This window comes from Barbatula barbatula, assembly GCF_947034865.1.
Source record: "Barbatula barbatula genome assembly, chromosome: 2".
NCBI classification, from domain to species: domain Eukaryota; kingdom Metazoa; phylum Chordata; class Actinopteri; order Cypriniformes; family Nemacheilidae; genus Barbatula; species Barbatula barbatula.
In genome coordinates, this window is record NC_136767.1 from 7,478,572 (window position 1) to 7,620,195 (window position 141,624).

At 39.5% G+C, this 141,624-nt stretch overlaps 3 protein-coding genes across 9 annotated transcripts; 1 reads left to right on the forward strand and 2 right to left on the reverse strand.

The window, feature by feature from the left end:
- Positions 1-3,129: 3,129 nt before the first annotated feature.
- Positions 3,130-41,963, reverse strand: pomt1 (protein-O-mannosyltransferase 1). 2 transcript variants are annotated; one of them, XM_079450678.1, is made up of 20 exons: positions 41,819-41,963; positions 30,162-30,287; positions 29,958-30,064; positions 29,810-29,860; positions 29,471-29,617; positions 19,753-19,858; positions 19,599-19,658; positions 19,367-19,460; positions 19,119-19,274; positions 18,866-18,996; positions 14,286-14,381; positions 14,101-14,193; positions 12,219-12,315; positions 12,044-12,136; positions 8,199-8,319; positions 8,030-8,127; positions 7,808-7,921; positions 7,583-7,709; positions 4,136-4,313; positions 3,130-4,027 (listed from the first exon to the last, which is right to left on the reverse strand). In XM_079450678.1, exons 2-20 carry the CDS (start codon positions 30,278-30,280, stop codon positions 3,892-3,894), a joined length of 2,124 nt encoding a protein of 707 aa, XP_079306804.1. In that variant the 5' UTR covers positions 30,281-30,287; positions 41,819-41,963; the 3' UTR covers positions 3,130-3,891. The 2 variants fall into 2 exon arrangements, with proteins under 2 accessions (XP_079306804.1, XP_079306805.1); XM_079450679.1 differs by lacking the exon at positions 41,819-41,963 and adding an exon at positions 37,467-37,810.
- Positions 41,964-42,635: 672 nt separating this feature from the next.
- On the forward strand, positions 42,636-78,546 carry ubac1 (UBA domain containing 1). Of its 6 annotated transcripts, none has more exons than XM_079485683.1 (11): positions 42,636-42,753; positions 43,346-43,577; positions 44,096-44,216; positions 44,360-44,433; positions 54,687-54,791; positions 55,452-55,554; positions 59,266-59,374; positions 62,243-62,471; positions 68,583-68,669; positions 69,772-69,910; positions 77,597-78,546. In XM_079485683.1, exons 2-11 carry the CDS (start codon positions 43,440-43,442, stop codon positions 77,665-77,667), a joined length of 1,176 nt encoding a protein of 391 aa, XP_079341809.1. In that variant the 5' UTR covers positions 42,636-42,753; positions 43,346-43,439; the 3' UTR covers positions 77,668-78,546. The 6 variants fall into 6 exon arrangements, with proteins under 6 accessions (XP_079341809.1, XP_079341808.1, XP_079341807.1 ...); XM_079485682.1 differs by lacking the exon at positions 77,597-78,546 and adding an exon at positions 74,415-75,161 and having other exon boundaries at positions 42,684-42,753; positions 43,341-43,577; XM_079485681.1 differs by lacking the exon at positions 77,597-78,546 and adding an exon at positions 74,415-75,091 and having other exon boundaries at positions 42,684-42,753.
- A 7,828-nt stretch (positions 78,547-86,374) lies between these two features.
- On the reverse strand, positions 86,375-115,067 carry hmgcra (3-hydroxy-3-methylglutaryl-CoA reductase a). Its single transcript, XM_079480216.1, has 20 exons — positions 114,905-115,067; positions 114,106-114,294; positions 105,973-106,084; positions 105,803-105,890; positions 102,958-103,042; positions 102,751-102,856; positions 101,403-101,509; positions 101,012-101,131; positions 100,733-100,893; positions 100,357-100,586; positions 100,107-100,276; positions 96,516-96,710; positions 93,465-93,623; positions 93,113-93,270; positions 90,379-90,484; positions 90,097-90,267; positions 87,805-87,945; positions 87,531-87,689; positions 87,282-87,436; positions 86,375-87,168 (listed from the first exon to the last, which is right to left on the reverse strand). Exons 2-20 carry the CDS (start codon positions 114,268-114,270, stop codon positions 87,117-87,119), a joined length of 2,640 nt encoding a protein of 879 aa, XP_079336342.1. The 5' UTR covers positions 114,271-114,294; positions 114,905-115,067; the 3' UTR covers positions 86,375-87,116.
- Positions 115,068-141,624: the final 26,557 nt, after the last annotated feature.

Consider the following 141,624-nt stretch of genomic DNA (forward strand, 5'->3'; position numbering starts at 1 on the left):
TGCTCCTTTTGTGGAGAAGAGTCTCCTGTTGGATGTGTGAGACTGAACACATGGGTTTGTTTCAGTTATTAGAAATAGATCTCAAGTGTTTAATTATTAATACCTAATTAGACAATTTGTATGCAGTTAACTTAGAAATAACAGTATAACTAATGTTTAGTTGTAGTTTGTATTAAATAATGTTGTGGAATTTTCTTATTCCTTAAAGGTGAGTCAACCTTGACAAACGCAACGCACAGAGACATCAGCTACTATGCAAATAATTTTATTGTCGTTTAATCTGCATCATAAGCAATGAGCATGGTGCAGAGAATAGGCCCTCTTTCCTTCTGCACACAAAGTTTATATATGATTCAAACGTGACACCCCCTCCCTATGCCCCCAGCAAGAATCCCGAGCTGGTTTACGAGAAGTGATGCCCGTTATTCCAAACAGAACATCTTGGCCCCGGCCAGAGGGCAAAGGCAGAGTGGTATGACGCGTATAGAGAAAAACATGATAACATTCTAAAGAAAACAAAAACAAAGATGGACACATCATGAAGCAAGACTAGAAAATTTCCATTACAATAAATACAGATCACTGTAGGCCACAGCATATTGAATTAAATTTATTTTAGTTAATGTTTTCAAGTTAAAAATAATATTACTCTGTTATTCATAAAAAAATTAAATAATGTAGTAAAGATTATTTACAACTACATTTGTACAATATAAAGTTAAATTGTTTTATTTAACAAATTTAATTTAATTTAAAAAACAATATGTACATGCAAAGATTGTAAAAAATGCCTACCGTCCCCCTCTTTTGAATGACCCTGGTTGTATAGATCTGTCTACCTCTGGGCAAAGCTATTGCAAAAAGTAAGCTAATTTTAAACTTGCAATTCACTTTTCCACCAGTGGGGGTAAAAAGGGTTGTGAAAGATGTCCACTGCCCCCTCCTGTTAAATGACCCTGGTTGTATAAGTCTGTCTACCTGCTGGACAAAGCTATTACAAAAAGTAATTTAATTTTGAATGTGCAATTCCCTTTTTTTTTTTTAAAGATAGTGGAAAGATGTCCACTGGCTCCCTCTACAAAACGACACAATGCACATTGCGACATCTTTTGCGGTGCAGTGTTTATCATATCGAGCAAAAAGATAATAAAAGAAGGTTGTGAAATATTATCAGCTTCGGCCTAACAGTTCTGTAATACTATTAAGATATTTGCAGGGCAAGTCATTTTGGAGTTATTGGCATTTCAACGCTGAATATGTCTGGAAAATTGAAAACAAAACTAACTTTACCCCACTGAGCTATTGCACTACCAATTATTTCCCAACAGTATTGTATTACTGTTAAAAAGCCACAAAACAAGAAAACAACAAAATACTGGATTATGGTTAACACCTGTGAAAGTCGGTGAAACTTGTTTATGGCTCATATCCACCACCCCAGCGTGTTTCAGGTGTTCTGCCATTGCTGCATCAAACTCTGTATTGGTTGCATTTGGGCTACACCTGTTCGCAGCATCTGAGTGAGAAAAGAGAATGTGAATATTAAAAAAGTAGAAAAAAGCTAAAAGCTAAATTTGAGGTAAATAACATGAGCAAAAGTCTAAATTTAAACTAAATGTATATACAAGATTGTATTTGACATGTATTACACCTCTTGAATAAACATATGTCAATAAAAGTTACTAATAACACTAGAATAAACTTTTTTTAAGGGTATTTTGGCGGGGGTACTGATCCATAGTAAGCGTCAAGTAGGGGTGGGACGACGGCATGAGATGCCCCACGACACCGATCGAAGTGGTGAGGCCATCGAGCTGTGTAAGGAGTCATTTGCCCTGGACTCGTCGACAAACCCATGCCCACCAAACCTCCATCTCCTTCAAGCCGTTCCGCCTGGCGCTCTGGCACGCAAGATCCGGGTGGGTAGCCGGACCCATCAGGCGCTCCTTGACTCCGGGGGCACAATCACCCTGGTGTGGCCGTCAGTGTTCCACCCCTACCCGAAAGTAAGGCACAACTTTCCATTACCTGTGTCCACAGGGACACTCGCTACATGCTCACCATCACCCGGGACAAAGAAAAGAGGAGAAAAAGTGTACCACGTCAATCTGCTCAAGAAGTAGGTCTCCCCACAGGAACAGCTGGCCACTTACGTCTCTGACGCTCCCCCCATGGTACACCTGGGAAAGCAGCTGTCCGCCCCACAGAAGGCAGAGTTAACAACCCTGGTCCGTCAGTATCCAACAGTCAGGCCAACAGCATCCAACACGACATACGAACCAGACCAGGAGCCAAAAGGAACTGAAAGAAATGATGAGCACATTGTCAACTTCCATGTAGTTTACAATGTGCTCATCATTTCTTTCAGTTCCTTTGTATCCAACAAGTTAAACTCAACCACATTAATAAAACAATACAGCATGTACTTACCCAACAGTAGTTCTGTGATACTCCGTCAGTGAAATAAACCAAAACGCCATTCCCAAATCTTCTTCCTCTTTAGAGTTTATTGGGGGTTGGCAAACCAACTAAGGTGCATTTCCGCCAATAACTGGATTGGAGTGTGGATCACAGATTTTGGCAGCAAAGTTTTGGCAATCATCCACTTTAAATTGTGACAGGAAATATTTATAACATTATATCTGACTTATATGTATATGCATAACTTTTATAAAAGTAATACAATTGTAATGTAGCCTTACAGAAAAAGTTTCGAATAATGACTACAATGATGTGACTTTGTAATCACTTGACCACACAGGGCACTTTGCAATATTTCCTGCTTCCTGGGTGTTGCGGGACAACTAATTGGGGCACTCAAATGAATCATTGCAGTATTATTCAAGATGAAAGAAAAATTGCTATTGCATATTTCATAAGAATTTTACAGAGGGTCATGATGGACAAAAAATGCACATGTAAAAGACGTCACTAGAGGACTTGTATTTCTCTTCATTGTTAACATGAATTTTAAGTGTTAAAATTCTTAGTGGTCATAATTATAAATGCCAAACAGGATGTGTTATTGTTGTAGAACATGGTCAGACATTTACAGTACTACTTTGGATCCACTCAGAAAAGGATATATGATAAACAAACTCTCAAATCTCAAAAAACACTGACCATCACAACCGCTAAAACTACACTAGGTCATCTCCGGACCATTAAGGTCTGAGATTCACCTCATGAGGTTAGTTCGTTTAAAAGCAGTGATAAAATAAATCGATTTCTAAACAGGTAGATAAAATAAATAGAATATAGTTGAAAATAATAGAATGAATAAAAAATGCACTGCAAATGGGTATGATATGCGCTACAAACTGAAATAAGGTTGCGTCAAATGGGCAGGCTCCTCTATTTAAAATGTTGAGACACATCGTGCATTGGTTGTCTGAGTCACAAATTGAATATGTAAACAAAAACATGTTTGCTGATGATATGTGTTACCATGATATTGTGTTTATTTGTCCTCAGCACTATGGGCAGATAGTACAGGAAATACAGGTGGAGCAAGGGTACGACCACTGGCAGAGTAAGCTTAATATTCACAGTGACCAAGAGACGTTTGGTGAAAAGTGAGAAATGAATAAACCCTTTTTTGTGTTGTTGAATGCTTTCATTCACGCATGCCAGTCAAAATAATTAGCACAATGTCTGTTGTGTGAAAGACTGATTCTTAAAAAGTTTTATGAAATGAAGTATATAGTATGCAGTGCAAGAAAAAAAGTTGTTATTTTCTAGGTTAAACAGCATGGGCTCTCACTGCAAAGAATCTTTATGGTTGGGGTTAATGTTTTACTTTAGCTTTTACTTTTTTATAAAAAGATTCAAGGGTCCGTTCTTTTAGAAACATCGCATCGGAGTCTTCATATGAGAATATCCCAGCTCTCTTCAACTCGGATCCAGGTCTTCTGATGTTAATGCTGACTGACCATAAGTAAGAGGACTCAATTTACGGTAGCACACAAACACTGAACAAAGGACTGCAAGAATAACAACAACAAATGAATTCCGTTGAGCTGGGGACCTGAAAAACAGCAAAGAAGAAATAATAGTTATTTAACTAATAAAAATAATGTATATTTGTGAAGTACAACGAAAGAAATTCTGACTCTAGCTTCACCACGTCTTTTACCTCAAAACGTGTGTGTACAGATGCTCTAAAACTATAGGTATCAGCAGGATCTTGAAGGTAAGTGCTGGAAGATAGTGGTACAGAAACAGAGTCTTCTCCATTAGAAAGAAAGGCACGTAATTAACTGCCCAGCCTCCACCACACACTACACCAGCCAAAACCAGCTTTTCCCAAGAGTCTAAATAAAAAACAAAATTGGGGTGGTTGAAACAGATATTTATGGATAACATTTTTGGTTGTACATAGGGTGAGCTTTGATTAACCACCTAACCTGGTTTTTCATTTTTAGAAAGTTCAAAATAATAAGATTTCTATGATTAGAAAAAAACTATAGATTTATTTAAAGAAAATATAAGCCATATCTATGCAATACAAAAAACACCTAGAATACACTAACAACTGCACATCAACAGGCCAAAGCAGTTTTCCAGTTTAAGGACTGCATCATTCTATACTGAATTTCAAAATTTGCACCAGAGGCTGGTAAGGCTGTCCCACACATATGATGTTTATTAATATTACTGCTACATTATTTTGTATTTAATTCTTAGGTTGGTTAATTTGAAAAACTGGTAGGCAGCTGAATCTACATCAATATGTCATGTTCTCTAAAATTAACATAAGGCTTCATATTTGTTTGAAAAAGTCAGCAATGTCTCTGCTGTGTACTGCTGCTGTCACATGGCAACAGGAGCAGCAGGTGACACAACCAGATCTGTGTCAGAAATAGCCCCCATACCCTAATGTGGGGCAGTATTTGAGGGAACATCCATTTTTAGTGGTGTCTGAATTTATAGTGCACTCATTCAATCCCATGATGCATCATTATAATGAGAGTACAACCGATGTACTCACGATTAGCTGCTAGCCATCTATCGTGAGGCTCGAACTGAATGAATTCCTGTCTCGGCAGAAGATGGCTTCTGCAACGCTTCCAGTCTCCGAATTTACTCACACATTTTCACCCGCTCCTTAAAGTGGACTATTTTAAAATTAAAAATTTTAACTAATGTAGGTAATAGTGAATAATGGTATAGGGTAGAGATGCACCGATACAAGATTTTCTCTGCCGATCCGATTACGAATCTGAACTTACAAATATCGTCCGATACCGATCCAAATCCGATATCAGTTACTATCAGTTAGTTTTTGTAAAATACTGCAAAATTTTAAATTGAAAAAATTAAATTAAATTGAATTAAGCTATCTGGAGTCATCCAAATGACAATCTACATTTTGAACCTAAATCAAAAACGTACGTATGAACATGTACGTTTATAGACAAAAATATATACACATGAAAAATAGTACAAAAATATCAACACAACAACTGTTAAGGATAGACTTCAAGTGACATTATCTGTTTTAAGGCTTACTTAAACAGCAATGGCAGTTTTTTTTAGGATTATTAGAATTTCTGCTCTTTCGACTAGAAGTCGGTTGGACACAGTGCTAAACAGTATTTTGCTCTTAACACTGGTACAGGGGGCATCAAATAAATATCCTACAAAGAAAGAATCAAAACCAAATTAAATCAAATCAATAAACTCAGACTAAATGTGTGTATTTCTCAGGATTCTATTTCAAATATTTGATTAATTTTTGTCTGTGACGAAAATATTACTGCAAGTGAAATTCTTTTTTGTCAGCAATACTCCCTCCGGATTAACTTGATTTCAGAATATATAGGCCGAATGTGAAAATATGTATTTTATCAAAAATAATGCCGCAATAACAGACAACTTAAATGAAAGTGAACTTTAAAATAAAATATCTAAAATATAATTAAATAAACAAACAAACTAATTAATAAACAAATTTGTGTATTTCTTAAGGTTACAATTAAAATATTTTATTTATTCAAAAAACGCTTTTGAGTGAGATTTTTGAACCACGCTGTTTTAGTTTACCCAGTCTAATGTGTCTTATTTATTTACTTCTTTATAATGGTTAACAGCCATTAAAAAATATTCTCAAAAACAAATCTTAAACGTTTGTTGTAAATTGACAGCGCTGCATTCTGAAAAATTGCATTGTTGCTCAAAAGGATTTGAAATAAAAAAAAGATTTTTAAAAAGTATTTCATTGACCGCTTGTAGTAGAGTACTTTTCATTGTTTAAGTCCTGCTGTCGGTGTCGCTCTCCTGAGATAGCAGACGTTTCAAAACCACAACACTCCGTTGCGACAGAAGCCCCTCGTTAATTACAAGCTGCAATGAATGCACGACACACCCCAAACTAGGACCCCCAAATCTTTCATCGCCGCCTTCATGTTACTGGCATTGTTCCTTATAATTACATGTACTTTGGAAAGAGGGATTTTCCAACCTTCTTGGATTGAATCTGAAATCACGCTGCTTATGTGTGACCCACGCAACTCTTTAGCATGTAGCACAGCACTCTGCAATGCATAACCAGAATTCACCCAATGCGCGGTTAAACTCAAAAGAGACATGGGGCACACGTCGGAGCTCCAAATATCCCTAGTGAAGCTCAAAGACTTTACATATTTTAACAGGTCCGCAACATACAAGGACACTCTAGAATACAACTCAGACAAAGAGGTTTCAGAAATGTATTTAGGCGATGGTAAACTGTATCGCGGTTCTAGATGTTCCATTAGACGACAGAATCCTACATTTTTCGCAACAGAGAGAGGTTGATGATCTAGAACAATAAATTCCATAACTTTTTTGGTGATTTTTACAGATTTTTTGTTGTCTTTATGAAGTTTTTCTTGCCTTTGAAACGCTTCCTGCAAGGTCTGCTGCTTTGATTCGTCGTTTTTGCGTTACGGTTGTGCAAACGCTTCATGATCTTTGCCGTAATGCTTCTGAAGATGTTTGTACTTCCACCTCTTGAAACACTGGTTTTGCAAATGTTACAATTTGCTGTTCTGCTTTCTGTTGTTGCAAGCGTGAAATATTTCCAATTCTGTGACATCTTTAACGCGCTGAATTAAATTACCAAATAGGCATAACGTTGGGTCTCCCCGCTAAACTCGCCTGTCAGATGATTGCGCAAAATATATTTCAAAGTATTTAATTTTAAGTATATTCATTTTTCTCCAAACAATCGCTGGAAATTTGGTATTGGATTTGGATCGGTCTTGCTGACTCGCGCATGATGGATATCCGATCATTTCAAAAAGGTATGAATCGGTATCGGATCGGTGCATCCCTAGTATAGGGAGCGATTTAAGGCAAAGCCTAGGAATCCTCCGTAGGCTAGATTGTCTCATTTTAGTTCGTTTTTAAACTTTTTTTTACAAAGGAGGAAGTGTTTTGTCTTCAAAGACTGCATCCTTAAAAGGTTGCTGTGCTCAAATGAAGATGCAGCTCAAGTCACTCCAAATGGACAAGCATCCATAAAACTGTACATCTGTTCTAAAACAAAACATTAGCGTATTAAACTATAAAAAAATAAATCAGTCTCTCAAGCCCATACCTTCAGGAATGTCCATAACTTTTCGTCGTCGTCTTAATAAGTAGGTTAAAAACAGAAGAAAATACACAGCCAGTGCAATTTTTGCGATAGTCCATGTAACACTATTTCCAATCAACTGAATTTGTGCCTGTATTAAAGGATAAAGGGGTTAATAACTTCTACAGCTGTTTCACAGCAAAGACAATAATAAGAATTAATTAAGTAATTCAATATATGTTGACATACATTAGTTGAAGTATGAAGCCAGTACGCAATGTTCGTATCCAAGGTGATCCATTCTAGAGGTGATGAGCTATATCTGTGTTCGGACTCTTCATTCTTCACTGTTAGCATCTTCCACTTTAAATCAAACATACATTAAGTGAATTCATTTTCTGACACAGGCTCTAAATGTCTTTTCTGTCAATTGCCAATAACATAAGATCATGTTTTATATTTTATATTTACCTGCAGCTCAAGAAATTTACTCATGAAAGTGATGTTTCTTTTGATGTGACTGCGAGTAGGTGACTTCAGCTCTAACTCCCTTTCCTTTTGTTCCTGACCTGCAAAAAAAGTTGAATTAAAAATACAGCAGACATAAGAATTATGTGAAATATGTGGTGCATTTTCTAACTTTTTCCATAGCGATGCTCTTCCACATTCCATATTTCACTCTGCTGGTAGCCTTTATTAATTTTATCTCCAACCACCTCCAACTGTTTGAAACCCCACTCTGGCAGAGAAGTGCCACTGAGCTGCAAAATATTACAAAACAGTTAAAAATCAATTTATGTTCTTTAAGTCATCTTTTTGTACTTCAAACATCAAATCACTATTGATGTGTGTAGTTGCAAAAATGTGAACCCTTGGACTTAAAATTTTGGAGTAAATCCAAAGACATTAGAATAGGTACTGGGTACACATCAAGCCAATGCCGACAAAGAAGCTCCAACAAGTTTGCTCACATTTACTGCATCTGGATCCCTGACACACCAAGCCAATGACGGCCAAGTAGCACGTCCATTAACTTTCCATACTAGTGATTGACAGTAGTTGGTATTTGTTACTAAAAACTAATAACTGGTGGTATACAAAATGTAAACAAAGCAGTGGCTTGCTAATCTAGCTGTCCATAGATGCATTTGTAATGAAATCTATAATGTATGATACGTTTAAAACATTTACATTTTGGAATGAGTAATGCAAATAATGAGAAGAGCGTTCTGAGCATTCCTTCTTGACTTTGTTTGCTTGCAACTTCCGTTTTTCTTCTCGTGCACAGGTTTAGTAAGCCAAAAAGCCAATCAGAATCATCTGACTCCCGAACAAGTTCCTCTGCCGATCAGATATGCTGGATCGGCCTAGAAAAGGTGATGGGGACTTAATATAGGCGACAGTGCGAAATACAACAAAGTCAGACGACACTCAAAACCTGCTTGGCCATCGGCTAACCGTGTACACTGCTACTTGCAACTACATACCTTTGTAAGAATGGGTTATCTGCATTTACTAGCAGGAAGAATAAATACACACATACTGTGCCTTGCAAAAGTATTATCCCCCTTCATTTATTTTTTATGCTACTGTCTTGTCTTAAACTACTTTAAATTATATATCCATGCAAAATAATGACAAAACAAAAAACTAATTTGTGATTGCTTTGCAAATGTAAAAAAAGAGAGTAAATAGCATAAGTATTCATACCCTTAACTCAGAAGATGGTTAAAGCAGACTCAAATCTTTTTTGGTATAACTGGACAAGCTTTACACATCTGCATTAGGCAATTTTCTGCCATTTATCTCCTCATATCCTCTCTTTTTTGAAATTACTGAACTCGGACGAAACAGAAGTGTTACTTGTTGGGCCGAAAACCGCCATTTCGTAACAACCAAGAATGCTGCTTAACTATTGACGGATGTTCCATAAAACCCTCGTCGTCAGCAAAGAATCTTGGTGTTTTATTCAATAGTACTCTTTCATGTGAGAACCATGTTGCCAACAACTGTAAAACTGAGTTTTTCCATCTTAAAAATATATCTTAACTACGTCATATGTTGTCACCATCAGATGCAGAGAAGTTAATTCATGCATCCATGACATCAAGATTAGATTACTGTAAAGCAAGTATTAGGTGGTTGCCCCGCAGGCTTATTACAAAAACTCTAACTGGTCCAAAATGCGGCAACTCGAGTTCTTACGCGTACAAAAAAGTATGAACATATTAGCCCGGTTCTGTCAACCTTGCACTGGTTACCTATAAAGCATCGCATTAACTTTAAAATCTTGCTTATTACCTATAAAGCCCTACATGTTTTAGCTCCTCACTACTTAAGTGAACTTCTCTTGTATTACAGTCATTCACGTGCACTACGCTCTCAGGTGTCAGGTCAGTTGGTAATACCTTAAATTTCTAAATCAAGTGCAGATGGTAGATCCTTTTCCTATCTAGCACCTTAACTTTGGAACGGTCTAGATCCGAAAACCCGAAGTCCGGCCCGAGACCCGAGCGGGTTCGGGTCTAAAAGATTCACGGGAGCTTCGGACACGGGTCGGGTATATTATTAGTGTCTTCGGGTCTCGGGAAATATAAAGTAAAACATTGTTTTGCTTAATTGACCCGAGGAAGACCCGAACTATCCTGTACAATAACAGCGCGTCACTTGTGTGTGTGCGTGTAGTTACCAACTCTCCTCCAACCCTCAGCCGATCGGTTGAAAGCCACACAAATCTTCAGAAAGTCGCGGTGATCTGAAATCACCTTAGAATTGAAATCCCGAAGTTTCCAACGCTGAAGGGGTTTGCGCTCGATGTAGTTACCATCGTATTCAGGAAAAACAGTACAGAAGTAGATATTAAAAGACGCGCACATTTCAGTACTACGCGGATTGGAACACATTGTTGAGACTGTTCGCGCGAGTGGTTGCCATTTCTTTCAGGAGTTTTCCCCAGATCTGTCTCAGAGCTCCAACGGCAGTTCTTTTGACCTCATGTCTTGGTTCTTACTTTGATATGTATTTTCAGCTGTTGCACCTTTTATTGTGAGGTATGTGTCACTCCAAATCATATTAATTCAATTAAATTTGCCACAGGTTAACTCCAATGATGTGTAGAAACATCTACAAGCACAACTAATGTTTCTGAGCTAAATTTCAAGTGTCCAGAAAAGAGTATGAATACTTATGTATTTATTTAAGTTTGACATTTTTAATAAATTTGCAAAGTTGAAACAAACCTGTTTTGTCTTGTCATGTCATTATTGTGCATGGAGTGTTGATCAATGTATATATTTTTTATTTAAAGTAGTTTAAGATAAGGAAGCAATATAACAAAATGTGAATAAAACGAAGGGGGATGAATACTTTAGCAAGGCACTGTAGATTGTGAAGAAAATCACTTAAAAAGTCCAGCTTGACAGAGATTTAGCAGACTGAAAATCAGAAAGGTCCTGTCACATAATAGATTTACATTTAGGGATTTGGCAGACGCTTTTATCCAAAGCGACTTACATTGCATTATCCTATAGATTTAACATATGTATCTGCAATCCCCAGATTGCAATGCCAATGTCTGTTTTTACTTTATAATACTAAGGAGTAAACCATGTTTTCAAGAGCGCTTTTGAAGTTGAAAAAAGTTCAACGTTTCGGAAAAACGCTACGTCAAACCTGTCTTTTCCATAACAACAGGCGAGAAAGGTGATTGGTTGAGCAGGATCAAGCTAAAAGAAAAACTTTGCACATGGCAGCCAAAACGCCGGTTTGGAGCATAGTTTTGTATACCGTAAATTAAAGTTTAATTTTCACTTTCAATATCTTTTGATTGCATTTCTAGTAAGAAATTAGTATTGTAGTATTTACAGTAAATATGTGATGGTTATTTATTGCAAACATGGTCTCTGTATATAATTCAAATAGAATTCCGTTACGCTGCCTATGAAGCCTCTTGACGTCATTGCAGGCTGCTATTTGTAACCACAACACTGCAAGCTTTTTGGAGTACTTTACACGAATAAAAAATAATGAGCATATTTGCCCGGTTCTGTCAACATTGCACCGGTTACCTATAAAACCCTGTGTTAACTTCGGATTACCTATAAGGCCTTACATGGTTTAGCTCCTCTTCTATTGCATTACAGTCCTTCACATTTACTATTCTCTCAGGGCTCTGGACAGTTTGTAATACCTAGAATTTCTAAATCAAGAGCAGGTGGTAGATCCTATTCCTATCAAGCGCGTAAACTTTAGAACAGTCTTCTGAGTGCTGTGCGGGAGGAAGAGTTTAGAAACAATTCTTGAAATTGCCTTTACCCAGACTTTAAGATTCAACCTAACCCCAATCTCTCCTAACCTTCCTGTCTATTAACTAAACTAAAAACACTAACAAAGTTGTTTAAAAGAAGCAGTTATAATATATTGATGCACAAGTTCAAGGATACATATATTTCTTTCTCTTACATAATATTATCTGCTACAACACACCTTCAGAACAGCTGAAGTGTTGACGTGAATAAGTCGCACCGATGATAAAATCGTTTTCCAGGTTTCTTTGTCAGACTCCCTCTTCAGTATGTCCTAAAGTGCAGAAAGCATCATACAGTCATTTCTGGATGGTGATTTAAAAACTAAACATAGATTTGTGAGTCAAAAGCCTTACCACTCTCCATAAATTCTGAGCTGGCATAGACACATTAAAATCAATATAACCAGAGACTTCCTGCGAGTGAGGGGTCATGGGAGCCGCAACATCATGCCTTGAAAACAAAGTACGATCACTTATTGGTGCTACCAACGTCTACAGAGTAATATATACTGTGTTTGCGTGAATATACTGTACACATAAATATATGTGTGTGTGACCCTGGAGGACAAAACCAGTCTAATGGGTCAATTTTGGAAATTGAGACTTACATAACCTGAAAGCTGATTTCTATTGATACATGGTTTGTTAGGATAGGACAATACATGACGAAAATACAACTGTTCAAACCTCTAGAATCTTGAAATATGGCAAAAATTGCCTTTGAAGTTGTTAATCTGAGGCCATCCACGTTTTTATATATTAAGGGTAGGAAATTTACAAAATATCATGGAAGATGATCTTTTCGATAATTTTGACTCATACAATGTATGTTTGGCTTATACTGAAGGGACAGTTCACCCAAAAACTCCAACTAGCTTTTTATTTACACCCCCAGGCCATCCAAGATGTATGTGACATTTTTTCTTGAGTAGAACCATAAAGAAGATTTTCTGGTAAATCCGCAGCACTTTTTGCTTCACATAATGGAGGTCTATGGACTCCACCTGTCTAAGAGTTCCTAAAGCACATAATTAAAAAAAAGCGGCTCTTGGCAACATGTTGATGTCTTGTGAAGCGAATCGTTTGCTATTTTCCTAAAACTGAACGTCATTTTTAATATAAAATATTTTTTTAAATATCGGATGATTCGCTTCACAAGATGTCAACATGTCACCAAGAGCCGCTTTTTTTATTATGTGCTTTAGGAACTCTTAGACAGGTGGAGTCCATAGACCTCCATTATATGAAGCAAAGAGGGCTGCGGATTTAACAACCAATCTTCTTTATTGTTCTACTCAAGAAAAAATTTAATAAACAGCAAATGGGATTGTTTGGGTGAACTATCCCTTTAAAACTGGTTTTGTGATCAAGGGTCACATATACACCACAGGTCAAAAGTTTGGGATCACTTGACAACATTTTTATCATGCTCCTAAAAAACTTTTAATCTGAATGTGTATGTTTCAATATCTGAAATGACTTGTGTGGACAAAAATACAATTGTGTCAACATATAAGTATCTTTCTAGAAAACTGGATTGGTGGATTACTTCGAAAACATAATGAATGAAAAACAGCCAATAAGAGTCCAGCATAGATGGAAATTCCTTCAATACTCCTTAAAATCCATCCCAGGTTGAGAAAATCTGGTTTATAAAATGCCAAGAGAAAGATTTAGCTAATTCTAGTCCATGGGTGACTACTTTAAAGGTGCTAAAATAGAATTTAGAGTTGATTATTTTTCACCATATTTCTATGGTATACAACAACAATTAGCATATCTTAAGTTTTAAAAGCATTTATTGGCAAAAACCCAACATTTACAGTGTTGAGCCTTGTTTTTCACAACATCTGCAATCCGCTCTGGCATACTGGATATTAGCTTCTTGGCCAAATCCTGTCCGTTTACGATTCTTTCTTGACTTATTAGTGCTCCGAGTTCATCACAATTTGTGGGCTTCTGCTTATCCATTCGCTTTTTGAGGATCGACCACAGGTTCTCTATATGGGATTGACATCTGGGGAGTTGATTTTCTTTCATTTTAAACGTGGTGTGACGCTTCTCATGAGATATAATGCAGACCACAGGAGTCAGAAACCGCTGACTCAAAACAAGGTTCAGCCAATATTCTTAAAGTTCTAAAAATAATGACAGACCACTTTGTTCAAAGTTCCACTTTGTTTTTTTGTCTGTGGCTTTATGGAGTTACAAATTTGATGATGGTGTATTGTATTACGTGTTCAGGTAGCGAGATGTCATTCCATGTAGCAGCTGAATAACATCACCATGTCTGACTGGTTTGGGAGGGCTGTTTACCACTAGAGCGGAACTGAGAATAAAATGTGAAATTAATTAAGAAATATATATAATTATGATTACTAATTGGTAGTACAAAATTATTTTATAGTTACCAGACCACACCTTTCTGGGTCTTTAATAATCCACCAGTTGTTGACATCTTTGAAAGCATAACAGGTCACTTGCTGTTGGTGGGAGCTGCCACGGCCATTTTCATACCTTCAAGCACAGATAAACAGTTATGATCCGTATGAAAATGTACAGATGTTACTCAAGAATAATCCTTCCGTCGCCTATGTTCCCGCTATGGTATTTCTGTAATGTGTGTTTGCTAATGTTTACCATTAAATGGCTGTCTATTGGTTTAAAACTCAGTTTCTGTTCTCGGTTTCTGCTCATCTGTATATTGTGATGCATGTTAAGGTCCATGATGTCGGTTCACAGCAATCAGCTTCCAAATGCAAACACCACACGAAGAATCAACTCCAAACCTTTAACATGCTTATTTAGACAGCCCATACTTGTCTATAAAACAGCTTTTGATTCAACGTACTCAATGTGAAAACACTTTAAATAAATCTGAGAGTGTGCACTTTGAGACAATATCCATCATACAACTGTAACTCAAATACATTTTGATACACAGCTAAAATAACACAAAAAAAATTGATGCTACTGTCCAAATATTTATAGACCTAACTGTATATATTACATTATATTATATAAAGCTGAAACTTTAAAATGAATGAAATAGAAATATGCATTGAATCTAAGGCCTTGTTTATATGATGAAAAGAGGAAAAAAATTATTTTGCGTTTTTGAAAAGTTTCACATACAACGTTATCAAAACAATCCACGTTTACACAGATCCTCAAAAATGACTAAACCAACTTCTCATTCTTGCATACTTTGGGTAAAAACTTGCACTTTGAAACCTGTTTTTTGATTGAGGGTGATGACAATCCAACAATGTTCTATAGTACATTCGGTTTATTTTAAAGGAAATAAAGGTAGATCATCTGTTGGTTTTTGTTATTATCCCTATTGTGAGTCTTTGTTTTGTGTTTAATTTAATCATTTTATTAACCCCTTCACTGATGTCTGCACTTGGGTTCGTCCCCCTGCATTTCCGTGACATTTTGATCATCTTTAATGAGCATTAATACGCACACTTTGCTTCCACGGTTTTGTCTGAATGCTAGGTTATGGCAACTGCCATACTCTGTCAAGCTATGTTTACATGATCATTGAAAGAGAATCTACAGACAGCGATATTGGCTCACAGCCGTAACGTAAGCACATTCTTGATCAAAGCACAATCTTGATCAAATTTGGATATTATTATTAATAAACAAACAATTAAACAGTTTTTATTTAATTTGTACAATTCAAATTTCAAACTAAACTAAACTAATATTTAAAAAAAACTAAATTCTTGGCTCTGATGCGGTGTGTTGATTTTTTTCTCAGAATGTACCAAATTTCTTATTGGCCACTCTTAAGGTTCCTGGCATTTTTCTGATGGATTTGTTGTATATTTGAGATCCAACTATGGTCTGTTTCATTTGCATGGAAATCCCCCTGAACCCCATGATGTGGGTTCACAGCAACAGCTTCCAAATGCAAACACCACACATACAATCAACTCCAGACCTTAAAAGAACATACTGTTGTGAAACGACTTGGGTAATTCATGCCATATTTTTTATGCTAACCCTGAACTAACCAATTAACTGTAGATACACCACGAGACATGATCATTTCAAGTTATCAGAAATTTTTTCAACAACATTTTTCAACAAAAAATAAAACCATTTCAGATTAATTTCTTGACCATCATGCTTGATTTTCAGTGTATTTGGCTGTAGAAGCAACATGGTCAAGTATTTATCATAAATCTATAATAATATACAGGAATATTTATGTGTAATAAAGCGTCTATTTTAGGGTATTGATGTGGTTTTTCACTTACATTCCATCTAGGTATTAAATATTTCTCATTCTTTGGCAGTTACACCATTTGACATTTTCAGGTACCTCCAGTCTTCACTTAAAAAAAGGGTAAAACAAAAGCTACATAAATACATTTTAAAATATCCAATGCATGGTTTTAAAAGTAGTTTTTAAAAAGGTTTTGATTTCCTCATCTGTTTTGTCACTGACCTATTTAAATTCTAGGTTCATCAGATCACATAGTTGGTAAGTTATAAGGTCTGTTGTGAATTCAATATATATATTTTTTAAGATGTATTTTTGGCATTTTTGCCTTTTTTTGTGAGAGAACAGGAAACGAAGTGGTTGAGAGAGGGGGTGGGATCGCGAAAGGACCACGACAAACATGCAACATATGTACATTAATGTCAGAGCACTTACCACAAGGCTATCGGCTTCGACGTAAATTCAATCTTTGAATGGTTCATTTATGGCCCTTCGGCTAGAGTCTTTTTGAAAAAATGCAACTGAAATGGGCATGAAAGCTGTGAGAAGTAGTGTGGGGGGTGGCCGGGGTTTGTAAGAAAGCAAACCATATCTTAAAATGTTTTAGTAATTATAACAATTAAACGTTCAAGCAACAGCGATATGAGAGAAACCACAATTTAATATAATAAATATTTATTTTTGAAAATATTCAAGTATAACTGTTCGAACAATATCAACACCTGTACACATCTCCATCATTTAACTCTACTCAAAGCAGTCTGTGTACTGTGATGTGCTCTAAATCCAGAACAGAAAACTTCATTGATGTCATTCCTTTGGAGGAAGAAACATAATTGAGTTGAGACTACTTGTGGTGAGGAAGGCGGGACGAGAGCCGTGACGCGGGGCCGGTGGCGTGAGTGATAAGTGCAATCAGCTGTGCGCGCACCGGTCCCGCATCTCTCACAGAGGAGATTGGGAGCTTAAAAGGTCGACCGGCAGGATTGTTGACGGGAGAGGACCGGGCCCAGACATATGTCCGTGAGGTGGCTGCCGGTTACTTCCGTGTTTATTGTTTATTTAATTAAAGTTTTATTGTTTGAATGTCGCCGGTTCCCGCCTCCTTCCTTCCCTTCTATGGATCTTTATTACACTTGTCCGGGCCCGGTCCTCTCCCGTCAACAGTCCTGCCGGTCGTCCTTTAAAGCTCCCAATCTCCTCCGTGAGATGCGGGACCGGTGCGCGCACAGCTGATTGCACTTATCACTCACGCCACCGGCCCCGTGTTACGGCTCTCGTCCCACCTTCCAGTTGACTGTACCTTGGCAAGAGGCCATTAACAAAGCATTTGAAAGAAAGAATCTCCATTAGGCCAACTTGGCATCGGAGGCTGAAGAGCGGGGATGGACAGCAAAAGTGTTCTCGGTAGATGTGGGCGGCAGGGGCCTTGTTTCCAATTCCACAGTAAGGCTGCTTAAGGAAGTGGGAATCAGAGGGCAGGCCTAACGGATGGTAGTCAAAGAACTTGCCACTGTGGCTGAAAGAAGCAGCCACTGGATGTAGTTGAAATGGAAGGACACAATATGGGCTGCCAAATGACCACGTAAAATAATGCTGTTGTGTTTTGTAATGTTATGCCATATGCCATAGGCAAGTTAACATGCACGCTTTAGCCAGAAATTTCATCTTTTCACAAGGCATGGCTGCAGAGTGTGAGTTGCTCCATCTCAAATGCACCCTCAGAGGGAGAGAAATTCTCCGGTACAGAAAAAGTATTGATAACATCTGAGTTTATCTAGATATATACTGCGGACAACTGTAATAATTTAGTGGGCACGTCACTAGGTTTTTGGTACCAATGTATACAAGAAGCCTATGGAAACTATGTGGTTGAAGGCTAGCTAACAATAGAGTTCCAAAAAGTTACCCATATTCTCAAGTAGCGTCATGTTTAATCAATGAAATATACATGGTTAGATTAAAAACGAAGGATACAAATAATTAAGTCTTACCATTTTCTTGGAAAATTAGCAGGTGGTTAAAAAGTTAGCAGGCAGAGGGTGACATCAGAGTGTTATGTCGGTGGTAATCTGTTTGCCACAAGAGGCAGCATTGTGTGTTCCACAACAACGCTTAGCTGCTCACAGATGCACCTGCCTAATTTGCGGCTAAAACAATCGGCTGCCTGATCAATCGGTCTACTTTGATGGACTGGTGCAGAGGTCTGCTCTGTTAAATCTCTTAAAGCTTAACGTGACGTGCCCTGTCGGTGGAGTCGTGGTGGTAGAGTCGTTTTTAAAATATCTCAACAAGTGCTGAGCCCACTTACTCAACTAACAGCTCAAGGCTTCAAAGTGACAAAGTGCTAGGTGAAAAGTAGTTGCAAAGCGTGGTTGGAACTACAGCTACAGAGCTGTAAGTAGAAGCATATGTCCTTATAATGGTGACATGTAGACTTACACAGTCAAATGAAAGTAGCATTATTATTTGATGTGCCCTGCAGTTGACTCACTCTCTGCATATAACTTCTTTTTTCAGTTACATTATAGATGTCTAGCCTTTAAGCGATGGGGAAAAATCACAAAATGGAATCGCAATAAGGAATCATCACTATCCCTTTGCACAAAATGTCCCTTTGAACCTCAAAGCGGTAATTTTACAAACAAGTTTTACAATGCAATGATAAATGGCATTCTGGTTGACTACCTACTGTGACATTTAGGACTTCCTACTGTAACGAACCTCCAACTTTGTGAAAGGCTGCTGAATGATGATGACTTACCTGACTGGATAGTTAGCTTTGTGGGAATGGAGCCAGCAAGGAACAGGTTTGCTGGACATAGTGCGTAGAGTAACTTGGGAACCAAATGCAACCTCCAAAGGCTGACCCTGAGTGATCCTGGCTAGACCACCCTTTATGATGGAAAATGGGGTAAAAAAGCAGCCAGACTATCCCATAAGATACATTTACTCCTCTACCTTCCAGTTCAGGTACATAACTAAATATGTCAATGGGACATTATATAAATCCTTACCTCCAGGCTTGCCTGGAAAGCACAACTCATCATCTGGTCATGTGGTCCACTGCGGTAAAGTATGGTAAGATGGACGTAGAAAAATCCAATGTACATGAGCACAGGTAAAACCACAAGGGCCAAAAAACGAACCAACACTTGAACTGCTGCCGTGGCCTTAATGCAGAGATGCAGAAAAAAACTTCACATATTGGAGCCTCAATAGTTTGTAAAATACACTGAAATTATATACAGTATATGTAACTCACACTGCTTATTGTTTGATCTCCAAGAAGTTTCCAGGTGTGTACAACTGCCAGTCCAAGCAGTAAAAAGTATGTGAACATACCCATATACTTTACTCTGAATAAAAATAGAAAAGAAAAACATCTTAGTGCCAAAACTCTCAGTGCCTCCAATGTTTATTTTAATACTGACAAATTCAACTGGACTTTTACATGTTAAACCCTCAACATAAACTTTAGTTCTGACTGTACATACCCAACTGAAAATGCACAACTGACCCCAGACATCACAAGCCAAAACCACCTAAAAAACGAACTAGAAGACAGGACATGAAAACAATATCTTTAAAGTCACTACATGATGACAAGATCAGAGACTGACAAAGCAGAACTTTGCCTATACATCTTACTTGGGGTTGTGGTGAAAGCGAAGGTAGGACAGTATAGCTAGCATTAAAAAAAATATTAAAATAGACTCCAGCAGCATGAAACGTGACTGTACAATCAAGGAATTTTCTGTAAAAATAAAACAACAGCATTTTACAATAAATATATTTCACATGTTATGTAGGGGTGTAACGATATTTGAACGCAACTGCGATACACAAACCCATGTTACGAACAGTGGAACCCTCCCAGCCCTAGCCACTGCACTCAAGTGGCAACAACATTGTCAAAATTCATAAAAGACTTCAATCACCCTGGTTACTGTCTTTTTACACTGCTGCCATCTGGTAAGCGCTTCCGTAGCCTAATGGCCAAAACAGAGAGACTCAGGAGCAGCTTTTTTCCCCAGGCCATCAGGCTATTTAAGGTTAAAACCTTAAAAAACGCTATATTTTACACATACCGTGCATGTTTGTATCTCCTCACTCCGTGCAAATTTTTCACAAAGCTCATCGCTCTGAAAAGCGAGGTGTGCTATGATTGACAAACTGACGTAGATTTGTGGTGGCGTGTTTACACAAGGCATTTCAGGCAGGTCTGGGTGAGCATTCACTTTTAGATAGAATGCATCTTTTTTCCCGACACTTTAAATTCCAATACATGCATGGGATCTTTATGAAAAGCGAGGTGTGCTTTGATTGGCCTATTCACTAGTGCGTAGTGATTGGTCGAATACTGCTCAGAAATGTAACACCTCTATATTCGGAACATCAGGTTCCACAACTACGTACAGGTGATAAAATGGCATCGATCCTTCCTTATCAATTTGAGCCCGAATCTGATCCGGAAAATGAAGATCAAGCCAATACAACTTTGCCAGCGTGACTCAAGTAGGATGTAAAGGATTGGTTAAGAGTAATCGACTATAAACAAACAACCATATACATCATAGAAAGTTTGTGTGAGAAAGAAACAAGCTCGCATTACAGCAGGGAATGGTAACATCATAAATTCCGTGAGTGCTTTGGCCCTTCTTGATCAACCAGTGTTACATCATGTCTCGTGACATTTAGTGACATTGCTATTTGCACACAGCTACATTTTGTTATTGTAGAATAAATGTTCTTTTTCTTGGGTCTGCAGTAATTACAAGAAATCGATTGGTTCATTTTGCTACTTTAAGGAATATAGTTCAAAATTCAGATTTATATGAATTAGCAATTTTTTATTTTAGTAACTGAATCAGATATATAGGCATATCACATAAACAGATTAATTTATTCATTTTATAATACTTTGGATTAAAAAAAGGAGAAGTGTTGAATGGAGAAGTAATGTAATTTTGACATTACCAGTCTGATTTATAATTTATATCATTTTCACCGAAACGAAAATCACCATATACACTTTTAAGATTGCCGATTTTGGTCTTGCGTCATTTAGGGGTTGTTCAAATCAATCAAACCATAAAACCACAAGTTTGTTTAATGTGTAGCACAAATGTTTGTTCATGAAGGGGGAACATGTGAATATTGACTGAAAAAAAAGACAAATTACTTCCTTAAACGCTTTATACAAGGTTTAACGTACCTAAACAACCAGAGAAATGCAAATTTCTGTCAAGACGTACTTGCAATAAACTCTAGCTGCTGTTAAAAGAACGAGCCCTTATTAACGGGATAAAGTGAAAAATCTTGCTTTAAGCGTTTCTCCTCCATAAAAGTCCATTATAAGGAAACGGCTAGGTTTGTCAAATTGAAATAATGACCACAGAAAATCAAATTTCAATGAAACCTCAATTGAAATAAAGACAAGCTACTGTTACAAGAACAAGCACTTATTCCAGGGATAAGAATAGTCTCACGTTAAGCTTATTCTCCTCCATAGAAGTGCAAACTACTAAACAAACCACTTAACTTGGTTTAAGGCAGCGACAAACTGAGAACATCAAACTTTTCTGTTATCATGTTTATGTTGGAAATCAGTGATAAACTACTTTAATTAATTTGGTTTTCCATGGTCGTCCCATGGTTTCGGTCTGTTTCCTTATAAAGAACTTCTATGGGGGAGAAAGGATTAACATTAGATTTTTTAACTTTATTGACATTTACATTACATTTATGCATTTGACAAATGCTTTTATCCACAGCGACTTACATTGCATTATCCAATACATTTGTTTCTATATGTACAATCTCCTGGGATCGAACCCACAACCTTAGCGTTGTTAGCACCACACTCTTACCACTAAGATATTCAATTCAATTCAATTTCATTTATATAGCACTTTTCACAATGTGCATTGTTCCAAAGCAGCTTTACAGGGGAAAATAAGAAAACCGAAAAACACAGAAAAGGTAAAACACAGTGTGGTGAGGAAGGTGGGACGAGAGCTGTGAGGCGGGCCAGTGGCGTGAGTAATAGTTGGAATCAGCTGTGCGCACACCGGTCCCGCATATCTCGCTGAGGAGATTGGGAGCTTAAGAGGACGAGCCGCAGGACTGTTGACGAGAGAGGACCGAGCCCGGACATGTTACGTTTGTGTTTATGATCTTGGGGCCGGCAGTCTACCGTGAGGTGGCTGCCGGTCTTATACTTCCGGTCCTAGAACCGATCCCTGAGGTAATCCATAATTTACTTGCGTTAGATTTGATGATTCCCCATTTAAATGGACAAATTGATGTCTGTCTGATAAGTAAGATCTGAACCATTGTAGTGCCTGTCCCTCAATACCGGCGTAATTGTGCAAGTGATCTAGAAGTTTGTTATGGTCTACAGTATTGAATGCAGCACTAAGGTCAAGCAGGACTAGGAGTGAGCTGTTACCTTTATCTGATGCTATATAAGCAGGTAATTTGTGTATGTCATTATTTTGTAAGAAAGAGCACAACTGAGTGGACACTACTTTTTCTAGTATTTTTGACAGGTAAGGGAGATTTGAAATCGGCCTATAGTTTTCTAGTTCAAGTTTGGTTCAAGGCTTAATGACGGCCATTTTAAAGTGTCCTGGGACATGGCCTAGATTAATTGACGAGTTGATAATGTTATAAATGGGCTCGATTGCAACAGGTAGTAACTCTTTTAATAATTTAGTTGGTATGGGGTCTAATAAGCAAGTTGTATGTTTAGATGTTGCAATAAGTTTAATCAAATCTTCCTGTTTTATAGGTGAAAAACACTATAGCCTTTCTTTTGGAGCGATGGTTGGTACTAATTCTTAGGACATACTTGGAGATTGAGTTTTTACTATTTTGTTTTACTATTTACTACCGTAGCCGATGTAAATGAAAGCAATATTTTTGTACTTTTGTTTGGAAAAAGTATGTTCAACGCAAGCACTTCAAATGATTTAAATGTATGCTGTTTTCTCTGAATTACAGTAAGAAAGTCTCTAAAGATTGTTGCGACACCACCACCTCTACCAACCGGACGTGGCTCATGCATATAACAGTAGCTTGGTGGGGTACACTCATTTAGACCGAAATAATCATTTGGTTTAAGCCAAGTTTCGGTTAGACAAACTATATCAAGTCAAGTCAGCTTTATTTATATAGCGCTTTTTATAATTTTCATTGTTACAAAGCAGCTATACAAGAAAACATTGACCATAAGTAAAACATAAAAGGTTATGGAAGTCAAAACACAGGTCAAATATCAGACACACAATCAATTCCTATATGCAATGTTAATTAAATAAGACCATAAAATTCTAGCAGCCCCCCCAACCTCAGAGGGAAACCAGGCCTAACCAGGGGATTCCAGTTCCCCTCTGGCAAAAGCTGCAGCCTCTGTACAAGCTCGACAGTGCTTGCACAACAAGGCAAAATAAAATAAGTTAATATCAAAACTGTTGTCCATGATGATTTAATTTACAATAACTGCCTTAGAATGTAGTGTTTTAATATTAAGACTTTATAAATTGGTTTTGGTTGTTTAGTATTGTTTGGGGGAAATATACGGTCTCTATATATTTGGAAGCAGAAACATTAATAACAGTTGAGTTGGAGGAACACAGACTATGGTTAAAGTTTTGACTTGTGGGAGACGTAGTCTTCGTATTGCTTACAGCACTTTATCCATTTAAAGGAGTCATATAACAGAGTTCGTTTGTATCTCCTCTTTCCCCCGCCTCTCTGACGCACAGATTTTTCACAAAGCTCATCGCTCTGAAAAGCGAGGTGTGCCACAATTGTCCAGTTAACCAGTGCGTGGTGATTGGTCGAATACTGCAAGCGTGTGACAGAAATGTAATGCCTCTTACCATATTCGGAACATCAGGTTTCCGAAACAATTGTACTGACAGGTGATAAAATGTAATCTGTACTTCCTTGTATCAATTCGAGATAATCAAGCCAATATATCAACTTTGCCAGCGCGAATTTAGCAGGATGTAAAGAATTGGTAAGGTTTTATATAAAAAAAACATTATATTAAATAGTTAAAAACTATAGCTAACTCTTTTACCCCTTATATACAACGTTATAAAGACTTTAAAAAAACAACCATATACACCATCCAGAGTTTGTGTGGAAGAGAAACAAGCTTGCATTACAGCAGGGAATGGTACCATAATAAATAAAGTGCGCTTTGGCTCTTATTGATCAACCAGTGTTATGCCATGTCTTGTCGCGCGTGACTCAACAAAGACAAAAAACATGATTGTAAAAATGACATTTGTTTACACTAGTTGGAACATTATTACAGTTTATTAGGACTGGCTGCGACGATACAATGATATTTACAAGTACGCCCACCTTACTTTCGTATAGATTTGAGCTGACTTATTCGTGGGGTGTGGTTACTTTAGGCGTTTCAGGCAGGTCTGGGTGAGCATTTGCTTTTAGATAGAATGCATATTTTGTTCCGACAGTTTAATTTTAGCAATTTTACAAGTCTAATACATGCATGGGTAACTTATAACACACCAAAGACACAGAAAAACACATATTCGCGCCATATGACCCCTTTAATAAGGACTTGCTCCCAGCTAGACAAAATATGTGACTGTTATGTAACATCAACGTAATCTAATGGCTTGGGGACGTAACCGGTTACATTGTGGTGAACGGAAGAGTTAAATACATGGATTCCTCGCCTCGACGTAACCTTTTGACATAATCTGAGTTATGAAATAAACGTTTTGTGTTGGTCACCAGTTAGAAACTTAGTAATAATACGTTTTGGGTGGACATGCAACTAATTTAATGTATTTGCCAATAACAATTTTAGAGACTTTCTAAATAACATGATATGAATAACACAGACTCAGAGTTAGAATACTTTTCATTTACTATATTGATAAAACCAACAAATAAACAACAACAACATATCAAATCATGTTCAAAACAGTATACAATCATGTTAAAAAACATTCAATAGAAGGTTTTTTAGACACTTAACTTAATATAACAGTTATTTAAAACATAACATACATTGCGCATTCAAGACCAATACTAAATAATTACAGAAGCATAAATATTCAAATGAAAATTCTGTCACGAAGTACTCACGTTCTAGTTGTTCCAAACCTGTATACATGGTTGAACACAGATAAAGACATTTGGACGTATGCTTGTAAGAAAACAGTGCTTGGTCCCCATTGACTACTATAGTGTGAAAAAGTACAATGGTTGTCAAAAGTGACACAGAACTATTTGCTGTACTACATTCTTCAAAATATGTTATTTTGTGTTCAAAAACTAAAAAGTCATGTTCCTACTATGGTAGTCAATGGATTGGTTATAAGCACTCTTCCAACTATCTTTCTCTGTTTTAATCTGAACAGAGAATTTTGTACAGATTTGGAACAGTTCAAAGGCGAGTAAAATGTTTTGGCTGAAATCTCCCTTTAACCACCAGTGCTATACAGTATATAGCATAAATATAATGAAATAAAACCTTTGCAACATTTTTATGCACTTTAATCTCATTGATTTGTTGAGAAAAACTCTTAGTAAGTAACGCTTACCTGATAAAGCGACAATTCAGGATCTTTAATTCCTGTCAGTAAAGAAGTAAAGTAAGTCAGTAAAGCCCCTAAAAAAAGCATTGTTACCGCTGTCAGACGACATTGTCAGACTACAAGTAAAACAAAACGCTTTAAATTTGTTTGTCATAAGTTTTAAATGACAATTGTGAAATTAAAACACGTCTTACTTACTTACTCGACCCTCCTGTCAGACGCAGCTCTGCTGTGAATGCGCTGTTCTGAACTTGAGCGCACAGGAGGCGCTCGGTTACATTCCCATACAGCAGAGAGCAGCTTGCATGTATAGCAGATTCAATATCTCTTTGCTAATGTAATCAACAGATTTACAATGCCCTGACTAAAACGCATATTTAAATAGTAAGCGGCATATAAATCATTCAGGTAATGAAATTACATGCCCATAACGTGGCATTTACGTTTCCCATAGGTCATGTATTTACCAATACAAGTAACTGGACCATCCTTGATTATCTTGTAACGTCAGGAGTTCGTATAGGCGACTTCATGAATTGGTCCTTTAATGGTTATGAAATTACGTGCCTGGGAGATGCCAGCTATGTTGCTAGATGGCAAGTTGTGTGATTACCAATACAAACTGGCAAGTACGTCTTGACAGAAATTTGGGCTTCCCTGGTTGTTGTTTATGTACATTTAACCATGTTCACCAAATATTCAGGTCCACAAGAACCTTTTTTTGCAGTCAGCAGAGACTCGAAGTGTGGCAGAGCCACATGCAAATAGAAACGAGCCATGCACATGTGTCAATTACAAGGCCCGCGGGCCATAGACGGCCCGCCACGACTTTTAATCAGGCCCTCCAACAAATACTGGTTATTCTTTTAATGTGGCCCGTTTGCTGTGAAAAATTAGGCCAGTGACAACATTGAAACGCAGGGGGCGCTGTCGTGCTCTACTCAACACTAATTGTATCAGAGAATAACTACTAGGTGATGATAACTGTATACAACGCAAATTAAGCTAAAAGGGTGGCTAGCACAATGGCTAAAAAAAGAAAAGTTGACAGTGAATATCGACAATTCCAACAAAGATGGGAAACAGAGTATTTATTCTGTGAGTACAAGAACAAGCCAACGTGTCTAATATGTCAAGAGTCACTAGCAGTTTTTAAAGAGTATAATCTAAGGAGGCATTTCGAAACAAAGCATGACCAATATGGAAGCATGGACATGGATATGCGGCAGCGAAAAGTAAAAGAACTAAAACACAAACTTCAGCAACAACAACACATGTTCACTCGTATGAACAGTCAGAGCGAGGGAGCTGTGAAGGCAAGCTTCATTATTGCGGAGGAAATAGCAAGAGCATGCAAGCCGTTTACAGAGGGAGAATTTATTAAAGTCTGTATGGATAAGGTATGTGGTGTTGTGTGCCCGGACAAAAAGCAAGCTTTTGCTAACATCAGCCTTTCCCGAAACACTGTGGCTAGTCGGGTGGATGAGCTGGCCTCTGACACGCAGGCCCAGTTAAAAGAAAAAGCTAAGGACTTTGTTGCATATTCACTGGCCGTAGATGAGAGTACAGACAAAACAGACACTGCCCAGCTCTCTGTATACATTCGAGGGGTAGACGCACAGTTTTCTGTCACTGAGGAACTTTTGGATATAAGAGAGATGCACGGGACAACATCTGGACAGGACATTTTCTCACAAGTTGAGCAGTGTGTCACTGACGCTGAATTACAATAAACTTGTTGGTCTTACAACGGACGGTGCACCTGCGATGTGCGGTGAGTACCGTGGTTTGGTCGGTTTGGTTCGAGAAAAGGTGAGGCATACAGGTGAAAACCTGACAACCTACCACTGCATCATTCACCAGGAGGCACTATGTGGGAAGGTGCTGGATATGGGACATGTAATGACAGTTGTAAACAAGACAGTAAACTTTATTCGTTCACGGGGTTTGAATCACCGGCAATTCAGAGCACTTTTAGAGGAGGAACATTGCGTGCATGAGGATGTCCCCTACCACACAGAAGTGCGCTGGTTAAGTCGAAAATTTTTTGATACTCGCACTGAAATCGCACATTTCATGGAAAGCAAACAAAAGTCCATCCCCGAGCTCGAGAATGAAAAATGGCTGAGCGACTTGGCATTTTTGTGTGATATAACGGAGCACCTCAACGATCTTAATGTAAAACTCCAGGGTCGAAAGCAGCTAATCACGCAAATGCGAGACTCTGTTAATGCGTTTCAAATTAAACTGCGCCTGTGGGAGGGCCAGATGCGCCAAGCCAACCTGTCTCATTTTCCCGTTTGCCAGTCAGTCAGTGACACAGTCAACATCAAATTCCTGACTGAACTGTATGCCGACAAACTGAACACCCTGAAAGCTGAATTCAGCAGAAGATTTTCTGATTTTGAATCTCAGAAGTTCAACTTTGAACTGTCTGCAAATCCATTTGCAGTTGATGTTGACACTGCACCTGAGCACTTGCAATTGGAACTCATTGAATTGCAATGTAATACTCATCTAAAAAACCAATACCAGTCAGTTGAGGCAGCTAAATTTGCACCCCTACTCCCTGAATCGATGCCACACCTTCGCCTTCATGCTGCACGCATCATGTCTATGTTCGGAAGCACATACTCCTGCGAGCAGATGTTCTCCATAATGAAACTGACTAAAACATCCCACCGGTCCCGCCTCACAGACAAGCATCTCGTCTCTGTATTAAAGGTAGCCATGGCAAAAGACATTAACCCTAGAATAGACAAAATAATTTCTAATAAAAGGTGCAGAGTGTCTGGTAAGAGTTAAAAAGTGTCATGTATAATTTCTTAAGATTATAATCAATATAAATCCATGAATGTGTTTAAGTTGAAAGCAAAATAATACAATATCCGAGAACTTGTTGACTGTTTTCATATTCTTCATAACAAAGTCTTGTTGACATTTTGTTTTGTAAATCAGTTTTGCTTGTCAAAGACTTTATTTCTTGTTTTGTTTCGAGAAAAAAATATACAGCATGTGACAAAAATGTTTTGCATTATGAAGTTCTGAAGTATCTTGAAAAAATTTAATTAAAACTTTGTTATTTTAATTAATAGGAGGTTTCGTACAGTTACTAGTACACTACATTAATTCATTAAACAAAAGAACACTTTAAAAATGCATGTCTGGCCCCTGAATTTATCACTAACCCCTCAGCATGGCCCTTAATAAATTTGAATTTGACACCCCTGCATTAGAGACAGGCTGTATGCAGTCATGATTATATGTTAACTTGCAACTTCGAGTGTACTGATAGCTGTGTCGTTATTGCCTGTTCCGTTGGCAACAAAAGGATCGGTTTGGAATTGGCTAGATGTAAGACTGACCGGCCAATCATGCAGATTATCAGACGATTCCGGTACCTGGTCGGTGCATCTACATCATCAGTAAAATTAGCTTCTTGACGAGGTTATTAAAGAGGTTTTAGGCTCATTAATGTATTTAAATATATGTAATGCAAATGTTTATTGTTTTATGTGGCAGGCAGAGTGATGGACATTGCAAATGCAGGAATGTGAACGTTATTAAGTTCAATTTATGTTTTTGATCTAATATTCTTTAGCATTGCTGGTGCCATGCCACAAACCCTGATCCCACATCAAACCAGACCGAACTGTGGCTTAAAAAGCGTGAACCAAACCAAAATGTGGAATTGGTGTATCGTTACACCCCTAACGCTATGTATAACAAATACAGAAAATGTCTTCAGAGAATGAATCTGACATGTAAGGTGTGATTACCCATAAGGAAGAGCATTGATGCCCCTAATGCTGTCAAATGGGAATATCCAAGCTCTACCACCAGTAGATAACTTAGTGGCAAACACAATGATCCTGCGATGGCAGGTATGACCCGCAGGCTCCAAACAGGAACATTACTGGTGTATTCTACAATGGACATAAATTCAAAATTAGTAAAATAACATAAGTAAATATAAATACAAACACTAAAGGCTGTGTTGACTAAAGCAACAAAAACAGTCAGCAATTTGTTGAATTATAATGTAGACATTAAATAACATCTGAAATTACTGAAAAAATTAAGATGTCAAATCATTACTATTTAATAAAGTTGATCACCTGCTCCAATTCTATTCCAAACAAAGTTGCCATCAAATCCTCCTAAATATGCTACCCAGAAAAAATAAAAACACATTAATGTACTTTAAGAGGCATGGTGGGTAAACATGTTCTTTCATTGATCAAAGTATAATTTAAAGTTTCTCACCTCCTAAAGCTAATATCATGTGGCCAAAGGGTGGACCACTCTCATCAAAAAAAAATCCTTGTTTCATGTATAGGGACATAAACTGCCCATAATAGACTTCATCAAATCTTTAATATGAAACACATTGAAACATTTGTAGATTAATTAAAATAAACAGTTAATGTTAAACAATTAAAATGTTTAATAATAAGTTCATAGACTTACACTACAGCTTTAGGGAACTGAATACCATACAGTCTAGTCAACAGTGAAAGGGCAGTTACTGCTACCAGCAGCAGATTGATCTCAACGTTCACAGTGATGGGCAGTTTGACACACTGCATTCTGCGCCTGGTAATATACGTCAAAACATTTTGTTAGCCCATAGTAATAAATACAGCTGCTGCGATATGTCAACGGTGCTGCATTTACAGTACTGGCAAAAACATATACATACTTTTCAGCATTAAAGAAGTGGTCACACAGGATTTCACTTTTTCAACCTGAGTTGTGTGTAATGTAAATGTAAAGTCTAAGTACAGTGGGTACGGAAAGTATTCAGACCCCCTTAAATGTTTCACTCTTTGTTATATTGCAGCCATTTGCTAAAATCATTTAAGTTCTTTTTTCTTCTTATTAATGTACACACAGCACCCCATATTGACAGAAAAACACAGTATTGTTAAAATTTTTGCAGATTTATTAAAAAAGAAAAACTGAAATATCACATGGTCCTAAGCATTCAGACCCTTTGCTGTAACACTCATATATTTAACTCAGGTGCTGTCCATTTCTTCTGATCATCCTTAAGATGGTTCTAGTTTTTTTACAGTGACATTACTGCAGAGCAATCAGGGGTAAGGTGCCTTGCTCAAGGGCACTTCAGTTATGACCTGCTGGCCCTGAGTCAAATATGATAGCCCATCTACGGGAGCACCACCCATCACTCTTCGCTAAATTCAAGGCAATGCTGTCTTTAAATAAACATTTGCAACAATCTAAGAGAGTTTGCATGTTTAGCACTGTTAAAATAAATACTATTCTGCTTTCTACCCCAAGCAAATGTAACGGAGGACAGCTAGTGAAGAGCTGTGCAGTGTGTAAAACCTCACTCCCCGACCAACAGAGATGCGACTGCGGTCTTTAGCCTCCTCGCTAGAGCGCCCGTCTCCCATTCGGCATTGTAATGCCGTCATAGAAGCCCGCGCGAGTGGGACCGGTTAAACACATGACATGGCTAATCAACTAGCCGAACATGAACTAGTTTCCTCCCTCACGTTACTTCACAGAGCGCGGACGAGTCTAATAAATCAATTTAGCTGATATCCCGTCCACGTTTATACTTTTAAGGCTCCCGTAATTTGTGTAACTTTACATCTGTTAACAATATCCAAATTTAAAAACGCAAACTGCTGGTAATGTACAGAAAGAGCCCGTTTGAGTGTATGCAACACACTAGCAATCTCGCACTCTTTCTCTCCTACTGTCTGTTTAGAGCTATATGTGTGTGTGCGCATCAACACTGAAATAACAATAATGGATTTCAGAGCATTATTGTGATGACAAATTTCATTTAGAAGAACTCACATATTCATTTAAATTATTTAACCTGACATGTTTACTGTTCCAAAATGTTGTATAGGTTTCTTCAAAATAAAATGTATTATTTTCAGTGGAAAAGTTGTAATGCCGGTAATACCGTGAAAGCATGAAAGGTTTGTGCAAGGTTATCATACCGTCAAAATCTCATACCGGCCCATCCCTACTGATTGGACTTGATTAGGAAAGCCACACACCTGTCTATATAAGACCTTACAGCTCACAGTGCATGTCAGAGCAAATGAGAATCATGAGGTCAAATGAACTGGCCGAAGAGCTCAGAGACAGAATTGTGGCAAGGCACAGATCTGGCCAAGGTTACAAAAACATTTCTGCAGCACTTAAGGTTCCTAAGAGCACAGTGGCCTCCATAATCCTTAAATGGAAAACGTTCGGGGCGACCAGAACCCTTCCTAGAGCTGGCTGTCCGGCCAAACTGAGCAATCGAGGGAGAAGAGCCTTGGTGAGAGAGGTAAAGAAGAACCCAAAGATCACTGTGGCTGAGCTCCAGAGATGCAGTCAGGATATGGGAGAAAGTTGTAGAAAGTCAACCATCACTGCAGCCCTCCACCAGTTGGGTGTTTTTCAGCTGCAGGGACAACTGGTTGCAATCGAGGGAAAGATAAATGCGGCCAAGTTCAGGGACCAATATCCTGGACGAAAACCTTCTCCAGAGAGCTAAAGACCTGGGCCGAAGGTTCACCTTCCAACAAGACAATGACCCCTAAGCACACCGCTAAAATAACGAAGGAGTGGCTTCACAACAACTCTGTGACTGTTCTTGAATGGCCCAGCCAGAGCCCTGACTTAAACCCAATTGAGCATCTCTGCAGAGACCTGAAGATGGCTGTCCACCAACGTTTACCATCCAACCTGAGAGAACTGGAGAGGATCTGCAAGGAGGAATGACAGAGGATCCCCAAATCCAGGTGTGAAAAACTTGTTGCATCTTTCCCAAAAAGACTCATGGCTGTATTAGATCAAAAGGGTGCTTCTACTAAATACTGAGCAAAGGGTCTGAATACTTAGGAGCATGTTATATTTAAGTTTTTCTTTTTAATAAATCTGCAAAAATGTCAACAATTCTGTGTTTTTCTGTCAATATAGGGTGCTGTGTCTATTAATGAGAAAAAAAGAACTTAAATTATTTTATCAAATGGCTGCAATATAACAAAGAGTGAAAAATTTAAGGGGGTCTGAATACTTTCCGTACCCACTGTATGTGAATCATCACTGGTCTCACCATTCGATAATCACAATGTATCACAATGCTTTTCATTATTTCTTTCTTTATTTAACTGCACAAATAAGCCTGTCACCCTCACACCTTGAGATCCTGTTTACACCGCACACGAGCGTTGCAAAGCGACGTGCCAAAAGACAATATACACTTTTCTGCTTAAATTGGTCATGAACTGTGATCTCATCTTCACCAAACTCACAAAACTGAAAAAACACAAACAATCATGATATTTCATGTCTTAACTGAGCACACCCATTAAACATACAAAGTGAGGGTGGAAAAAGTAATTGAAACAGTAGGCTTCTGGTGCCACTAAATGTCAGTTGGACTCCGCTGTTAGCTAAATAAAGGTGTGGTTTAGAGCTAAATTAACATATTCCAGGGCGTGTCCAGACATGTTCACGTGGGAATTGGATGTTAACGCATTCCCTCTATTAACACTAGAGGTCTTCTCGGGTCCAAAGATCTTTACCCGACCTGAAATGACCCGAATCCCTTTTTACCCAAACCCGACATGCCAATTTATAAAAAAAATGTAAAGCCCCAACCCGAGACAGACCCGATAACGTTAGACCCAAGTCCGACTCGACCCATCGTATATTTTTTTCAAACCCGACTAGACCTGAATGTAAACCGAAAAATGAAAATGAAATTGATATGGCAATGAAAACGTTAATCCTCTTGTTTTGCTCTGACAAATTGCGCAAACTCAGGCTAAATAGCCTACGCAAAACAGTCACAGACACAGCTTAATCCAGTTTCCCGATTAATCCCACAGCTATTAAACCCGATAAATATGATTTAAATCTAAATAAGGTATCACAGTCTACGCATTTAGCTGCACCAATCTTTTTTCCCTCCTTGTCAACAATTACAACAAATGTTCTCCATACCGATGATGACCCTGGATGTTTTACTTCTGTATATTCGTCATCTTTCAGCTTTTTAGCGATGTCTGATATTGCCTCCATGTCATGCTAATCTGACGACACAATTAGGACCAAGGTTATCGCGACAGTGTACATTAAAAATTGATTGACAGATCAGGCTCAATGTTAATTAGCCTACCATCCAACCACAAGATGTCGCTAGAGGAGAGTTGGTAACTACACGCACACACGAGCGACGCGCTGTTATTGTACAGGAGAGTTCGGGTCTTCCTCGGGTCAATTCAGCAAAAACATTTTTACTTTATATTACCCGAGACCCGAAGACACTAAAAATATACCCGACCCATGTCCGAAGCTCCCGTGAATCTTTTAGACCTGAACCCGCTCGGGTCTCGGGCCGGACCGAGGGTTTTTGGATCTAAGTGGACCCGTGAAGACCTCTAATTAACACCCAATAGTGTCTGTGTGCGGAGTAATTTCAAAGACTTCAGATATTTATCAGTCCACGGTTAGACGAACTAGGGGTGATATGGCACTGTGGCTACTCTTCGTAGAAGTAGGCGCCCAGCCAAGATGACTCGAGAGGCACAACGCAGAATGCTCAATGAGGTAAAAAAAGAATTCTAGAAGGACAGCTTAAGATTTATAGGATTCATCAATGCTGGTTAACATCTCCGTTCATTAGTCAACCATATGTAAAACCATATGCATGGTATTCATGGAAGGGCACCATAAAGGAAGTCATTGCTCTCCAAACAAAACATTGCAGCATGCCTAAAGTTTGCCAAAGTCCACCTTGACACTTGACAGCACTTAGGGCTGTGCAATTAATCGAAAATGAATGGTAATCGTCAATTTCAATTGTATAAATCCACAGTGCACCCTTTTCTGTACAGTGATTCAGCAGTGCTATTTCTTTACATTTATTTGTCAGTTTAATAAAAAAAAAATCTATGTTGTTTTAAAGGTTAATGAGTAATCGTGTTAAATAATTGTGATCTTAATATTGGCCAAAATAATCGCGATGAGGATTTTTGTCATAATGGAGCAGCCCTAACAGCACTACTGGGAAAATTTCTTGCGGACAGATTAAACAAAATTAGAATACTGAAACTACAGTCTGAAAAATATATTTAAGTTAAATGTGCCTATTAAATTTACCGTAATCTACATTAAGACATTTTTAGTGCACAATTTATTGATTTCAGTAGAATAAGTTAGGGAACCTAAATGCGTCTTACATCATTGCGTCACTATATCATTGATATTGCGAGATTTGTGATATGACACTTTTTATTTATCTTATAAAAATGTATACTGGTGTTATCGTGGACGGTATGATATGGCACAACCCTATGCTCTACTCTTATAAAATGGAAATGAAAACAGCAACACAACGGATTAAAACAAAAGCCGCATTTGGAGCAAGAGAGAGGTCTAGTTAAATATGACATGTTACTTGTATGAATCAACTTGGAAGGTCACTTGGAAAAGTCATTCAAGATAAAGAGATATTGTTTTTCATTGCTCATTTGGGCAAGTGTATTTTAAACGGCCTCTCCAACGTTCACGTATCAAGGGCTCTGCTAACACACTAAACTCCATCATAACCAGAGGTTGATTGATTGATTGGCTGGCCAATACATTTTGGGCATTTTTGAAATAATCGGTATCGGCCGATTGTGCTGCAAATTAGGCCGATTAACAGGCAGGTGCATCTGTGAGCAGCCAAGCGTTGTTGTGCAACATGTGCCTCTTGCAGCATAACACTGTGATGTCCTCCTCTGCCTGCTTACTTTTGAACTACCTGATAACTTCACAAGAAAATGGTAAAACTTGAATTATATTTATCCTTCGTTCTTAATCTAACCTTGTATATATCATTGATTAATATGATGCTAGTTGAGAATGCAAGAAACTTTTTGAAACTCTATTGAGAGTCTCACATCCTTTATTTAACTGAGGAAAGTAAGGAGTGTACGGACCATAGAAAACAGTGTTAGTGCGCACAGCACGGTTCCGGTTGAAGATCCCCCGCAGCTGGGAAACTTTGTGACTGTGACTGCGCCATAGTCGCAGGTCAAAACATCACCCAACTGTTCAGATTAAAGCAGGGGTTAGAGCAAAAACAATTCCTGAGCCTGAACATTTTTTTGCTGGGTTGCGAAAGTAGACACATACGCAAGGTTATTTGTCAAACAAAAAAAGAACATTACTTTCCTTGAAACTAACTAGTAACATGCTGTTTTTGAGCTTCTCAGACAGACGTTTCTTAAACTTTTATGCTATGCCATCTGTGTATGGATCAGAGAATGACTCGAAAGAAGTGGGGGCATAAGTATAACTCACAAAACCAGTTTTATAACCAGTTCTCCTGGGCTATTGATGGATGTTCCATAAAACCCTCATCTTTAGCTAAGAATCTTGGCCTTATATTCGATAGTACTCTGTCATTTGAGAACCAGGTCGCCAACACCTGTAAAATTGCGTTTTTCCATCTTAAAAATATATCTAAACTACGTCATATGCTGTCACCATCAGATGCAGAGAAGCTAATACATGCCTTTATGACATCAAGACTAGATTACTGTAATGCACTATTAGATGGTTGCCCTGCAGGCCTATTACAAAAACTCCAACTGGTCCAAAAGGCGGCAGCTCAAGTTCTTACGCGTACAAAAAAGTATGAGCATATTAGCCCGGTTCTGTCAACCTTGCACTGGTTACCTGTAAAGCATCGCATAAACTTTAAAATCTTGCTTATTACCTATAAAGCCTTGCATGGTTTAGCTCCTCACTACTTGAGAGAACTTCTAACGTATTATAGTCCATCACGTGCACTACGCTCTCAGGTGTCAGGTCAGTTGGTAATACCTAGAATTTCAAAATCAAGTGCAGGCGGCAGATCCTTTTCCTATCTAGCGCCTAAACTTTGGAACAGTCTTCCCTGCACTGTCCGGGAGGCAGACACACTGTCAGTTTAAATCTAGACTAAAGACGCATCTTTTTAATCTTGCATACACTACACTATCATAATATATATATTTCAAAGATCTAGGCTGCACTAGTTAGATCAACCGGAACCAGGGACACTTCCAATAACAACTGATGCATTTGTTGCATCAAAGAGTGCAGAACAGTACTCTACTCTCAGCCAGTCTTGTCTAATTGTTCCAAGGTTCCAAGAGCGGGCAGGACGCAGTCCAAGGTTACCGGAACAGGCAAGGGCGCAATCCATTCCCAGACCTGACAAATGCTGGACGAAGGACGTGGCGACTCCACAAAACTTCAGTCGCTATTAGATTATTAATGATAATTTTAAATCTAACTTTGCAGAAGCTCGACAGTGCTTGCACAACAAGGCAAAATAAAAAACAGAGGCAGCAGTTTTTGCCAGAGGGGAACTGGAATCCCCTGGTGAGGCCTGGTCTCCCTCTGAGGTTTTTTTTCTCCTCCAATGGAGTTTTGGGTTCCTCGCCACCGTTTGCATACTGTTTTGCACTGTTTGCCTGGCCGGGGGGGCTGCTAGAATTTGATAGTCTTATTTAATTAACTCTGCATATAGGAATTTATTGTGTGTCTGATATTTGACCTGTGTTTTGACTTCCATAACCTTTTATGTTTTACTTATAGTCAATGTTTTCTTGTACAGCTGCTTTGTAACAATGAAAATTGTAAAAAGCGCTATATAAATAAAGCTGACTTGACCAAAATGAGAAAGGGGAGAGAGGAAAAGAAAATCCTAGTTCGGTTCTCCAACATGCTTCCACTTGGTCCTCAACCAGCCAGGGTACTCACCTTTGCGGCCCCGGGTGGCCTGCGGTGGCTCCTCTAGTAGGGAGACAGTAGCGGCCCCCCAACCCCCCTTGGCCAGACGGACCCAGGCTCCGGCCTCTGGCAGGCAGTGGCTCCTCCCGGCTCTTCCGCCCCCTGCTCCTCCCCCTCGGGCGGACAGACTCAGGCCTCGGACCCCGCTCCCTCTGGGGAGACAGCCATCCCACCGCGCCCCAGGTGCTCGGTGGTAAGGCTCCAGAACCACCGCTTCAGGCAGCCGATGGCGGACGCCTCTCGTCTGCGCTGCCCAAACTTTCCGGCACCGTGAGGCCACTCGGCAGCGAGGACTCCCCGACAGCATGTCTCTCCTTCCTCCCAGGTTTCGGCACCAATGTAACAAGTTCAATAAAAGGGAAGGAGGCGGGAACCCGCGAACATTTAACGTACTTTAATTAAATCAAATAACCAATAATACAGAAGTAAAAGACTTATGTGTTTGCCATAAAACAAACACAAACTTAACATATGTCCGGGCCCGGTAGTCCCTCCCTGACGGTCCGGTCGCTCGTCCTCTTATGCTCCCAATCTCCTGCGTGATACGAGACCAGCCTCGAATCCCTGCTCTCATCCCACCTACCTCACTACAAGTACTCTAGTTTTGATGTCATAAAGGCAATAATAAGCTTCTCTGCATCTGATGGTGACAGCATATGACGTAGTTTAGATATACATTTTATGATGGAAAAACTAAATTTTTCAGGTGTTGGCGACCTGGTTCTCAAATGACAGAGTACTATCGAATAAAACTTTTACATCGCCTAGCAGAAATTTTGTGTCAGATCGGTATCGGTGACAAATTTATGAATTGTATTCAGTATCGACGCCGATACCCGATACAAATATCGGATCGGAGCATCCTTAGTTTTGTCCGAAATGTCTTCACTCTGCTGAAGGATTTTTACGTTGTCCACATTTATACCGTAAAACAGTATTAAATCTAAGGTATGATTACGAAGGTGAGTGGTTCCTGACATATGTTGTCTAACGCCATGGAGTTAAGAGGGTCTATAAAAGCCATTCCTAAAGCATCTGTATCATTATCTACATGGATGTTAAAGTCAACAACAACAAGGACTCTGTCTGCAGCCAGTATTTCTTAAATAATATGAAGTTGCTCATTGTTGGCGCTAATAAATAAAAGCTTTGTGCATTTCTTCATGCACGAGAGCTTGCAATGCACGCAGTTTAGGCGTTTCCTCACGGCAGAGAAAGTTTACAATGTACGGGCTTTGAGTTTTCCGGGCATGAGATAGCTTGTAATGCAAGGAGCTCAGGCTTTTCCTCGGGCCAAAGAGAGTTTATAATGTGCAAAACAACTTCAAATGTCTGTGCTCCTAAATTTTTGACTGAGAGAGATTTTTCTCTCCCAGAGATTTTCCCTACTAAATCTTTCAATGTTGGAGGTGCACTTCAACAATCAGTTTACCGTAGAGCCCTGTAACTGCTCTCTGATGTGACATATGCCACTGGGAAGTTGGGAAATCATTTTGATACCCGAGATCCCCAGATGGGCGGGCGTAATACAATCAACATGCCGGTTGGGAGAAGGATTTCTGCTGTGACAGATAGAGCTATGATTTATTAGTTTTACCCCAACAGCTTCATTGCCTTGTCTTTGCATTAAATGGTACATAACCATTTGAAGCATTCTGTATGTTTTATACACTGCAAAAATAGCATGTATTTCCCCAATATTGCAGAATAGTCAGCAAGCTGACTAGTAAAACTATTCAAACAGTTGAAAATTAATACCATATAACATTTTCCCAAGACACATGCAAGCATGAACCTGGCATCCTCAATTCTTTCCGGCAACAAAGCACCTGAACACAACCAGCTCGGAATTGTGACATCAGTAGTAGGAATTACCAAATTTGAGTATTTGAGCACTTGAGCAGCATTAGCCACAATTTGGAGAGCTAAGTTGCATCCCGTGGTTGCCAATGTTTGCTCTTATCAGTGTGTAATCATTATTTAGTCTACGCCTGTAAGTAATGATCACAGTTATTTTATTTAGGTTATTTAGGGTTTATTACGCTAAACCTGTAACTGTAATAAAATATGTTATTAAAAGTACCCAAACCCTTACCCTTGATCTAATAAAATATGTTGTTAAAAATACATTAAATAACATTTATCTTCAGCAAGTTTGTTTTTCTGTCAAAAAAGATAAACTTTAGTTACAACTCAATGCAGAAGTGGTACAGCAATAATACGAGTATGACAAAAAACTGCTACACAAATCTGTGGACCGATCAACACGTAGCGGAAAGGAGACTGGATCGTAGGCCTGTAGCGATGCGTCGATGTCAAATTTTAGCATCGACGCTTCGCCACACACACGTGGGAGACCAAAACATTGAAGACACGGAACAGCAACCTCCTCACATAATATCGAACAAAGTCCCAATGAAAGAAAAAAAGTCTAAAAAACAGCTTGCCCTAAATCTTAGAAGGTATGGGAATACTTTAAATTTAGTCTTAAACATAAAGGTGTCGTTATTTGGGCTCTTTGCCAAACGGAGTTTGCATACCACAACAGCACAACGGCAACATTGGAGCATCTGAAACGGAGGCACCCCATTGTCACTCGCGAAGGAGACAATAACAAGAAATTAATTTAGCCAACGTTATTACTAACATGTTTGTGTAGTCTGTTGAGTAGCTTGAGCTCTGCGCACTTCGGTGGTGCTAGCTAACTATCTTAGCTCTCCGTGCTTTGTTATCATGCTAGGTAGCTACTGGCGCCTAGACAGCGGTGTTTAGCTAACGTTAGTTATCATCTAATGTCGGCTTGAATGTGAGCTAGCTTACAGCTGCATCTATAGTAGCTGACGTTAGCTACTAGCCTAGCACGAAAAAACTGCACAAAGAACTAAAATGCGTTGGTGGTTACTTGGTTAGCCTAGCACCACCAAAGTGCACAGCTGCTAAACAGGCTGGCCTTTAATTTTGTATAACAGTTAAATTATTGTATTTATTTTATTTTGTGTAAAGCAGAATATTTAAACTGTTTAATAAAGTATATTTTTGTATTTATTTGAGATACATTAAGGTTTTTATTAATCGAGCAGTAGAAAATAATCGATAGATGAATCAACAAATTTGTCGCTAGACTGGTCGATCAATCGTTAAAATAATCGCCCGATTAATCGGTTAATAAATAATCGTTTGCCCCAGCCCTACTGGATCGAGTATCGACCAATCACAATCCAATAGGAGGAGAATGGATCTGGATCCAACATTTTCCCCTGGATCTTGCGTTCTGAGGAGCTACTGAAAACACCAAAGATACGATTCTGCACTGTGCTCGCTCACTTTCGTTGAAATATAAGTCTTTCTGTTAATATTACGACATTTATGTGTTTTTGTAATGCTATACTGACTACGTTATAAAGCACTGGGAAACCACAAACGGTTGATATATGATTCATATCCAGCATACTGCATCAATAAAAAATGTATAATACATTTTTGTGGTTATACGTTGCGTTATTTTCATCTTCTCTCTTTTTCCTCCAAGTTTTCCCTAGGATGTAGGGTGCTCGATTATGACATAAATCAGAATAAAGATTATTAAGGCCATGTTGAGATCACGTTCATTAAAAACGATTACTCAGACTTTTGAAACAACATAAAAAAATTTAAACTTATTTTTAAATAGAATTTAACTGAAACATTTTAAAGAAATAGCACAGCTGAACTGCTGTAAAGGACAGGGTGCACAGTAGATTTATATCACAAGAGAGGATTCTTGCTAAATGAAATGCAGCATAATAATTGTTTTGCCTCGTTTCTTTTTGTAATTGTTGAGGGGCAAAATGTAATATTACCTATTAAGATTCATTTTGGATTAATTGCACAGCCCTATAGGATGCAGCCTTTGAGAAGCACCCTGTTTCTAGTTAGACGGAGTTTACACGCAACTGGATTATCCACGATAAAATCTGCTATCATATCATCACTTCGTCTCCTGCCTGCTGTTTTTAGCATACAGCTACCCGGCTAGCTTAGCTGTGTAACTACAGTTGCACTTACCATAACTGTTACATTAACTCACAAAAAATCGGTAACCTGCTAACATGATCGTCATGTGAAAACATAACAATGGTGTAATATAATCAGTTATTTGTATAATTATAATTAGTAGTAGTAGCAATTTTATCAACAACGTTAGTAACAACGTGCTTCTGTCGTGTAAAGCCAAACACTACAATTGCTAAACACCATGCAAATTAATGTGTTAGCTAACGAGAGACAGATCAATTACCATAGTTTGTAATATTAAGTTAATAAATTAAATAACACATTCTCACCTGTGAGAGGATATCCCACTTTTAGTTTCCGTTAAATTTTGGATTTTAGTACCTGGACATACTGGTAAAATATGTGAGTGACGTAAGCAACTGAAATGTGGACCCGTGTTCTGAAATGTGGACCGGTGTCGTGAAATATTTGGTGGCTGAGACTTACAGAGGCAAGGGGGTTGCGCAAAGCTCCAGCTCCCCCTTGCGGGACCTAGTAAGCGAGGCTTGAGCTACTCTTGTTGCTTTAGAATTTGTAGAGTATTCAATAGATTCAAAACACATTTTCATTTCAATTTTGAATTTAAAAAACAACAGTTTGCTTTTCGAAAATTCACATTTGTGGATATGATATTTAGCTAGAAAAAAATACAACATTTTTATACACATGTCCCAGGATTTACATCGTTGTGCTGGTTGTATTATAAAGTATAATATTAAATGAAATACAACATAATAAATAATAATTATAAAAAATGAAATGTAAAAGCTTAAAAAAGCTTTTAAACGCTTCATTTTATATATTTAAATTGAAACCATGCCATTTTAAATGTGAAGACGTATCACAAAATATCATCCTCTATGACTTTGAAAAAGACAGCACTGTAATACAAATCCGTAAACATAAAGACACAATTGTAAAGAACCAGAAATATGTTCATTCATTTAGTGCCACTGAAATCGAATACATCCTCGTGTTTGAACATGTTGGTATTAACATACGGAAGTAAACTTGCCAGTATGGCGCATGTGATTTAAAGGCGTGCGCACTTGTACGTACATGACGTCACCGCGCTACAGTTTGAAGAGGGGTTATTTGGAATAATATGGCAACCCTGGTTTGCATCCACCAATCATATTAACAATCAAGGTTGCCAGAGTTGTTCTACTTTTTAACTGTTGCCAGGGGTTAGGTGGAAGGATTTTTGTTCATTAGCGATCAAAAGGTAAGAAGTATTTTGGCTTGTCCACCGCCAATAAACGTTACAAGAAGAAGTAGTTATTTATGAAAAAGACTGTTTATGTTTACTAAAGAGATTCTCAAGAAGAAATGGTCTGGTATGTATACCATGTATTTTAGATATACGAGTAGCATATTTTGAGTTTTGTATTTGGGCTGGGGTCTGCTAGTTTCAGTTAAGGGGTGCCAAAACACTCTGTAATGCCACTGTCATGCAGTTTAGCTCCAACCCTAATCAAGCACAACTGAACCATCTAATCAAGGTTTAAGTACTACTACAAGGCATAGTAGAAACTTCCACGCAAGTGTGTTAAGAAAAGTTGGAACTAAATTCGGCAAGTTGCCCTCCAAAACCGAGTTTGGATACCCCTGGTTTTGGTGGATCTATACGCGTATCTGGCAACCCTAGAAAAAACGTAAGCATGCGCACATTTCTTTGTATCGCGTCGCAGGTGTCAACAAGGCAAGCAGAATATTTTTCTTCGAATACATCAGTGCTTTAAAGTGTGTACCAGTACAGATTGAGCGGCCTAAAAATATATAATAAATGATTGAGCTCGTCTTTGTTGCCAGAGCAGGTTTAAGCGAAGAAGTGAACAGCTGGCTGGAGTTTTCCGGGCTGGAGACAGTGTCTTCCTTGGGGTGCGTTGCATTTCTGTGGCTGCTGCTATAATGTTCGTGCAGGAGGAGAAGATCTTCGCTGGCAAAGTCATAAAGATCCACGTCTGTACCCTGGAAGGCACGGAGTGGCTTGAGGAGGTTACAGACGACACCACCATAGAGAAACTCAAAGAAAAATGCTTGAAGCATGTATGTATTAAAAACATGCCACTTTACCCAGCAGTAATCGGTTAGCTGGCACTGTTTTCCGATCAGGACAGGCCCGACTAGATTGTGAGAGTCATCGCCAAGTATTTTTAGTAACTAGCAGACGAGTCGATGGTGTTATTTATAATTTAGCAGGGTCGTCCCCTTAGTTTCTCTGGATGTGTTTCAACTCACGACTTGTCGTTCTGTTTACCTGCTGACTGTGTCAGTCTATACAGTCTATGCATCATCTATGCACGTCTGTGGTTGCTAGAGCAAGATTACATATTTAAATGTTTGGTTTGCAAATGCCCAATATGTGTGGCTCCACATCACTGGTTGTAAATTAACCTGTGAATATGTCATTTTTATGTTGCAATTCTGTATTGAAATTCGGAACCCATTTATCTGTAAAACTAAATTACTTACAAAGTATGCTCCTAGTTAGGCTACTTTTTTAAACCTTTTGTTTTTACTTCATCACAACTGAAAGTGTGACCTTTATTTTTCCTCCTCAACAGTATGTCCATGGAAGTCTAGAGGATCCTAAAACCATTACACATCATAAACTCATTCATGCTGCCACTGAGAGAATTCTCACAGAATCCAAAACAGTCGCTGAGGAGAATATCAAAGACAACGGTATTTAAACTTTCTGATGTTAGGAGAGTTCACTTGGAGTTTCGTATGCTCTGTCTTCCAAATCAGTTGTTTGAAGATAAAAACATACATTTATGTCTTTCAACGTCTATTTGTTGTAGTTTAATTGTTATTTTTATATTTAGATTGTTTGTTATTGATAAAGAAAAGACCTCCACTAGCTCCACAAAAAATGACTGACGTATCTGCTGAAGAGAAGGTATCTGACTACTCTATAAATACTCTTTAAAAATGTCATGTTATTCATTTAGAGTCTGTGTTGATGTGTTTTATCACATTTAAAAGAATAATGCTGTGACTATTAAATTTAATAGTGAATAAAAAAAATTCTATTAGATTACGAAATCTGATTGGATTACACAGATAAAGAGAATCTTGACAGATTTTTTTTCACTCTTTTCTTTTATATTGTTAAAAAAAGGAACAAAGCAATCACAAAACAGTTTCTCCAGTTAGGAGAAACTCTTAAAAATAATTGCTGTGTCTGTCCTAATTCAGGAAAGTGCTAAGAGTATTTCACAAAGCGTTTAAGCACATAAACTATCTCCTAAATCTGTGAAAAATTAGGAGTATTAAAGAAGACTAAGAAAAGTAACTAAGACCAGCTCTCAACAAACCTAAAATGACTATAACACCAAAAATCTGCCTTTGAACATAAACATTTTAAAAAGAGTTCATGACACTGAGCTTAAAGATCGGTTAGCATGCTATGTCATGCATTCTGACTTCTTTACACTGTTAAACATGCTGGCTTCTCATGCTTAACATGGTCAACATATTATAAAACGACTTGGACGTATGATGTAGTGTTTCTGTGCTTGACACACTCTCCCAGCACTCCAACTTGTTTTGGAAAGTTTTTTATTAGTCTGGATATAATTTCGTTACAGGGATCCTATTCCTTTTATTGGGCAATTCTCTCAGAAACGCATGCCGATGGCAAGGTAAAAGAAATAGCCCGCCCACGTGCCAAACGACGAGCAATAGGAATGACTGCTTAACAAGATAGTTTGACGTAGTGATGTAAAACCCCATAGGATCACATGTGCAACATTTGCTAATAAGTCTTTACATGTGATCATGTTTTGCACGAGGCTGCACATGTGATCCCATTTTACATGTTTTTTTGCACATGTAAAACACGTTGATCACATGTGAAATTAATGTGCCTTTTCTGTAAGGGTTTTTGTTTAAAAGGTTCACCTTTGAAATTAAAAGTCTGTCATAATTTACACGCTCCCTTGTATTACTTTCTTTCTTCTGCAGAACACAGAAGTAACAGAACAGCACAGCCCCACATTCACTTAAATTGTAACTAATGCATTTACAATGCAAGTAAATGGGGTGCTGGTCAAAATATCTTCTTTTGTGTTCTGCTGAAGAAAGAAAGTCATACAGGTTTGAAATGACAAGAGGGTGATTAAATGATGACAGAATTTTCATTTTGAATGTGAATTACTCTTTTAAGATCTTAATTTAAATATGTCAGCGTGATACCTCATTCTATAATATTTCTATGATTAAATGACTGAGACAGACATGTCACCTGAGGCATAGTCAGTAAGCATGCTGACATCATCCATAGCAACAAGGTGAAACCTGACCTTTCTCTTAACTTCAGAATTCTCTCTGCTATTTAGTCAAATTTGAATTCAGCAGAGTTGTAAATAGGTTTCAAGTAGTAAATCTAAACTAAACACTTGTACTGGCATTTATCTTAGCACTAAGATGCTGACTCTTATTACAGGTAAAACAAGAGGTTAGTTAGTCAAGAGAGACATTTTTCTATTTGTCTTTTGTTTTGAACTTTGATGACAGACAGCCGCAGGCACTTGAAAGCACTGATCGAATATTCTGATACATATTTGACTATTTACATACACTTAAGACATAACTGTGTTTATGTAAACCCAATATGTTATGTGTGCGCTTAAAAGAATAAGTGCAATAATACCCCAGATAGCAAACTGGCATTGATGAAATGTTGAATTTTTGTAAAAAAGTATCAGTATCGGTCATGAATCCAACTTCAATATTGAATCAACGTTCACTATTCGGTCGGTACATCGGAACGTTTTACGTCAGAATCATCCTTATTTGGAAACTTTGTGGGATGAGTCGGAGTTCTGCTAGCTCGAGCACGCTTCAACTTTGTGTAGCCAACCAACACCGGAGTACATCTGAGGTAAGCAACATTTTTTGATTTTACGTAGTTCATTATACTAAAATATATTTAGTAAATATTGTTTTAGTTAACAATATTTAGTTGTTGAAGTTGCCTGTCTGAGGTGCGCTTAGCAGTTAATCTCTGAGGTAAATGGTAAAGCCGTTTAGTTGTTTAAAACAGTCACATGCAGCATCTATCAAGTGTAAAACATTATAATTTAAAAAAATTAAGCTTTCAATGAGAAATGAAACTTTATGCCCGAGCGAGAATGTGATGGTGTTAGTCAAACAATGACTAAACGGTATCTTGGTTTTTAACAAGGCCTGTATGACGATCATTGTTTGTTTCCTAAATACATATCAGTATTTCGGTCAATGTTTGGCAAGTCCGCAAACGCTTGTTGCAAGTGCTACTCGAGCTGTGAATGTTGCTGCATTACGAAATTACAGTGTTGTTAGTTTATAACCAAAAGAAAGTGCACTGTAAGCTGGCCAAGCGCTCGAGACCATACACATTTGGCAAAAGTCAAACCTGAAACCTGGAGCACCACTTCAGCTTAGTAATATAAGTAAAAAGTTATAAAGCAATTGTTAAATAGCATAAAAAAGTCAGTAATGAAACAAGAATAGAAGGTAAATTGAACAGATTCAAAGGATTTTAACAGTGTGTTTTATGTAGGTCTGAGAGGGTTATTTAAAGTAAAGTGTAATAAAAAGTACAGAGTGCTATAAACATAAACACTGTTTTGCTTAAAACATTTGCCTCTTGCAGAATGTTGTTCAACACTTATGATTTCTGACTGTGATTGAACATAAAAACAGTGATTGTTCTTATTGTCTTAGGTTATGTCCAGGGGAGACCCTGAGGGAGTGTTGATCCAGTACACCGCCAACAATGAGGCATGGCCATATCCAGTCCCTCTGTTCTGAACATCCGCTTTATCAGAGGGTTCTGATGCAGAGAATCCATGTCCAACACACTGGAGCCGAGACCCAGTCAAAATTCCAACCCTGGTCAACAGCAACGGAAGGTGTGATGCCCCTGTTGATGCTTTATATTAATGTACAGTGTCAGTGAGGGAATTCATTATTTGATTATGTATATAAAAGATGCCTGTCAACAGAATCTGTATCTTCCATTTCAACCTCTCTACCACCATGGTCAAGATCAAATTCAAAGGATATCAGGGACAAGATTGTAGACCTGCACAAACCTTGAATAGGTTACATACAGAAGCTTGGAGAGAAGGACAAGACTCTTGGTGCGATTATTTGGAAATAGAAGATATACAAAATAACAATAAATTGCCCTTGGTCTGCAGCTGCCTGCAAGATTAAAGAGGTAAAGCTGATCATGAGAAAGGTTAAAGATCAGCCCAGAAGAAGCTTGTTAATGATTTGAAGACGATTGTTACCACAGTTAGCAAGCAAACCAGTGGTAACACGCTATGCCACAATAGATTGAAATCCTGAATCACCCCCTTGGCTCGTCGGAGGTTTGAAAATTAACATCAATATGATTCAGAAAAGACTTTGGAGAAAGTGCTTGGAGACCGAAATTGACTCCTGTTTTTGGAGTGAGAGAAATGCTGACTATGACCCCAAGAACACCATCCCTACAGAGAAGCACAGTGTTGGAAACATTATGCTTTAGGGCTTTTTCTCTGCTACGGGTACAGGATGACTTCAACCCATTGAGGGGCTACCGGAAAATCTTGGATGAGAACCTCCTCCACTTAACTAGATCACTGAAGATGGGTCGTGGGTGATCCTTTAACATGACAAACACCCAAAACATTACCAGGACAACCAAAGAGTGACTCAAGGAGAAGCACATTAAATGTCCTAGCCAGTCTCTAGACCCAAGTCCTATATAAAATCTGTGAAGGAGGCTATTACTCCAATTTACTGAGTGATAGCTAAGAAACCTTAAAGATTTACAGAGGAGTGGACTCATGTATCCTGACACATCTGCAAACCTGGTGATCAATCAGAAATGTCTTACCTTTGTGCTTGACAACAAGGGTTTCTCCACAAAGTGCAAATTTATGTTCAGCTGGGGATCAAATACTTATTTCACCAACTGAAATGAAAATCAATTTATAACCTTTATATAAAAAAATTCCCATGATTTTTAAATACCCTTGATTTCTTTGTGAGCAGGCAAACTTACCAAAATCAGCAGGGGATCAAATAATTATTTCCCTGACTGTATTTATTAGAGCCTGGCAGATATGGGTTTTTGGGGGCCAATGTCGATACCGGGAGATATTCTTTGTGTATATTATAGTGCAGTACCAGTCAAAGATTTGGACACACGAACTGGAAATGCTGTATTTGTATTACTTTTCTTGATGCTGCCACCACCATGCTTCACTGTAGGGATGGTATTGGCCAGGTCACTAGCTGTGTCTGGTTTCCTCCAGACATGATGCTTGCCATTCAGGCGAAAGAGTTCAAATATTGTTTCATCAGACCAGAGAATTTTGTTTCTCATGGTCTGAGAGTCCTTCAGGTGCCTTTTGACAAACTCTAGGCGGGCTGTCATGTGCCTTTTACTGAGGAGTGGCTTCCGTCTGGCCACTCTGCCATACAGGCCTGATTGGTGGAGTGCTGCAGAGATCGTTGTTCTTCTGGAAGGTTTTTCTGGAAGGTTCTCCTCTCTCCACAGAGACATGCTGGAGTCTCCCTGACTAAGGCCCTTGTCTCCCGATAGCTCCATTTGGCCGGGTTACCACAGGTGAACTCCAATCAAGTTGTAGAAACATCTCAAGGAAGATCAGTGGAAACAGGATACACCTGAGCTCAATATTGATGGCAAAGGATTTTAGTTACTTATGTACATGTGCTTTTTAAGTTGTTTTATTTTTAATAAATTTGCAAAGATTTCAAACAAACTTCTTTTACATTGTCATTATGGGTTATTGTTTGTAGAATTTTGACGAAAATAATGAATTGAATCATGCGCGGAGTTTGCGGGGGGGCAGGGGGAGCATTGCCCCCCCTGGCGGCTGAAATGGGTAATTGCATTGTTTCAACAAAAAAAATAATTGCATTCTTTAAAAAAATTATATATTATAAATATCTTAAATAAAACAAAACAACTAAATGGTGGTAGGTAATACATCTGATTTCATATACTCCTTTAGTAAAAATAAAATTCAGGGCTCTGGGTCATGTGACAAGTAACGTAAGTCCAGCGATTCTCAGCTAGCTATGGACAAAAATATGGACATAAGGAGATTTTTTAAACGTCGAGCTCCAAATGACACAGATATTCAAGGTTTTCCTCTCTTGCGATCCTTCACATCGAAAGCGACATTACGGCCAAGCTCTCACCTGAGACCATTATCGACGCATATGCTGGACGCAAAAAACGAAAATTACTGTTGCACTAGTCTGGACAATGTCTAGGTCTGTAAATTTGATTTCTCTGCCAAATAACTGCTTTAAACTCAACACATTGCTTTCAATATGCTGTCTTTTGAGGGATGGGGACGGGGGTCCCACTGATATAAAAAATTAAAAGTGGGGAGTATTGTGTGACTGTCAGTTGAAAATGTTCCGTCTTGTCACACTTATAAGAGAAAGGCAATTTTGTATCTATGCATACTGTAGCCTCTCACATGGCGTCTTTTTTATTTTTTCCCCTTGTCTCAAAATGTTTTAAATGTTTCATGAAGTACAACAAAATGCGAAATATAACTTGTTTTTTAATCGCTCTCATTGCCACAATGTGTTTTGAAAAAAGGAAAGAAAAACTTTAAAAATCTTTTCGTTTTGGTTGAAGATAATATTTTAACAAAAGTGGTCCGCATTTTATTGCGTTGATCCTAATTGTGTCCGAAGATGCGATGCAAAGTCAAGTGGCTTACCTGTTTACTAATAGAATGATTGTATTGTTGTACTGTTTTTTCTTCTTCTTTGGATTAAAAATAAATATATGTGTTTATTTAGCATGTTTGTTGTGTCCATATGTGTTAGTGCTGTGTTCCCCAATTAATAGCCCAGGTCCCAGCTGCTACAATGATTTTTTTTTTGCCCCCCCTGGCTCGAATGTCAAACTCCGCCTATGAATTGAATCCATTTTGGAATAAGGCTGTAACATGGCAAAATGTGGAAAAAGTGAAGCACTGTGAATACTTTCCGCATGCACTGTAGGCTACATAAACAGAATATGATCACTCAAATGATGTGATCAAACACTTATATTGACATGACAAAGGTATGTAATGGAGGCATGGTGTTAAAAAATGTAATAATACACTTTATGGTAAAGCTTTTTTTATTGATTTATCAAAATTGTTACAAATTCAGCAGAAATCATAAGGCTCTACTAATGTAGCAAACGAATATGATAATCTCATTGTGAGGAAAAAAAGACATTTATTTACTTTATAGCATTCTGTCTTACCAACTAGATAACAACTTGGCATTGAATCACCATTCAGATTAGCGCCACGAGCGCACTGCCGTCTATTGGACTGCAGAAAGATACTGCTACATTACTGACTGTAATGATTAGGGTTGTGCCGATGATGACATTTTCCCACTGATTAATAGACATGTAAAACACTGGTAGTACCGGTGACACCGGGGATGGGGGGGGGGGGTTGCTGTGGGATGGTAGAAGATACAGGACGAATTTTACTTTTGGTTTTGAATTAGCGGCAGCTCTTAAACGGCAATTGCTTAAATTAATGGTGGGTTCAATATCTTTCTTAGTAAAAACACACAAAACTACAATAAATTACAATGACATTTGCTTATATTAAACACAGACTTTACAAAAAGCACACTACACAAAAGATAATAAGCTAATATGAAAACCTTAAAGGTGCCATTCCCTGTGATGCCAATTTTCAACGTTTAGTTAGTGTGTTATGTTGCTGTAAGAGCATAAATAATATCTGCAAAATGATAAAGCAAAAAGTTCAATGCCAAGCAATATCGTCTTTAACATAATTCGCTTTTCAAGGACTATATTTACATTTAGTTATTTAGCAGACGCATTTATCCAAAGCGACTTACAAAGAGTTTGGGGAGCAATAAGCGATATGTCATACAAAAAGCAATAGGTACTAATACAAAGTTACTAGTTTCAACAAAAGCTAGACCACTACCTGTTAAGAGAAGAGTGTTGGTGTAAGTTTTTTTATTTGTCTGTCAAGTATTCGCCAAAGAGGTGTGTTTTAAGGAGTTTTTTGAAGGTTTTGAGAGATGTGGTTGACTGGATCGCATTGGGAAGAATGTTCCACCAGGAAGAAGTTGTGAAGGAGAATGAGCGGGAAAGGGATTTAGTGCCCTTATGAGAAGGCATTACAAGGCGCCACTCGTTTGCTGAATGCAGGGTTCTTGATGGGGTGTAGTAGGGTGTGAAAGTATGCTGGCGCAGATCCAGTGATAGGCCTGTATGCAAACATCAGTGACTCCGGGCTTCAACCGGTAGCCAGTGGAGAGAGATGAAAAGGGGTGTCACATGAGCCCTTTTAGGCTGTTGGAAGATGAGGCGTACTGCTGCGTTTTGAACCAACTGAAGTGGTTTGATAGCCTTTGCAGGAAGACCAGCAAGGACAGCATTGCAGAAGTCCAACCTTAAGATTACCAGGGCCTGGACAAGGAGTTGTTCCGCATGCTCAGTGAGGTAGGGTCTAACCTTGTGAATGTTAAATAAGGCATATCGGCATGATCGCGTTGTCTTTGCAATGTTGAAGGACAGCTGTTCATAAAATATGACTCAGAGGTTCCTGGCTGATTCGTAAGGAGTGATAGTGGAATTGCCAAGCTGGATGTTGAGATCGTGTTGGACCGTGGGGTGTGCTGGAAACTACAGAGAACGGCTGGAATCGTACTACCGCCCTTTACTTCCCAGGTACATGATGAGACTATTCCAGGTTTTTGGATAACCTCCACCCAAAGGAATACTCAGAAAAACGGGGCGAGGCCTTCCTTGGAGAAGAGGAAAAGCCGCTGGAGTAGTGTTTGGTTTTCAGAGATTGTAAACATTTATCTGAGCTACGCGCTTAATTACTGTCACGTTCATCACAGTCCTACAGCTGGTAAAAAGAATTCAGCTACACACATTCTAAGAACACCAACGGTCGAACATCGGCTGTGAAAGCTGTTCTGTGTAATACACTGATATTATGTGTGTGCGCGCATACCTCTAAAACACTTCAATGAAATGTCCTTGCAATCCTGCTTGCAAATGTCTATATATACATTTCTGTTGGTCCGGTGTTGTTTCCCTTGCCCTTGTAGAAAAAATTGCGATCGCTAACATCTTGCACAATTGCACATGCACTAGCAGACCTCCGTTACACTTTGATCTATCCGCATGTTTTTAGCTGATGATGTGAATGTGATGCCATTGCTATCCTGGACAAAAACCTTCTCCAGAGTGCTCAAGACCTCAGACTGGGCCGAAGATTCACCTTCCAACAAGACAATGACCCTAAGCACACAGATAAAATAACGAAGGAGTGGCTTCACAACAACTCCGTGACTGTTCTTGAATGGCCCAGCCAGAGCCCTGACTTAAACCCGATTGAGCATCACTCGAGAGACCTGAAAATGGCTGTTTACCATCCAACTTGACAGAACTGGAGAGGATCTGCAAGGAGGAATGACAGAGGATCCCCAAATTCAGGTGTGAAAAACTTGTTGCATATTTCCCAAAAAAGACTCATGGCTGTATTAGATCAAAAGGGTGCTTCTACTAAATACTGAGCAAAAGGTCTGAATACTTAGGACCATGTGATATTTCGGTTTTTCTTTTTTAATAAATCTGCTTTTATAAATCTAATAATTAGTTTTCTGTTTAGTTTCCATTTACCCTCTACTGTATTGATGTCTTGTATTTTAGGGAGGAATTAATTCCTCAACAGAGCCACCTCAGTGGATGTTAATGAATTTTCCATTTCTGTTGCAAACTCATTGTCCGTTCTCACTGGCAGCACTGCATGTTGTATAAATAATAAAGGAATGTAACAGAATGTGATGTTTAATCAATTATTACATACACATCCTAATTTATCTATTAATTTTACGTATTTTAAGATGGTTCGTGTTCATTTTTAATGTTTATTGTGTTAAATGTTAAGTAATTTCACCGAGCTGAAGTCAACATCGATTCAATGTTATGTATGCAAATCAATTGCGTTGATTTCGTGTTGAATGTGTTGATTCTCTAACGTCTTTTCACCAAACTGAAATCAAAATCGAATAAGTAATTTGGAAAATAACACTTTAGTTGTATGAACAAAATGAATTTAAGTAACATTGACAAAACATTTGAGTAAATCCAAACCATTTCGATTGTATCAGTAATTTTAAGTTGATTAAACTCAATATTTATCCTTCTTAATGGTAATTTTTGTTTTCACACCTAAATTATATACAGACTTACTGCATGGTGGGAACGGAAAATTCCCCTCAACCAGTCATGTTGAAATAACTTTATATAAAGTAAACTCAACAATAGGTCCAATACTCAAAAATGTTAAGTTGACCAGTCAAACACTTGTTAAGTAAAGCTGACAGATCAAAATATTTAGTATAAATAACATTGTTAACTTGTGTTAATTCAGTAACTTGCATTCTTTGTGTACTGTGAACAAGGATGGGTTAAGTAAAACTACCAGCAGCGACAGTTCATTTCTTTGAGTGAGTTTTGAATGGCATTACTGACGTTGATTCAACATTACCCTGATGAGCAAAAAGATTCCGGATCGACGTCGGAGATCAACGTCATTTTGATGCCACAAGAGATTGATTCTACGTCAGTTTGCTATATTGAACGTGAAAGAGAATTTGGTTCTGTATGGTGGGTAAATGATAGCAAATTTTCAATTTATTGTAAAGGAATACTTTACACCTTGAAGCCGCTAGCGTCTGTTTTACATTATAATCCTATGGAGTGACCTGTGTTGTCAAAAAAATCTTGAGCACTTTTTTAAACACCAGCACCGGCATCTTTTGTTGAAGTTGAGAGGGTCTTTTGGAGTTTAAAAATGTTTTACTTTTCTGAAAAAAAACCCACCCTACGTCAAGCACCTTTTTCAATGCTAACCAACAAAAGAGACCTGGTGTTTCCATAACAACATGCAAGGAAGGTGCTTTATCGTGGATCACGCTCTAAAAAATTAAATGGCGTATGAAATGCCCGCCTCTGAACATTGCTGTCTGCTTTTTGTAACCACAGCGCTGCAAGCTTTTTATTTTACTAAAAATGCACTATTGTCAACTTTTTCTTGTTAAAAAAAGAAGTCAAATGTTTGCTTGCAGAAGCAGGAGAACAAAGCTCCGGATAAGGATGCTATCCTTAAAGCCACAGCTAATTTGTCAACTCGTAACACTGACCGTACAGTAACTCAGCACAACATCAGAGATGTGAGTACTTACAATCTGTTGAGTTTGTTTCTGAAATGCAATGTCTCAAGTTCCTAAATTGTCATTGCATGTCAAATCAACCAAAATTTTATCACATCATCATCACTCCTGAAAACTCTCCCTCTCACTTCCGTCATTACAACCAACGTGACTGTTCAGGAGTGATGATATTACTGTGCCGAGGTTGGAGGGCTCTTCCGCCATACATTATAGTTATCATCTTTTATCCACTTAGAAAATCGCCGCGTTTTATTTTGTGTCACCATACTTACTTGTGTAACTACTCATGTGACAGTCTTTAAATAGGAAAAACATTTAAGTGTTTGGTGGTTTCTAAATTCATCCCTGTTTGGAATTAATGCTGCTAAGCTAAATGCTAACATAGTGGCGCCATGAGCTAGAGTGATTAAGAACACGAACTGAGACGGGACAGATATGTATCAACACGTCTAAGTTGAGGGAAGAATATAGTGACACATGTCAAAACGGTGGTGTTTTCCTTTAACTATTAATCTGGCATTTAATATGCTTTCATCACTAGTGGTCTTGCTTGTTCGAAAATAGAAAAAAAACTAATACAAATATTGAGCTAGGGACCTCTGGTTGAGTTGACACGGAATAACCCAAATACATTTTTTTAACAATTTTTTTTTCCATCAGTTTCAGACAGAACTGAGAAAAATTCTGGTGTCTCTTATTGAGGTATCTCAGAAGCTGCTGGCTTTGAATCCAGATGCTGTTGAGCTTTTCAAAAAGGCCAATGGTAAGTTTTGAATGTACAGACACTAAATAATAAAGTCATTGCTGGTTAAAATGGCATGAAAATTTCATTTCTGTTACTGATTTTTGTAAAACTTGGTATCAATACAGATTTGGTTCAATTCAGATTTGTCAGATCTCGATTCAATTCGTAATTTTAATTTTAATTAAATGAATGTAGATTTAATAAAAAATTCTATTGCAATAGGAGAGTTATAGTTGTCACTCATCTTAAAATAGGACATTTTGGTAAAAATACTCAGCAGTGAAAGAGTTTACTAATTAGTGACACCTTATATTTTCTGAAACTTCATCTTACGTAAATATGTGATTTTTTTATTTTCTTCAGAAAAGGTGTTCTGCAAAAGCTTTTTTAAATACATATTCGTCAACTATTCAACCTTCAAATGTGTCTATATCTGTGCACTATAATCTTGTTCTATCACAGTGGTTTGGAGGTATTCCACTGTGAAAAGCGATTAGTTGACTTAAATAAAAATTTAAGTAAAAAAACTTCATGCATAATGAAATAAGTTAAGTGAACTTGACAATTCTGAGCTACATTGACAAAGAAAATGTATTGAAACTAAAGAAAATGTGTTGTGGTCACTTTTTATTTTAATACATACAGTGGATATCAATTAAAGGGATAGTTCACGCATTTATTAATTACTCACCCTCATGTTGTTTAAAACCTGTCAGACCTCTGTTCATCTTCAGAATGCAAATTAAGATATTTTTTATTAAAGTTTTCCGGCACTGTGCTGGATCCCCGGCTTGCGGCATTTGGCTGCAGAAAAAAATATTTACTTTAAAAGAAGTATCTTAAATTAAATTTAAAAAAGCTTGGCCAACCAATGGTATGAAAGGAACACAGCTTTCACTCTCAACCAAACATTACTAGCCAATCAGAAGTAATATGGGTCTTGGAGTGTGGTTGCTGGAGTGGAAACGTCATGTTGGAGAGTAGCAAGAAAACAGTCAACAGGATGAAGAGCCTGAAGCGGGGGGCAGCTTTTATGTAACAAATATGACATATGCAAATTTGAGACTGACGTGTTGTTCCGGAAAATTATCTAATCAGACCTCCGCTTCCACACCTGCACGTCAAACCCACTCGCTCACTTTGTAACCTTTGTATATTGTTTTAGTTTCATTCATTATTATAACAAAATTAACAAGCTCAAAAAGGTTATAACTTAAGCTTTAAGTGTTTTCTTATTATTTTAAAATCTTGGCACCTAATTTTACAGGCTCACGTGAGACTCCAGGATCAATGACAGAGTCTGTTTTACTACAAGAACAAACACTTCACACCAGATAAAGTTTGGAAAAATGCAATTAACATACATTTACCCAAGACTGTATCGTGGACCACATCACGTGCAAATTCACCAATAGGGATATGTACAATTACAAAGAGAGGAATTTAAAAACAATCTTTTAGCAGGGACAGGGCCATCTATCAGTTTCAAACAATCTCCAAATCCAGCGTTTTATCCACCGTTTATGAAACATCTATCACTAAAATGCCGTGAACATACAAACACACACCTTTATCACTATCGCAAGATTAATGAGCTGCAGCTGCAAGCCCACTGCACAGCCAATCTTGATGGTAAGCTGGTGTCACTCCGTGGTTGACACGTGGGCGGGCTATTTAAGGGACTTAGAAATAAGGGAAATGTTGTTCTGAAAGAATTTTCATGTTCGTATTTTTTTCGAAAGTATATAGAAACTTTCAGAGAGTATATAGAGCACAGAAACACTACGTCATACATCCAACTTGTTTTTTGACAATGTCAAGCATGAGAACACAGCACATTTAACATGTAAATAAGTCATAATGCATGAGACACAATTGCATGCCCACTTTAATTACTACCTGACAGCATTTTAATCATTACTAGTATAGTGTTTTCCTGTACAAATAAATAGACTGTTGAAGTGAATAACTTACTGCCGTTTGACAATACTGAAAAAGAATGCAAAATTCCTGTGGTAGCACAAGTGCTGCTCCTGCTCTTTGGACACGGCGCCCCTGTGTGACGTTCTCTAAAAGAGGCTGCTCACATTTAGCATCTTTTTCATGCACAAATTCGTTATTTTAAATGTAGACCGAGCTGCAACCTTCCGGAACTCCCTCGTGAAACCAACCCGGAAGTGACTTAAACTGCATTTTTTTGTGACTGGCCGCTAGAGGATCTCATTGAGCCCCATGTTAAAATGGCCAGAGAAAAACATGTTTACAGCCTGGTAAAAAAATTACTTTGGTCTATATAGCTAATTTTGCCCTTCATGACAACTGTGACGGGTTGATCTTTTTTATGACTCATGTGTTTAAATTTTATTAAGCCTTAAAGTTATGCATAATTAAGGGCGTGGTCACTTAAGTATCAGGGGGTTTTACCAACCAGGCACCTCAGCTCCTCCCACCTGTCATTATTCTGCCTTCTATTGTCTTGATTTTCTGGTCTAGGGGCAGAATCATGACAGACCCACGTGTTTTATGTGGAGAGAGACGTATTATTTTCAATCAGGACATAAAATGCGTTCTCTCCAGTCTTGTCATTGGGCCCGCCCCTCTTGTTCCTAGTATTACTTTCCACCTGTGTCTCATTCCCCACACCTGCCCATTGTTATCTCCTTTGTTAGTTTCCCTATTTAATGCCCTCATGTCTATTGTCTTGTGCTCGTTCGTTTTGTTGTATGCTGTGTTCCATGCCTTGTTCATGTTCCTGTACCCGTGTATGTATATTCCAAGTTCCTTGTTTGTTATTCTTGGTTATTTGTTTTTGCCCCCTTGTGGGAAGTATTTGTTTTCTGTCTTGATATTTAGTTTGGTTAGTGTTTTCCCCATCTTGAGTCTTTGTTTTGTATTTTTAATTAAAATCGATGTTAACCCATTCATCCCCGCTGCCTGCCCTTGGGTTCTTACACCACGTTCACGACGCCCACCTGCTTTTCAGAATGCTGCACGAGCAACGCAGGTCATGCGGGCCATTTCTCAATATGCATTCTTCAGTGGCCTTGTGTTCTCGCTCTATGTCATCCATAACCATCAAAGTCCGGTTCCAATACTCAAGAACACCAGAACAGAGAACGCATGAAAGTATCCGGATGTTTTTGTCAAATGCATCAAATACAGCCTCGATCACACAGATGATCACAGCCTTTTTTAAAATCTAGTAGCAGAGTTATTGCAAGGTATTTTCAGGTCATATATAATCTTTTGTTAATACCTCCTCAGCTTAACGGCAAGCGTGGCCCATGGTTGCTTAGCAATGACAGATGCCGCGATGAGCGTAAAGTCCTGGGCTGGGTTTCCTGAAACCTTCGTATCACTATGTCGTTCTTAAGACTATATCGCTCTTTAGGTATAACTTAAGAATGACATAGCGTTAAGAAGGTTTCGGGAAACCCTGCCCTGGGCACTTTGAAAAAAAGAGAATGCAGTGTGGCTAGTGTTTTTCGGAATAGCCCCATGCGTAAAGGAGTCCACATTTTTTAAAGTCAACATAGCAGAAACAAAGTCAACATAGCTTACTTTTTTGTTTCTGCTATGTAAGTAAGCTATTATAAGTTAACAGTGCATCATCTTGTACCGTTTATGCTCTTTACAGTGCACACTGAACATATTAGAAAAGCCACGATGGGATATAATATTTAGCTTTTTGATAGTGTGCAAATATTCTGTGTATCTCTCCTCTGTTAGCTATGCTGGATGAGGATGAGGAGGACCGAGTGGATGAAACAGCCCTGCAGCAGCTGACTGAGATGGGTTTCCCTGAGAGTCGTGCTGTGAAGGCTCTACGCTTAAACCAGTAAATACAACAATTTAATGTTTTTAATCATGATTTATTGAATAAGCAAATATGATTTAAAGTACAGTATGATATTTGAGTTCTTCTAAATCAGCAGACTCTATTCAGTATCCCTTTTAAGGACTCTATATTATTTTCAGACCACATATGGACCTTTGGTAATAGGTTTTGACCTTTTTAAGACCGTCCTGTATGTTGGAATTAGGTGCACTGTGTTGTGGTATGAGCTCCCTAATGGGGGCCTAGATTTTGCAGTGTAAGCCTCTTGCATTTGGTGACACTGAACACTGGCATTAATGTGCTGTAGTGTATTTCGGGAGCTATGAATTTAACCCCAGTAAAATATGTAGGATATAATTACGGTGCTTAAACCATTAATATCTTGTACACTTTACCTGATGCAGCAGAATCAATAATAGCAACAACTAAATCCACTCGTCCAGCGGGTGATCAGCAGATCGTATATTAAATTAAATATTACCTTCCTGGCCTTGTAAAACAATACTCTTACTGTAGTACAGTACCACTTCAGTCTTCGTAACAAAATCAAGCAGTTTAGGTGACATTAAGATGTGATCAATAAACACAGAAACAATCCAAGCGCGAAATACAAATGCGGGTTTATTGACTACGTAGAAGGGCAAACAAACCAACTAACTAACAAATAACAATCACGAAGCAACACACATTAACGTAAAGGCAGTAAAGAATGAAAGAAATAGACAAAGTAACGAATGTTAGTATTACATCAGCTATTCGCATCTGCATAAACCACCAAGGACAATCTCCTTATTTAAAAGGGGAAAAGCTTAAGCGCAGCTATTTGGAAATAGATCCGATACTTGCATTGGCTTTTTGGGTACAAATTCTGGTGCGCCATGAAGAAGGTTTCCGAGTCCTTGTTGGTTTAAAGCGAGCGGGTGAGTCCGTTGGATTCTTGCTGATAACCGGATTGGCTGACAAAGGTGAACTAATGTAGCTGAAGCAAACTGCTGGAAAAAGCTGTCTCCAGGGGAGAGACAGGTCTCGTGAGATGAAGGGACACGAACGAGCGAATTTCCTTCTGTGCACAGATGTTTTAACCCTGAGGGCGTCACGCCCCTCTAGGTTGGGCGATCCAATGTGAGCTGATTTTGGGCGCGAAAACATGTTTCTTTGTCTGGCTCACTAGCTCATTTGCATTTATAGTCGCCTGTATTAGTCTTAGACTAATTTAACCTGAGTATGGTATAAAATACATTTCTGTGCTATACACCATAATTAGAGGAAGGAAGAGACAAGCATTTAGATATAAAATATGACAGGGTTATGAGTACGATTGACCTATAGTTTGTACAAGAAAGCAATTATGGACATTGCTGAACACATATGCCTGGTTAAGGTAGCATATCATGGGAACAAGCATACAATGTGGAGATACATGTATGTACACTTTAATGGCCCTTTCTCTCCTCTAGCCACATAAGAATGGCCTAAAAGAAAGAATTTGAGGCTCTCTGTCTCTGGCGCCATATGGCCATTCTCAGTTTCTGCCAATCTCATATTAATCTTGAGTACCCAGTAGTATTGCCTGCGTCATATCTTCAAAGAGTGTTTAGTTTGATCACATTTATAAAAGATAAATACAGCTGTACGATTATTTCCGGAAAAACATGAGCTGCAGTATGGGAGGCTGGCAGTAGGTCAGAATTACAGCACAAGCACACAACAGCATGAGCACACAATTATGCATGTAATTATGCCAACAAAACACAGACATATGACATAGTTGCACTAACCGCATGAAGTTCATGTCTGACAACATTTTGCACTGGGACCGCGGCATCTATCAGTTACAAACGATATTAAATTCCTGCGTTATATCCATTGTTTCTATAACATCCTTCACTTAGAAAGTTGGTCTCGCTTGTTCTTGTCTTGGAGGATTTCCCAGCACAGAAATGCTACGTCACACGTCCAACTAGTTTTTTAATAAGTTATCCATGTTAAACAGGAGAAGCCAGCACGTTCAATAGTGTAAAGAATGTATGACATAGCATGTAACCTTCACTTTAAGTCAGGGTTACATATTGTAGATCTCACACTTAACCCGGAACACCAGTTGTCATTAACAAACACGCACATACCAAACCTCATGTGACACCCCTTTTCATCCCTCTCCACTGGCTACCGGTTGAAGCCCGTATTAGATTCAAGTCACTGATGCTTTCCTACAGGACTATCACTGAATCTGCACCGGCATACCCTGCGATAAGCAAACGAGTGGTGCCTTGTATTGCCTTCTCATAAGGGCCTTCTCCTTCACAACTTCTTCCTGGTGGAACATTCTTCCTAACTCGGTCCGGTCAACCACATCTCTCACAACCTTCAAAAAAACTACTTAAAACCCACCTCTTCTGTGAATACTTGACAGACAAATGAAAAAATTTTTTACACTAACCCTCTCTCTTTCTCTCAAGAGGTCCACTACCTAGCTTTTGTTGAAACTAGTAACTTTGTATTAGCACCTATTATACTATTGCTCTTGTATGACGATCGCTTATTGCTCCCTGAATTCTTTGTTAGTCGCTTTAGATAAAAGCATCAGCTTTTTTACCAAATGTAAATGTATGTAAATCTTATGATTGGCCGTGGGTGGATCCTCCTTGAGGACCCCAGTCCAAAACAAACATCAAAATCAACACAAGAACGAGCCTCTGACAGACTTGCAAAATCTGTTTTATGAATTATGTGGTTTTCCTTGCAAATGGCTTTTGAAGAATATTGAATAAAAGGGTTCAATGTGTGTTGGAGAAAAAGATTTTTTCATAATGTGATGTTCTCTCCACTTTCATTTGTTTAACTTTTACTTAATCACTTCTCCTGCAGGATGTCTGTGACCCAGGCTATGGAATGGCTGATTGAGCACATAGATGACCCCATGATTGACGAGCCTTTGCCAGGACAGGACAGCCAAGGGGCGACTGCCGCAGCAGCAAGTTTAAGAGCCCAAGCCTGTCAACCTTACCAGTCCAGCACAGAGGGAGACAGACATGATGAGTTGACAGAGATATTCCAAAGGATTAGAAGAAAAAGAGAATTCAGACCTGACTCGAGGGTTAGTGTAATTTGGGTGCCATAGAAATATTATACAATGTTATAAAACAATTAACACAATATGTCAGAGACTCCCGTTGCTTCCATGGTAGCTATTGTTCCAGATCCTTCGGTGCCATCATGTGCACCCCAGCTTTCCAGCCCAGGGTCGGATTATACAGACTATTCCCAAGCTTTGCCTCGGGGCAACGCTCTGAGCGGCGTGCACCTAAGAGGAAGGGTTCGTCATCGCTCCCACCGATGTGATCTCCACCTCATTCACCGGCGTCATCATACGTCTCTGCTCTCCCCAAGATACCCGCATTCAGCAAGTGGACGATCCAGAGCCTTCGTCTGGCCCTTGCCAATGCGGACGTCCCATTCAACATGCGGATGTCAAAACCAGAGCTCTACACCCTCTACTTGTCGTCCCAGGCCGACGTCGCCTCGATGGGGTCGGCCCAATCGGCTGCCAACAACGAGTAAGGCTCGGCTCGGGGTCCCGTCCATTCCAGGAAGAGCAATCTACCTCCGCGGCTTGGCATGGCCTACCTCACTCGAGCCGACGCAGCAAGCCTTCGGCTAGTCTAGGCAGCGCTCAGAACCCGCTAGAAGCCACAGATATCTCGATCGAGTACCCCCCGCAGCCCGCGGAATCTCAGCTCAATGCGTGGGACACCACCTCGACTGCAGCTGACCGCCCCAGGCTGGCCGGCAACTCCCAGGAGACCCAGCTTACCCATACGTCTCCAGCGGGAGGCTGCCTCCGCTGTGGACACAAGCGCTGGTCTCCGGACCACAATTCTTCGGCGCCGTCGCTAGCGTGAGCATGGCTCCGTTAGACGCACAAGTGGCCGCCATTAGATTTGCCTTTCCCGCCCCGGGCTCTTGGCTCTCCAGCGTGAGGCTGCCTCCGCTGGGGACACAAGCGCAGGTCTCCGGACCACAATTCTTCGCAGCCGTCACTAGCGCAAACCTTTTCCGTTAGACATACAAGCGGCCTTCTACGATGCTCAGAGATCACCACCACATCCAAATTCGACCCTTTGGTTCACCCCATCGTGACTGACCTCCAAGTGCTGGATTCGGAGACGATTTCTTACTCAATTAAGCAAAGTAAGACTGACCAGACCAGGAGAGGCCATTTCGTCTACGTCTTCAATCTCCAGTCACCGATTCAGCCGTATCAAACCCTCATAGCCTACTTTTGCTACAGACAACCCCGGTCAGTGGCCTAATCGGATCCCCTCTTCGTCGACGACTCTAATCGCCCGGCCTCACGCTTCTGGTTTCAGAAGCACCTTAAAGCCGTCCTGCTCCAATCTGGCATCCCAGCAGACAACTTTTCCGGTCACTCCTTCCGCATAGGCGCAGCCACCACAACTGCCCAAAAGGGCCTATCCCAGCCGCAGATCCAAGCCCTAGGCCGATGGTCATTGGATGCTTTTAGAAGCAACATCTGGACGGACCTGTCGCTCCTCAGGGAAGCCCATCGAACACTCCTTTCCCATATCATCTGATAGTCTCAGATGTTAGTTCAAACCTCAGCCACTTTGACGCATGACTCCATGAAGGTCGCATTACTTTTGCACCTATCGACTTAGATTCAAGTCACTGATCACCTTTGCACCTTATCACCTTGTCGCATTCACAGTTACCAGATGTCCAGCTTTGTCACTCAGCCAGCGTTCACAAGGCAGCCAGCATTTCATCTCGAAGACGGCACCACTCGCCATGAAGCCAGTATCGCAGAAGCGACCGCACCCGCAGGGGCCCGAGCTTCCAACTAGTGCTCTGTAGGAACCTAAGCATATAAATCGGCCAGATGTTCCATCAGCAGCGATCACCTATCAGCCGAGAACGTGATCTCATTTTAATTATCTCAGTTGGTTCCTCATCAGTAATCATTGTATCTACCCTATCAGCTCCAGCAAGCTCTAGCATAAATAGACAAACAATCTTACCGGATGCATCTCGCCAGATAAGCATCCCTCCTCCACCCCAGCTCCTTTCATTTTTCTCTAGTCCCGCAGGACCCTCGGGGGGGGGTGTTTTGGGCTCAAGCCGGTTCAGAGCCCGGCGCACTTGCCCTGCTCCGGGTTCGGATAGATCCGGGGAGCTTGGAGGCCACTCCCTGCACAACACGGCAAATGTGCATAACCTTCGTGCCCATGCTTTACCAATCTATCCTAACAAGGAGCTGTTTATTGGCGAGGGTGAACTCGTGAAATGCGGTACAGATGATAGTCAACAAGAATGTGTTTCCCCGTCCCGGCAGCATGAAAATTTCATGACTGCCAAGTGTCCCTATAACCATAGATTTTCACTGCATGTCACATCATGTTTTCATGAGTAACAGTCAGCCGCAAGAGTGGAAATACTAAAATAAACATTTTTAAATGTCAATCACATTTTACTAAATATGATAATCATTTTAGTTTTAGAACAAATTCAAACACAGCATGACATAATTCTGTATGCGATGTTTCATGAACTATAGACGTCTTTACTGTTAGTAAACATTGTGAAGCGTTTTTGTGGGCGGAGCTTAAGGTGGCGGTAGAAAGATCCCCCTGACCTCATTACTAATGCTATGTAGCACTTTTGGACAATGACTAGAAATTTAGTTAGATTGAATTTTAACATGTAAGGTCACTTACTGTCTAGGACTGCTTTTGTTTTGGAAAGTTAACTTTAATGCAAGGAATTGGCTTAACTGAGAGCGTAAACATCTATAGATGCCTGCGTGTACTAACGGTAGCAAACGTTAGCAAATGCATTTACTTGAACACAAACCTGACAAATAACATGAGCCTTGAATTCTCACTGTTCCCTCTCTCTTTATACTAATGCACTTGTGACAACTGGAGAAGAGATGACAAACAGTTTCCTTTGTTTAGTTTCTGGCCGATAATTAACTGCTCTGCGAATAACTAACAAAGTTAGCTAGCATAACCTATGTGTTCAAAAGTTAACGCTACATGAAAAATAACCTTATTCCCCAGTTTCTGATTCGGGCATACTTGAGATATTTTAGACACATACCCAAATCATATTCCACACCAACCAAAGACAGTAGCTTTTTAATCTTAAGTGTTATGAAGTGTTACTAGAGGATTTTTAATGATCGTTTCTGCTCTTCTCGTTTTATTGTGTTTAACTACAGCTTTCTTTTACCTACTGCTGTAAACAAGGCTCAGTGTTTTTGTTTGGCAATGGCAGAAGATATGTTTAAAAATATCAAATAGGAAACTGTATTCTGTCGATTGTGGTTCTAAACAACACAACAAGATAATATTTTAAACTCCTTATGTAGCCGAATCTGTGCTGGTTTGTAATTGGCCGCCTCCAATATTCCCTTTGTTTTGCCTCCAGCTAATGGTGTTATGTAAACGTGGTGTTGGCCATAAAGGGGTCTATACTTGTTGACATTGTATCTGATGTGAGTTATGCGTAACAGTTGCAAGAAAAAGGAAGTGAACCATTGTCATTTTGTGGTTTTCTGCTTAAATTGGGCATGAATTGTGATCTGATGTTTTCATCTTTCTTAATTTAACCCAACCATACGCGCCAACCCGTTGGCTAAGGCTGTTATAGTCCCACTGGCACCATTAATGCATGCTCAGTGCCACCGGTCCCGTATGACATAACATTATAACATACAACACAATTTTATCACATGGTCATTTGGCAGCCCATATTGATCCCCACTTCCTTGTAGTAGAATTGGAAACAAGGCCCCTGCAGCCCACTTCCACCAGAAAAACTTTCACTGCCAAGTTGGCATACTGGAAATTCTTTCTTTCAAATGCTTTGTTAATGGCCTCTTCCCAAGGAACAGTCAACTCAACTATGAGGACTGTCCTACTGGAGCTGGACCACAGAAGCATGTCCGGCCACAGGTTGGGTGCTGCGATTTCCAAGGGGAAAGTAAGTAATTTTCTGCCCCTCCTGAACAAAGGTTTGCTTTTTTGGCGAGTTAGCCTGGGCATTTTGTGGGATCGGATTTGCCGCCACTCTCTTGGTCTCTACTGCTGCAGCCAAGCAGTTTAGCACTTGATTGTGTCGCCATGTGAATCTCCCCTGTGTCAAGCTCTTCTCACAACCCACAAGAATATGTTTGAGGTTTGCTGGAGCTGCACATAATTGGCAGGCTGGATCCTGTCCATATCAAACATGCAGATTTGATGATGAGGGCAGCACATCATATGTAGCTCTTATGATATAACTTAGCTTGTTTGCTTCACTACTCCACTCAAACTGATTTTGCACCGTTCAATGCATTCTCACCTCATCCAAAGTCCTTGCTGGGCTTGAGAGACCGCTCCGGCATGTATACTTCCTTATCTTCACTAGAATATACAGTTTTAAGGCCAATATATATATATATATATATAACAGACCTAGTGGAGGGGCAGTGACTCAATTGCAGTGAAAAACAAGTTGATTAACAAAAAAAGGTTTGGTGACACCAGGGTGGCAGGAAAACAGTTCACTGGGAGAGAAACACGACTCATCCGACTCCAATGGAGAGAAGTAAAACCCGCTCTGGGAGAAAGGCAGAGCGGGCAGAGAAACTCGACCCGTCCGACCTCAATGGAGAAAGTAAACCCTCTCAGGGAGAAAAAGCTGTCTAGGGAAGGAAACTCAACCCGTCCTGAAACTACAATGCAGAGCTGAAGTCCAGGACGCCACTAGAGCTGGCCAGGAATTGGACAACCTAACAGGAACTAAGGAGAGACAAAGCAAAAGTCAGGCAAGGCTGAAAACCAGACTGAGGAGACCTAAAACAAGTCTATGGCAGTCAGTACTGATGAAAACACCCACATACAGTACATTTAACAACAATCTGACACAGGCCAGGCGAACAGAAGGTAAGATAAAGGGAAGAAAATCAGAAGCTAAACGAGAAACAGGAGGGGAGAGAGAGAAGAGTATGAGCAGAGCAGGTGAACTTCATAAAGAAAATGAGAGACATGTGAGGAGAGATAAGACAATGATCAGAGCAGGTGTGAAGAATGAAACAATAAGGAGGAGAGTAACAGGGTAACGAGGGGGTGGGGTCACACTACAATTATAAGAAACAACATCAACAAAATGAGAGGAAACCTGACAAATAATAGTAACAGGAAATATGAACAGTTGTGTAAAATTTAAATGCTCAAAAAAGTAGCCTGAAACCACACCAATTGTGAACTGACAATTACGACATTTACTGTAGGCACGGTAGGTGCGATATATGGTGGCCACGCTACCGAAGTGCCACATAGTGACTGTTACCAAAAAAGAATCAGTTTTGCAGATCGATTGCTCTTCCTTGCATTCGGTTATAGGCACATGAAATTCTCAAGTCAAATTTGGTGTCCTGAATACCGAGACCGGAATTTTACGACATGAAAGCTTTAATTGGAAGTAACTATGATAAAAGGAAGTACAGTAATAAAATTGCAACCAAAATGTTTTGTATTAAAAATTAAGCATTGTAAATATATTTTTATGAACATAATTGGTGTCCATCTAGATTAATAATATATGAAACTTCTTTCTTTTCCACTTTTAACTGATATTTGAATATTAAATAGAAAAAAGCAAAAGAGAAAACAACTCACACATTTCGATGAATCAAAAATATATTCAAATCACTCTAAGTTCATACTGCTGTTCACTTTCTCCCCCAAGGAGAATATTTTTTCCCCATTTAAGGCAGCTATATTACAATTTTTTTATGTAAATGTTCTTTGTATTATCATTTTGAAACCATAACAATACAAATGTTCACAATTATATTTTCTGGCAGGTAGAATGCTGTAGGGCACAGGAATCATGAGAAAAGCTAGTAACAAGTTGGTAAAAAAATAATTACTTGGATTATTTCTTTATATGCCAACAGAGGGCGGCACACATTGAGCAACATAGATTATTCGCTGGAGTGGAGTGCTAAATTTATAGCTGAATGCTGTACTGAATGAATTAATCTTGAGATAGATTCGGGGCTTTCGAAAAAACTGTCGTGACTTGAGCCCCAAAAGCCAATTATCCCTTTACCCCTGCTCCACCCCTGCAGTATAGTTCACATAAAATACCATTTGTTTTGCTTTAATGACATTTGAATAGACTGTATGTTTGTGTGCAGGCAGTTATTGCGCTGATGGAGATGGGCTTTGATGAGAAGGAGGTTATTGATGCCCTCCGTGTCAATAACAATCAACAGGATGCAGCCGTATGTACACATTAAGATGATCACATTTTGCACATATGGACAAGTACTTTTTCTTTTGTAATGTTACTCCATAAAGCAAACTTTCTTATATTCTAGATTCATTACAAACAAAGTGAAATATTTCAAGAGTTTTTTTTTGTTTGTTTTAATTCTGATGGCTACGACTTACATCTGAAATAAATAAAATCCAGTTTCTCAACATATTAGAAGTCTTAAGGAAATGGGGAGCCACTCCTGAACCGGAAACAACGTCAGCCCTCACCTGGGCTAAATACTCGCATAGTGGTCTAAAGTTATCTTTTCAAATGAAAGTATATTTTGCATTTAATTTGAAAATCAAGGTCCCAGAGTTAAATTTGGGAGAAAGTTTAGAAACATTCGATCTATTAATATAGACCACTAGTAAAGCAACCTGGGCTTCAGTAACACCTCACCACTCCCACAGGCCGATCGCCTCAATGCCATACCACATTAAATCAGTAATTTGTGCAAAAGGAGCCCCAACCAAGGATTGAGTGCATGATTTAACATACTTTGGAGATCTAGAACAATTCTGGTTTGTTAATAATTTTTTGAGAAAATATTACAGCAAAAATGCCTGAAATATATCACATTGTTCGTACTGAATTTTACAGAAAAATTACTTCTTCATGATATTCAAATTTGTATAGTTATATATTTTAGTAGCCAATAAGATACCAGCTACCTTTGTGAGACTAAAAAGGGATAGTTCACCCAAAAATAAAACATTTCATCTAATTACTCACAACACAACAGCACACTATTAAAGAATTTTTTTCTATTTTAGAAGCTTTGTTTGTTACCAAACAACATTGGGCCCCATAGCAACCGCTCACGTCCATATTGATAAATGCCCATTTTGCGGGGAAGCAAACAGTTTTCTGGCATACAATTGTTTGATAAATGAGGGCCAATGTCTTTGGTGTTTTGCATAAGAGTAATATACATATTTCAAATTACATGAGGGTGAATAGATTATGTGGGATTTTTGTGGGATTGGGTAAACTATCCCTTTTAGGGGTCCTTATCTGTATCCTTATTTAATTGCTAATTTCAAGATGAAACCCCTGTTTCCATACAGTGTGAATGGTTGCTTGGTGAAAGGAAACCCACCCCTGAAGATCTGGACAAGGGCATTGATACCAACAGTCCTCTATTTCAGGCCATCCTAGAGAACCCTGTGGTACAGCTTGGTCTCACAAATCCCAAGACTCTGCTAGGTGAGTTATCAGTCTATTAGGGTTGAACAGTTTATTGTTACTATGTTAGTTTTGTGATACTAAAGCTCAAAATACTGACAATGTAACTTGAATGAATGAATGAGGCATATATATAATGCTTTATTGTGTATTGCTGTACACCAAAAACGCTTTACAATCATATGAGGGGGTTCTCTCCTCAACCACCACCAGTGTGCAGCTTTCACGTATGATGCGCCTGCAACCACAGTAAAATGTCAGCAGTGTGTTCACTTCACACCAGCTACAAGTAGAGAGGAGAGAGATATGGAGCCAATTCAGAGGGTGGGGATTATTAGGAGGCCATAGTTGACAAGGACCAGTGGAGGGAATATGGCCAGGACACCAGGGTTTCACCCCTACTCTTTACAGGAAGTGCCATGGGATTTCTAATGACCACAGGGAGATAGACTTGATCTATCGATCTATTTAGATAAATAAATGGACATTAAAGATCAATAGCATCTATCCAGGATATATTGCATAACATATAGCTCTATTCACCTTATTTTTGGTGTAAATGTGGGCACCGCCATCTTTGAGCTGTTTGTCTTTAGAATTGGCTCTGAATTTGTCTCCAACACGCTAGACTTCCAGTGAGCCACTATAGCTAATGGCAGTCGTATTGCAAGTGAGACGAATGTGCTGCTTTCACTGGCTAGTTAAATTTTATTATAGAACCCAAAGGATGTCCACAAAACATCTGTTTTGACCATAATTTTCGCACCTTATGATCTTCATCCATTATTCATTATTTTAGCCTACTGGTTGCCCTTTCTTCTGGACAATTCACCTTCTTGACTACAATAAACATCGTAACATCGTTGCAAGGCAGGGATTTATGGGAAGAGTGACACTAAATGTAAAAAAAATATAATTATTATATATCATAAATTACAAATAAACCAAACATATTTAGCACAACTAAATAAAAAGTATGCAAATAGTGGTGTAATAATATTATCAGCTGGGGTCAGCTGTGGCCTAGTGGTTAGAGCGTTGGGCTTGTGATCAGACAGTTGCCGAAGGTCATGACTGAAGTGCCCTTGAGCAAGGCACCTCACCCCTGATTGCTCTGCAGTAACTCCCATGGAAGGTTGTTTTGCTTGTTTATACCATAAATTTACCTATATTTTAATTATACTCTTAATTGTATATTGATCTAAGATAGGTTTTAGATATTATTTATCTAAATTATATTTAGAACTTCCTGTTGGTCGTAGCAAATGACTGTAAAGTAGAAAGTTGTCCGGGTTGGCAGATCTGACATTGTATGTCTGAGTTACAACAACTTCCTGTTTCATAGCGAAACTTCAAACTTTGGCAGGCCGACACAGTCAAGTTCTCCAACAAAAAGTCAAGATCTTTGCAAGTTAGCATAATATAATGTCGATTGGATTCAAACGCTTCATTTAAGTATGACACATGGAAATTTGTGGAAGATATTCAAAATAACAGACTTCCAGTTGGGTTTGCATGATGAGTGCCCCAAAACACCAGTCAAACCATGGGTCTCAAACTCAGTTCCTGGAGGGCCACAGCTCTGCACAGTTTAGCTCCAACCCTAATCAAACACACCTGATTCAGCTAATCAACATCTTCAGGATTACAAGAAACTTCCAAGCAGGTGTGGTTTAGAGCTGGTTGGAGCTAAACTGTGCAGAGCTGTGGCCCTCCAGGAACCGAGTTTGAGACCCATGAGGTAAACAATAGGGCTCTGCACCAACGGTGATCGGGCCCTAATAATCCTTAGAAGAACAAGATGGCCCTGCACCATTAGTGGCTTGGGCCCTAATAAACACATTTAAAACAAAAGGGCTCTGCACCAGAACATTTTGAAATTCTCCATCAAAACATCTAAAAAACTTACTATATGAGAGAGAGGAAGAGGAACCAGAAAAGTACCATGAGCTGTGACTCAAACACTACAGTAGAGTGTTTGTGCACAGAACATTCGACTACCACATGGACAAAGAGGTTTTTAATTTAAATTCGAATCATTTATGTGGCACTTTTTATAATGTTGCATTGTTTCAAAGCTGCTTTAAAAAAAATAAAGCACAAAAAAGCATGTATAGTATAGGGAATACAACCAGAGTACATGGAATTTGAAGAACCCTAATTTAATCTAATAACAGCAGTCTCCCTGTGAACCAACACAACACATTGGCAAGGAATGAAAACTCAAATGATGAATAAATGGAAAAAATCCTTGAGAGAATCCATTCTCAGAGGGCCAGGTTTCCTCTAGAACAGCTGCACTCATTTACTCATTAACTGCTTTCACACGCTTGGCATATTAGACCACAGCACTCCAGACACTACAGTAGTTACTTTTGATAAAGGGCCCCAAATCTATCCCTTTAACAAAATGTCCAAAGAGTCCACAGAATGTGTGAAATACATCACATTTCTTTTATTATACTGTGCCCTAAATGTCCAATTTTGCCTGTGAGTAAAACACACTGTTTTGGTGTGTGTCTCTTTAAATGCCAATGAGCTGCTGGTCTCCACTCCCTTTCCAGCAGAAAGTTTAGGGCGTGAGTGTACACAGGACAGATGTGTTATTTGTTTAAAAACTGAACACACTGTTTGCTGAGTAAAGGGACACACTTGTTACATCTTTAAATCCGCTTTTATAAGTGAAAGTTCACAGGACAAGCTCGTCATATCGTCCTTTTATTGAAAAAGTTTTTTTTTTATTTAGCCTTAACTAAAAGGACAACTTAACTTTTTAAGTTGAAAATACTTCTCACTTCCCCCCCCAAAAGAATTACTAGAAAAAGACGCCTGTGGTCATTACCAGTATGGCAGCTTACTTCGGGTCTCAATCAGCTCCCTCCTTCCCTTGCAGTGGCAGTTCTATATTGAATTGCACCCTGGGCGAGTCTACTTTTGAGCGCCCCCCCCAAAAAACACTTTTTATAAATAAAAATAAAACACACACACAAAATTAAGACAAACCGTCATATTTTTTATAACTACAAAAGTATATTTCTCAATTGCACAAATCCGTTTATTTGTGTGCACCTGATGGCTTTGACCTTTTCCTGTCCATCTCTGTTTATTTGGCACTCAACAATCAACAGATTTCCCCCCGCCCCCAACACTGTCACTCAGGAAACGAGTCACGGCCATAATCGTTTTGTATTACTTATTTTTTATTAGCCATTTCACACAATTCAGAAAAACAAAAATGTGCAGGAACTATAGGCCTGTATTCATTGCATTATGGATAAAATGTGTGCGTTATTTGGAAGAAAGTCCAGGAGGTGTGTGACTGACATTAGCCCACTAATTGAATTCGCGTCATGGGAGGGGCTTCTGCCGCTCGCTACGTCATAATAATTTCTTCCAAATAACGCACATCTTCGGCGAATACCTGACAGACAAATTAAAAAAAACATACACTAACACTCTTCTCTCAACAGGTAGTGGTCTGGCTTTTGTTGAAACTAGTAACTTTGTACTATTGCTCTTTGTATGACATAGGCTATCGCTTATTGCTCCCCGAACTCTTTGTAAGTCGCTTTGGATAAAAGCGTCTGCTAAATGTAAATAATCACGGCACTACTAGAGCAAGCTCCTGATTAGCAGCGCGAATTTTTGCCAGAATACAGATTTTTCAACTCACGCGATTCACACGAACGCTCAATCGCAAGTAGGTCTATCGCGTCTTTGAATTGACTTAACATGTAAATCACTCGCGCTTAACGCTTATTTCGCATTTGGTTTGAACACCTAGAGGTGAAATATCCCCTGCGCACCCCTCCCCTTCACACACACGGCACCTTCTCAGCGTGCAGGGGCGCCAATTTGCCGATTCCCCACACAATGAATGAATGATAGATAATAGAAAAACGCTTCGCGGCGGCACAGAGTTTTCTTTTACTGCTCGTGCCGCTGCCGCCCCCCATGTGACATGAAAAAATGCCGCCCCGGGCATAAATAAACCACCTGATTCAAATTCGTCCGCTCCTAGAATATGCCTGTTCGACATCTACTCTTGAATCGTTCTCGCAGTACTATGATGTCACACAGTGATCATTATGTTTAATGCTGCTAAGTCGAACAAGCTAAATATTGCAGATGTCCTCGTAATTGACAGATTAACAAGATGGTAAATTCAATCAGACAACTAAAACATTCTGGGAGTAGGGTGCACGGACTGGAATCAAAGAGTTAATATTTCATGGTTTTTAAAGTCCTACTTTGGTTTATTGAGTGTCCAACAACAAGTTTACGTACATATACGGTGTAAAAACACTTTAATTTCCTAATAATAGGAAGTTATTATTACCTCACCTCTTGACTGACTCTCAAATGTTCCGTTCACTTTTGGCTTTACAACTTGGCAGACTGCTTACATTCACACAGAAACATAACTGCATGCAACGTAATTTTAAGGACATTGTAAAAGTTACTCTTTAAGAAACACTGGTGCAAGTTATTGATTAAATGTGGATGTGTTTCCTGGACTCTGCAGCATTTGAGGACATGCTGGAGAACCCACTAAACAGCACACAGTGGATGAATGATCCGGAGACAGGTCCCGTCATGCTCCAGATTTCCAGAATCTTTCAGACGCTGAACCGCACATAAAACACTGCTGTTCGTCAGGCGGAACCACGTCAAAATGAAAAGTGTGTACATTTATTTAAAAAAAGAATGTATGTAATAACTATTGTTTTAAGTAGAAGAAACAGACAAAAAAATTTAACACATTGAAATTTTAACATCATGCAATATTGACGAAAGTACCTATTTATAACGCTAAACAATACTTGTAAAAAATACAACAACTTCATTTTTTTGATTTTATCAAGATGTGTTTTTAATAATATTAAGCACATGGTTTGTTTTATATAACTTATTTTATGAATTGTAAGATTTGACATAAAAATAAAAAGTTATTTAACAATGCTGTGTCTTGCTCAAAAATGCATTCGTTTATTTGGTCTTTCCCAGAATGTAAAAAACTGCATTTTGGAGGTAAGGAAGGTTAACACTATAGACATTTCTGTAAAATTACAATCAGTGGAGGTGGAACATTATTTAACTACATTAGTTAACATGAACTCGCACAATGAATAGTGCTTAACTGCATTTATAAATGTTAATTTTAACACTTACGAATACATAAATGTTAACAGTTACAACTTCTAATGACTTTTTATAGCTTGACTTCTAACGCTGCCATTTACTACGCAATAAACATGACTCTGTTTAAAGGATAAACGTGTATTCTTAAAATTTTATTTAGAGTTTTTCTCTCGAAATTTAACACGTTTTTAACATGACTTTTTTCAAAGTATAGTGAGTTTATTGTCAACATTTTATTTAGATTTTTTCTGGACATATAACAAGTTTTTTGTCGAAACACAACAACTTTATTCTCGGAATTGATTGACTTTTTTCCCGAAAAAAAAAACTGCGAGGTTGATTTCGCATTATAATTGTTTTTTAATCTCGACACGGTTTTATACATTTTCTTTGCTTGGCCCTATTACTCTTGCGTACACTGTTAAAACTTGCTGTAAATTACAGGGTAAATAACTTTAAAACAGGCAGTGTTTAGCACTAACATTGGGAAACAGTATTTTACTGAAACATGTATTTCTGTAGCGCAAATAATATATCACAGTTAATTACCTTATAAACACATTTTTATTTTATATTTTTTTATTTAGAGAAACAGGGACAGCGTACAATAAACAATAACCTCAAGGGGAGAGATGCATAGTATCAGGTTTTAGCTCAAGAGCTAATTTTCACCCGTAGTCCCTGGGCAGGCTGATGTTAATTTATAATACATAATACATCATAAATACATGAATAGTGAAATTTACATTGACCAAATAAATAACATGGTAAAAACCTTTCATGTACTCTGGTCTACTCTTATAGACCTCCGAATACACACTTACACCCACACATACATACATATATCTGGTCACATGTGGGAACAAATTTGATTTGACAAAAGCCATTTCTTTGCCTGGCGTGCGAACATGTAAGAGTTTATGCTTCTTATCAGCTCTGCAGGCAACATATTCCACTGACGACCGGCCACACAAGAAAAAGTATAGTTTCCAAATGCTGTCTTGCATTTAATGATCCTGCATTCACCTCGCACTGTAGATCTGTTGCCCGAGCTGTTGTTTCAGAGCCCAAAGATATGAATTATTTTAGTGGAGGAGCAGCAATGCCATGGAGGATCTTGTACATCAAATACAGATTTGTGTGAATTATCAGATTTTCAAAGCTAAGAAATTGTTATTTTATAGTCTTATTTAATTAACACTGCATATAGGAATTTATTGTGTGTCTGATATTTGACCTGTGTTTTGACTTCCATAACCTTTTATGTTTTACTTATAGTCAATGTTTTCTTGTACAGCTGCTTTGTAACAATGAAAATTGTAAAAAGCGCTATATAAATAAAGCTGACTTGACTTGACAAGAATATGACAGTGATAGAATCGTCTGCCATTCTTATCCTGAATCTTTAGAGAGCTTTTATATAATGACTCAAGTGCCCTAAGTTTTAGTAGCCTGTGACCAACTTGTCATACAATAACGTAAATGTGAAACAATCATTGCATTTAGATAGGCCCCTGAGGCCTCGATTGTAAGGGAATTTTGAATGTATCTGAACTGTGCCATGTTAAATTTTATTGTATTTGATAACTTTTTTAAGTACCTTTTAAAACCTAAATTTGGTTCCAATATGACACCTAAACATTTGACCTGTTCTGAATTTGAAATGATTTGTCCATCAATCAAGATCTTAGGAAAGTTTTGTATTTTATAACGATTTGTAAAAAAACATCGAAACAGTCTTATCTAGATTTAAGGTGAGGCATGAGTTTTTCTCATCATGAGTTTTCTCAATCTCTTTGGTTAGTTTTTGAGCGACCGCAGTTTTACCATGTGCATATAGCACTGTATCATCAGCATACATAATGATTTTACTCTTACACACAGTTGGCAGGTCATTTATGTTTAATGTAAATAGCAGGGGGCCCAGAATGGAACCTTGTGGCACTCCTATGCTGCAAGGTCTTAAAGGTGATTTTGTATGGTCGACTGCAACACATTGTTGTCTGTCATTAAGGTAAGATTGAATCCATGCTATTGTGTTTGTTTGAAGAGAAAAATCTGATAGTTTGCTGCTAAAAAGTTGGTGATTAACTGTATCGAAGGCCTTTCTCAGGTCCAGAAAGACCGCCCCTACCAAACCTTCACAGTCAAGATTGGATTTGATGTCTTCTAGTAGGTAGCAGCACACAGACTCTGTGGAGTATCTTTTCCTGAACCCAAACTGGCAAGGATGTAATGCATGAGTGTGGTCAAGATGCTCTACTAGCTGCTCTGCCACCACCTTCTCAATGATCTTGGAGATGACATGTAGAATGCTAATAGGTCGATAGTTTGACACACAGAGTTGTCTCTTGACTTGAAAATCGGCTTGACTACTGCTTTTTTTAACGGCAAAGGAAAATTTTTTAATTTAAAGATTGATTCACAGCTATTGTTAGTGCAGGAGTTAGAATAATTTTGAGTTCTTTTAGAATGGAGGTATCAAGTCCAAAAATATCCTTTGCTTTACTATTTTTTAAGTTTACTATTATTTTTTATTTTATATTTATTTTGTTCAATCTACAGGAAGACGCATTACCATCCCCATGATCATCTCAGCAGCAGTTCACTTCAGGGAAAGTCTCCGCCAGGTCTAACACAGAATCCAAGAAATAATCATTGTAATGTTTAGCCAGAATAGAGCCCTTATTTTGAAAAATTCCATTGATTTTGAGCTGTAAATGCTCCCGATATATTTTTCCCCTTCCCAATAGTTTATCCATGCTCCTCCACAAATTTTTACAATTACCTTTTGCCTCTTTAATTAAGTTTAGGAAAAAATTTGCTTTTGCTTTTCGAAGCAGCATGCTAACTTTATTTCTCAGAGATTTATAAATGTTAATTTAGTTTTAAGAGAAACCTTTATCTCTCTGTTTCATTGTATCCCAAATGGATTCATTAAACCACGGGAGCCTCTTTTTATTTGTTTTTCTATGTTTGAGCTGTGTATATTTATCAATTTTAATCATTATAGTAGTTATAATACTAATGCATGTATGTACACTGTTTTCTCTATCAATTTTGGAGGCCCAGTCAATTTCATCTAAATAATTTTGAAGGTGTTCTTGATTTCTTTTAAGAATATGAGGAATTTTGCATTGTTTATTTGATTGTTCTTTGTTTATATATCTTGATTTATTTAATTTCCTGGCTATTAGAACAAAATTATGATTAGACAGTCCAGTTATTAGGTTTAATGACCCTGTCTGGTGTATTGGTCAATATTAAATATATCAAAGTTTGAGACGTTTTTGTTATTCTAGTAGGCTTTTTTATCAATTGTGTCATTTGTATTGAGTTTGCAATGTCTTAAGTGTTTCCTCTTGCCTTTATCAAGCCAATTTATATTGAAGTCACCCATGAGCAATATTTCCTTTCGTTCATAGGTTTTTAGAATTTTTGTTAAACCAGTATAGAAATCGCTTGTTGCATTAGGTGGTCTATATACACAAAGTACAATAAATGACATTTGGGGCAATAGTTTGATTGTAACACCTACACACTCTATAGTTTGATCTGGAATGTCTATTTGGTGACTGTCAATAATGTATTTTACTTAGATCAAGACCCCATCCCATTTTCACTTTCCTCTGTCCCGTCTGTATACTTTGTATCCCGGAATCATAAATGCCGATACAGGAGTTGTTGTCATGATTCTCGTGTGGTGAGACAAGGACAGAGGACCCAGGTGCAGACAGCAGGTAAGGGGTTAACATACATTTAATAAATAATAAAACAAAGACCCACGTGGGGGTAACATTACAAAACAGCGATATCATAGACAACACAGGACTTACACTAACTACACTTAAACAAGACTAAAATAAACTTTAAACATTCGCTACACTGAACTAGACTAACATGACACATGAACTCACCACACATACCACAATGAACCAGCACAAGACAGAAGACACAAGGGCATTAAATAAGGGACCAAATCAAGAGGGGAACAGGTGTAGGGTATTAATCAATAACGAGGTAACAAGAGGATGGGAACAGAGACGAGACCGGAGAGAGTATGTAAGACCATAACAATAATTGCCTCTCTCCACATTAAACATGAGGTTCTGTCATGATCCTGCCACTAAACCAAGAGAAACATGACAGGATGCGGCAGAATCATGACAGTTGTAGCTGTAATCAAAGTCTCAGAAAGACAGGTAATGTAGATTTGATCCAAACAGTAGATGTTTCAACTGTTCCGTTTTAGACATTATGCTACGTATGTTGATATGTCCTCCGAACAATCCTTTCGGTTTTGTCAATGGATTCCATAGGACCGACGCATGGTTTACTGACTGAAATAGTTTCATCTGGCTGTGTTTTGAAACAACTATAGTCTGCATAGCGTTTAATTTACCACTGTCATTTGCTGGCTTAAGCGTGTGTAGTGCCAGGCGATTACCTTGTTCTAATGTAGATCGTTGTTGTAGATCCATCAGCCCTGGATTCACTTGAATATCCCCGCATTAAATGTAGAATAATGCAGAGAAAATTTGTACGTCCCCGGTAGACTGTTGATTGAGCCATACTCCGTGCTGTCGACTTGTGTTGCTCATTTGGAGCATTCGCACGCCCATCATCAAGAACATTGGAGAAGATGGCATACTGGCTCCATGAGTCAAGGGGTATAGCAGGCCTAGGTGTACCACATGCTGGTGAAATTGATATATAACTGGCAGCAGTCCCACTCCCACACATTTGCATAGTGATGATCGTCGTCAGGCAGAGCGATACAATAAGCACATTTAACGCCTTGGCTTTGATTGACTTTGATGGCCAAGATATCCAGGTTTTAGGGGCAGATCTTGGATCGGGCGGTTTTTCAGATGTCTTTAGAAAAACAAGAGCATCAGCACCTGCCAAGCTGCTACCCACTGCCGTCATCTTAAATCTGTGTCTCTGTGCACCCGTTTCAGCGCTTTGGGGTTTTTCCATGTGGAATTCTCTGATTTTCTCCACCCAGAGATACAGAATGTTCTCTCCTAAATGTAGAGTTCCTCTAAACTGTTTGATAAGGTAATTCGGTCCTGTCCTCTGAGCCAGGCAGCATTTATTTGATACATTGAAGGCGCCGAGCTTCTTTACAGTGAACAGCTGTAATATCCACTAACGCTTCAAAGACCAGGGTGGAACATGTTAATAGAGACAATGTAACGCTCAGGATTCGCCAACCCAAAAAACAGTGCAGAACAAGAATTGAACAATTACAAAGTCAAAAAGTTGGATGTAAAATAGACAGTTATGGGTGCGTTAATTGGTAACCTACCTCCATGCCAGATGCAGAGACCTTAGAATCTCTTGAAATGAAGAGAAAGGTTGTTTTAGAAAAGTTTCAATCTGAAGGTCTGCTGAATTGACCACGGAGCATGCACACACACACAAACACACACATAACAATAAAACAAGCCCAGCTGCGCAGTTAAATGAAAAGTAAGCAACCGCGAAGTTTCCTGCTCTTTTCACACAATGTCAGCCAGTTAAAATCTTTGAACCACTGATATTGAATTGTGTAATGAGATCCATAAAAGGGAAGGAAGGAGGCGGGAACCGGCGAACCTTTAACAAACTTTAATCAAAAATCGAAAATGATGTCGGTATTAAGGAAATAGCTTTGAAATGACTTAGATCTTATTTATGCGACCGTTTTCAATATGTAGCAATAAACAATGAGGTATATTTTTATATAAATAAAGCTGACTATTAAACCTCAAAGCGACGATGTCACCGATCACTATCTGATAACATGTACACTGTGCACTGCAGGAATCAGCCGTTTAACTCGTTATTGACAGGGTAGAACAATTACCATGTCTACTAAAGATAGTTTCGCAAAGAGCTTGGCAGATCTGACTCCTTTAATAACCATACCATTAAATACAAAATCTCTTGATGACATGACCATCACATTGGGCACTATTTTCTCTAATACATTAGAAGCTGTCGCACCTATGAAGTAAAAAAAGATTAATGAGAAAAACATAGCACCACCCGCACCTTAAAAGAGAAACACGTAAAATGGTGTGCAAATGGAAACAAACCAAACAAGAGTTCTTTAAATTCGCATGGAAAGAGAGTGCAAACTGTTTAAAAAGGCACTAAAAGCAGCAAAGGCTGAGCACCTCTGTAACCTGATAGAAAGGAACAAAAACAATCCAAGGTTTATATTTGCAAAATAAACTTGGACCCCAACCAACTAGAAAACTATAGACCGATTTCAAATCTCGCTTACCTGTCAAAAATACTAGAAAAAGTAGTGTTCAGACCGCATCATAGTTCTGAAACTGCACTACTTATTATAGCATCAGATCCAATCCACTCCTAGTCCTGCTTGACCTTAGTTCAGCATTCGTTACTGTACACCAGTCCTTCTCAAAATCACCATGAATATGATGATAAGCATATGAAGAGTTGATTTGCAAAAACAGATGTTCAAACAATGTTTAGTTGTGCATTCAAATTAATATCAATGAAACCTCAATTTGGTTCTTTTGAATAAGTAATAATGTAAAATACAGCTAACTAACTCAATAACACACAATTAAAACATGATTTAAAAAAATGTAAACAGAATTATCCGTTTTTCAAATGAACTCTTCATAAAGAGTTGATTTGTTATTTAAAGTTATTTAAAGTTGTTTTTAATGTTTATTAAAAGCTAGTTTTGTAATAACAATTGTATCGGACCTTTGACATTGAGGAGAATTCAGATTCGGACATTTGAATGTAAACTTTGAGAACCTCTGCTGTAAACCATAACGTACTTCTAGATCGCTTGCACAATTACACTGGTATTAAGGGACAGGCAGTACAATGGTTCAGATCTTACTTATCAGACAGACATCAATTTGTCCATTTAAATCGGGAATCATCAAATCTAGCGCAATTAAATTATGGATTACCTCAGGGATCGGTTCCAGGACACTTGCTATTCTCCGTATACATGCTGCCCCTTGGAAAATTTATTAAAAAACATGGAATTACTTTCCACTGCTATGCAGATGATTCCCAGCAATATATCTTATCAAGACCAGATGATTCCTCCCAGCTATCCAAATTGGCAGAGTGCATCGATGATATAAAACATTGGATGACTTGTAATTTCCTTCTTTTAAATTATAATAATTACTTATTGCACAGTGGTAACAAGGCATGATGGATCCATGTTCTCATTCTGTTTACGCCAACATTTTTCCAGTCTTCAACTGTCCAATTTTAGTGAGCTTGTGCAAATTGTAGCCTCTTTTTCCTCTTTGTAGTGGAGATGAGGTGGTACCCGGTGAGATCTTCTGCTGTTGTAGCCCATCCGCCTCAATGTTGTGCATGTTGTGGCTTCACAAATGCTTTGCTGCCTACCTCAGTTGTAACGAGTGGATATTTCAGTCAAAGCTGCTCTTCCATCAGCTTGAATCAGTCGGCTCATTCTCCTCTGACCTCTAGCATCAACAAGGCATTTTGGCCCACAGGACTGCCGCATACTGGATGTTTTTCCCTTTTCATACCATTCTTTGTAAACCCTAGAAATGGTTGCATGTGAAAATCCCAGTAACAGAGCAGATTGTGAAATACTCAGACCGGCCCGTCTGGCACCAACAACCATGCCACGCTCAAAATTGCTTAAATCAGCTTTCTCTCCCATTCTGACATTCAGTTTGCAGTTCAGGAGATTGTCTTGAAGAGGACCACACCCCTAAATGCATTGAAGCAACTGCCATGTGATTGGTTGATTAGATAATTGCATTAATGAGAAATTGAACAGGTGTTCCTAATAATCCTTTAGGTGAGTGTAAACACCATGTACTGTGTTTGACCTTTTTTGTGTTTTTCGGTTTCTTATTTTCCATGTAAAGCTGCTTTGGAACAATGCACATTGTGAAAAGCGCAATATAAATAAAATTGAATTGAAGACCAGGCAAAGCATCCAAGTGATTAAATGGCATAAAATAAATGATTAATTTAACATTTAAATACATAAGCTGAATTGTTAATGGTCCCGCGTCCATCGACAAAATGAAATCATATTTTGAACACTGGGAATTTAGAGCAGACCTAGTTCCAAGTTTAGGCACTTTAGTTTTTAATGTTGAGATAAATGGCCTATTTGAACAACACAGATGTTGTTAAGGTGGCTGTATGCTTACTAATGAACGATCTTGTGTATGCAAATGATTTGCTCCAAGTAGTGCTGGCTGCCAATAGTCACTTAATATATTTTAAATATGAGGTCAAAAATTATGTGCAATACAATTAAAAAGTGTTGCCATGAAATGTAGGGCAAAAAAGGATGGGGACCTGAATTTTTCATATAGTTTTTCTGCGTATATTTCAATGACATACTCTAAATATATAAATCTTTTTGAATAAAGTCTTGTGAATTTAACTGTAGCAATTGATTACAACTGCTTATGAGGTTCTTTTATTCAGTACATAATTGTTAGTTGACCACATTATAAAGCCGATATTCAAATGTTCTACCTGTAATAACAAATGAGAAATCAATTTTACATTCAGTATTCATCAACACTTACGGTGTAATTCCACGTAGCTGTAAAGGACCATAATCGGCACGATAAATATTACATCCATTCTGAAGTGAAAACACGTTTTAATAAATAGGCTCCAGTCCTGGGTGGTCGATCATATATGCGGTCATCTGCTCAAGCTCTTGCATCTGTCTTTTCACCTTTAGTGGGAAACAACACGTAAAGTAAGTGCCCAGTCAACACGTTGATGTCAGAGTGATCTCACATTGATGTCACCATGAGGTTTCAGAATACTCCCGATGAGGTCAAAATGTAACCTCACATCAAACTTACAGGTGCTCAAACTGTGATCTTACTATTGTACTGTAAGCTTAGAGGTTTAGATGTGACTGTTAAGTACGTGATAGAACAACATTGAAAACGTAGTATAACTAGTAACACTAAATTATACCTGTTCGACCTCCATGCAGCATTTATTTTATGGCTCTGTAGGCATTTTACTGCAATTCCCACACAAGCTCCTGCACAGCGATTTATGCATTATCATGACGGACCATGCTAATGCTTATCGATCACCTAAATACTGTAAATTTCATAATAACTGCATAATTCCAACTAACCATTCGGAACCGGCCTGGTTTATTCTTAAGGTTGTGACTTCTTCTTGTGTCTATCCATCAGTATCAGACTTCGGTTCGTTCATATAGGGCTGAACACCACTAGCAAATACTGACATTTTTAAATTGGTTATTTAAATTGGGACCGCAACACCAGTACGCATCAGCACGTGTTCCAGAAATTCCGCCCTCTTCTGGAGAGGGGACTGAGACAAAAAGCTCTTTAACATTTAAAGAGATATAAGCAAAATCTGTGCATTTTTACACACACTAGAAATTGTTGAAAATGCTTTATCTCTACCTTTTCTGTGTACCTTACGCACACAGCCATTTGTTCCTCTTTAAATCTGCATGCTTCGTCCAATAGAACAGCAAAAAAGTAATTCCCTTGTAATGCTGTGGATTATCTTGTATTTTACTAAACGAGCAGTTATTTCTTAAAATTAATTTATTTTGTGTGTCGGGACTCGTTTGATTGAACAGGGCATTTAATCGGTCAAGCATACCAGTTGCACAGCTCCAAAAAGTTCCCACGATTTGCAGAAGTTTCTCCCTCATCGTGCCTTCTAAGTGAAAGTCCTTGTTTTAATAAATAGAGCAATATATCAACAATGGTTGCTGCATATTCCCTATTGGCCTGCACCGTGGTGTTGTGAGATTCACCTAACAGTGCAGCAACGGAACCAGTAGCTTTGGTTTGCTCAAAGCAGTGCTGAATTGGAATGGATTGGCTATGTATTGTATATTATTTCTAGTTTTTTGCATTCTTTTACAGTATTTTAGGTTTTACCAGATAGTATCACAAAATTAAGTTCTCGTCTTAAATATGTAAATACACTCATCGAAAGGTGCCAAACCACTTCCAGAGCTGGCAAGGGCTCTACAGCCAGATCCGCGGCAGTTACATTGAGTGAGAATTGGGCCCAGTGCTTTACGTCACAACAAAACACGTAGTTGCGGCAGCCAGGTTCTGGCCACAGCTGGTCCGGAGCGTACACCCCAATGATGATTCTGAGCCGCAGGCACTGAAGGGCTTCTGGGGCTCAGGCCGATTGCTATCGGGGTATTACTCCAACTACTTCTACTCCATGTGTTTCTCTGCACAGAGCCCAGGCTTCGAGAACACGACCAGCCGAAATGAAATTCGCTCTTGAACCGGCACACCCCTGAAGAAAGGCGCAAGCCAGGACCAGACATTGACCTCTCCCCCACCGCCACCTCCGGTCTTCGAGATCCTAATCAAGAACCATGTTCACCTTGCAGATGAGCAAACTATGTCTCAAAGATGTAAATGCAGACGTCAAATAGACGTAAGCCAGATGGATGTGTGCTATCAGGGTATTCATACAACAACAGTAGGAGGGATTTTATTCTAAACGGACACAACTTCATAGATGTGCGTCATTCTGAAGTGCTAGAGCCCCACACACCTAACGCAACACTGTGGAATATGTTTACAGGAGAGAGTTGCCATTGTGTCATCTATAAACGCTTAAATAATATAGCATTTTAGCGCAGTTGTAGTCAACACCGTTGTGAACCCAAAAATGTACAGGTGAGTTTGGTAATAAAATGCAATTGTCTCTTTCCTAAGTAACCGAACTGCATGTGAATGAAAACATTAAGGACTCCAATACAGGACTGACTACTGCTGCTGTGCATGTGACAATGAACATCTTAGCATATATGTATCAGGGGTTGAACAACCTTAAGATTTTTTGAGGTTGACTATTATTTGATAAAAGTCACATTGACGTCGACTAGTCGATGACATCATTAATAAATAAAATAAGAGCTAGGAAATGTTTAGCAGCAAGATTTGATGGGTGTGGGCAGAAAGACACAAATGGCGGGACTCCCTCAAAATAGCCTCTAAATATATAGTCTCTAAATACGAATAAACTGATTTTCATCTATTGCACAAGAGCAATAAAACTATTTTATAGCGTGAGGTCGATGGTAGCGGGGCTATGCAGTAAAAGAGCAGCAGGGGGCTCTCTATAGCAGCCAGAAGTGTACCAACCAAACTTCCCTGACATTTACAAGTCAACTGAAAGTGTCCTGTGCACTAATAGATGAAACAATAGAAAGTTTGTGTCGAGTTTGTTTGTGAGAACAACCTCAATATATTAATTGGCCTAATGCAGCAGACGCTTTATTATAGCGGACTAACACATGCAGCACCTCAGTGACACAGCAGCCAATATGAGAAACATTTTTATTAATTCAGTTTCTTTCATGTTTTATAAAACGGGAAACAAGTACAAAAATAGCCTATAATATTAAAAGATCTGTGTGTAGAAGCTAGCGCACTGAAACATAAGGCTTTGCCTGTGAGTTTTCACGACATCAGAACAAAGTGTGAATGTTGCGGAAGAAAACAGAATTAGATAACATCAATTATTGCCGAGAGTGTGACAGACTCCCGCTGAACTGGGTGGAAATTCTTGGAACAATCAGCTGTCTTCTTAAAGGTACAGTGTCAAAAAAAAATCACATGACCTGCGACTAGTTGCCATCAAGCTTTAAATGTCAAGCCAGAGCATTAACGTTGACTAGTTCCCCTATGTATCGATAAAAATGGGTATGCTCTGAACCCCACATACTTTTAAAACCTTTGATCTAAGATTCGGTTTGCTCTGATAACAAATCAAGCTGGATTTCTGGAATCAGAAATCTAATAGAGATATTATTCTTCATTGATGCTATTGGCTTTAAACCTTGAAACCAGTGATTTTATCCTTTACATTAAAATTTTAAACATGAATAACATTATAAACGTGTACGCAAAGGCAATTCTTTTGTGGAAAAGTGGACACAAGAAGAGAGTAAGTCTGTATTATTTTATGTCCTTGAAAACAGATTTTGTTTAAATATTTTGTGCCTTGAAGGTAAGATTCTCTGTCTTTATGGCCTCTATGCAATTTTGTAGTTGGTGCATGCTCAGGATGGCTGTTGGCACATTCCTGAAGCTTCTTGCAAATTCACTTTTGATCTGTAACCAAAAGAAAAATTTATTATGCAGGTCTCTCCAGATGATCGTTTAGGTTACAAAACAGTTATATAGATTTATGCATTTCTTTTAATTGTGTATAGTAAACTTTTTACCTATTGTGAGTCATGTGACTTTTGACCAGGTGTCCAGCTGCGAGTGCAGACATAAGTGATAGCTCTCCCGCAAGTACGGTAGCACACACAATCTTGGCAAGCTGACGGGCATTATCACCTGGGCACTCCTGACTGGCACCCATTACACCTAACATCTGGACACAGAAGTGAAAACAATACTACTTTATCAACTTTATGTCCTAAAATCTTTCGGAAGCCACTGACTCTTTGACAATGCGGTATAAATACCTGTAAACAGGCCTGCTGGGGAGGAAGGTTAGTGCCCCCACCAACAGTGCCAAGCTCAATAGAGGGCATAGTACAGCTGATATAAAGATCCTCCCCTGTGGACCCTGAGGATTCCATTAAAGTGATGCAGTTGGAGCTGCCTACTGTCTGAGCCAGGTCCTTTAAAAGTAAGAGATGTTTTATTAAGTTGTTTAACAGCATAGACACTGTTAAATTATTTTAAGTCAAGACTAATACAAACAACAATATTGTTTTTTATCTGAACATTTATTACCTGTCCACAAGCAACATAGATGGCAGCTACAATGTTGGCAGCGTGAGCATTAAAACCCCCGATGCTTCCAGCCATAGCCGATCCAACCAAATTTTTGTTGATGTTGACATCTATCAAAGCATTGGTTGCTGTCTTTAAAACCTAAATCAAAAGACACTCATGTAAGACTGTCCAAAAGTATAAGAGAAACAATGTATAATTAAAAGAAATTAGCATTTTAGCTTCAGAAGTATTATTAAATGTAAACAAATACAACACCTACAGACAATTAACGATTAGATATTGTAGTGAACAGCAGACCAAAGAAGGGGTCCAGCTCATGACAGGGCCCCTCTCTAGCTGCTGCAGAGGAGGGTTTGCTCCAATAAAGGTAGCTTGAGTTCCCTTTCTGTCAGTCTCTCGACGTTGTGTCGGGACAGAATAGGGTTGAGAACCTACCATCTCTGATTGTACTTTTTTAAAAGGCCAATTAACCCATGCATGCGTGTATAAAAGGAAGATAGGCTGCCCATTTATTCACCTTTTGTATTCGGAACCAACCAGGCATTGATTTATGCTGAGTGACTTTCATCTCTTGACATTATACTGATCTACGATGCGGAGCAGCGGACCTGTTCTCTTCGTGTGCGACTTCGCCTAGGGAATTTTGGTAGTGGACCGAAGTATCTAAAAGAGCCGGGTGGAGCGTCTCATATACCAAGCCCACTATAGGTAGAATTATCCCTTACGAGGTGATCCCCTTTGCCCGAGCTGGTGCTCCTAGCGTACTGACACACCCTTGGGTTGTCCCGTCTGATGTTTTTCTCACTCTTCGGTTCCCCGTTTGGTGAACCTGTGACATCCCCTCGGTTGACTTCCACCTCTTCTGTGCACCCCTCGGTTGGGGCACCGCACTACTATTCCCATGAGATCTCCCCACTGGTGAGACCGTCTAAGTATTTCTACGTATTACATCCCTATGGCAGGATGTGGTCTCCGTTGCGTACCCATTCTAGTGAGGGAGTAGAGATACCCAGTGTCCCTTACAGTGCCGGCCGGCTATCTCGTCTTTAGAGTAGGAAGGCCCCCGCCTGTGACGGCCGATGTTAAGAGCCTGTCTTTGTTGAACTCACAATTTGACACCCTTACTCCACTCCACTGGAGTTCGGGACATGGCTCAGCACCTTGGCATTTCATATAGTGACCCCATTCTGTGTCAACATAACGTTGAGAGACCAACAGAAAGGTGTTGCCGTCCACTGCAGCTAATGGGAGATGCCTCTCAGGTTTCTCAGCACATAAGGTGAATGAATTGGCATACCATTTTCTTTTTATATCAGTATGCACAGGGCAGAGACTGGCATGCCATGCCATTCACCAAGTTCATTGGCCATTTAAAAGTACAATCAGAGATGATAGGTTCTCAAGTTTAAACCCCAGTCTGTCTGGACACAACGTCTTGTTCCCTCCATCAGGGAATAGTCACTTACAAACTGTGCAAAAAACAGTTGCCAGAAAACTCCAAATCATGGCTCTGTCAGTCTAATCTTTACAACCATTGTACATTTTGACATAAACAGTGCTAAGATTGTGTGTTCTACTGAAGAACAATGAAGGAAGACGGTTATTCGGGCCCAATCTCATTTAAACATTGGATCATATAACAATATTTCACAGATAATACGCTATTCAAATTATACAAAGGGCAATTGGATGTATTCCACTAGACGGTTTTCATAGACTTGATTGGATTGGACTCACAGTCATTATATCAAGGTATGAAGTCCTGTTTTTATTCAGCATTTTGTTAGTTGTACTGTCGCATAACCTTTTCACAGAGAGCATATACTGCCACCAAACCTTTATACATTTGAATGTATAGTTTGTTACACACAAGAACACAAGGTAGCATTACCTAAACTCACAACCCCTCTAGTCTCCTGTGTGTGGCATGCTACACAATAGGAGCCCTGTGTAAAGATTAATTAAAGACTACGTAAAAGCCACAATATGTAAATTTGGACCACTAGATGGTGCACGTTCCAAATAAAAAAAAGGCTAAGCTGGGGGACATGTCACCACCATTTCACCATCCAGAGGCATATGGAGATCGCCCATCATGTTCACGGACGAGGTAATGAATACATTTTATTTTATGTTATCGTAATTAATTCGCTTGCAAGAAACGTGAAATGGTTAGCCCGCAAATGATTTTGGACTTTGTCAATTGATTTGGTATCGTTTCATAACAAAATTCTTCCATATTTAATTGATACCCTGTGTGAAGACAATTTTTGAGATGAGATTCTATACCTCTTTGATGACTTTGGCTGGAATGATAGTCTCACACACCACAGACTTGCCCCTGCCTTCAATCCAGTTAATGGCGGCACTTTTCTTGTCAGTACAATAGTTTCCACTAATGGCAAGGACATGCACCTCTGGAAATTTCTCTTTCAGCCTGGCAAGAGCCTGTTCTGTGCCCTGTTATTCAAACATTACAGAAACATTTCTGAATTAGGTATTAATAAAAAATTACTCATGACTGGTGTTTCACAGTATTTTCATTTTTATCTTAAATGTAATTCACCATACTTTTGAGACCATGTTCATCCCCATTGCATCTCCAGTTCTGGACTGAAATCGAATGTACAGGTTGCGACTTGCAAGACCAATCAGAAGCTTCTCTAATCGGGCAAATCTACACAAACAATAAACATATATGTTAAATAATCATAATGTTAAAACAGTAAAATTACATTTACAATCAGAAGAATAGCACTAAATGTTGAGACCCAGTCACAGAAATTAATAAATGTAATAACTAAAACAAGACGGTTTACAGCTTGATACAGCTGCATGCTATAATTTTCTGTAACAGTTTCCACTTGCGAGCATACATGCTTCACATTTGTGCCATTCTACAACCCCTCCTGTAGCGTGTCTAGAAAGAAATGTTCTCTATATCATTTTTTCAGTCGTTTATTAGGGCCCGAGCACTAAGGTGCAGGGCCCAATTGTTTTTCTAATGTTTCTTCTCGTTCCAATACCTACAAAATAGTCTTTGGAGCTAAGCTCAGTCAGTTAGTTTAGTTCCTTTATTAGGAAGGTTATTTTACAGGACATTCCCTAATGGTTATTATTTTGCAACCAGAAAATAATGTTCCCAGAATGATGCAGTGTTTAACCCTTAGCATTCCACTGTACCACCCATCCTATAAATGCCACCATAAAATAGTGAAACATATGACTGAAACGCAATTAATGGTACAAGTTGTCAGAACTTGTAGATGTCTGTGCCATTTGCAGACATGAAATAAATTAGGATCAAAGTAAAACGTGTTAAAATGACAAAACAAATGTTGTAAATGCAAAATCAATAGATAAACACATTAAACTAGGCTATAAGCTACATGAAATTACAATCATAAATCCATCTCTTTGTATTTCTTGAGTGCAGGTGTTTGCTCCATATAATTACTCTATACAATTTGATCCATGCACAAGTTGGGGTGGGACTATTTAGAATCTTCAATTTCCTAACCTATGCAGTTGATAGCATACTTAGGGCTGTAGAAGGAAGTATCCGGATTAAACCTGCGCTGAAACAGGGAGAACATGCAAACATCACACAGACAGGCATCCCTTCCCAGCCAGGGGTCACTGTGACACGAATGTTACCATGAGATTATATTTAAAATAATGAAATGTTTATTACTCTGTCAATTAATTCAAGTCATTGCCTATTTGTATAATTTCTTTAAAAATCTTAATATAATGTCAAATGCTGTGATACAGTGTGTTTAAACAACTACGGCTTCAGTAATAATTTTTTATTATTAATAGAATAAAAATCTTATGTATTTATTTAAGTATCCAAAATTGTGTGTTATGATGTATTTGACCTATTTTAACAATATATATGGACAAAAACACAACATGGAATGTACTCATTATTGACGTGCAGTAGTAACGAAAGGATCCCGAAAAATACTAATAAAATAACTAAATCTAATGTATTTATTAAAATCTCTATTTTGTGTGTTATGATTTATTCAATATTTTAATTAGATTAGATGGACGGTGGATGAAAACACAACATGAACTGTACTCATTATTGACGTGCAGTTGTGTGGAAAGTATCTGGAAAAGAACCCAAACCCTAAATTCTGGGAAGGTTCCCATACGGTTAGTTTTTTGTTTTCCAGAACATTTTTAAGGTTAGTTTTGCAAGAAAGATTTCATAAGGAAACGGAACATAATTTCTCTCAGAACATTTATATTATGTTTATCAGTGAATGCTGAATTAAGTCATTACTGCAGAAAGGCACACTGCTTTTTACACATGTTGATATCCACATTGCTGGACTACCTAACCAAAGAACTTTTGATTGGGTGCTGACTTGTAGGCAATATATTTGTATTATTTCTCATAAAATGTATTTTGTTAATTTTGGAGGAATTAAGGATGACTTAAGTGAATAATCAAACAAGCAGTCAATCTGAGACCAGCAAATATATTTTAAAAAAGTATCCAATGGTGATAAATTCGAGGATACACCAGGACTTCAGAACAAAAAAATCAATTAAGGAGCCATTGGCTCCTATAGAGGAAAAACTTTTTTACGTTTTTATAAGAGCCACATAAAATGAACTAACATTCTTAAATGACGTAATTTTAGTTATCTTGTTCTAAACATTTTCCCTCCCATGGGTTTTGCTCACATAAAGTTCATGTTAATTCCGCCCTAAAATTTGGGAACAATCTGCAGAATTCCGTGGAATAGTATGTGTTTACATTTCTCCACATATATAAATATGTGTATATGTGTTCAAATAGTCTTAAAATGCTGTCGTCAATACTGAATATTTTAATGCAGTTGATAGCATATTTGGTTCTGCTTATTTAAAAAGAGGCAGAGAAGCTTTGTTATTGATTGATGGTGCTAAGATGACTGTTTGAACTCTGAATACACCAAATTTGTACTCTGAATTCATTTGAACCAACAGAAAAGGTGCACGTCAAGACCATATTAATATATTAAACAGTATATACTGTATGAAAGAGTAAACATTTTATTGTTTATACAGCTTTTTTTTTAAGTGCGGCGCTTCTGTTGTAAACATTTTCAAAACGAGAAAATTTTTGCATTGTCGCCAGTAGTGATCTCTGCCAAATTATTACTAGCAAATTAATATTTTTGATCGCAAATGCAACCGTATTAGCCGTGATCTGCTACACTGAAGATGCAAAATAAAGATTCTAATACAACATGTATAAAAAGTAGCGTTGAATACAATTTATTTGTGGACCAAAATGGTTGTGTACCTGCTGGTCTGGTCAAAGGCCTCCTTCATGCAATTAAAGCCCTCCACACTCTCCATCCAGGCCTTGACTTCAGCTGCCTGACAGGCTGAAGGCAAACGCACGACTGGGCCTCTGGTCATTCCATCTGCAAGAACACGGCTACTAGCGCCACCTGCCAACTTGTGGGGAGCCAATCAGAGCAGAGCAGACCATGTAATAATACGTCAATTAAACAAATTAAACAGTATACAAAGTAATATACAGTAGTTTAGCCAAGTTTTTCCTCATAGTTTCCCTGAGAACAACACAAATAAACACAGAACTAAACAGTATCTCTAACATCACACATTTTTTAATGAGAAATAATGCTTACAGCTATGGCTCTGCAGCCTCTATTTGTACTGGCAACTAGGCAGCCCTCAGTTGTTGCCATGGGGACCTGAAACTGCTTCCCATCCAATAACAGTGGGCCGGCAACTCCCACAGGAACTGGCATATATCCAATAACATTCTCACAACATGTTCCCATCACCTGAAAAATAACATTCAACGCTTAACAAATATCATAAAAAGTTCAAAGAATCTTAAAGACTTGTACACACATTGGGATGATAATCGCACATCCTTATCGGCAGAGTTTTTTTCGAGAAGTTTTTCAGCGTTCATACCCAAAAGATTTTCACTGCCGATGAGTCGAGTGAACATGCAAATTCACTCCCTGACATAGATGGCGCTTAATGAAAAAATGAGAAATACCTCGGTACACAAGGTGGTGCTGCGCAACATTATGCTTCTTACACTCGTTTGTCACACAGAAGAATTCATTTTGCTTCCTCTTCTTCAATGTGTGCTGGGCAAGATCGTTTTGTGCTTGAGTGCCACCAAGTCATGCTTAACTGACACTTCAGCAGCTCCAGGCATGTGAACAAAAGCGGCAATCACATTGGTCGGTTAGTTTTTTTAATGCGCCACACTAAACAAAAAAAAACGAGCCTGAGGCGTTTAAAAAAAAAAACTTTTACGCCTGTTGTTTTGCGCGGTGGTGTGCACTCCAAAATTGGCGCTCTTTGTTTAGTCTGTTAAACGTCGACGTTAAACGTGCGCAATTATCGTCCCAGTGTGGACAAGCCTTAATGTTAACTACATTGTGAGTAGTGCTTCTAAGTGCAAGAGTCGCTGCACAATGCACATCTACTATCTATCTACTACATATCTTTTCTATTTAATATTGCAGTGTTTATTATAAGTGATTTAAGAGAAAGCTGCCACACTCCTATAGATTTCCATTTAAAGAATGTAATGCGGATTTAATTTGTGTCATGGAGCCACCAATCTTTCCAAACATTACACTGAAGCCCATTCATTTCAGTGTTTCTCAAAAACAATCGTAAGTTGTTGAAATGACTGCATTTTTTTGTGTACTGATCTATGCTACCATAAGAGCTAGTCAAATTCTTATTGTTGCAGTTTGCTAACAAGAGAAACACTTCGCTAGCTAACAAAATCTGTTATTTTAACACATCCTAAAATAGAGAGAAAATGCTTTAAGCATGAGTTATATATAGGCTATGAGAGAAAAGTAACAAGCAATGGATATCCCCATATTCATTGATTTGGTATTCTGAGTTACAGCTGTTTTTCTTTTATTAATTTATTTAATATAGGCAAATATTAGCAAATACCCCCCTCTATCAAACTACTCTTTTCTAAGGATGGTTATAAAAACATTTTCGTCAATAAAATGTTTTATTGACTGCAATTGATTGATTTGAACTTTCTTTGTGCATTTGCTTGCAGTCATTATTTTATTGATAATTTATTTGTGGTGAATGTGAACTTGTTTTATGCAGATGTCATTTAATCAGATATGCGTCAGAATTCGGATAAAAACACCATCACAAATTCTGTTTCATGGCAACTTTAAGGAACTGGCTTTATTCTCTGTCGCTATGCAGCTGCTAGTTCATTCTGGATGGATGCTGTTTGGGGTTTTCCAAGGTAAAAATAACCCCCCCCAACATGTTGAAAGATTGTGAAAGTATTCATTACCCTTTATTTTGTTCGCATTTTGTAATGTTGCTGCTCTGTGTTAAACTACACAAATCTACACTCCATAATACTGACACAAAAAACGATTTGGGACATCTTGGAAAATTTTATAAAAACTAAAAATGTAATTAATGACATTGCATAAGAATGATATTGCTTCTATTGTTTACCTCATTTGTAAGTCGCTTTGGATAAAAGTGTCTGCTAAATGACTAAATGTAAATGTATTCATACCCTTTACTCAATGCTTGGTTAAGGCACCTTAACAGAGTATTTCTGGGTATGTGTGACAAACTTTGCAGATGGGTTGGAAAAACAAACCATCTGGTCAGTCAGTGGTTCTGAATGCGCGGGACTACGTTTTCTCTGCATTTTGTGCTGTTGACTTTTCCTTCTTCCCTGACATGTTCCCCTGTCCCTGCTGCTAATGAACACATACAAAGCATGATGCTGTTACCACCACACTTTACTTATGAGATGGTATTGTGTTGGTGATGAGCAATGCCTGGTTCCCTCCAGACATGATGCTTGAAATTGAGATCAAATCTTGTTTTTGACCTCATAAAAGAAATGTTAAGTTTTCATGTGTCTTCACTGAGGAGAGGCTTGAGTATGGCTCAGATTGGTGGAGTGTTGCAGTGATGTTTGTTCTTCTGTAAGTTTCTCCCATCTCCATATATGATCATGGACCTCCACCAGAGTGACAGTCCGTTTATTGGTCACTGCTCTAATCAAGACCCTTCTCCATTGATTTCTCAGTTTGGACATGAGGGCAGCTGAAGTAAGAGATACGGTTGTTCCAAATTTCTCCCATAATAATTAATGGAAGCTACGTGCTTCTATGAACCTTCAATACAGCATATTTATATTTTTAGTCTTCCCCAGAACTGTATCTTGATACAATCCTGTCTCTACTTGGCAGTTCTTTTTAACTTATGGCTTGGTTTTTGCTTTGATGTGCAGTTGCAGTTCTTATTCAACTTAATTTGCCACAGGTGAACTGCACTTCACTGTTGTAACAACACCACAAGTAAACTGGAATGCTTCTGAGTTCAATTTCAAGTGTTCCAGAAAAAGGTTAAGAATACTTTCGCAATGTAATAATGTCCGTTTTTAATGTTTGAAAATGTGTTGAACTATGGAGTGAAGATTAATGTAAAAAATCTATTTAAAGTAGTTTAACACAGAGCAGCAACATAACAAAACATGAAAACACTTTAGGATTATTAATACTTTTGCAAGCCTCTGTATATACGGAAGTATACCACTTACTGTCATAAGATTGTTAACATTTTTATAAGCAATATAATCTTAATGTTTGCTTTATCAAGCACTAGCCTACTAATTAGAAATATATTGCAATATTGTGTCATACCTTAGTGAAGTCATAGTCTTTAAAAGGCAAACAGGACAGAGCTAATGGTTTAGGGAGTTTGGGGGTCAACATTTTTCTCCGGATCATCACACCTCTCTCAGAGGTCTCCATCATAGCTTCTAGTTTGTAAGATGGGATGTGCTTTGAGTTTACCAACACAATCACCTCTTCATCATTGAGATATTGAGCACCCATCTGTGGAATAAATGGGGATAAAATAGAAATAGTCACACATATGCACTGTAATTGTACATTAACTTAAAACACTTATCTAAAATAGTTTTTCTAAATGCTGACATGATCATGTCTGACATCATGTAGTAACTGGTTACAGAGTAAAAGTGGAAGTGGAGAATCTCTTTAAAGATTACAGGTCAAATTAAAGTAGAAACAATGCAATGAAACGCTCAGCTCACCGATCACAATAATAGGTTCACGGTTATGATAGTATCACATTTAGGAGAGGGCAGCACATCATATGTGGAACTAACAATAAAACTTCAACATAATCTTCACTCCATGTCCCACAGCTCACTCCAAGTGATTTTACGCTATTCTTTCCCTTCCCACCTCATCCAGTGACCTTGAGGGGCTCAGGCGCATTTAGCTGCTTTCTCCGGATGGCGTACCTTGGGTACACCACACCAGCGATGCCGAAAACTTACAAGCCTTGGAAGGGAGCCTTGGTCGATCCCTCCAGGTGGCAGCTGTCTGTGGGATGTGACGACATAGCCCTTAGCTGCCCCGTCATCGAGGGAAGTCAGGGCGACCGAGCCAGTCTGACGCGCACGCGCCGAAAAGGGGGCGTTCCAGGTCCGACTGAGCTCCTCATGCACTTCTGGGAAGAATGGTACCGGCGCCGACCGTGGCTTAGAGTCACGGCCGGTCCCCAGATACCACGTGTCCAACCGCAAGCGTTGGGGAAGAGGCGGTGCGGTGCACTGCAGCCCAATACTCGCGGCGGCCCGGGAAAGCATGGTTGACATCTCGACGTCTGCTTCATCCTGAGCTCGACCCCCCGGAGGGGGAAGCTCTAAGGAATTGTCGGGGTCAGATGCCAAGAGGTCGCCCTCCGATGCTGCGAGCGACATCTCATCGTCGTCACGCCCCGTGTCCGAGTACGTGACGGAGGAACAAGGCAGCGTACCGCCTTTTCCGGGACGGTCAGACGAGCGAGGCGGGGCGTGAACGGTACGCGAGGCGATGGCTGACGGATTGAGGCTCACGGTAATTCCCCGATCACCCTCGGTGCTCGCCGAAGCGGACGGCAGGGCTGATGCCACTGCTGCCGCAGAACGGGAAGCACTCGAGGTGGCGGCTGATTCTCGGAAGAACGCAGCTACCCGTGACCGCAACGTCTGAATTACAATCCGCCCGCAGTGCGGGCAAGATGTATCCACAAACGCTGCCTCAGCGTGCTGGAGTCCCAGACACACGAGGCAGACATCGTGTCCGTCCCCTTCCTCGATGAGTGCGCCGCACCCACGAGCACAGCGGGACATGCCGCGCTGAGGAAACACTAAGCCCTGAAAAGGGCTCGCTCTTTAGAGAGATGCCTTGGAAGTTGCCGAGACGCCCAGGGGAAGTCACAGGAAAAGGGACAGTCCGCTGCACCACTTCGTAAGACCAGCAACACGTAGATAATATCTGCAGAGTCGTCAGCATCAGGATGCGAAAGCTCCGAAGAAAAAAAGGTGAATGAATGCGGCACGCGGGCTCCCTTTTATACCCGGATATCCGGGGGCGGAGTCCGGCATGCAAATTTCATTCGCCAATTTTCATTGGCCTGTTCAAGTCAGTCAGAGAAGGTAGGTTCTCAAGTCAAACCCCATTCTGTCGACACAACGTCGAGAGACCGACAGAAAGGGAACCTAGGCTTCAATGACACCTCAGCAGTGCTACAGCTGATTGTCTCCATGCCAAGTCCCCAGCCGAGTATTGAGTGCATAATTTGAGATGAGTTTTGTAAATAATGTTTTTAGAAACTGGATATAAATATTTTAAAGTATAAGTCGTAGCTATGATAATAAACGAAACCTCTTGAGATATTTCACTTTTTGTGTAATGAATCTCGAACAGTGGTCAGCTCCAACCCTGCTTCAGCATACCTGTCTGTAATTATCAAGCAAGCCGGAACACCTTGATTATAAAGTTGAGGTGTGTTTGATTGGGGTTAGAGCGGAAATCTTCAGTATGATAGATCTCCAGGAGTAGGGATGGTGACCACTGATCTAGACTTTTAGAAAAAAACATGATATTCAAATTTTTTAAATGCACCTGCCATATTGGAATTGTCCCACAAAATACCGGGTGTCTCAGGCCTGCCTTTGCATCCCTGTCACCAACCTTGGAGGAGCATCTCATCCCCCTATGCCTATACTTTCTGATCTGTGTCAACAAAGTTGTTGTTCTTCAGGAACACTGACAATCTGAGTGCCACAACACTGAAAAAAAGGGGGCCCTATATTTCTCTGTAATGGAAATTGGTATGTGCCTCTGACTATAAAAATAAGTTTTCATTAGGTGTTCCTTGAGATCCGCTATGGGTACTTTAAGAGTACCCGTTTTCTCCTTGCTAAGGAGACTACTGACAAACTTGTAGGGATCTTTAAGTCAGTCCTGGTTCGCTTTTTCGTTGCTTTCTCAACTTTTCTGCTTTTCGATATGTAATATCCCCTTGCAAAGATCTCTAGCCCTTTCCTCTCCTTTCCTTCACAGGTCTGTCAACCTCTTGTTGTTTTTTGGATTTTGGCTGGTTTACCTGCTCCTTCTTTGACTTTGGCCTCTTGTTTTACACTCCAAACCTTTCTGCCCCACAGGTGCAAATAATCTCCCCATCTTCTCAAGCTTACTTTCAACATCTCCTTTCAAGCATTCTAGGAGCTGAACTAGATCTGTGCCCATTCGTTGTAGCAGGATTTAGGCCAAAGTAAAGAAGATCTTCCATCCATCTTCCTTTCTACTGCTGGGTGGCATCTGGGTTAATTGGAAGAGGTAAGTTGCGCTTTGTCGGGGTTCTGATACCCTGTCGTGTTTGTCCCTCCACTAGGCTTCACTCGATTGATTTGCCCTACCTCTGAGGAAGTATTGGTCAATGCGAGACCCGTCACTAAGCTATCTGAGGTATATCTTTCTGCCCTGATGGATTTTAAGCCTCTTCTCTGATGCTATCTTCACCCAGCTGCAGGTTTAAGTTACTAATGCTTGCCTACAGGAATATCACTGACTCTGCACTGACATACCTTCATCCTCTCCTAAACTTTACACTGCACCCGGAACCTTGCATTCAGGAATGAACGTGCCTTGTAATACCCTCACAAAAGGATACTATATCACTATCCCGTTCATTCTTCTTCACTACTCATTGCTGGTGAAACGATCTTATAAATGCAGTCCGGTCAACCACATCGCTCTAAACACTTAAATTAAAATAAACTGAATCACTAAAAAATAGATAAATCAAAAAAACATCTCTATAGCTCCAGGATACGTTTCGAGATATGCAATATATTGTATATCTTTACACCCCTTTTTAAAATATAAAAATTATTTGACCATGGCATATTTGAAAATATATGGGTCTGCAATTACATCTGGGTTTTTCAGAATGGACAGACAGTCTTCCACAGGTCTGGGTTCAGCAGATGAATTGATCTTAGATTTCCACAGGTCTATGTTTTCCAGAGCTTCAACCTTTCCTAATACAAAAGTACTTTTTTGTTCATGTTGCTTTGGGGCAGTCAAGGGGCGAATCACTAAATCTGAAAGGGAAAATATATTCCATCAAAGAGTGTTGCCTATTAAATTAAAACAAAATGAGAAAGAAAATTAAGGGGAATACCTCTTTCCTCCTTAGTAACAACCGGTGGTTCTGCAGGTTTGCTAGAACAGGAAACCCCTTTCCTGCAGCCTTGGTCAGGAGACCATTTCTCGTTGGGCAAAGAAGCTGATGTGGGAACTTTGAGGGACAGTTTTGACTCTGTCTCAACATGCTCAAAGAAAATGTACTTCACGGCCAGAAACAAGGCGAGACCCAATGTGATGATTTGCTCGATGTTCATGCTGATCATTCTGAATGCACAGACATAAAATGAAAAAATATTTATATTAGTGAATTATGTATAATGCTAATTTATAATGTATAAGGGTGGAAATGGCAGGCATATTAGTTAAAATAACTATAAGCATAAATGAAATGATCTTTGAAATGTGCATACCTGGACAGATAAAATTGCCACAGTGGCATGTCTGGGTCAATCTTCTTGGGCATATTGTAATTTAGATTCACTCCAACTTGAGAAATATCAAGAATTTCATTACTGGAAGCAGGATCAGCAACCCACCGGCTATGGGCGTGAACCATCACCAGGCCAAATGACTGCAGAATATTCAAGTTATATAGACTGTTATCGACAAAGTCATCTTTATTAATTAACACTGCAGCAAGGAGTTGAGTGTCTTTAGAAAAAAACGTTCTTGGATCAGTGCAATCATACCATGATCATTTTAACCCTTTGTGTGACAGGGTTAGGTTTCTTGTCCTGTTCCTCCTCTAGAACTCTAGAAAAGTGACTAAGTTGCCAGATTGGTTGCCCCTCTCTGCTCTCTCTGGATATCTGTGAATATAGGCACACACCATATAGAAAACTGGCTCAAATAAGCATCTGGTGTATCACATGTTGACTATTTGTGGAAAATCTTTGCAGGTTTGGCCTACACAAACTACACAGAAGTGAGCAAATGTATCAAACGTAAATCGGTAAATTGTCTAGTTATTTGACAACATTACTTGCTACTGTTGCATTTCAGCTGATGTTTATTTTAAAACCTGATTAGCGTATGTATGTTCAAGCTTCAAGAGCATTACAAAGAAATGTTCTCACATACCTCCAACACAAGAGAGACACAGGCCGGAAAAAATGTCATGAACACTAAGTAATTAGCCAGGACAGACATGCAACCAAAGCAGCACATGATCTCCAGCTGTCGCACACCTACGATAAAAGAATGCTTAAATAAAGATTACATGTGTTAAATTAAACCAAGGGTAAACATTTTAGAAAGATGCCAAAACTTTAGAAAGATGCCACACAACCCGCCTCTTACTAAAGTTATACTATCTCCTTCTTTCAGTAAATAATGTAAGAAAGTAATGTATTGAGACTTTTCAGTGTGCTACAATAATTGTTTTAAAGCACAGAAGAATCCCTGTTACAGTATTAGTTAGGTCACATTATTGTTTCTTGAGTTTGCCATATTACCATCAAAGCAAACAAACCAGAACACCTTTATTTGTTGCTTAGTGTTAATTGTTTTGAAGCAAAATCCAAAGTATGTGTCTTTTTTAATTCTAAATGAATGAAAACATATCTCTGTTTAACCATGGAATAATTTGTTTATCATATTGTCATTTAAAAGCACATCATTTATTACATACATTGTCTTAGCAAGAAAACACATGAGTCTGCATCACGCAATGCTTTGATCTCACAGATGATTAACTACGTTCACACTGTTAAAATATCCCTGGATATAGTTGAATCACAATTATGACTTATTGTGGATAAGTTTGCACCCACATATATGTTTTTGTTTTGTATGATTCGTTTCTAGTGCTTGTTCTTTTAAGTTCAGTCTTGGAGTACGTTGACATGATAAAAAAGGTATTTCCTTTGCGTTTTTGAAAATGTTCACATACACACAACAGCTTTATTATATCGATCTATGTTTCCAGGAAAACAAATAAAAACGCTGTTTTATGCATGCCAGGCCAGTGGATGGGGATGTTGCCCTGTAATGAAACATTGTGCCTGCGCACATACGCATACCCTGTTTTATGCTAAAAGCCCTTTAATACACTTTCTCGGCTTGTATGTTTGTTCATAGTTTGTCTATACAAATACTATGTCTCTGCTGGTCGTAGTGGTGCAGTGAATCTACTTTTTACTGGAGCAATGTTAATAAATAATTGTAAGTCACGCCACACAAGTATGCAGCATGGAGGCTGCCATTGTTGTTTTCGGAATACTCAAGCATGCCTACAGACTGAGCTCGTAAATACGCATGCGTATGACATCATCGTTTTTGGAACGTGCCGCCTCAGAGTTCACATGTAGTTTGCATTTTCTGTCCCCCAAAATGCCGTTGTCATGTCAATGAACAGCCAAACACATGGTTTTCCGGTTTTAGTGAAAACGGTCTTGTGTAATCATCCTCTTAAAAGGATGACTTTTACCTGACATTGTACCCACACCAATCACTAGGCACTCTACGATGGCATCAAGAGTGAACGTGGGCCCAAGGACGGCCATTCCTTTGGCAATATTATCTCTTACTTCATCCTGCGGGAAGAAAAGCCATCTCAAAGACTAGAGACTAATGCAATTTTATTACAGTTTATAGAAGCAAACAAATCTGCATCTGAAAGGAAAATATGACATACCTGTGAGTTCGAACTCAGTGCAAACTTGGCCAGAGTACTTGCTTTGGAGAGATCAATCAACAGCAAAAAGAATGGCAATGCCTCACTAGGGATATGAATAGAAAATGTATTTATATTTATTTGATATGAGCATAAATAAGCAAGCCATAGGCTTTTGGTCTAGACTTGTGAAACTCTCTAAATAAATAATCAGCAGTTTAAAACTCCTCTCTGAATATGTAATTCAGTTAAGATATTTTACAAATGTTATTGTTTGTGGTTTAAAACAAATTAGATACATTAATTTAACTTGATGCGAAAGGCTGGCGGTGTTGGTTTTGAGAGAGATGTGAGTGCACAGGTCTGCATATGCCTGATAGTTACAAAAAACACACTATTATAATAAAACAATAACCATGCACGTCTTTTCTGTCCATATATGGGCAAACTGTTGAACCATTTGATTGTTTTTAAAAAGTTCCATAACCACAGTTAAATATGACACGTGTGTATACACAGGGCGTGTGTGATGCGTCAGTGCAGTAGTACTGGGATAGTAGTGCCTGTAGTTTAGTAGATCTTGCATGCTGCATGCTACTTCTGCTTGCTACACTTTGCTTACAGCCTCTGCCACCGACTAGCCCCTGTGCAAGGGGCGAAAAGAGGAGCCGAGTGCGTAAGTCTCCTCCTGTCGGTACATAGCCTCTCCACCGTCAAGACTCCTACAGTGCCTCCTTGCGGCCACACACGGTAACTGGGCCCTAGCGGACCCAGGCTGAACTTGTAGGGGATCTCGGAGCAGCAGTGGGCCCCAGAGACGTAGTGTTCAGGCCCACCAAGCAGTGGACATATCCTGGCACTCGCCAACCACACCATCAGCTATGGGTAAATAGTCCTGCTGCCTTGTGGGTAGCCTTTAGAGGCAAAGGCTAAGGGAGCACACCCAAAAAAAAACACGACAAAAATATTCAAGAAAGGGGACAAGGCTGAATGCGGAAACTACAGAGGCATCTCGCTCTTGTCAACAACCGGCAAAGTCCTAGCTCGTGTCCTTGCTAACCGCCTGGTACCACTAGCTGAGGAGATACTCCCTGAATCACAGTGCGGTTTCCGACCATTTAGGGGAACAATTGACATGATCTTTGCTGCTCGCCAGCTACAAGAAAAGTGTCGGGAACAAGGACTCCCTCTGTACATGGCCTTTATAGACCTGGCAAAAGCCTTTGACTCCGTGGATCGGCAGGCACTGTGGAGCATACTATCAAAGTATGGATGTCATGCAAAATACATCCGTGTACTGAGGCTATTGCATGACGGCATGTCAGCCACAGTGCTCAACAGTGGCTCTGAATCTGAGTCATTCACTGTGGAAACTGGGGTTAAACAGGGATGTATCATTGCACCTACCCTATTTGCCATCTTCATTGCTGCCATACTTCACCTTACTGGCCAAGAGTTGCCACAGGGGATCCCAATCCTTTATAGGACTGACGGTAGGCTCTTTAACCTCAACAGGTTTAAAGCCAAGAGTAAAGTCAGGAATACCAACGTCATGGAGCTGCAATACGCTGATGATAATGCTATTGCAGCACACTCCCCTGAAGACCTCCAGGGCATCCTAAATGCCTTTGTCAAGGCAAACAGAGCCCTGGGTATGGCCTTGAACATCAAGAAAACTCAGGTTCTGTATCAACCACCATCCAACCAGCCATCACTCCAGCCCATCATCAAACTAGATGGAAAGCATGGACCACTTCACCTACCTTGGCAGCATTCTCTCTTCCGAGGCTGATATAGACTATGAAGTTAAACATCGCCTGAGCTGTGCCAGCGAAGCCTATGCCAAACTTAGGACAAGAGTCTTTGATGACCGAGACCTGATGGCTGAAGCCAAGGTCCTGGTTTACAGAGCTGTGATTCTCCCAACTCTGCTGTATGGAGCGGAATCCTGGACAACCTACAGCAGACATCTGAGAGCACTGGAACAATTCCACCAAAGAACCTTAAGAAAAATCTTGAGGATCAACTGGGAAGACAGACGTACAAACTCCAGTATTCTGGAGGAAACGAATATGTCCAGCATCACTACCACCATAATGCAGAACCAACTCCGATGGACAGGACATGTTATCCGCATGCCCGATAACCGTCTCCCTAAGCAGATCCTGTACTCCAAGCTAAAGGAAGGACAGCGAGCCCCTGTTGGGCCAAAGAAAGCTTTAAGGACAATATCAAGACCAGTCTGAAAAAGTTTAACATCACGTCCGGTGACTGGGAGAATCTAGTGTTTAACAGGGACTACTGGAGAAAGGCAGTGCAGGAAGGTGCAGCACACCACGAAACAGAACTCCGCCGTGCCACAGATGCAAGGCGGCAACACCGCAAGGACAAACAGAGAAGGGCTCCACCACTACACACCACAACGGACCTCAAATGTCAACATTGCAGCAGAATCTGTGGATCACAGATCGGCCTTTACAGCCACCTGAGGATCCACAAATAAGGCGACCCGACGGAGAGGACAGTCATACTCGTTTCGAGTGACCGCCGAAGAAGAAGAAGAATATAAGTGTACAAGTGTTTACAAGCTCATTTACAAAGATTACCATGAGTGATCATTTTACACTTAAATATGCTACTTGTGTAGAACTCATTCTGGTTGAGTACCTACTGTACTTCTTCTCTACTTTCCCCACAATTTTTTATATAATTCTTAGCTTTGTATACTGTGGTAGGCTAACTGAAACTGCTGCACCTATGCAGTGTTGTTCTTTTGTTGCACAATTTGCTTCTATTGCGTTCCCCTACTTTGTAAGTCGCTTTGGATAAAAGCATCTGCTAAATGACAAAATGTAAATGTACATACTTGAGGCCTGTCAGCTCCTTGTCCAGGAAGTGAATGACAACCATGCTGAACACAAAACTGGAGAAAATTGTGAAAAGTCCTGCAATGCCTATAAAATAAATGTTAAAATAGCAATCATCATTTGCAATTAATATTAGATTAATTATAAAACCTTATAAAACACAACTTACCCAATATATATTTGGAACCTAATTGTCGAAGATTTTGAAATTGAAAGTAAATATAAATAATTGCTATGCATCTTGTGATTGTCAGGATAATAATATCGCTGCTTAGGATTTCCTGCGGACAAAACAGGGGAAAAAACATTATTAGCAGTACAATAATTATATGAATCCCTATGAACTTTATATTAATATTTTTGTAGATGAACTGACAAAGCATTGAACTGGAAATCTGAACATTAGTCTGATTCTCAGGGAACACAAAAAACTGGTAAGCATATAGCTTCAACATAATGTCACTCCGGATTAAACTGTTAAATTTACTATAAAAATTGTTTCATAGTTAAGTAAAAACAAAGTTAAGTAAAAAATAGCAAAAGAATACACAAGTATTTTCAGCTTGACAAATTTAGTTATTTTAACTAATAAAGATTAGTTGGAATAACTTTATGAAAGTAATGCAAACTTTTTGTGTTCAATACCAAAGTTCATATTCACTCATAATATTCACGTATTTGCTTGAATATTAAAAGTAGTCATTTTGCACCTAAATAAAAAAAAACACTAGTGTTATCCCAACCATTTTCAACAATGTTTGAATCCAGAGGAAATCGCAGTTAAAAAGCATCACGCCCCTCTTTATAGGGTCACCTGTCAATGGCATTATGTCTAGGTTACCCTCCTTAAGAAAACATTCAGGTTCGACTACATTTCAAGGACTGTCAACTCTTGCAACATGTTCTATCCTCAATAGGCTCTGTTGTCTTTTGATGCTTTACGTTGCGCTGCTCATGTCCAGTGTAGAGAGGGTATATATGCCAACCATGAACATGTTTTTTGACTCTCATTCAATTTTTTTTTTATCGATAGTGGATGAACTACAATTCCAATCATTTCATGCTTCTTCCCATTGTCAACAAGCTTTGCCTCTATGATTTAATTGTTTTGTGACCTCTAATGGCGAAAAAAACAAAATCCATAATTGGCCTTTAACGTCCGCTTTTAGGGGTAGTCCCAGACTAAAATTAATGTTTAAGCTGTCTCAAAAGTAAATAACTTAGCCTTACTTATTTTTTTAAATGTCAGTGCCATTGTTTTGTCCCAACAATATCTCCAGTTACGGTTTCCAGTAATGTTTTTTAATGTAATTAAGCGACTAAAGCCGGAACAAATTTAGATTTTCTACGATTTGAAAACAAAAAATATTTTTTTTCACTAATATTAAAAATGGAATTCGATTTTAATCGTGCCCAGTCTCTTCAATTTGTGGTCAGATTAGTTGTTTAGTGTGTGGCGTTTAAAGATTCTTAATAAATCTTATTTTGTGTGCAGTAAAGTAGTGAGTGTACGGCTTTTATATCAGTGTAAATTTGCTGTCCCCTCAAAATAACTCAACACACAGTCATTAATGTCTAAACCGCTGAGTACACCCCTAGGGGAAAATTTCCTAATTGGGCCAAAAAGCTTTATTATTATATGGATATTTTTATTTATTTATTTCCTTGTGAATACAGAACAACAAGCAGCAATGAGGTAAACATATACACCTGTAGCTAAACTAAATATATATTGTCAAACGAAAATGTAAGCAAATGTTTTGGCTGTTTAGTGCAAATAAAAGGAGCCTCATTAGCCTCAATAGAACACAGTGTCTAAATGAAAGAGTCTAAATGAAATATAAATAAGCCAGTGTATTTGTGCAAGCTATAACTCCAAATGAATGCAACAGATACGAATTGGATATTAAAGTATGGCATTTTCAGAAATATTTAACTTATAACAAGCAATATCCATGAAAAGAAAACTAAGGAGGTCCACCCGGGCCTAGGTAACTGTTTATGTCTGGTACTAATATAACAAAAAAGATTGTGACAAAGATCAATGTGTTTGTTGTTTTGGCAAATCATCTAATCAGACCTCTGCTTCGACTCTAGCGCATAACTGCATTCGAGATCAAGACATTTTAACAATGAATGTGCAATGGAAACTCCGGACACACATTATTTCTGTGTACTGTGTCTCAGCTGGGCTCATGTGGAGAAAGCTTGCCCACACTATGAGGACCTTCTAGTCAAGTATGTGAGAGCCCGCAGGAACATAGCCCCTTTGCGACTTCTCCAGGCAGCAACCTACTGCCTCCAGGGAGCTACTGGTGGGTCAGCAGTCATTTCAGAAGAGCGAACTGCTGTCAACTCTCCAAAGTCATTCAAGATCTTGGCCTCATATGGGACAGTGCTGATAAGCCATCTAAAAGCAAACAGAACTCTTGATCTCTTCACTCTGGCCGCCGCTCCCAGGAAGAGATCTCAGTTTGTCCCCAATCTTCTTAAAGAGCTGGTAAAGGCATGGTCTTGCGCCCCAGTCAGCACGTGGCCATAATATATCTCTCTAATAAAGCACAGTTTGATAACGATATGATAACAGATCATAAAATAGACATGCTCTGCTTGACAGAAATGTATCTCAAACCAGATGATTAAAGATGTTTTAAATGAGTCTGTCCCCCTAAGATTATTATTATAAACATGAGCCTTGTTTAAACGGCAAGAGGGGGAGGTGTCGCTGCACTTTACAATAACACTTTTAGCATTTCCCAGAAGTCTAATTTTAAATTAAATTATTTTGAAGTTATTGTACTACTAAGGATATACTAAGGATCATTTTTTTTTGGCTATTGCATATAGGCAACCAGGGCAACACACAGATTTGATCAAATAATTTGGTGAGCTTTTATCAAAACTATAACTGGCCGCAGACAAAGTCCTTGCCAATTGGTGACTTTAAGATCCATGTAGCTAATGATACAGATGTTTTAGGAATGGTCTCCATATGCATTAGACAACATTTGTCAAGACCCACTCTGTGGGTGATAATTTTGTGATCGTACTTTAGATTTAATACTGTCTAATGGTATAAATGTGGACGACATCAAACATTTTCAGCAGAGCGGAGACATTTCAGATCATTATCAAGTATTGTGTTTGCTTCACTTGCCTATGGCTGCAAGTCAAACTCCTTGTTACAAATATGGTAGAACAAAAACTTCAACTACCAAAGTTTAATTCCTTGATAACCTGCCTGAAATGTCTCAATTCCCCAGCATGAGTAATAACGTAGAAGATCTTTACATTACCACCAAAAATCTTAACTCCACCTTCTCTGAAACGCTAAACACGGTTGCTCCTCTCGCTTAAAGAATATTAAAGATAGCAGTCCAACACCGTGGTATAATGAACAATAGGGATGCAACAATACAATATTTCTGTAAACGCCACTGCTAATGCATCGTTAGCGCTACCTACATGGATATTAAAATCTCAGACAATTAGTACTTTATCAACGTTAACCAATAGGTCCGATAAGAAGTCCACAAATTATTTCAGAAAATCAGTGTAGGGACCAGGGGGGTCTATACACAGTAGCCAATGTAAATGAGAGCAATGTTTTTTTACTTTTGTTTGGAACAATTATGTTCAACAAAAGCACTTCAAATGATTTAAATGTATGCTCTTTTACAGTAAGAAAGTAACTAAAGATTGTTGCGACACCACCACCTCGACCAACCGGACATGGCTCATGCATATAACAGTAGCTTGGTGGGGTACACTCATTTAGACCGAAATAATCATTTGGATTAAGCCAGGTTTTGCTAAGATAAGGTATATCAAAACTCGTTTTTTTACAAATAGCAGTGTCAGCCAACAAACATAAACAAAACACATGCTTCAGAACAGTTCAGAACAACAGAAGGTGCTTAAAAGTTTTGACCAATATATTATTACCATGAATTAGCCTGCAATATTGTAATCTGCAATAAACACTTAATCAATCTTTCTTAATCAAGGGCACTGATTTGAAGAGACAAGTCTTCAATCAAAGTCTTCAATCTTCTGTATCACTTCTTATTACTTAATTCAATTTTATAAAATGAAGGTGGAAAAAAATGTATCTGCCAAACACAGCGACAAAAAACAAACTGCCTCATATATCCGCCATCGACTGGGCCAGAGAAAAACCCATGTGGGTCAACTTCTACAAATTATCTGCTTTTGGCATCTGACCGTGGCTGCATCTCATTATTGGTGCTGCTAGATCATGGTGCTGCATTTGAGACCATTGACCACAGCACACTCTTACATAGACTTAAAAATGACATTGGCATTAATGGAATAACTTTGAAATGGTTTAAATTTTACTAATCCGACCCTTTTCAATTTGTAGCAATAAACAATGAGGTGTCACGCAAATAACAAGTCCAGTACGGTGTACCACAGGGCACAGTTTCAGGGCCTCAGCTCTTCACACTATACATGCTACCTCTAGGAAATATAATTAAGAGACACAGAGTTAGCTTTCACTACTATGCTGATGATACACAAATGATACTCAAAACGGCGGTTACGATCCTGAGAACCTAACTTCTCCGAGATAATTAATTATAAAACGCCAATGGGCTTGGCGAATGGCACGAGCACGCCAGTCTCTGCCCCGTACATATGGGTATAAAGGAAGATGCCGGCGGTCATTCACTCACCTTTTGTACTGAGGAACCTGAGAGGGCACTCCCGGTTGCTGCAGTGGCTCGGCGCAGTGTTGTGGCATGAAGAGGGAACGGAGGTTACAGACGTAACCGAGACGTTCCCCTTCAGTCGGTCCCTCGACGTTGTGTTGAGAGACTGACTGGGGATCTATCTATGCGCCACAGCGCTGCACCGTATCACAACCTCCAGCGGAGCGACCCTGACTAGGCTAGCGAGTCACACGAGTGCTACCGCGAGATGTAATCTTCCAGTAACATAGTAGTGGTCATACTGAGAAGCCTGTACTGACGGTAATCACGGACAGTGGCGTACGCCTCTAGTAGCGAGGAGCTGTCCGGAGCCGAATACTGGGGAAACACTGCTCTCCTCTTTTAAGAGTGTGTTACGGAGGCCACATCCTACCCAGAGAGGAGGTTACATGTGGAGACACTAACATGGTCTCACCGGTGGGGAGAACAACATGCGAAAAAAGGTGTCAGCCCGAGGAGGGGGACAAATCTAGGTGGGACCACCACCGGCGGGGAGGAGACAGATTCACCAATCGGGAAATCAGGAGTGAGAAATCCAACACACGGGATGACCCAGAGGCACTACGTATGGGGCACTAGCCCTAGTACAGGAGTCTACCTGGGTAGGGATGACTCTATCTTTACTGGGCCTGGTTCCAACAGACGGCTCCGCTCAGTCTGTTACCAAGTGCAAATGCTTAGTGATGGATGGAATGTCTATACTTCACCACGAGGGGAAAGTAGGGAGGCTAAATAGCGCACACGTCTCACCTGGGGATGGAGGCGTATGCCCTAACCAGGAGTCCGTCCTAAACGCCGGCGGCGTTAAGGACATGGGCTGCAACTGGTTCCACGCGGAGGTTGTAAAACCTCACGAAGGTACTGGGCATAGCCCAACCCGCAGCACTACAAATGTCTGCCAGAGGCACCCTTGGGACACGGAGAAAGCCTGTAGGTCCCCCACCCTCTTGATGGAGGCGAGCGCCGTCAAGAGTGCAGTCTACATCGACAAATGAGGAAGACTGGCATCTCCGCGGGACTCAAACGGGCCTGTACCAAGGCCCTGCAGGACCACGTTAAGGTCCCAAGAGAGTACGGACACGGTCGAGGTGGATTCCCCCTTCTCGCGCCCCTAAGGAACCTGGTGACCAGGTCGTGCTGACCGAGACACGTACCCTCCACGAGATTGTGATGTGCGGCAATAGCGGCTACCTACACTCTCAAAGTGGACAGGGAGAGATTACTCTCTAGTCTCTGCTGAAGAAAGGCCAGCACTGACCCGATCGGACAACTCCGTGGGTTCTCCTCCCGGGGAGAACACCAGAATGAAAAGAAACACTTATAGGCGTACCAGCGCCTACTGGCTGGGGCTCTAGCCTGTAAGACGGTCTCCCGGACCGCTACTGATAAGCCCTTTAGGGTCTCTTCGTCCTGTACAGGGGCCAGGCATGGAGTTTCCCGGAACCCCCACCCGGAGAAAGGTCAAGTCTGACCAGGGTGTGAGAGTGCGAAGGCACTGAGGCGTTACCGAAATTCGCCTGGTGCCGGCGTGCCACACCGTCCTGGGAACCTGACTCTGTAGCCAGTGCTGAAGCGGCCACATGTGCATCAACCCGAGAGGGATTACCCCTGTCGAGGACGCCATGTGCCCCAGGAGCCTCTGAAAGTTCTTCAGCGGAGTCGAGGGATTCCGCCTGATCAACCTCAGACAGTTCAGCACCGACTGTGCACGCTCATAGAGTCTAGTTCCATACCGAGGTAAGAGGAGCTCTGCGCGGAGGAGAACTTGCTCTTCTCCCGATTGACCCGAAGGCCCAGACGGTCTAGGTGCCGAAGCACAAGGTCCCTGCGCGTGCATAACACATCTCGCGAGTGTGCTAAAATAAGCCAGTCGTCGAGATAGTTTAGAACTCGCACTACTTGCTTCTGATGGGAGCTAAGGCAGCCTCCACTAGTTTGGTAAAAACCTGTGAAGAGCAGCACGCTGTACTGATACGCCCTTCCCTCGAACTGTAGGAACGGACGGTGTCGAGGGAGAATAGAGACAATGAAGCACGTGTCCTTCAGGTCGATTGCCACGAACCAATCCTGGTGACGTACACAGATGCCTCTCATGGACCACTATAGTGGACATCGACCGACCCAAGGCACGTGCTGTGGCCTTCGTCGCCCGTAGCGCGAGGTCTGTGGCAGTGCGCAACTCGCTCATATGAGTTGGGTCGGACTTCCCGCCGTCCAGATCCTTAAGGACTTTCACCTGAAAGTCCTGAAGCCCATCCAGCCACGAGCGTTTCGGGGAAGGTGGTGCCATACACTGCAACCCGATGCAAGGCGAAAGTCTTTAATCCAATCTTATGAACGTGAGCGCACATTCACAAGGCGCTTACGGAGCAGAGGAATGCTTGCGTTGCTCTATGAGCGTCACGCGAGCTCAGCTTCCATGGGAATAGATTCTAAACGGGGGGAGTAGGGGGAATTGCATGCATATTGCATGCATACGTGTCTTTTGCCTTCGCGTTGCATCCATTCGCATTTATAATACGTCTGTCTAAGCGGCCAAAGCGGCCGTTCCAGATCTAAACAATAGTAGCACACCAAGTATGCCAGATGGCCAGTCCGCCCCTGGTACTAACCGAAATGCCAGCATCACCAATCAGAATGAAAGAAAATAATGATATTCGTCGGATTTGAGGTGACAGTCTGAACATAGCCTTGGTGTTCTGTGCATGTGGAATTGTGTGTACGTGTGAACCTGTGTGCGTAGGTTGTTATGACGCATTTTCACACTTTTAAGGTATCTATATTTTCTATATTGAATAAATTTATAGTGAAATCCATATAATTTCAAAGCCTTAAAACAGCCCTAGATCTCAGAAGGGGATAACTCCAAAAACCGCAGTAGGCCTACCAACTTTACTATTGCAATATTTGAAGAACAACTAGTCAAAAGTCATAAAAGTCAAGGGTCATGAGCTCAACTTAAGAAAAAACTATTCACTATGATGGTGACTTCAAACTATTTTTTTTAACTAAAACTAAACCTCTGTTAAACAGCTTAAAAAACCATTTATAAAAGGAACCTCTCTAAAGCAGCTTCAAAAACAATTTATAAAAGAAATAAATTAAAATTGGTTCATAACAAGTACAGATGGTAATGTTTTGAGAGATGTTTAATCATCCTCTGCTGAGAGAAACATAATTAATATACATCTGATTTGATATGACTGAAATAAGATTGCTTATTATTTGCAGTAGCTGCCGTAAATGGGAATTGAAATGTTACTGCAAACATTTGAAATAAAATAACTAAAACTGAAATATAGGAACAACCGAAATGAAATTATTCAGTTATTCCAACTATACTAATTTCAAATTACTATATTCTAGCGTAAACACTTTTTTAAATAAAATATTTTAATAGTATATTATATTTATAAAATCATATTTTTAAGTAAATGTATGGTTCAAGTGGAAATTAATAACTTTTTGAGTGGAACATTTTGCACTGAAAACTTCAACTACATGCTATAAGATCAAATAACTTTAAATTTGTCAAGTTGAGTAAACACTTTTTAACAGTAGCAACATACCTCCTCCAAACTGGGGCAATCAAAGTTCCAGCCACAAATCTGGTTATTTCCAGTGAACATATTCATGGACATCATGCAGACTGTGACAGTCACAGTAGCCACAATAACTTCCCAGGGATGGGAGGCCACAAAAAGGCCGTGGATTCGGAAAAGTCTCGTCAGCATGTCAAAGGTGTGCTAGACTCACTTCTTGTAGATATAAAGAAAGAATGGATAAAGAAACGTGTTACACGATTAAAAATAACAGAACTGACTGGTATGGTTTTGCAAACGAGGGATGAAATATAAACGTCAGCTAAAGAAAATACAATTATTAAGGGCTCTAGGATATAATAATTTTTAATAGACAGAATAGCCCCAAATATTATATTTACAACAAAGTTACAATAGGATGACAATTTGAATGACATACGAGGTGACTTACTTGATAGACAGTGCCACATTTACAAATCTGGTTGCAATGACCAGAATAGACGCATCATAATTACTTAAACATTAAAATGACATCACACTGAACAACGACATATGGCATAGGCTACTTTTCATTACCCGTTGTGGTTTAGGTACTAAAAGATAATAAAGTTATCTAAATACCTTGATCGCTTTTGATAAAACACATACCGCAAATTTACTCTACCAAAGCGATTTATAAATTTCTTTGCATCATATTACCTTACAAGTCCCGATGGAAAAAGTAAAAATGAGTATACGGGTAACCCAATGTAAATGTCCTGCTTCATGAGCCTGCATCATCATCAAATATGTTAAAATGTCTTAAATAAGAACCGTATGCACTTACCAGTGCTATTCCAAGAGGATAAAAATGTGCCTTAATATACGGTCTCTGGTACAATTTACCATCCAAATTTAAATTTAGTGCGGTCGTAATAAATTACAGATATTGTTAATCCCCTTCCTCGCCGTTTGAGACTCCGTTCGCGTATTAAGCAGCCAGAATTCTCAAATTCTTATGGGGCGATGGTATGGCTTTACGTCAGTGAAGCGAGGAGCCAATTAGATCATCGGACCATACGGCTGTGGTTACAAGACCATGCCCAGATACTGTAGAAACGGTGTAGGGGCGTGTTTTAAAGACGCGTGATCAGTGTATGGAAGGCCATTTGCGCCAGAATTAGGGCCAAAATGTGTAAACCGCACATAAATATATTGCTACATAAACATTTGTTTCTTCCAACAAGCATATATTAAACTATTTTTATAAAACATATGTTTATCTGATTAAGCATTAGATAATATAGTTGACAATACTTGTTAACAATACAGTGTGATTATCTACAGGATGTCCAGAAGATGCAGAGTGAAGCACTTCATACCTTGTCAACAAACATCATCTTCGTCAGATGTATCCCCATGAGTGTGTTGGGAGGGCATTTCTTCCAAAAATTTTGAATTGGTGTTAATATAACAGATCACAAATCACACACCTCGAAACCTTCACTACACTTATCTTAGATATTATACATTTAAAAGCCAAAATGTCATTTTTTGCCTGCTCATTCTTGTTTTTGTATAGTAGGCTACAATTTCTCTAGATTTCATTTCAGGTAATTGCATTTTAAGATGATAACTGACCATAGATTTGTGCAAACATTATTTGTTCATTACAATAAATCTATATAGTAAAAATTAACCGCCTATTGGTGAAATCCAATAGTTCAATTTCAAACCAACACTCCCTAATGGTGAAACATGGAGTTTTTTTGTATGTCTTTTCTGACTTTTGGGGACAATGCGACATGCAAGCCTTCTCATGTTAACGCAGGAAAGAGATCATGCAGGCATTAGAAAGATTGTAGAACGAGCGATGTATTTATTACATAAAATAAAAGGTCTGGGGATTTATAATGGAAATATAAATTTCCAACAGAGAAACGTTAGAGAGAAAGATTGTCTCAAAATCACCCCCAAGGAGATTGTGTTGATTCGGACCAGTATGTGAGTAAAAATTTTTTTTTCTGTTTGTTAGAACCAAGATATGTTGTTGTTGTAATATTGGCTTGTGTGACGGAGGAGTTTTGAGATGAGACATTGTTTGTCTGGAACTGCTTAAATATCGTTCTTGTCCAGATACTGAAGAGAGATCGAGAGCGCTTTGGCTTTTAAATCTAGAGAGAGATTTATAACACGTTTACTCTTTTACTCAATGATGAATGAACTTGCAGTTAATCCGTTAATCACATGCATTCCGAACCGTAAAGCACGTATGGATCACGGATAATCCGCAATCCGTTTTACAACTATACCGCAGGGGAGAGGAAACGCGAGTTGTAGAATTGTTTTTCCGTTTAGGGCTGCCGTACAATCTGGCAAATCTTCCAAGAGAAAGGGTATCCAGTAGATTAATATTACTTATTTTTCAATGATCGGACCAAAACGCTTCTAAGAGGTTGTGTAGGATGACATTTATGCACATTTTAGTTTAAAGATTGTTTATTTTTAAATGACTCACTAAATTTCTTGTTTTCTTAATCATTAGAATGGTAATTTTCTCCAATCCAGGTAAGTACCCCTAATCACATGTAAAGAGGCCTCCTTGTCAAAGGCAAGTAAACTAACACAAGTAAAAACTAATTGTGGCACTGCAATGATGACTGACAGCTGTATTTGAGCAGGTATTCTTTATTATTATTTTTTTTAATTACATCCATCAAATCTCAAACTCTTTCCAAAAACTTCCAAGTTAAACTAAGGTCCAGTCCTGGCTTAAACTAAACCTTTTCCGGGAAACCACCCCTTGGTGGAGCATCATTAAGGTGAGTGCTACATAACTGACCAGTAAATGCTGATGAAAAATGGCAGTTCATGACCTGTGAACTAATGTCATGCAAACTTTAGCAATGTTGTAATTTACATTCAGAACTATTTAGCTCCAGAGAGGCTTGCTGAGATACAGTGGAATGCAAATGTTTGGGCACCCTTTAGGAAATTTTAACATATGTTATATACCTTATGGAAACAGAAACATCTCAGTAGTGAAATAATTTTTATTGGTCCAACAGAAAAAAAAGGTTGACCCCTCCTCTGCTTTGCAGGGGCGGTTCCTCCTGTGATTGGAGCCACCTGGGCTCAGGGTATTTAAATTGCTTCATTAACCATTCTCGCTCTCTCTCTGCTACTCCAGGTATGATCATGTTTTGTTTGTGCCTTACCTTATGACATTATCACACCTTGTTCTTTTTTCTTTGTTTAAAGTTAATACTTTTGGGTTACAATAAAGAAAACCTGTTTTGGCCTATACCTTGTTGTGTGTGTCCCCTCATTTTTGCCACAGGCTATGAGCCAGCTTGTGACAAGTGGGGGCTTGTCTGTAAGTTAAAGTTAAATGTACTTTAGTCTTACTGTCTTACTTCAGTATTTTGGTTAACTTTAACATTTTGTCATAGTTGGTTAATGTTTTTGTCTGGTTTGTCTTATCATTGTTTATTTGGCTTATTTGACTATTGTTTTGTAGTTAACTTGGGTTAGTAATTTTGTTAGTTCAGGTAGAGAATTTTTTTGTTTGAGGGGATACTTTGGTTGGGCCAATATTGTTGGAGAGGGCGTTGAGCGCCATGTTCATTTTGTTTAGTTAGATTTGTAGCTAAGTTTGGTTAGAAATTCACTTTGGGCCTTTTCTCGGTTTTTGTTTAGGTGGGAGTCCTCTCCTGTTGAGGCTTATCAACGAGTGTCAATGAGGCTCGTGGTGTTTGTTTTAGGTGGCAGTGAACGTGGGTAGAGCTTCCCTTTCCCTTTTTCCCTTACATCTGCTCAGGAGCACCTCTGTGGATGTGGAGGGTTTGCCAGTTTCTGGTTGTTCCACTCCACTGGTTTTTTGTGCATAACTCCACCATATGTGACTGCACGAAGACTAGGGGCCAGTTAGTTAGTGGTTTTTGGAGGATAGAGGGGTGTGGCTCCTGTCCTTAAACCCAGACTGGCAGCAGGTGAGTTTTTTTGGGGCATTTGTAATCGTTGTATTGGTTGAGGAAAATGTATTTAGTTTTGTTCAGGCTCCTTCAGAGTTAGCCTTAGAGTTGTGTACTAGGAGCAGTTATTTGAAATTGCTGAACATTAGTTGTATAATCCTATACTGTGTGTTTTGATTTATGACCCTCCTGTCAAAAATCTGTCAGCCTGTCAGTCAGATGTTCTTTTATGGCATGTCAATCTAAAATGACAGTTATGTTTTCTACTCGGTTGCATGCTGTGAAAGCCGTTTGTGTTTTGCAGATTAGAGACCTTTTGTTTGTGACTTTAACTCTTAGATGTTTTTGTAAAAAGTGATTTGGCCCAACTTTGTCCCAGGTATTTTGTAACAAGTGATTTTGCCACTGTTCCCCCAGGTATTTTTGTAAAGTGATTGGGCCCAACTTTGTGATTTGGGTGTTTTTTAATGTTAATGACGGACCCCCACTACTTTCACACCTGGTTTGTTTCTTTAAAAGTTTAAAAGAGTGATCCGGTAGTTAGGAGTCCTTGTGTCAAGATGTACAGACACGTTGTGGAAACAGACATTCAATACTCTTAGTTGTTTTGAAATAACTTAGTTTTCTAAATGGCACGCTTTCTGACCGGTATGTGATTTTCATTTTCTCTTTATAACAAAAGTTTGTATAACTTTGTCACGAATGTCGGCGATTGCTTAACAGGGTCTATCTTACTGTAGGTGCTTTAAACGATCAAAGATATTCGTGGCTTGCAGAAGAACTTAACGCAGGCGGTACGTATATCTAACATTTATAAACCATTGTTTGAGGAAAAAACAATATTTGTTACACGCTATTTTTATCAACAGGATCAACACTGAGATCTGTCGACACAACCCTGCAAAACCCTGACATTAACTCCAATATAAAATCTAACTACCTAGTCTGGTGAGTCTAATGCTTTAATTTTTATTAACAGTTTAATCAGTTTGTTTTATATCTTGTCTAATACGTATTATTTTTTATTTATGTCGGAGGTTGTTGTAAACGACATGAGTATGGGACGATGACTTAGTTGAAGCGTGGGAAGCGACAGTTTACCCAGGCTGAACCAACAGGGGTGTCTGCTAATAAAACAGTTCGTTTCTGGCCCTGACATATCAGTGTTGCCGTCTAATCAGGAGGCGTTCAGAGCGGAATCTGTCTTTGGGGTTTAACGATTTTAGGACGCTTGGATCAAATTAACGCTGAATTGAGGATCGGGAGAGATGACCGGTGCCGTTTGTGTGATGAAAGACTGAGGGACAGAAGGGAATTTGGAATACACATGGATTACGCATAATGCATCAGGGTTTGACAACTTCATAGTTTTGGAAGATTTCACAAAAGTTGGGCTCACACTTAAAATCACAATGCAGGGGTGTCGTTTAATTTTAATGTATGACAATGGATTTAAGCAACGTTTTATTGCCAGCTATTCATTCATCCCCATGCATTCGGCCAAGACAGCGGCTGCGTTAAACCTATCCTGTGAGGACAAGGGATACTTCCCACACCATTTCAACAGGGTAGAAAACGAACTAATGCGTTCAAATTGTACCATAAGGTCGCAGAAGGTGAGAAAATAAGATGTCGATTTCACAAGTCTGTATCCATTCTGCCAAGCCAGAAAGGGGAACCCTGTAGGTCACCCGCAAATAATTTTGAACTTCTAGAAAATTATGGACTTGTTATGTGCTGTGTTTTACCACCGCGTAAACTACTAAACCCGGTGCTTCCCATGAGATTTGGTGGCAAGTTAATATTCCCGCTCTGTAGGGATGTACCGAACAACAAAATCAAACAACCCCCTGTAGACACACCGATTATGAAGGAGCCATCTCAGGTACTTGGGTTAGTATTGAATTGTTAAAAGCTGTAGAGAAGGGCTATTTTGTGACTAATATAGATGAGGTGTGGCATTTTCCACAGCGATCGGATGTCTTGTTTTATGAATGTATAAACATCTTTGCAGTACAAAGAGGAAGCCAGCGGTTATCCAGAATGGAGCAACAGACGATGACAAACAAGCATACATCGATGACTACTTTGAAAAAGGGATTAAACTGAACCCTGCTAAGATAAGTCACAACCCTGCACGTCGCTCGATCAATAAGCTATTGCTTAATAGTTTGTGGGGTAGGTTTTCAATGAGGGAGAACCTACCCACCACAGAGTTACTTTGCATATTTTTGGCAATGGTTATGACGTCAAACATTTCTCATTTGTTTCAGACCCTGTAGCGATAATTCAATGGTGTTATGCTGAGGGTAAAGGTGGCCAGACCCGAGATATAAACATATTTTTAGGAGCAATTACAACAGCGCATGCTCGTTTAGAGTTGTATGATCTAATGGATAGGTTGTCCGATAGATTGGATATGAAAATGACACTGTCTGTGTCACAGTACAACAAAGACGGTGATTGGGATCCATCATTGGGGCCTTACCTAGGTATCCTTACCAATGAAATCGGATCAGGGGGTTCATAACCGAATATGCATCAGGAGGCCCGAAGACATATGGTTATCGTACAAATACGGGGAAAGTTTGTATGAAAGCCAAAGGTATAACGCTTAATGCAGTAAACTCTGAGGCTATCAGATTGGACACACTGATAGGGCTAGCCAATCACTATGTTGTGGGGGACGGGGATAGTCGTCACATACTGGCCTGTAAGGACGGTATTGTGAGGGAATAAAAACAGGTTTACACAATAACAAATCACTAGTTCACATTCGAGTGAATAACAATAAAAGAGTTCTGTTTGGTGATTACACTTCACTACCATATGGCTACTGACAACGTTTTTGGTCATCGAGGTGTGCTAGACGCAGAGGCATTTGATTTCAGGTTACAGCATCCATTTTCATTTGTGAAAAGTGGACCATCAAACTCTGGGAAATCCTTTTTTGTAAAAATGTTGTTGCAAAACGCTGTTACATTGATTTAAAAAATGTGGAGAATACTGTATATATTTATGATTTTTGTATGATTTTATTGAAGATCTATAAATTAAATTTGTTGACGTTATACCACAGACTCTAATGATGATCATTTGTTTCCTGTCAATAAAACAAATCTGCTTATTGATGATTTAATGAAAGCCAGTGTTAAAGTATGTACACCACTGAAATCTTAGTGCTATTTACATTGTACAGAATTTTACTTGTCAGGGTAAATCCAGCCTGACCATCAGCTTGAACACAAACTATTTGATATTGTTTAAAAACCCAAGAGACGCCACATAGGTAATGGTGCTAAGCAGGCAAATGTATCCAGGCCATGCAAAGTATTTTATGGAGTCTTATCAGGATGCAACCAGTAAGCCTTATGGATATCTCATGATTGATTGAAAGCAAAAACACCTGAACAATATCTTCTCAGAACAGACTTGCTCTCAACACATCCGGTAGTGTATGTAGCTTTATAGAAACCTCCCTGTGTTAAAGATGCTTTTAAAAGACACAATGTTGAGTTATGTTCTCATTAATCATCATTTATGTAACTTTTTTATGTATGCTATTGTGCCCATGTGTGAACAAACGGGCCTTTTATTTTGACTTGAGTTATGTGGGAGTGAAGCTCTCTGTTAGTGTGTTTTCTGATGTGCTTTCTTTCTGCTCGTGTGTGAGCGCTGATGTTCCCTCGTGAACTGATATTATACCAGTGCGTTGAGATGTGTCAACAAATAACACGAAGTTATACCTGAACGAGTCTTGAATGAATGACGGCAACATATTGCACATTAACATGACGGATGGAAATTAAAACGAAACCGGTTATGGGCCCAGGCGCACCAATGCTACAGGAGGAAGATGGCAGAGTCTTCGACGGAGACGAAAATAATTACAAACTATAAAAAGTCAAATTTCTTGGTCATCTGAGAATAATGGGTTTAAAAGAAACAATACTGTCTACCGGGGATATAGACGGAGGAAAGAATGAGGAATGCTACGCTGAACTAATCCAGTTTCTCGACGATAAAAGCTTGTCACTGGTGATGCGAGAGGCGACTGATGACGGCAGGAAAGCCCTGCAAATACTTCGAAATCACTACGTCAGTCAGGGTAAGCCTAGAATTATCGCCTTATACACTGAACTTACTTCGTTAAAGGAATCTGACGAGACTATAACAGACTACATTATCCGAGCTGAGAAAGCAGTGACTTCCCTAAGAAACGCAAAAGAAGTAATAAGGGACGGACTGATGATAGCTATGATCCTAAAGGGCCTGCCAAATTCCTAGAAACCCTTCGCTATCCATACTACACAGAGTAGTGAAGAATTGACTTTCATCCAGTTCAAAAGTAAACTAAGAAGCTATGAAGAGACAGAAATTCGATGATAAACCCAAATACGACAATGTGATGAAAGTGCACATAGCATCTGTGACCTGCTACGGATGGGAAACCGTGCTCATATTGCACGTCGATTGCCGCCAAAAAGGCATACCTAAATGGTAACTACCATAGAAGTTCAACACACAGTGATGAGACATGCCGCCGAAGAAAAGATGGGCACAAAGATGAAGCAAAACAGGCTGCAGAAAAACAAGAGGAACCTGGGAAAGAACAAACTTTTGTGTTCAAAGTTAGTCAAACATTTCTTCCAGATAATATTACTAAAAATGGACTAATGGTAGACTGTGGAGCAACATCCCACATCTTAACAGAGGAGAAAGACTTCACGAAATTTGAGTTTCGACCCAAAGTCACACTACATGGAGCTGGCAGATGGAACCAGGGTGAACAACGTGGCACTAAAGCGGGGCAACGCAGAGATGTTACTGCTGGACATGGAAGGAAAATGCATCAGGATCACTCTAAAGAAGGCCTTGTTCATACCATCATACCCACAGAATATCATCTCCGTTCAAGCTGCCACAACAGATGGAGCCAGGGTGATCTTCCAGGAAGGACAGAATGAACTGACAAACAAGGATGGAGCTGAGTTCCGCATAGTACAGTCTCTCGTGTTCTGCTATCTGAAAACGGTAAATAACAACAAACAATGTGTTGATGCATCAGTTACTGATATAATGTCCAGGGACAAAGTGAGTCTAACTTGTGATGTTAAAACACGGCATGAGATCATGGGACATTGTAATATTATATGTTGAAATTACCTGAAGTGGTAGAGGGTATGGAAATCACAGATAATACCAAACTAGACTGTAATGTTTGTACTGAGGGGAAGTTTATCAACAGCAGAAATAGGAAAACTGATACAAAAGCGGGTGAGCATACTGATTTATCAGGTCCCATTGAACCAACTTCTCAAGATGGATAGAAGTATGCAATTTCATTCACAGATGATTTTTCAGGGGCAGTATCCGTTTACTTCCTTAAGAACAAGAGTGACACTACTCTAGCGACAGAAAAGTTCCTTGCAGACAGTGCACCATACGGTAAAGTCAAATGCATTAGATCAGACAATGGCACAGAATACACAGGCAATGCATTTCAGTCACTTTTACGAGAAAAGGGTATAAGACATGATACATCATCTCCGTACTCTCCAAACGTGTGTGAGCGCAGATGTTCCCTCGTGTGCTGATGTTATGCCAGTGCGTTGAGATGTAAGTCAACAAATAAATAACATGAAGAAGTTATACCTGAACGAGTCTTTAATGAATGGATGACGGCAACATATTGCACGTTAACATGGCGGATGGAAATGAAAACGTAACACACACCCAACCAGAGACGGATTTTTTTACATTCTACATCCGATGAACTTATTGTAACACTGTGTGAGCTCGCCCTTAATGTACTTCACAGCAACATACCACTCACGTCGCATCAATACCAGAAACTAAAACGCCGGAAAACAGTGCTTAAATTTGTGACGAACAAGAAGATTGGTATTAAAAGAAAGAGACGGATGGAAAACCAGCAGGGTGGTTTCCTTTCGCCCCTCTTAAGCATCAATCCCATTTATTACTAGTTTGATTACGTCTAGATGAATGGAGTTTGCAGAGAAGATGTTTGTAGTGCCACAACATCAACTTGATAAACTAAAATCTGGTATACCACGTGAGTCTATACAACAGTCTGTGGAGAAGGATTTGGACTCTGCTATAAGGGACATCCTACACAACTCTGATATGGCATCTCATGAAAAAGCTAAACAGTACACAAATATTTTACAGAGATATTTAACATTTGCCAACCAAGCTGACCGTGAGACATCTATGTCCACGTTAAACATGCCTGTCTGATAAAGAAACATCTAATCATGTACTGAATGCTGAAAACACGAGGTTATAGGCTACGATAACGTAGTGAATGATGTAGAATATACCGCAAAGGAGCTTGAAAAACACACGATACATCTTATTAGATCAAATAACTAATGCTAAAGATATCGCTTCATGGACTTATTCTGGGGAGTTTGTGTATAAAGACATCCCTGGATCACATATAATGGATTTAGTTAAAAATTTCATAGCCCCATACAATGTCAAAGATGAAAACCCCCCTTTAGGATGGACAGAGTTTCTGGAGACTTTTGCAGCACTAAACATACCACAATCTTCAATACCCAACCGTCATATACTACGTGTAATCGATAATTTTAAAGTAGGTTCATCGCCTGATGGTTATGCAACAACAACACCGAGGCGTAAAAAAGCGAGAGCCAGCACCCCACATCATGATAACAGTCATTCTGACAGCGATGTTTTCATTTCACGTAGTCTCAAACGCAGTTGATGGATGCATCTCTAATCTTTTTTATTTAGTCAAAAACAAGATTATTCTGTTATTGTGTGTGTTTGTGTGTGTGTGTTTGTTTGTGTGTGTGTGTGTGTGTGTGTGTGTGTGTGTGTGTGTGTAAAGTGGTTATTGGTTTTTAGTTTTTTCACAAAATATGACACCATAGTATCGTTTTTATCTAAATCATCAGTATACAAACTCATCACGTATTCATATAATCATAAGTAGTGGACATATGACGGAGAAAGAACACGCATTGTTGCCCCCAGGTGTCTGACGAATAATTCTGGACTTGCTTGTTTGAGTATATCACACCCAACCCCATCCCTGTTTATGTATATGGCTAACCAGTGTTCTCCAGGGAGTCCTGAGGGGTGTGTATTAATTATGACCATAGATGGTACTGTTCTTAGACGTTCTCCTGGTAAATAATCACACGGCAGCACACCTAGAAAATGTGTTTTGCATGATATTTTATCCATAAAGACTGTGAACTGTACGGTATTCATGTTAAAAGTAATCGGTTTTTCAGATGTCTTCCAGAAGACAGAGCTAATTGATAGTACTCCCGTATAGCAGAACTGGTCCCGTATTCAGGCTGTAGTGGTTTGGCCGGATGTTGATGACCGTCAACAAATACAGCCAAGAATTCTAAATCATAATTTTTAAAAGGCAAATGGGTTTTTATTATAGGCCCCCACGTGAATGCATCATTATCAACCATCGCTATAACCAAAGACTTGGGGAGGGTTCTCAGAAATACGTTTTCCTGGGTCACTATGCGAGAACCAGCTGGCAGCGAATGATTTTTTAATATTACCCGCTCAATAGGGTATTTGGCCGTTGCAGAGAGCAGAGCGTGAGTTTTACAACTGAGACCTTCTTAGCTGACCGTCTTGCTTTCTTTTGAGAATGACCCCTCCTCTTGTCACCTGGGGTTCGTAGCAACCGTTTTAGGGCCATTACCAGTAGCCCCCATCTTGTGGTTGTTTGTTATGGTTAAAAGCGCTTTACATTGTGTTACTGACTGTGGTGAGGAAGGCGGGACGAGAGCCGTGACGCGGGGCCGGTGGCGTGAGTGATCAGTGCAAGCAGCTGTGCGCGCACCGGTCACGCATCTTATCACGGAGGAGATTGGGAGCTTAAAAGGATGTTCGGCAGGACTGTTGACGAGAGATTGTCCGGGTTTCGCAATGTTGAAACCTCGCTTTAACAGAGGTATGGCCATTCTAAAAAGACCTCTAAACAGACCACCGACACCTCCTCTGTACATGACAGCTCCACCGGCATACCCGGGGAGAGTGCCACCTGCCTGATTCGTATAGTAAGCCCCGTATAGTAATTCAGGATCATGATTACATTTGTTGAATAAGGCCATTATTATACAAAATGTTTCACGGGTCTAAAGTGAAGTTTAACGCTAACTTTGCCGTATGAAAACGTTACGTGTATATTTTGGTCGTCCTTAACTTCAATACCAATGTCTGTGCTGGTGGTTTTGTTAATAGAAACGTAATGCACTTTGTCGTATCGCAAACACACCATATGCTTATTTTCCCGGCGATATGAGCGGTTCCTAAGAGAGGTACATCACCAACTGACTGGTAATCGATAATGACTGTGTATAAATACAACGTGTAGAAGCCCCTGTGTATGTCCGATTGATGCGGTGCATACGTCACAACGTCCATGTCATTATTAAAGTCAGCAGATATGTATGCATGGCTGTGTTTGTCCACCTGTTGCTGAGTATACGTTACACTGTGTTTGTCGATATTAAAATCTGTAGGTACATATGAATAGCCGCCTAGGTTTTGCATTCAGAAACACACAGTTTTTCACACCGTCGGAGCCGAAAGATGAATGTGGCATAAGGGCCTCATTTATCTCTCTGTCATGATTCCGCTATCATGTCATGTTTATTCTTGGTCTTGCAGCGGAGTCATGGCATAGCCTTAGGTTTGGTGTGAGAAAGACATGGCTTTGTTTTGATTCTGACTTGCCATGTGCTTTCTCGTGTCTCGTCAGTGTTTCCCGCCATCTCGTTTCCTCGTTAACCTTCCCTGAGTGTTTCAGTACCCGCACCTGACCCTTGTCAACTATCCTGTGTTTGTTTCCCTTTAAAGCCTCCTCGTGTCTATAGTCATGTGCTTGTTCGTTGTACTTGTATGCTGTTCTTGTTACCCCTGTAGATGATTCCTGCCCTGTATGGTGTGTTACAAGTTCATGGTCCTCTACATTTATTTCCAAGTTCCTTGTTTGGTTGTCTTTGCCCCCTTGAGGGAAGTGTTTTTTTTCAGTTTTTTAGAGTTAGTTTGGTTAGTGTTTTCCCCATTGAGGGTGTTTGTTTTGTATTTATTTATTAAAGTCTTGTTAACCCCTTCATCCGTGTCTGCCTGCACTTGGGTTCTTCCACCTCGTCCATCCCTCCACGTTCACGACACTCTCAAAGAAGCAATGTCATCATAATACCCCATTTTTATACGGTAATTATCTGAGACATTTTATTACGCATCAATGATTCGTCATCAAGTATATTCTTCTTCTTGATAGGAACCCTGCTTATCGGGGGTTGTCCGACATTTATTTCAAAAAAGGCCTTTTCGGGGGGGCACTATGGAGTACCGCATGGAGTAGACGTGTGCTGCAGAGCTCCTCTCCATTTTTTAAGTTATTCGGTCATTGTTATAATTGTTCAGTTTTTTTTCCCTCACCGATATTACTATATAATTATCTTTGTCGAAGAGCTGCTTAATGACTAAGTCAAAAGCTGGAAGGGGAAAGAAGACGGATAAGGCATCGAGTAATTCCCCTGCTCAGTCACCATCGAAGATGGCCGCGACATCCTCAGGATCGAGTGACGAGGCTGACACGGAGTCTGCCAGTATCCTTCTGGCAATACAGAATATGAGCAAAACGATGACTGATCGATTTGATCTTCTGGAGGCTTCTTTGGCGTCCACACAAGCATCTTTGGTGTGCCTTGGCGACAGAATCACGGAGGTGGAGAATGCTACTGCCGATTCCGACCGATTCCCTTGTTGAGCAGAAGTGTGCAAAAGTACAATCGGAGAATAAAGCCCTCCGTGAGAAGGTGATCGATCTAGAGGCTCGCTCCAGGTGGCAAAACATTAAAATCGTCGGGTTACCTGAGAAGATAGAGAATGGCAGCCCCATGGAGTTTCTTACAAAGTTTATTCCAGACTTGCTAGGCGCTAGCAACTTTCTTAAGCCATTGGAAGTGGATCGAGCTCATCGTCTGGGGAGGCAATTATCTGGAGAAGCCGCGCGGCCACGTGTGATGATAGCCAGGGTTCATCACTTCCTGCTGAAGGAAAAAATACTTCAACTTGCTCGTCAACAGTTTCCTCTTCGTTATAAGGGCAGGCCGATACACATTTTCCCCGACCTTCCAGCTGAAATAATGAAGCAGCGGCAGGCGTTCAACGATGTCAGGAAGCATCTCCGGGAAGCCGGCGTGAGGAGCAGCTTCATCTACCCGGCAAGACTGCTCGTCACCCATGGTACCACTGACCAGGTCTTTACATCGCCTGAGGAGACGGAGGCTTTCATCGCGACGCTGTCTTGAAAATCATTTATATATATGCTGGCACGACATGCTCTGGTACGCGACTTTTATTCAGCAACTATTCAGACTGGGACATTTATATCGCCGTTTTCTTTGTTCATAAGCACGTGTAAGTGTGATTGGAGAGGGGGCTAATTGGCTTTTCAGCTGCAGTTTCGCTGTTCCAGTGGTCTGGCAACCCCTCAGTAAGTTTCTGGGGTTCGTGTTCTCACTTTGTTTGGGAAAGTGGGATGGGGGAGGTGGGTAGTGTTCTTTCTGTGCGTGTTTTTTTTATTTTTATACCTTTCAGTGTTTTACAAGGGCAATGTGCTTGTACATTGTTTATTCTAAACTTTTGTATGAATCTTAGTGCAGCTTCAAAGGGCAGAGGCATCACGTTCACCAGCTGGAACGTGCGTGGCTTGGGTCATGTGATCAAACGAGCTAAAGTGTTTTCTCACTTGAAATCTTTGTCTGCCGATGTCATATACTTACAGGAGACTCATATTAGACCCCCGAGAGAGAACATGCTCAAATGCAGCTGGGTTGGCCATATCTTTCAGTCCACATTCTCCAGCAAGGCTAGAGGAGTTGCAATTTTAATCCGTAAAACAGTTCCCTTTAGACATGTTTCAACTCTGAGGGACCCAAACGGTCGATACATTCTGGTAACTGGTTACATTTACTCATTTCATGTTACACTTCTTAATGTATATGGACCAAACTTTGATGATCCTACTTTCTTTACTAAAATATTTAATTTATTGTCTGATTTTACTGATTCACATGTTATTGTAGGTGGTGATTTTAACTGTGTGCTGGATAATGTTTTGGACAGGTCAGCCCAAGTAAGCCAGTTACCTTCTGCCTCCATAGTTTTAAGCGATCTAATGTCCTTCATGAATCTGGTTGATATATGGAGACTGACACACCCCACAGGTAGAGACTACTATTTTTTACTTGACTCCAAATTTATATCAAACGTGATCTCCTCAGACTATCATAATATCTTAATCTCTGATCATTCTCCGACCTCGGTGGTTCTTGATCTTGGTCAAAAGTTTAAACCACATTGTTGGTGTTTCCACCCTTCACTACTTTCTGACGTTCCGTTTTGCCAATTTATATCTGAAACGATCTTAGAATTTCTAGATATCAATAATAACTCTGAAGTCACTGACTCCACTTTGTGGGAATCTTTTAAGGCTGTGATCAGAGGACATATTATCTCTTTTGAGTCTAAATCGAGACTAGACAAACGTAGACGCCTTGCAGAAATAGAAGAGGAATTATCTCAATTGGAACCCTCCTATAGGGCTTCCTCTAGCCCTTCTACCTTACAGAATATTCTTAAACTAAAGTATGAATGTAATACTATTTTGTCAGGAAGGGTATGGGATCAGCTGCTCAGGATAGGACAAAAATATTTTGAGTTGGGGGATAAGCCCCATAGATTGCTGGCCCGACAATTGAGGGAATTACAAGATAATAAAGCCATATATAAAATTAAATCAAAAGCAGGGGACATGCTTGTGGATCCTAAAAGTATAAATGATCGCTTTATGGAATATTATGAACAATTATATACATCAAGAGCAAGAGGAGACATCTCTAAGTGGCTAGGACCTTTGAATCTTCCCAAACTGAGTGAAGCTGCCTGTGAGGCTTTAAACTCTGATATTACTATTCCAGAGATTATTGAAGCTATACAATCTTTTCCTAATGGCAAGGCGGTGTGTCCAGATGGCTTTGGTATTGAATTATACAAAAAATATTCGGAGAAGCTGGCTCCCCTTTTACTAAGGATGTTCACACATTCTCTTAAAACCACAAAATTCCCTAGCACATTATATGATGCTAACATCTCTCTAATACTCAAAGAGGGTAGGGATGAGACTGAGCCTTCATCTTACCAGCCTATAGCATTACTCAACTCTGACAGTACAATTTTTACCAAATTATTAGCTAATTAGCTAATAGCCATTATACATATGTTCCTAATAGATTTTCGTTTTTTAATGATAGACGATTAATTAACATAATATACCATAAGCATAAGAAAGGCTCTAAAATGGCTGCCCTGTGCTTAGACGCAGAAAAAGCTTTTGATCAGGTGGAATGGCCTTATATGGTGAGAGTTATGGAAGAGTGTGGATTTGGTAGTAGTTTTGTATCATGGATCACAACATTATACGCTCACCCAACTTATTCTGTACTCACAAATCAGGAAAAATCTAATTCATTTTTATTACATCGAGGGACACGTCAAGGATGCCCCCTCAGCCCCCTGCTTTTTGCAATTGCAATTGAACCCCTTGCGATCAGTATTAGAACCCATCCATCTATAGAGCCTGTAAGACTGGGAAATGTTGATCATCACATCTCCTTATATGCAGATGATGTAGTTCTCTTTTTGTCGAATCCTGAGCGGTCGGTCCCTTTACTGTTAGATCTTATAAAATCTTTTGACACAGTCTCTGGATACACGATTAATTGGCAGAAGTGTGAATTCATGTCTTTAAGCTGAAGTGCTGAATTCCTGCATAATCTCCCTTTCAAAATCACGGACAGACTTAAGTATCTTGGAGTCGTTCTGCCCAAAAACCTTAATTTCTTTTTTAAATTGAATTTTCTCCAGAAATTGAAGGATCTTAAGAGGGACATTAGCAAATGGAGGACTCTTCCTCTTTCTATGATAGGACGTATAAACACTGTTAAAATGGTTTCTCTACCTAGATTCTTGTATCTCTTTCAGAATCTACCTATTTTCTTGACAAAGGCTTTTTTCAAAACATTACACTCAATAATCCTACCCTTTATCTGGGGCTTTAAAGCCCACAGAATATCTAAAATACTTTTGCAGAAGCAGAGGGAGGGGGGTGGGTTGGGACTACCCTGCTTCTTCCATTACTACTGGGCAGCGAATGCGAGGTCCCTTGTTTATTGGCAGGAGGATTATAATACAGAAATCTCGATTCAGACTCCCCCCTAGGTTGCTATTGAAAAAAATGCTGTTGGTGGCAGCTCGCTCCCAGCGCTTCTCTTCTCTGCTTCTGTATTATCTACATCTATTAAGGTGGAGAATTTTGTTGTTTCAAACTGCTTGAAAATATGGCGTCAAATTAAGAAGGGATGCAGATTACTTGACACTGCTATTTTTGCCCCAGTATGTCGCAATCACGCATTTCCCCCATCTCTCTCAGATGCAACATTCAACATTTGGAGGATGAAATGTTACTTTGGAGGACCTGTATATTAATAAACATTTTGCTTATTTTTCTCTCTCCCCACAACACACTTTTTTCGACATTTACAGATTCGAAATTATGTGAGTCATGCGTTACCTAATTTTGAGTCACTACCGGAGGGAAGAGGGATTTATAGGCTATTTGATTTCAGATTTTGTAACCCTGTTTTCTGAGGAAACAAGTTATTCTACGCATTCATTAAAAGCGGCTTGGGAGGAAGAATTAGATATACGGATAGGGAATGAAGTGTGGGAGGAGAGTCTTAGCAGGATTCGGTCTTGTTCTATTAATTCTAGGCATCAGTTAATTCAATTTAAAGTGATGCATAGATTGCACTATTCAAAGTCTAAATTACACATCATTTTTCCCACCATTTCTTCTACATGTGACAGGTGTAAATCTGCAGAGGGCTCTCTTACCCATCTCTTTTGGACATGCTCTAAACTTTGGTGAGATTTTTGGTGTGACATATTTAAGTGGTTTTCTGACATGTACGGTTTTGTGTTTAAGCCTGATCCAGAGATTGCATTATTTGGATATTCTCTCTCTCTGTCAGATTACAATGTCTCTGTACAAAATACCATTGCTTATGGAATGATTATTGCTAAGTGCATCATTCTAAGACTCTGGAAATCCGCTGATGTCCCTCAGTTCAAGACCTGGTTGACCTATATTATTGGAATATTGCACATGGAGAGAGTCCGGTATGGAGTTTTGGGTAACCTTGACAAATGTTACAACATATGGCAACCATTTCTAGATCATCTTAACCAGTCTAACATTGACTCTGACCACTAATGGAGGGCATAAAATCCGTCTGCTCTACCCCTAGAGAATGCTTGTTAGTTAGTGGTTTATCATTGTAACTGCATATACGCCCCTTGTTGTTCTTGGTTCCCTTTTTTATTATTATTATTTTTTATTTTTTTATTTTATATATATATATATATATATTTTTTTTGTTTTACTACAATTATGTCATCATTAGTTGATTTGTGTCTCATACTATGTCTTTTCTTTATTTTTCTACTTTTATTTTTGTAAAATGTTAAAATCCTAATAAAAATACTATAAATAAAAAAGGCCTCTTCAGTATTAAACGTGTACCACGTTCTAGGATATTCTAATTCAACAATCCACACTTCCCATTTACCTTTCATATGTAATGGATTGGCTAGGCATGTCCTAGTGCTGTCAGGATACACTGACAACGACGCATTAAAGGTTAATACGATATAAAATCCGTCGCTAACCATGTCTGTTTTCTAAATGAATGCCGTAGATTACTATGCATTCTCCTTTTTAAATCATATGTACATAGCCACATCTTTTTCGGGGACCCATCTATTAAATTTAGATGGCCAACCGTACCATTTTACCAAGACAATGGTCTTCTTACCCTGTTTTTTCTTGTCCAATATTTTTTCTACTTTAATCGTATTGTTTTTGCTCACAGATATTTTTTGTAACTCTGGCTCGTAAAAACTACCATCAATAATATCTCCGTCATAATCACAAAGTTTGTAAACGGGTGGATACACCGTGAAATACCCCAGCAAACACAGAACGTTCCCCCAATGTTCCCCTATGGTTCCCATTTGTTTTTTCGTTGGGAACCACAGGGCAACGTTCACAGAACGTTCCCTTTAGGTTAGTTTTTTCCTAACCAAAAGCTAAAGTTCCCGAAACGTTCCCTGGAGGTTAGTTTTTTCTAACCGTTACCGGAACGTTCCCTGCAGGTTAGTTTTTTCTGACCAACAGCGAACGTTACCGGAACGTTCCCTGCAGGTTAGTTTTTTCTGACCAACAGCGAACGTTACCGGAACGTTCCCCACAGGTTAGTTTTTTCTGACCAACAGCAAACGTTACCGGAACGTTCCCTGCAGGTTAGTTTTTTTAACCAACAGCTAATGTTCCCGTAACGTTCCCTTCAGGTGATGTTTTGAGGGTAACAATACAACCAAAAACGTTCTGTACAGGTTCCCTAGCAAACAATCGCAAAAAAGTGTTTGCTAACTCTCTTTCAGATTCCAATTACCATATTGCACACTTCGATTTAAAATCATATTTTTATATTCATAATTTATTGAGAAGTATCCTTATATAAATGCATATATTTTCTTAGAAAAGCGAAAATAAATAAACAAAAAAAATTGGTCAAGTTACATCTTGTGCGGTGCCCGCGAACTCTGAATGCGGGCAGCCTATAGGCAGGTCTGTGGCCACCGCACGCGCACAGAGCGACTGCCTTCTGAGAGGAGCCGGCCGGTCCCGTCAGTTTCCCGAGGTAAAATACTTTTTTAACTTAATCAGCATATAAAAAAGACACCTGTAGTGAGCTTGTAAATTGATTGAAAATGACATTCAAAACTACGAGAAAGGTAAGATAGTCTAAGTTGTAAAACTGAGGCCATGTACGTGTGCGCGCATAGCTGCATATTCCACTCTAATTGAAATCACTGACCGTTTTCCTGAGGTAATTATTTGTACTTAACCGGTCGAATTTTAAGCTTAACGTATAAACCTAAATGTAAATAACGTTATGCTTAAAAATCTAAAAAAATTGTTTACCTAGTGCAGCAAGAATAAGATCGGTTTCACCACTTCAAATTAATCTACTGCCGCTTTCACATGAAACCCACAGAACATTATCATAAAATGGACTCCCTATACACCTAACGTTACTTATAATTTTTTTAAATCAGTGTTTCCCCCTGGTCCTGCAGTGCCCCTTCTTACTTGTTAGTGGGTTTCAATATTCTTCCAATTGCTGGAGCACATATAAATTGAAATGTACATACTCATAAATCATATAAATCTGTGAATTTATTCCATTAAAATAATTATTCTTTTTTCCAGAGTCAATTGGAATCTGATTGTATAGTAAGTAAAAAACATAGCAGTTAATCTGCATATCTTGTTTGCCATGTTCCTCATATTTTATGTCATGCAATTTAGTCATGTTTGCTCTTTTTTAGTGTGTCAACAGCAGCTACCTCTACCCCAAAGGCTCTTTCAGGAGCCCTTTCACAGAGCGTCTTTGGCATATTGTAAGTATAAGTTTTTAAATACTTTTTATAAGATGCATCAACGGGTTTAGAAAAGATTTGTAAATGTTTTTAGTAAAACACATTGTACTGCATGTACATTTGTATAGAACTCTTCATATAATTGCCAACTAATTTGTATTGTTTTCCATGTTGTACTGTGGCTTTGAGTAGGAAAAGCCTCTGCTAAATGCCTTGACTGTAAATGAATTGCAGGCATATTAAGGATCAACATCAGTCACTGGAGATAAAAGCAATTAATAACTATTTCACATAATAATGATTCATTTCAACAGTGTTTAAGGTCTCACTCATTTCCTTTTTCTTTTGTTTTCAGATAATGCTGAAGTGAAGATAGTGCTTCTGTATTTTAAATAATTGTAGCTTTTATATTTGTAGCCTCATTCTACATTTAATAAATAGTCATTATGATATATGTATAAAATTAAATATTACCAGTTTAATGTCTTAAAGTTTTGATTTTCTTTCTATTTGTTTTATTTATATTTTGGTTAAATTGTTTTGTAGTTATACATATATATATTTCTCATGCTACATTTAATATATAGTAATTATATTATGATTTGAAAATTAAATTTTGCCAATTAGTTTTACGTGTTAAAGGTATTATTATTTTCTTTCTCTTTGTATGTTGTTTAAGGTTGTTTATGCAGTTTGATTTAATAAATTTTGATTTATTTAACCCCAGTTTTTGTTCTCTGAGCAACAAACAATCTATAACACGTGATTTTAGACTCATTTCATTCATCATACCATGGTTAGGAGAACGTTATCGTAACGTTAGGATAACGTTCCCCGTAACGTTAGGGGAGTAGGCTGACATATCAACCAAGTCCGCTCGAAACTGTTTATTCATACCATAAACAACCACTCTGTTTCTCTTGTATTTTAGTAGTGCCGTTTTATGTAATGTGTAAGCGTCCTCTGCAGCGAGCCATTCTGAAATTTGCTTGTCAGTTAGGCGAACACCTGACTCATTTAAAACACCCCATTTAAACGGTTTTTACCACCTAAGGAACCAGGGTGAGACGGTGTGTAATAAACCTTTTTCATGAGATGTTGTCATTTCAACAGACACAGACAAATAAAGTATTAAAAGATTTTTAAAACAAGGGGTTTTTATTTACGAAAATACAACAACAATAAAAAGTAAAAACACATTCATAGGCTGTCTAGATTGCCACGAAAACGTACACCTGTGAAAATATCTTTATCAAGCATTTAGTCGCTCACAATTTCAACAATTTCAGAAACATCATTACTATCGATTTTTACGGATATCAGATTTATGCATTCATCAACCTTATATGTAGACATCGTTATGACATGTCCAATATCAAATATAATAGCGTTTTCACACAATGCTTTTAATACTTTTCTGATGAACGCGGCTGCTGAATCATCACCAATGACACAAGCCTGTGTCACGTTAACTCAAGAGTCCAACAAATTTCGCACAACAGTCATTTAATTCTTTAAGTTGGTTACACGTAAGGCATCACACACAACACCGTCTGTAGCCCCACACATATCAACATTGTCATATATCACACAGTACAAAAGATTAGCTATTTCACGCCTGTTATACAACTTAAACACATGTTTGAAAAACCCAGCAAAGCATGTGTTCCCCATCCCACCACAACAGCAACACGCTGCAATTATCAGCAGCCCCTTTCCAACAAGCCACAGCGTCGTTGACTAGCTTCTCACAATGTTTATCCACAAGAGTCTCTGCAATTTCATTAAGTTTCCCCACTTTTTCATCATTGAGTGTAACCGACAGTAAAGTTTATGCTACAGTTAAATCAGCAGTGCTGAAGGTCTACGAGCTTGTGCCGGATGCATATCGTCAACATTTTCGCTATAGGAAAAAGCTAGATTCACAAACCTATTATGAGTTTGTTCGTGATTTGACTTCTGCATTTAATCGTTGCTGTACAGCTTCTGAAGTTAGCATTTTTGAGTGTCTGTCTAACTTGATTGTGTTAGAACAGTTCAAAAATTCTGATCAGGTTGCTACATACATCAATGAACGTAAGGTTAAGTCTCCAAGTGATGCAGCAGTTCTTGCAGATGATTACAGGCTAACGCATAAAAGCCATTTTGAGTCAAAGAGTGACATGTACCATAGAAATAGTTGTACTGCTAGGAATATTAGGGCACCTTTTTTGCAGCTTCTTTCCAAAGGCCTGCGCAGATGTTTGGTTCTGGGGGACCCAAAGCACTAGTAAATTCTCATACCTGTCGCTACTGTTTAGTTGAAGGACATTGGAAGGAACATTGTCCTCTACTGAAATCAAAAAAGTTTGGTCAAGTTAAACCTGCTGTGGTGGCAGCTCCTGTTACAGCCTCTGGCCACCAGGATGAGATTTTTCAGCCACTAGTTGAGTTTGGTTTTCAGTCTTCCCACTGTGATTTTTCAGCCTTTATTTTAGATGGTGTAGTGTCCCTGGTAGATGGCAACCAAAATGTTCCAATTAAGATCTTAAGAGATACTGGAGCCCTAGATTTGTTTATTCTGGAATCTGTTTTGCCGTTCTCTAAGGAGTCTGATAATGGCAGTTGTGTAATGGTATGGGGCATGGGCTTTATTCCATTCTCTTCTCTTCTCCTGCATGAAGTTACCCTTAAATGTGGTCTAATAGAGGGTGATGTAGCTGTTGGGGTTAGACCCCAGTTGCCAGTAGAGGGAGTCCACATGATTTTGGAGAATGACTTTGCAGGTGTGGGCAGATGGCAAACTAAACATCTTTAGGAAGCAACCTTTAGTGCCCCCTGAAAGGGTATCTCCAGATTGCAGCTGTGTCTTTCCTGAGGTATTTCCAGTTTGTGCTGTTACCCGCGCTGCGTAAGGAGGTTGATCGTAAGCCAGAAAGTCTTGAGTTGCCAGTTAAACTCCAGACAGAACAGTTGACTAGTTCTAGAGATTCATTGATAGCTGAGCAAAAGGCAGATACTACCTTGGCTGATCGAACTGACAGATGGGGTTTGACTTGAGAACCTATCATCTTCTGACTATTTTGAAAAGGCCAATGAATTTGGCGAATGAAATTTGCATGCCGGACTCAGCTCCCAGATATCCGGGTATAAAACGGAGACGGTGGCCGTGTTCTTTTAAAAGCCTGCCACCACCTCGTTTGCTTCCCGTCCTGTGACCGCGGTGGCTCCGGCCAGGCCGTCAGCGACGGCGAGCAGCGTGGGTGACATAGGGATTATCTTCTGCTTAATCCGTCAGCCACCGGCTCGCGGACCGTTCATGCCCGTCTCATATAAAAGCCTGCAGATTTCCAATATTCCAATATGATATACCTGAGAGAGGTGCCCTGAGCCAGTGCCCATGAGGAGGCCACACCCCGAGTGGAGTGTGCCCTCACTGCCTGTCGTAACGGCATCCACGATCCAGTGCGCCAACCTTTGTTTGGAGACAGCCCTCCTTATGCTGACCTCTGAAACAGATAAAGAGCTGCTCAGAGCTCTGAAGCTCTGCGTGCGGTTCAGGTAGAGGCGCAATGCGCGTACCGGACACAACACGGACAGGGTTGGGTCTTCCTCCCCAGTGGGGAGCGCCTGCAAGTTCACCACCTGGTCCTGAAAGGGAGTGGTGAGAACTTGGGGCACGTAGCCAGGCCGGGTCTCAGGATCACGTCATAGTTACCGGGCCCAAATTTAAGGCAATCCGGGGATATGGAAAATGCTTGTAGGTCCCCTACCCTCTTGATGGAAGCGAGTGCCAGCAGGAGTACCGTCTTCATCGAGAGGTGAGGAAGAGCGGCCTCCTAGGGGCTCGAAGGGGGGCCTCGGAAGGCCCGCCAGGACCACATTGAGGTCCCAAGAGGGAACGTAGTGCGGACGGGCCGGATTCAGCCTTGTCGCACCCCCTCAGGAACCTAATGACCAGGTCATGCTGCCCCAGGGGCTTGCCAGCAACTGGTTCGTGATGAGCGGCAATTGCCGCTACATACACTTTCAGTGTGGACGGGGAGAGTTTCTTCTCCAGCCTCTCCTGTAGGAAGGACAGCACGTACCCGATCGAGCATTTCCGTGGGTCTTCTTCGCGAGAGGAACACCAGGACGAGAAGAGGCGCCACTTAAAGGCGTACAGCCGCCTCGTGGCCAGGGCCCTTGCCTGTGTCCTTCCTCGTCCCATCCAGAAGCCAGACATGGAGGTCCCAGAGGTCTGGTCTCGGATGCCACAACGTGCCCTTCCCCTGCAACGTCAGAGGAATCGGCCAGGGGGAGTTGTCGTCAAGAGCATTAGGTCTGAGAACCAAGTCCGGTTGGGCCCGTAAGGCGCAACTACTCTTGCACAGGACCGAGGCGTCGACTGATGAGAGAGCGCATCGGCTGTCTGGTTCAGGTCGCCCGGGATGTGTGTGGCACGCAGGGACTTTGTCACCTGTTGACTCCACAGGAGGAGGCGTCGGGCGAGTTGCGTTAACTGCCGTGAGCGAACGCCACCCTGGCGGTCGCTACGGCAGTAGTACTGTCTGACCTGCCAGCATCTACTGGCCCTGCACCAGGGGGCAAGTAGAACAGCTACCAACTCTTGGCAATTGTGATGCCAGCGCAGGCGGGGGCCCGTCCACCGACCCGATACTGCGTGCCCATTGCACACCGCACCCCAACCCTGCGAGGAGGCGTCTGTTGACACCATGACTCGCCTCGAGACCTGCCCAAGAGGGACTCCGGCCCGTAAAAAAAGGTAATTGAAGACCAGGGGGTTAGGATGCGATGACAGAGAGGCGTGATGATGATACGCCTGCTGCCTGTGTGCCACGCTCTCCAGGGAGCTCGTCTCTGTAGCCAGTGCTGGAGCGGTCTCATGTGGCGTTTTCCATAGGAACCCCATCTGTCGGTTCGACACAACGTCGAGAGACCGACAGAAAGGTAACGTCTCGGTTACGTATGTAACCTCCGTTCCCTGATGGAGGGAACGAGACGTTGTGTACCTCATGCCACAACACTTGCCGCCCGCTGCAGCAGTCAAGAGATGCTCTCAGGCTCCTCAGCACAAAAGGTGAATGAATGCAGCACGCCGTCTCCCTTTTATACCCTGATATCCGGGGGCGGAGTCAGGCATGCAAATTTCATTCGCCTTTTCAAAATAGTCAGAAGATGATTGGTTCTCAAGTCAAACCCCATCTGTCAGTTCGTCACAACGTCTCGTTCCCTCCATCAGGGAACGGAGGTTACATACGTAACAGAGACGTTTTCTCTCCCTCCACACTTAAGGTGTGCATCACACACACTGAACTTAATTTTTCATGATGTCGAGAGATGGCTTCAAGCAAATGAGTCAAAAGCCCTCTATAGAAGTGCAATTTCAAAGTGTTCTCCGCTGTGGACAAAAGCAAATCGTTCTTCTGTGGCATCAGAGTTAATAGAGAATTTTTCCAAGAAAAAACTCATAGTGCCTACTTTAACACGATGGAATCAGCCAGGACGCTGGCACTGCGGGATGAGTTTAGGATGACAGCATCTCTCCCTGATGTCATTGTTCAGGTAATCTTATATTTATACAAATTGCTCAACCTTGGTTTACACTAGACTTAAATCAGGGGTCTCAAACTCCGTTCCTGGAGGGCAACAGCTCTGCACAGTTTAGCTCCAACCAACTCTAAACCACACCTGCTTGGAAGTTTCTAGTAATCCTGAAGCTGTTGATTAGCTGAATCAGGTGTGTTTAATTTGGGTTGGAGCTAAACTGTGCAGAGCTGTGGCTCTACAGGACCTGAGTTTGAGACCCCTGGCTTAAATACATTTTTGTATTATCATTATATTATTATTTTGTATTATTTTATGTCAAACTCTTATGTTAAGTGTCTGAAAAAGGGGCTGATGTATTTTTTTTCTCATAGACAATCAAGGTACGATTTCCCTCTATGATGGACAAAAAGGAAGCTCTCCTGGCTGCAGTCACTTTGCCCAAATTTAAGTTACGCTGGATCAGAGACAAAAAGAAAAAAGACATGGTTGGGCCATGCTTACTACAGAGTTTGAGGAGGAGGAGGACTATACATCTCCTGCTGAAACAGAGATGATGGAATATTGGAAATATTGTACGCTGCAGATTTCAGGTATATATATATATATATATATATACACACACACACATACATATATATATATATACAATCAGGTCCATAAATATTGGGACGTCGACACAATTCTAATCTTTTTGGCTCTATACACCACCACCACGGATTTGACATTCTAATCAGGTGAACGGTGTAGGAATTACAACAGTTTGTATATGTGCCTCCCACTTTGTAAGGGACCAAAAGTAATGGGACAATTGCTCAGCTGTTCCATGGCCAGGTGTGTGTTATTCCCTCATTCTCCCATTTACAAGGAGCAGATAAAAGGTTCAAAGTTAATTTCAAGTGTGCTATTTGCATTTGGAAACTGTTGCTGTCAACTCTCAATATGACATCCAAAGAGCTGTCACTATCAGTGAAGCAAGGCATCATTAGGCTGAAAAAACAAAACAAACCATCAGAGAGATAGCAAAAACATTAGGTGTGGCCAAATCAACTGTTTGGAACATCCTTAAAAAGAAAGAACGCACCAATGAGCTCAGCAACACCAAAAGACCCGGAAGACCACGGAAAACAACTGTGGTGGATGACCGAAGAATTATGTCCCTTGTGAAGAAAACACCCTTCGCAACAGTTGGCCAGATCAAGAACACTCCCCAGGAGGTAGGTGTATGTGTGTCAAAGTCAACAATCAAGAGAAGACTTCACCAGAGTAAATACAGAGGGTTTACCACAAGATGTAAAACCATTGGTGAGCCTCAAAAACAGGAAGGCCAGATTAGAGTTTGCCAAACAACATCTAAAAAAGCCTTCACAGTTCCGGAACAACATCCTATGGACCGATGAGACCAAGATCAACTTGTACCAGAGTGATGGCAAGAGAAGAGTATGGAGAAGGAAAGGAACTGCTC

Excerpts from the sequence above, each read along its gene's own strand:
- ubac1 (XM_079485678.1), top strand. The coding sequence starts at position 43,190 with ATGCGCACATTTCTTTGTATCGCGTCGCAGGTGTCAACAAG. Across the intron at positions 55,555-59,265 it reads GCTTTTCAAAAAGGCCAATG|CTATGCTGGATGAGGATGAG; the intron begins GTAAGTTTTGAA and ends CTCCTCTGTTAG. Across the intron at positions 62,472-68,582 it reads AATTCAGACCTGACTCGAGG|GCAGTTATTGCGCTGATGGA; the intron begins GTTAGTGTAATT and ends GTTTGTGTGCAG.
- pomt1 (XM_079450678.1), bottom strand. The coding sequence starts at position 30,280 with ATGCAGTGTGTCAAACTGCCCATCACTGTGAACGTTGAGATCAATCTG. Across the intron at positions 19,275-19,366 it reads GAGATCAAACAATAAGCAGT|GCCACGGCAGCAGTTCAAGT; the intron begins GTGAGTTACATA and ends CTCTGCATTAAG. Across the intron at positions 14,194-14,285 it reads ATTATTAAAGACCCAGAAAG|TTCCGCTCTAGTGGTAAACA; the intron begins GTGTGGTCTGGT and ends TTTTATTCTCAG.
- hmgcra (XM_079480216.1), bottom strand. The coding sequence starts at position 114,270 with ATGCTGACGAGACTTTTCCGAATCCACGGCCTTTTTGTGGCCTCCCAT. Across the intron at positions 100,277-100,356 it reads TGTTACTAAGGAGGAAAGAG|ATTTAGTGATTCGCCCCTTG; the intron begins GTATTCCCCTTA and ends TTTCCCTTTCAG. Across the intron at positions 96,711-100,106 it reads CCATTCTGAAAAACCCAGAT|ATGGGTGCTCAATATCTCAA; the intron begins GTAATTGCAGAC and ends TTTATTCCACAG.